Here is a 144,179-nt window from a genome sequence, read left to right as displayed (position 1 = left end):
TTTCCACTTCTTTAGTGAAAGTTATATCCCTGCTCAGTTCTTTCCACAGGAATATTGGACAAAGCTTCCATGATATTCTGCTGCGTTTCTGGCAGACACTCTGTTTTTGCATCAAATTTCATCCTCTTCAGCCTAATTTGTTGTACTTATGAAGGAACTTTGCTAATTCCTTAGATTTCAAGAGTGTCATTTTGTGGTCTTGAATTAAGGCCAAAGCTGTCATTTGCAACCTTTTCAGAAACTATGTGGCAGCAAATGTTTCTTTCTCAATCACTGCACATCTCTGTTCAGTCTCTGAGATTGAGTGAGATGCACAGTAAACTGATCCATGCTTTCCATCTTTCTTTTTCTGAAAGAGTAAAGTTGTCAGTCCTGTAAAAAATGCATCTATAGCAATGGTGGTGGATATCTCTGTGTCACAGTGAGCAAAGCTATCAGATGATATCAAAGTTTTGTCAATTTTTTTTTAAAAGACCTCTATTGTGTTTACTCCCAGCACCATGTGTTGTCCTGATTTCATGGCTCAATGATGGCAGTTAGATTAGATTAGATTAGATTAGATTAGATTACTTACAGTGTGGAAACAGGCCCTTCGGCCCAACAAGTCCACACCGACCCTCCGAAAAGCAACCCACCCAGACCCATTCCCCTACACCTAACACTATGGGCAATTTAGCATGGCCAATTCACCTAACCTGCACACCTTTTGGACTGTGGGAGGAAACCAAAGTACCCTGAGGAAACTCACGCAGACACGGGGAGAATGTGCAAACTCCATACAGACAGGTTTGGTAAAAACATTCTGGCTTGGTTTACCATCTCTATGAATCTCTGGAGCTCAGTCAGCATTCTGAGGAGTTGGAAATTTCTTGATTTCTGGGTCAACTCATATAGCACAGGAACCGACAAAGGAATATGACAGTTGGAATGAGAATTTGCATTTGTTGTTGAGTGTATGTCTTCTTGTCTCCTGTAGATAGCGCAGCACAACTCAAATTCTAGAGGCATGTTCTGTCTAAATGGATCCATGGATCAGAACATTATCCCATGTGAGGTGCAACTCTGTCCAGCACTTTTAAGATGTTTCTCATCATCCCTTGGCAAATTTCTGGAACTGATGGATACTGAAGGATAATCTTTTGAAACAAAACCTTCCAAGTGTATCATAATGGTTGTGAACAACATTCACCCTTCATCAAGGGATAGATGCCAAAAATACAGCTTGCATCTTGAAATTGTACTCCTTCCCAATTTTGATAAACTCTCAACCACAGGCAGCTTAAGAGGAACTTCATACTCAACTGCTGTGATCAGCTGTGTAAGATCAATGCAGGTTCATTAGGTCCAGCCACAGTGTCCTTACCCAAAAACCCAGCTAGTTGGTTCAGTCACAGATGACATAATCTGTTGTTTCAAGATAGAGCCAATTTGCTCTTCTACCTTTCATAAAAGTGGGTGAGGAACTTTTCTGGGTATAAACAGACAGACCAACTTCCTATCACAATGTAGAGTGATGTAGTATGCTGCCTTCAGCTTTCCTCATCCTGTGAACAGCTGTGGAAATTCAGCTCTGACATTTTTAGACTTGTTTCTCAGCCTTCCAGGTCATGTACTCTACAAATCAGTTGTAAGTCAGTGCTGACTTTCCTCCTTAGGAGTGAACAGCTCTGCTTTACGATCACATAAATCATTCCAGTGATTTTTCTCTCTATATAAATTGAAGCATTGCATTCAATTGTTGTATGACCTTGGTGTCTATATCACTTGTTAAGTGTGATTTTATGCATAATGGCTGAAGAGAACTTTTCTCCAAACACTACAGCATCAAAAAGAACTGAAACTACTGCACCTGTGCCTAACTTAAAGCATCCCTCGTTACAGGATATCAGCAGTTTTAGCAGCTTCCACAGGCCCCTGGATCTCTCCAAACACATGTATATCCATAACATTGATAGCTATCTCGACTTCATGAATTGTGGCACCTGTTGTGGGCTATTTCTAGCTGCAGCACACAGCTTGATATTAACCCTTCTCTTGTAAAAATGGCATTCGACCTCATTGGGAGGACAATGGTTGCACTGGTGTTTTTTAATTCCTGCCACGTTGATAGCACTAGGCTGCATGTTTTTCAACCTTACCTGTTCTGGTATGGTCACCTCTCTACTTTTAAACTTAACATACTTCACTGTTGGGGCATGTTGTCTCTCTCACCCCGAATTATCAATCAGTTTTGCTTCATGATCTGAGCTTATTTGCTCAGTTGAACGGCTTCTGTTAATGCTAAGTGATCATTTGACTGCAAATGCTCAAACAAGACTTCATTAAAGACTTTTAACAAGAATGCTGTTTCTCACTAGTTCTACTTTTAAGCTGCCAAATGCACAGCTCTGTGTAAGTCTATAAAGATAATTGATAAAGTCTCACCTTGGCACTCGATATGATTATTAAATTTAGCCTGCAAGATGTTGGTATTTTTTCACAGGTTCAAGTAGGTATCAAGTGTTTTTTTTACTTCCTCATACATAGAATATTTCTTCATTCATCCCTTGCCACACTGGGCTACAATCTATAAGCCACTCTTTGCATTCAGTAGCACACTGAGCTGAACACTTGCAGCTAGGACAGATGTTACACAATACCTCGTAAATCTTTGGCACCAATTCAGCCACATTTTTGCTTGATTGGTACTTGCAACCTTTTTGGGGATTTTTAATAAAGGCTGAGAATTGCATATGATGTTTGCTGTCACCATATAATATTTTTGGTCTCCTTGTGCTGCAAAAGAATGTTTATACAGTCTGCAGAGGTAAGGAAACTATTAACTTTATTTATGAAGCAACCAGTGGTTTCATCTTGCCAGAAGGCTGCAAAGAGCAAGATCACGTTACATATACCAAATTCGGTAATGATGTACACTGTCAGTATACACTGTTGGTATGTTATATATTTAATATATTACCCAGTTAGACTTAATTCCGTATACTACAGTTCTCTATTGTAGTATGTGGAAATAATTTTCTTTAGAAGATGGTGAAGCAATATTGCAGACTAGTGATTGGGCATTCGCACTGTCATCTTTATTCTTCATGAAAGTTGGAACCATTGTAGTCATTTTCTGTGAAAGATTATATTAGGTAATGACATGGTTACATGGATGTAAAGAAGGCTAATGTATATTCAAGTTCCAGGCTCTTTACCTTCATCATCAGTTAATCTTCAGTTCAAGGACAATGTAAATTTCTCCCACGGGGTTTTCATGTGATTGAACATGCCAATTCTCACCTGGCATATTTCTGCTGCATGAGGCAACTGTTCCATGAACTGGTGGGATACAGAGTGCAGGATTTGCTTCTCTTACTTTTCTTATCTGCTGCTGCTGTCACAATTGATATGATTTTGTGATCAAAGTCTGAATCCGTTTGATGGGATACATTGTTCCATTCAGAACATTTGATAGCAGGGCTCCTCCCAGTCATGCAGATTAATGTTGCTGAACTTCAAGCAGAGCTTCAGAGTGTTTTTGAAGAGTTCCCTTTGTCCTCCCTTGGAACATTAGCCATTTAAGAATTGGGAAAACTGGTCTTGAAGAAATCCTTTTTAGCATCTAGACACAATGTGCAGTTTATCAAAGTTCGTTTATATAGTTTTACCTGAACGCTTGTGGCTGGCTACAAGAAATACACTGGCATTTGTTTAAGAGTCTTCCTCTTGAATCTGGAGGTTACAGCAGAGGCATTGCTCAGGCAATTGCTCTGGCATTCTGGACTAAAAGAATGATCCCAATTTCAAGGGAAAGAAAGATTTTGGTGCCTTAATTCAATTATAGTCATACCACCTACTTGATTTTCCCAGAGGAAGTTCCTGACCTCATTTAGTCTAATGCTTATCTTGAGCCATTTCATTTGAAGCTTTTCAGTGTCAGTATGTCATTGCCTTCCACTCTCAGGGACAGGGCAAGGAAGTATGTTCCAACTCTACCTAAGCCAAAGTAGACTGTGAACCCCCACTGTTGACATTATGCTGAGCCACACTCTAGCTAATTAGCCAAGTAGGCTGACCAACTCCATACTAAAATGGTACAGAAGACCGATTGTATTCTGCTAACCCTTGCAGCAACCACTGAGGAGTCGTCTCTTCTATTCACCTCTCCCTGCAAAGTTTCATACAAGCTGTTTTTGTTCTGCAAAAGTGTGTGTCATATCCAAACTCGTTTAACTGTGAACTTGGCACAAATATAGCAAAAATCAGGTCAACCAGAAAAGGCTCACGGATACTCACTATCTCCAAGCTACATTTAGACAGGTGGAATGTAACTAGATCCGATCACTTCCAAGAAATGAAATGATTTCCTTGGAACCAGGTTTTGTACCCACAGTCTAACAATAAGCATAGCTTTTAGGCGGCACGGTGTGGCACAGTGGTTAGCACTGCTGCCTCACAGCGCCAGACACCCAGGTTCAATTCCCGCCTCAGGCGACTGACTGTGTGGAGTTTGCACATTCTCCCCGTGTCTGTATGGGTTTCCTCCCACAATCCAAAAATGTGCAGGTTAGGTGAATTGGCTATGCTAAATTGCCCATAGTGTTAGCTGCAGGGTAAATGTAGGGGAATGGGTGCGGGTCGGTGTGGACTTGTTGGCCCGAAGGGCCTGTTTCCACACTGTAGGTAATCTAATCTAAAAAAAATCTCATTTTTTTAACTCTTAAACGTTGAGTGGGACATAGCATCACGGAACATAATTGATACCGACTCTATTCCTCAATGGTCTGTGTCTCAACTTTACACTTTTTTTTATCATTGTTTCTCTTTCCTATCAGATACATAAAAGTTGAGTAATATCTATAATTTTACATTCAAGTGATGAAGCCAGTAATTGTGTTGGGAGTAGTGAACATATGAACACACAGATTAGGAACAGGAATAGGCCAATCAACTCCTTCAGTTGCTCCACCAATCAAAAAATTGTGACTGATCTAATTTCTCCCCTTTCCCACCTCCCCCGATAACTTTTCTGTTCCTTGCTTATCAAGATTCTGAATACATCTGCCTTATAAATGTTTAAAGCCTCTGCTCCTATCACATTTTTAGGAAGGTAATGTTAAAATCTCATGACTTTTTATATGTAAGAATTTTCCTTGTCTTTGTCTTAAATGGGTGACTGATTATTGAGTGACCCCTAATGCTAGGTTCACACACAAGAGGAGTCATCGTCTCCACCTGCACGCTGTCAAGACTCATCAGAATCTTTTCCTTTTCAATCAAGTCACTTATTACACTTTTAAACTCCAGTGTTACAAGCTTAGCAAGTTTAGCCTGTCTTCATAATCATTCCCATAAGACAACCCACCCGTTCACAATATTTCTGCTCCAAATACATTTCAGTCTTTCCTTAAATAAAGACGATGTGGAGATGCCAGTGTTGAGGTGAACAAAGTTGAAAATCACGTGTCACCAGATTATAGTCCAACTGGTTTATTAGAAAATGCAAGGTTTTGGAGCACAACACCTTCATCAGATAACTAGTGGGACAGGATACATAGGATGCAGAATTTATAAGTAAAAGATCAAAGTGTCATACGACTGACGCGATGTACTAGACAAACCTAGATGGCTGATAAGTCTTTAATCACTTAGAATGAGGATGCAGGTCCCACTCTCTTATGCACACACACACACTCTCACAAGCACACATATACGTCTCTGTGGTGAATTTCCATTTGCAGAATAATATTTGCAGACATATACTATTTTGTTCAAAAAGCACACAATCTGCAGGTAGTCAATCCATGTGACATTTTATAAATTCCTACCTTGGAAATAAAACTAGTCTGACTCTCAAGATTGGAATACAATCAGACTCTAACCTCACACCTTTAATGCATTGCCTAAGCTGTCACTTTTTTAAGTTATCTTGGGAATGTGACTTGAAAGAAGCTCTGAGATTTAAATATTAATGAATTGAAAACATGCAACCATTCCAAATGATGAAAGACTTAACAGCAATCTAGGTTTGCTCAATATATTGCATTAGTTGTACGACACTCTGATCTTTTGCTATAAATTCTGTGTCTTATCATCCTGCCCTACTAGCTACCTGACAAAGGAGCAGCGTTTGAAAGCTAGTACTCCCAAATAAACCTGTTCTACTATAACCTGATGTTATGTGATTTTTCACTTTATCTATATCCCATGTAGCCTCCTTATGTTGTCTTCACAATCTACTAACTTTATCTATCTTTTTATCACCAGCAAAGTTTGCTATCAAACCCTCAGTATCTTTATCCAAGTTATTTATATAATTTGTAAAACATTGCGGCCTCAGCACTGAACCCTGTGAGACACCAATCATTAAATCTTGCCAAGCAGAATATCTAATTATCCGTCCAACTCTATTTCCTGTTAGCCAACCAATTTCTTTTATACATGCCAATATGCTACCTTCTACACCTTGAGCTTTTCATTTCAGCAAAACCTTTATTCTGGCACCTTACCTTGCTTTCTGGAAACCTAAATACTGTACATCCACCAGGTCCCCTTTACCACAGCAGATGTTACTGATTCAAAGAGCTCCAAGAATTTAGTTAAACATGATTTACCTTTAGTAAAACTATAATTGTGTATCACCGCGATGCCTTCTGCGTATGTGCTATTCAGTCATGTGATTATATATTCAGCAGTCTGTGCTGGGTGAATACAACCACACACTGGAAAGTTTTACATTTGTGTGGAAGAGGTTTAAGGTTACCCATAAACATCATAGGGATCAAAACCAAGAATCTTCTGTGTCAGCTTTTTCACCAGCTACATTTATTTTCTGTATTTCTCTTGTAAAAACACAGTTACTTGGAGTTGTTCATACTGGCTTGGATGAAAATCTTATTCATTCAGAGCATCATCCATAGACAGTTTGAATAATTGCTAGGACAACAACTTTGATGATTCGGATAATCTCAGATTAAATAAAACTGACAAATTGCCTTTTTATAGTGCTTTTCACAACCTCAAGATGTTTCAAAGCATTTTGCACCAAACAAGGTGCTTTTGAGGTGATAGTCACAAAAGTAGGAAAATGCAATAGTCAACTTGAACACAACAAGATTTCACAAACAGCAATTAAATAGACGATAGGATTATCCAGTTTTAATGGTTTGGCTTGAGAGAAACATAGGACAAAACACCAGGAAAATTCAATGCTCTCCTGTCCATTGTCAAACGGGATCTTCTATTCCCATCTGAGAGGCATACTGTTGTTCAACATCTGATCCAAAAAATAGACTGTGATGAAGTCAAGTTTAGGAACGTTTTTAGAATATATACAAAACTGTTTCTTAGATCAGTATGTTTTCAAACAAAGGGAAGCAAATATTGTGTGATTTAGTTTGGGAACTGAAGTGGATATAAATAATTGACAAGAGATTGGCGAACATCAGCTGGAGCATAGTTAGCTGACATACATCAGTGTAACAGTATTGTATTTGTATGTGTGTATAGGATTGTGAATCTTTGGAACTTCTAGCCACAGACAACAGTGGGACAGAATCCTTGTGAATATTTAAGAGCGAGAGAGATAGATTCTTTTGATCATTAGGGAGATCAAGGATTATGGGGAAAGGGCAGGAAAGTGGATGTGAGAAACGTCAGATCAGACATGATTCTATTGATTGTTGGAATAGGCATATGGGGCCAAATGACCTACTCCTGTTCCTATTTCTTATGATCTTATATGTATTCTGATATGAGATATGACCTCCTCATGATCCCCACTGTAACAAATTGTCTGTAACCTCTTCCATGCATACAATCCTCCAAGACCTCTGTGTTTTTCCAGTTCTGGTCTCTTACACTGTCTTGATTTACTTCACTTCACCATTGAATTCTATGCTTCTGATTACCTAGCCCAATTCTCTGGAACTCCTGCCTTAAACCTATCCAACTTTCTCCCTCTCATTCCTCCTTTATAGCATAATTTAAATTCTAAATCTTGTCAAAATATCTTCTTACATGGTTCAGTTTCAACTTTGTAAGATAACACTTTTTAAGCACCTTAGGACAATTGTTACTAAAGCTGTTATTAAAAACGTGTTGCTGTCATGGAACAGCCCAAATAGGCCTGTTGGTCACCATGAGGGAAGTCCTGGGAAGCCTTCTTTTCCTGACTGTTAAATCTGAGGAAATAGAAGTAACAGAGAAAACGGCCAGTGACATTGTTAGCTTTGTGACTAAGGCTAACAAGTTTAAGAGTAATAATTAATAATAAACATCATAAAACCTGGGCTAGACTAATATGTGTAGGTCTAAGAACTCAGTTAGAGAAAGGAGATTAAAGACATTGAAAAAGTTCAGAGTAGGTTTACCAGGATGACATCTGGTGCTATTGTCATGAAGAGAGAATTGGGACGTAAGGACTTGGAAACCAAGAGAATACATTGTCATTCATTTCCTTTGGTTGAAGAGTAGTGACAAAGAATTAAATGAAAAGTGAACAAATATACAAAGCAGTGAAAGATAATAGGAAAAGAGCAACGCAATGCAATTTGTTTTGGATGATCTATGAAAGTCACGATGGACTAAATAGGCTATGCTATAAACATTAATAATTAGATTAGATTACTTACAGTGTGGAATCAGGCCCTCCAGCCCAATAAGTCCACACCGACCCTCCGAAGTGCACCCACCTATATCATTCCCCTACATCTAACACTACGGGCAATTTAGCGTGGCCAATTCACCTAACCTGCACACTTTTGGACTGTGGGAGGAAACCAGAGCACCCGGAGGAAACCCACACAGACACGGGGAGAATGTGCAAACTCCACACAGTCAGTCGCCTGAGGTGGGAATTGAACCCAGGTCTCTGGCGCTGTGAGGTAGAAGTGCTAATCACTGTGCCACCGTGCCGCCCACAATTCCATGTTTCTTTTCAAAGACCTTTTAGTTATTAATGAATATCTCCGCATTGTCATGTTGTAAATGATTCCTGCTCCAGAAACCCCCCACCCTTTACAGTGCTCTTGGAATTTATGATTTAAAAGGAACCTAAGGGGTAACTTTTTCATGCAGAGGGTGGATATTCTTTGGAGAATCAGGAAGTGAGTTACTTACCACAGTGTTCCTAGCCTATCACTCGCGCTTGTGGCCGGTCCAGTTGAGTGTCTGGTCAATGATAACCCAAAGGATGTTGGTAGTGGCAGATTCAGTAATGGTAACACTATTGAATGTCAAGGGGAAGTGGTCAGATTACCTCTTATTGGTGATGTATTTGTAAAGCAGGAATGTTACTTTCCACTTGTCAGCCCAAACCTGGATATTGTCCACAGCTTGTTACATTTGAACATGGATTGCCTCAGTGAATGCTACTGAACATTGCACAATCATCAACAAACATCCCCACTTCTGATTTTATGGTGGAGGGTAGGTCATTGATCAAGCAGCTGAAGATGACTGGGCCTAGAATTTCACCACCATATCAAACATTTTCCTGTTGATCAGGATATCTGAGAGTTAATCCTATTTGGTGTATTTCACACGCAATTCAGCCAAGTATGATCAGTTAAACAATGCTTTGTTTCTCTGATGAAAAAAATGTCTGGACAGCTTAGTCAGTTCGCAATGATTCTAAGAATCTCTCCTTCTGTTTGAAGATGACATGGCAAGAGCACCAAACCCTTAGGTGGACAAAGGTTTGAATTATCATTTCCCTCCCCAGTGAAAGCTTATCGCAAGAACAATGGGCAATTTCCAGTACTATTGAAGGAGGTGATCAATCTCTTGATTGCACCAGCAGTAATGGCATTTCCCTGCACCACTGCCCCATGAAAGCAGTCAGTCCATGTTGATTCCCCCTTGCTGAGCCATTGTTTGAATTTAAGCCCTGACTATTTCTACAGTGTTGGGTTTTGTTTGTAGCACCATGCACATTTGTTTTTCTTTTTTTTTATATTCCATAAAACCTGTTTGGAGAGGATTCTGATCCTGCAACAAGACAGAAACTTCAATCACTTTTAACATCAAAACAAACTGAAGAAGAAATTGTGAAAATATACTGTTATAGAAGGCCTATGCCTCAAAAGTGAAAGTAGAAATTGTGAAAGTGCACCTCCGTCTCTTGATGAGAGAGCCCTTCAAGACATGATAGTACAGGAGCTAACAAACAGTACAGCCCTGTGGGGGTCAGAGATCTTTATTCTGGAGGGGAGAGGCCAGCGTCTAACACATCACTCAATGCCACGGCCAGCACTTTACCTGAGCTCCTAATACAGATAAAATATCAGAACTGTACAAGGTCACTGTTTAAGACCGAAAGCAAAGATTGTTCAGTATTCAGAGTTGCAGTGAAGCTTATAGAGTAAATAAAAGGATGAGAGATGACCTGAAGCCCAACTGATTGCTGCTGAGTTACTGTTTAATCTGCTACTGTCTAAAAAAAACTAAACTTCACAGAGCACATTCATTTGGTTAAGTAAAAATTAAGCACCAAAACTGCTGAGAATCTGAAATCAAAACAAGAGAATGCTGGAGAAACTCAGCATCTCAGCACCTGTGAAGAGAGAAGTATGGTTCACAAGTCAACCCCCATATGACTTTTTCAGAACTGAAAGGAGCTAAAAAATGATATTTTTATGCTCTAGACAAACAGAAGGAGTGAGTGGAACAGTTATTGAATGTGTGCAGGGGAAAAAATAAAGGGAGTGATTTTAGTGGTAAAGGAGACATAAAGATGTCATATAGATGCCCTCATTTTCTGTTCTTATCTCCAAGTTGTTGTCTGTTTATATGCAAAATAGGCAAGGTCAGATAGCTGCATAATCGCTGCTTTAGAAACAAAGCAACAGGAGTAGGCCATTCAACTTTCCAAGCTAGCTCTGCCATTCAGTTAGAATCATGGAGTCACACAGCATGGAAACAGAGCATTCAGCCTAAATCATCCATGCCATTTCCTAAACTGATCTAGTCCCATTTGCCTGAATTTGGCTCAGGTCTAAACATTTCCTATCCATTTACCTGTCCAAATGACTATTAAATGTTGTAATTATACTTGCCTCTACCACTTCCTCTAGCAGCTCATTCCATATATGCACCATCCTGTGTGTGAAAAGGTTGCCCCTCACGTCCCTTTCAAATCTCACCTTAAACTTATGCCCCCTAGTTTTGGACTCCCCTACTGTAGGGAAAAGACCATGACTATGCACCCTATCCATGTTCCTCATGGTTTTATAAACCTCTATAAGGTCACCCCTTAGCCTCCTACGCTCCAGGGAAATAATTCTCAGCTATTCAGCCTATCGTTATAACTCAAACTCTCCAGTCTCAGTAATACCCTTGTAAATCTTTTTTGTATCCTCTCCAGTTTAATAACATTCTTCTTATAGCAGGGCAACCTAAGTTGTACACAGTTCTCCAAATCTAGGTTTACCAATGTCTTGTACAGTCGCAACATGAATTAGATCATGAGTAATCGGTTTTCTATCAAATGCATTACCTAGGCTCCCCAATACCTCTAATTCTCCTGATCTAACATTTAAAATTATAAATTCAAGTAGATTCTGCTCTTGTGGGAGAAAGTTCTACATTTCAAACGTCCTTTATGTGTTGAAGTGTTGTTATGACCAGGTGATCAGGGATGAATTAGCGCCCATCTTTCCCACTTCCGTAATTGGGGGCAATAAAGGTTTATGTTCTTTTCAGCACAAAGCTATAACTCTCTCCAACATAAATGGAGTTAATCAATTTCAACTGCATTGGTAGCAGCCAAATTAAGGATTTTTTGAGTGAAATAAATAGCAATATTATTATCTGGTAAGCCTGAGACACAACGACACAAAGTCAAACATACATAGAATCATGTACAGCACAGAAACAAACCTTTTGGTCCAACTTGTCCATGCCAACTGAGATGTTCCAAATTTCTCAAGTTCCATTTGTCAGTATTTGGCCCATACCCATCTAAAGCCTTTCTATTCATTTACCATCAGATGCCTTTTAAATGTTGTAATTGTACCAGCCTCCACCAGCTCCCCTGATAGCTTACTCCATACATGCACGACCCTCTGTGTGAAAGTCTTGCTCCTTATGTCCCTTTTAAATCTTTCCCCTCTCACTTTTAACCTATGCCCTTTAAGTTTTGGACTCCCCTACCTTGGAGAAAAGACTTAAACTATTCACCCTAACCATGCCCCTCATGATTGTTTTGCCCCTCAGCCTCTGATGCTCCAGGGAAAACAGCCCCAGTCTATTCATTCTCTCCCTATAGCTCAAACCCTCCAACCCTGGCAACACCCTTGTAAATCTTTTCTGAACCCTTTCAAGTTTCACAACGTCCTCCAACATAAGAGGGGAAATAGAACTGAACACAATATTCCAGTAGTGGCCTCACCAATGTCCTGTACAGCTGCAATATAACCTCCCATCTCCTATACTCAGTGTACTGTCCAATTAAAGCAAGCATACAAATGCATTTTTCACTCCCTGTCTACCTGTGACTCCACCTTCAAAGAACTATGAACCTACACCCCAAGGTCTCTTTGTTCAGCAACACTCCCCAGGACCTTACCATTAACTGAGTAAGTCCTGCTCTGACTTGCTCTACCAAACTGCAGCACCTCATATCTATCTAAACTAAACTCCATCTACCACTCCTCAGCCCATTTGCCCATTTGATCAAAGGTCCCATTGTACTCTGATGTAACCTTCTTCGCTGTCCACTACATCACTAATTTTGATATCATCTGCAAACTTATTAACCATACCTCCTACACTCAGATCCAAATCATTTATATGAATGATGAAAAGCAATAGGCCCAGCACCGATCTTTGCAAAGATCGGTCTGAAAAGCACCCCGCCATCACCACCTTCTGTATCTTACCTTCGAGCCAATTTTGTATCCAAATGGCCAATTCTCCTTGTACTCCATGTGATCTAACATTGTTAATCAGTCTACTAGGCAGAATGTTGTCGGATGCCTTACTGAAATCCATATAGACAATATCCACTTCTCTACCTTCATCAATCTTCTTTGTCATGGGGAAGCCAAATCAGATAAGAAAGTATGATTTCCTGCTGTCCCAGCCAATGTTTACCCCTTAACCATCACAAAAATAGAAGATCTGGTCATTTATTTGATTGATGTTTGTGGATCTTGGTGTGCATAGAACTGAATTAACTTTAATTGAATTGAATTAACTTTAATGTCATATGTACATGAAAAGTTTGGACTCCCCTACCCTGGAGGAAAGATTTAAACTATTCACCCTAACCATACCCCTCATGATTTTTTGCATGTCTAAAAGGTCACCCCTCAGCCTCTGATGCTCCAGGGAAAACAGCCCCAGTCTATTCATCCTCTGCCTATAGCTCAAACCCTCCAACCCTGGCAACATCCTTGTAAATCCTTTCTGAACCCTTTCAAGTTTCACAACATCAAGTTAATGAGACATGACTTCCCATGCACAAAACTATGTTGACTATCCCTAATCAGTCCTAGCCTTTCCAAATACACATAATCCCCTCCCTCAGAATCCCCTTCAACAACTTACTCACCACTAACATTAGGCTCATCAGTCTATTTTTCCCTGGCTTTTCCTTACCACCTTTTATAAATAATGACACTGCTTTAGCCAATCTCCAGTCTTCCGACACCTCACCTGTGGCTATCGTTGATACAAATATCTCAGCAAGAGGCCCAGCAATCACTTCCCTAGCTTCCCACAAAGTTCTACTACATAGGCATAAAGTTAAAAAGGGTTAGTGTCTAGTACAAAAGGAAAATGAATTGAATATATAATTTAAGGTCCTTCAGATGTCTCTAAAGTTTAAAGTTTTAACCTGAGACCTTAGGTGTTCCACTGGTATCACTAATCACCTGCTGTAGTAATTATTTCCGCTTTACTTTGAATTCTCAGTGTTCTAATGTTTCTCTTTAATCTTTGTTGCCAGTGGATGCATTTTCTACTTCTTCAGAGAGAAATTTCTTTGCTGGTTTCAGATCTGCACTCAAAAATACATCAGCTCCCTTCTGCCATAAGCAATCGAATTGTAAGTATATTTCTGTATTCCTATGTATGAGTTCAATGTCTCCAGCTTGATAATTACAGTTGATAGTTTCATCTCCAACATTTGAGCACTCTCACAGCTGAAAATGAGTAGGAATATGTGCCTTTTCACACCACCCTAGTATCAGGAAGGGATGCTGCTGCTGACTGGTTTCAGTGCTTTAGATAAAATGTTCATTTCAATTTAGCCTAGTCCACATGGAAACTTGGTCACTTCTGGTCAGGTAATACCTCTGGCCATTTTAAGTCATTGTTTTTTGTTCCATTTTTAAAGGCATCTCAGTCCATGAAAGCCTCAGGTATGAAATGGGATGAGGGAGTTCAAAAATCATGAGTCAATATTTATATTATCAAGATAGTGTTTGCGAACTACTTTCATCAACAGCATTTGCTCTGACTTCTTTGGCAATGTCTCCTTACCTTTGACTTCCTCCTTCATGGAGAAATTTTTCTCTACCCTATCATTTCCTTTCAAAATCTTAAAACTTACATCACACTATCACTTAACTATCTATATAACAGGGAATACAGTTTATGTAATAATATATTAATATCATGATTTAATCCTTGGAACTTGGGTAGTATTCTGCTGAATCTATACCTCCTTCTTCCAAGGTCACCAATCCTTTCTATGATGCAGTGCAAAGTACACAGTACTCCAAATCTTTCCATAAATTATTCTATACATGACTTCAAATCTAAAAGAAACCAATATTTATTTGGAATCCTTTAAATCTTGTTATCTCAGAGTTGTGCTGTCACTTATATGAAACAGGGAAATATCTTGTTTTTAATTTCCTTTTCTTTTTTTATTGCATTATCATTGAAGTACCATCCTGAATTTCTCCTTTGTGTATTTTTTTCCAATTTATAGTCATGATTTTGTACTTTTAAAGGTCTGTAATGCTGGACTTTTTATTTATTTATTTTTAATTTTTTTTTCTAAGAATTTGTACTCAAGAAGATGAACCTAGGTACCTTTGTACTTAGAAAGGTGCAGTAAGTGGTGACTTATAAACTTTTCATGTAGATGTGACATTAAAGTTAATTCAATTCAATTAAAGTTAATTCGGTTCTGTGCCCACCAAGATCCACAAACAGCAATCAAATAAATGACCATATCTTCTGTTTTTGTGATGGTTGAGGGGTAAACATTGGCTGGGACAGCAGGAAATCATCCTTTCTTATTTGATTTGGCTTCCCCATGCATTGCCAAAGAACAATGTTGACTGAGAACTTTCCCTTAGGGAGTGAGCTGTCAGTACTTGTCAGAACAGCTACTCATGTTATGTACTTGGATTGCCAAAAGGTTGGCTGCCAGTCAAACCCACTGGTATTTGATTTTTAATCAAGATTAGTGAATGTTCTTAGTGCTTAAATGAAAAGACGAAAGAGCTTTTCACCACAAATCTCACCTCAATCTTCCGAATGCTGCATTCTCATGTTTAATATTCAGTACAGCCTTTTCAGTGGGGCCCTCTCACTTTGGCTCACATTAGCTCCCCTTCCTCACACAGGAATTACTTATGTTTCATGCCAACAGCAAAAAGGAGACATACACAAGGATTTGGAATGGCAAAACATTGGAGGAGTTAATCAATTTATCAGAATTGGTGAAACAGCACAGAGTTAGATTTCAGCGTGTCACAGGATACAACACAGTACGCTGCTGACATGCATCTACTGATAATATTGTTTACAGGGGAATGCATTATGACAGAAGAGTTACTCGCACCCTCTCATATAGCAGCTCTAAAGAAACATATTCCAGTTTTAAATAAAATCTTGGGAATGCCAAATTCAACAAGGAAATATTTTGTTCAAATCAATAAGGAAATGTTAAATTTTCTTTGAAGCCTGCCAGTACTTTTTTTAATCATTCAGAAGCTCACTCCAACATCCCTCACTCCCAGAATTTGTCCCTGGTTTGACATCTTAGATATACAATTTTTTAAGACTCTGATCGTTTGTTATGATTCTCACTCCTGGCAGCTCCCGGCCCCATTGCTGACATAAAATAAAAAAAAAGGATCAGCATTGAAAAACTAAAACATTTGAATCCCATAGTTTCTTTGAACAGTGTGAAACGGACCTCATGATTTAGATGTTATAATCTCTTGCTATCTCTTGTTCAGATCAGTCAGTACCCAGAACTTCCACATACAATCATTGGAGTAAATGTTGTCATTGTGTATGGGTCTGAAAGGGTTATTGATGGAGTTTAATAAACATCACCAACTGTGATAATGTCAGGATTTGATGGAGGAGTAAAAGAGGATTTTATGGGAGACAGACTGAGGTTAGGTCCTTCCACCAGACTTTGTAATAATATTGAGGTTATTTTTATAACCTGTAAGTAATTGTAGAGATGAAATACACAGCATCATATTTACTGTATAAGACTCATCAGACCAGAAGGTAGCTACTCTCACACATACATAAACCCCTTAAGAACCCACACACTCAGAAGATAAGGTTAGCATAACGCACAGAGGTTGTTGCCATTGGAAGTCCATAAATGTCAAAAAATGGAGAGGGAATGCAAGTTCCTGGCAAACCCATTAGTGATTTAGATCTGGATTAGGAAGCCTGCCCAACGGGTACATATCATACCAGAAGAAATAGAATTGTATTCAATAGAAGAGAGGAAATAATGGGGGTGACTTTTTTTTAACATAATGCAGAATGTACAGAGCACAAAGACCATAAAATTATCTTAGAGTAAAACAGAACAGATTGAAACTAATAGCTTCCACAGATTGAGGACAATGAGGCAAAAGGGCATGCCATTCTCTCCAATATCTTTGGTCTCAAAGCGACCCAATATATATTTGGAAATTGATATGCTGCCTGTTAAAGGCCTCCCTACCACCTGAAGTACAGAGGTGAACCCACTCAAATGAAGGATTCCTGCCATGCTGGGCTGGTGACCCTGTAAAGATATGTTAGACCGGCCTCTTCGGAAGGAGGTTGCTTGGAGAACAATCAGGATGTGGGGGTTCTGATAACTGCCCCCCTGTCCTGTCAATAATAAGAATGTACTCCTAGTAGAGGATTTCCATTGAGCTTGTACTAATGTGGTAATTGTCAACTGATTCCCAACAGTGTTTAATTTAGGGATCACTGGTAACCCCAGCATAGCTCCAAATATAATCTTTGGTGCTATTTTAGCCTTGTAGGATTCATTTAGTATTGATGAGGCCACATAGAACATCTTTAAGCATTTTAAAAAATTTATTTCTCTCCCCACCTTCTCATCACCTCAGCCTTGAAGGTAAGTTCACTCCATTCAGATCCAGTTGGCAGGAATACATCACTGCTTCCAATACTCCATCCTTTCATAGAGGTGTTCAGTTTTGCATTGTATTTTATTTCTCAACCTTTGACCAAATGTATTAATGCCCATTTTCAAAGATTAAGGTTACCCAGCTTTCAATTTGAAGTTAGGTTGATCTTGTCTACATCTTTCAAGCAATTTACCACAATTATTTGATGACCTACAGAACATTTCCAATTCAGACATACACATGCTGTGAAATAGTTCAAATTTGCTGATCAGAAATCTGAAAATAAGCAATTTGATACATGATTCCTACCAGTCAGGGGTAAAGAATAGGAATAGCAACACAGAGTCGAAAAGTATAGCGCTGGAAAAGTACAGCAGGTCAGGCTGCATCTGAGGTGCAGGAGACATTTTGGGTATTAGCCCTTCATCAAGAATGTAGAGGAGACAGGGGGCTGAGAGATAAATGGGGCTGAGGGGAAGATAGGTGGGAAGATGATGGGTAGGTGCAGGTGGGGGTAATTGTGACAGCCAATGGGAAGGGTGGAGTGGCTGGGAGAAGGAAGATGGACAGGTAGGACAGGTCAAGACAGTGGCCCCAAATTGGAGGGTTGGATCTGGGATGAGGAGGGGGGAGGGGAAATTTGGAAACTCCACCATTCTGTGGCCAACCACTTCAACTAACATGCAATAAACTACATCCTGCATAAGGCAAGTGCATCTTCTCCTTTGACCAGCAGTGCCTTTCCTCTCCCGTAATAGAGAAAGTAGGTTCTGTACATCCCTACCTTTAAGGAGGTTGCTGGCAGGTAATCTAATTTACGTTGACATAGGATCTAACTATCTCATACAACATGTTGCCAGGGTGGTTCACCGATGATTCAATATAGCTGCAACATTACAACAATTTTCAATAGTGAGGTGCACCGGAATAAGTGACATTTTTACAGTAAAATTGAGTGAGTGTCACACCAGTCAATGAAGCTTGACATGTTATAGAATTATAGAGTCATAGAGATATACTGCATGGAAACAGACCCTTTTGTCCTATTCGTCCATGCTGACTAGATAACCTAGATACATCTGGTCCCATTTGCCAGCACTTGGCCCATACCCCTCCAAACTCTTCCTATTCATATACCCATCCAGATGCCTTTTAAATGTTGTAATTGAACTAGCCTCCACCACTTCCTCTGGCAGCTTATTCCATATACGCGCCACCCTCTGTGTGAAAAAATTGCCTCTTAAGTCCCTTTTATACTTTTCTTCTCTCACCCTAAACCCATGCTCTCTAGTTTTAGACTCTGGGGAATAAACTTTATCTATTTACCTTACCCATGATTTTATAAACCTCTATAAGATCGCCCCTCAGCCATGACACTCCAGAGAAAATAGTCCCAGCCTGGCAACATCCTTGAAATTCTTTTCTGAACCATTTCAGGTTTTGCAACATCCTTCCTATAGGAGCGAGACCAGAACTGCACACAGTCTTCCAAAAGTGGCCTAACCAAGTCCTGGAGAGCCACCACATGATGTTAGAAATGATTTGCTTCTCAATCATCTCAAATGAAAATGCTCTAAGTACCTAATCAGGAAATTTGGTCAGGAATTCACATAATGCTAATAGGTTTGTCAGTGATATCTGGTGATTGTGTGAAAATAGCATTTTAAAATTGTTTGTTAAAGCATTTTCAGCAAAGTGGAGCCCATTCAACGTGACTGGTTCTGAGTGGGGTGTAGAAAACACCATGAGCTTCACACACTATAGCCACATGGCTATCCTCATCATTATACAACAATAGCATACTTATGCAGGGCTTTGTTAGTGAGCTAGCTGTTTCAACATTATATAAGTCCTGATGTTTCAAATGTTTTTGCAAAGCAAACTTCTACAGGAGTTGGAAATGTGAAACTTTAAAAATGTGGGAAATAGTCAGCAGGTTAGCATTTGGAAGATGAAAACAGAATTAGTATTTCACATAATGAAAAAGAAGGGTATTAAGGGAAAATGCATTTTATTCATATAATTTGTAATGGTATTTTACATGCTGTTTAAATTTTGACATTAGATAAATTGCAATTCAAATCTATTTCTTGTAATACAGCACATGAGGTGCCATGTTACAATTGTTATAACAGGTTGTGTTTCCATTGTAAATTTGTATTTCATTTCAAATACTCTCAGAAGCATGTAGCTGAGGGATTTCTCTGCTTCCTACCTCCTTAACTATGGCCTTTCCCTCCTGAATCTTTGCAGTGGCTGCCTGAAGCTTTCGTGTATCCCACTTATTGTAGTACCAATCTTCTGAAATCAGTCACTGACAGTTCCTTGCACTGGTAGGCCAGCATCGTTTAGACAAATCAAACAGCATCTTGCACAGAATGGATAATCTTCCAGCAGGAGATGATATTTATTTCAATGTACATTCCCGAAAACAGCCAGTGGAGTGCAATTTCTGTATCATGAAGCCGTGCAGAATGAGCCTCAACAAAAGAAAACTCTGCATCAGTTTCCAGATAGCAAGGCGAGAGCACATGGAATCCAGGGAGAGCTAACAAACTGAATACAAAATTAGTTTAAAGATTGGAGACAGAAGGTGATGGTGATGGGTTGGTTTTCGGACGAGAGATCTGCGAACAACGGTGTGCCGCAAGGATCGGTGCTGGCTCCACTGCTTTTTGTTATTTATATAAATGATTTCGATGTGAACATAGGAAGGATGGTTAGTAAGTTTGCAGATGACACCAAAATAGGTGCGTGGTAGGCAGTGAATAAGAGTATCGCAGAATATTACAAGACCTTGATCAGATGGACCAATGGACTGTTGAGTGGCGGATTGAATTTAATTTAGATAAATATGAGGTGTTGCAGGTAAGCCAGTGTGAGACTTGTACAACTAATGGGAAGGTACCAGGGAGTGTTGCTGAACAAAGAGACTCTGGGATGCAGTTTCATATTTCCTTGAAGGAGGAGTCACAGGTTCACAGGGTAGTGAAGAAGGCATTTGGTATGCTTACCTTCATTTGTCAGTGCATTGAGGACAGAAGTTGGGAGCCCATGTTGTGGCTGTACAGGACATTGGTGAGGCCACTTTTGGAATACTGTGTTTAATTCTGGTCTCCATGTTATAGAAAAGATACTGTTAAACTTGAAAGTGTGCAGAAAAGATGTACAAGGATTTTTCCAGAGTTGCAGGGTTTGAGCTAAAGGAAGAGGCTGAATAGGCTGAAGCGATTTTCCCTGCAGCATTGAAAACTGAAGGGTGACCATATTGAAGATTATAAAATCATGAGGGGCATGGATAGGATGAATATCCAAGGTCTTTTTCCCAGGGTAGGGGAGTCAAAAACTAGAAGGCATAGTTTTAAGGTGAGAGTGGAGAGATTTAAAAGGGGCCTCAGAGGCAACTTTTTCACGGTGAGGGTGTTGTGTGTATGGAACGAGCTGCCAGAGGAAGTGATTGAGGCTGGTACAATTACAACATTTAAAAGTCATCTGGATGGGTATATGAATATCAAAGAATACTAACGAGAGAGCTAAGAAGAGCCAGGAAGGGACACGGGAAGTCATTGGCAGATAGGATCAAGGTAAACCCTAAAGTTTTCTTTAGGTATATCAGGACTAAAAGAATGACTAGAGTAAGATCAGGGCCAATTAAGCATAGTAATCGGAAGTTGTCCATGGAGTTAGGGGAGATAGAGGAATACCTTTCATCAGTATTCACACTGAAAAAAGAAAATGTGGTCAAGGAGAATACTGAGATACAGACTACTAGACTAGATGGGATTGAAATGCATAAGGAGGAGGTGTTAGCAATTCTGGAAAGTGTAAAAATAGATAAGTCCCTTGGGCCACATGGGATTTATCCTAGGATTCTCTGGGAAGCCGGGGAGGAGATTGCCAAACCTTTGGCTTTGATCTTAATGTCGTCATTGTCTACAGGAATAATGTCAGAAGACTGGAAGATAGCAAATGTTGTTCCCTTGTTCAAGAAGGGGAGTAGAGACAACCCTGTAAGTTATAGATCTGTGAGCCTTACTTCAGTTGTGGTAAAAATGTTGGAAAGGATTATAAGCAATAGGATTTACAATCATCTAAAAAGGAATAAGTTGATTAGGGATAGTCAACACGTTTTTGTGAAGGGTAGGTCATGCCTCACAAACCTTATTGAGTTCTTTGAGAAGGTGACCAAACAGGTGGATAAGGATAAAGCAGTTAATGTGGTGTAAAGGGATATCAGTAAGGCGGTTAATAAGGTTCCCCAGGGTAGGCTATTGCACAAAATACAGAGGCATAGGATTGAGGGTGATTTAGTGGTTTGGATCAGAAATTGGCTAGCTGAAAGGACACAGATGGTGGTGGTTGATGGGAAATATTCATCCTGGAGTTCAGTTACTAGTGGTATACCACAAGGATCTGATCAGATTCCCTACAGTATGGAAACAGGTCATTTGGCCCAACAAGTACACACCGACCCTCCAAAGCGTAATCAACCCAGACCCATTTCCCTCTTACTAATGTACCTAACACTATGGGCAATTTAGCATGGCCAATTCACCTGACCTGCACATCTTTGGACTGTGGGAAGAAACCCGCACAGACACGGGGAGAACGTGCAAACTCCACGCAGACAGTCACCCAAGGCTGGAACTGAACCCAGCTGTCCCTGGCGCTGTGAGGCAGCAGTGCTAACCACTGATCCACCGTGCGATCTGGTTTGGGTCCACTGTTGTTTGTAATTTTTATAAATGGCCTGGATGAGGGCCTAGGAGGATGGGTTAGTAAATTTACAGTGACACGAAGGTCAGTAGAGTTGTGGATAGTGAAGAAGGATGTTGGAGGTTACAGAGAGAGACATAGATAACATAGAACATAGAACATAGAACATAGAACATAGAACAATACAGCACAGAACAGGCCCTTCGGCCCACGATGTTGTGCCGAACTTCTATCCTAGATTAAGCACCCATCCATGTACCTATCCAAATGCCGCTTAAAGGTCGCCAATGAATCTGACTCTACCATTCCCACGGGCAGCGCATTCCATGCCCCCACCACTCTCTGGGTAAAGAACCCACCCCTGACATCTCCCCTATACCTTCCACCCTTCACCTTAAATTTATGTCCCCTTGTAACACTCTGTTTTACCCGGGGAAAAAGTTTCTGACTGTCTACTCTATCTATTCCTCTGATCATCTTATAAACCTCTATCAAGTCACCCCTCATCCTTCGCCGTTCCAACGAGAAAAGGCCAAGAACTCTCAACCTATCCTCGTACGACCTACTCTCCATTCCAGGCAACATCCTGGTAAATCTTCTCTGCACCCTCTCCAAAGCTTCCACATCTTTCCTAAAGTGAGGCGACCAGAACTGCACACAGTACTCCAAATGTGGCCTAACCAAAGTCCTGTACAGCTGCAACATCACCTCACGACTCTTGAATTCAATCCCTCTGCTAATGAACGATAATACTCCATAGGCCTTCTTACAAACTCTATCCACCTGAGTGGCAACCTTCAAAGATCTATGTACATAGACCCCAAGATCCCTCTGTTCCTCCACCTGACCAAGAACCCTACCATTAACCCTGTATTCCGCATTCTTATTTGTTCTTCCAAAATGGACAACCTCACACTTGGCAGGGTTGAACTCCATCTGCCACTCCTCAGCCCAGCTCTGCATCATATCTAAGTCCCTCTGCAGCCGACAACAGCCCTCCTCACTGTCCACGACTCCACCTATCTTTGTATCATCTGCAAATTTACTGACCCACCCTTCGACTCCCTCATCTAAGTCATTAATAAAAATTACAAACAGCAGAGGACCCAGAACTGATCCCTGCGGAACTCCACTTGTAACTGGACTCCATGCTGAATATTTACCATCTACCACCACTCTCTGACTTCGACCGGTTAGCCAGTTTTCTATCCAATTGGCCAAATTTCCCTCTATCCCATGCCTCCTGACTTTCCGCATAAGCCTACCATGGGGAACCTTATCAAATGCCTTACTAAAATCCATGTACACTACATCCACTGCTCTACCCTCATCCACATGCTTGGTCACCTCCTCGAAGAATTCAATAAGACTTGTAAGGCAAGACCTACCCTTCACAAATCCGTGCTGGCTGTCCCTAATCAAGCAGTGTCTTTCCAGATACTCGTAAATCCTATCCCTCAGTACCCTTTCCATTACGTTGCCTACCACAGAAGTAAGACTAACTGGCCTGTAATTCCCGGGGTTATCCCTATTCCCTTTTTTGAACAGGGGCACAACATTCGCTACTCTCCAGTCCCCTGGTACCACCCCAGTTGCCAGTGAAAGAGCTAAGCTGAGCGGTGGCAAATGGAGTTTAACGTGGATACGCGTGAGGTGATTCACTTTGGAAGGAGTAACAGGAATGCAGAGTACTGGGCTAATGGTAAGATTCTTGGTAGTGCAGATGAGCAGGGAGATCTCAGTGTCCAGGCACATAGAACCTTGAAATTTGCCACCCAGGTTGATAGGGTTGTTAAGAAGGCATACGGTATGTTAGCTTTTATTGGTAGAGGGACTGAGTTTCGGAACCATGAGATCATACTGCAGCTGTACAAAACTCTGATTCGGCCACATTTGGAGTATTGCGTACAGTTGTGGCAACTGCATGAGAGGAAGGACGCAGAAGCTTTGGAAAGGATTCAGAGGAGATTTACTAGAATGTTGCCTGGTATGGAGGAAAGGTCTTACGAGAAAAGGCTGAGGAACTTGAGACTGTTTTCAGTAGAGAGAAGAAGGTGACAGGTGACTTATTTGAGACATATAAGATAATCAGAGGGTTAGATAGGTTTGACAATGAGAGCCTTTTTCCTTGGATGGTGATGGCTAGCACGAGGGGACATAGCTTTACATTGAGGGGTGATAGATATAGGATAGATGTCAGAGGTAGTTTCTTTACTCAGAGAGTAGTAGGGGCATGGAGTGCACTGCCTGCAACAGTAGTAGACTTACCAACTTTAAGGGCATTTAAATGGTCATTGGATGGGCATATGGACAAGAATGGAATAGCATAGGTTAGATGGGCTTCAGATTGGTTCCATAGGTCGGTGCAACATCGAGGGCCGAAGGGTCTGTACTGCGCTCTAATGTTCTATGTTCTAATATGAAGGGTTTGGAGGGATATGGGCCAAATGCTGTCAAATGGGACTAGATTCATTTAGGATATCTGGTCGGCATGGACGAATTGGACCGCATAGTCTGTTTCCACGCTGTATAACTCTGACTCTCTGACTCTATGACTTTATGACCTGCTTTGTAAAGATATCTTCTCGCATGAGATGAATGGCAATCACTTCCCCAGCACACCAACCTTGAGGACAGGTTGTGGAGGCGTTGAGAGTGTAGGTGTGCAGAAATGATCTGATGGGGAGCACCTGTCCAAACACCAGCCAAGCTACAGTGTGGAATTTGTTTGAAAGATTTAGCAACGAGGCAATCTAGTAAATGACTTTGGCAGTCTGTCCAAGGAACTATTAACAGGATCCATTATTTCCTTTTCCGAAGGATGTTTAGGAGTTACATGTGGACTAATGCCTGATGGATCTGTGATCAAATGTGTTTACCTTCCAATAAGGAATGGGGCACTCCATCGGAATGAGTCCAGCCTCATGCTTTGCAACACTGAGACAGATAGAACCTCAGCATGCAGGCACTCTTGGTGTTTGTGTGCAAACGGTCTGTGCAGAGCTTAATGTAGCCACACACACAAAGGTGACCATCAGGATGAGGGTAATGTTTGCTCTTTGTCTAGAGACTTATATATTGTGTCCCTCTGGACCAGGTCCATTTTCCACTCTCCAGATAAGATAGAAGATGGCTCAGGTAACTGCCTCAGCCCAGGAGCAGGGTAGAATCACTGAATCATAGAATGGCTGCAAGAATGAGGCCTTTTCAGTCTACTGGATCTGTGTTGGCCCTCTGAAAGAGCTGGTCACTCATCATCTCTCCTTGTCTTTTGTCTGTAGCCCTACAAATGTTTCATTTTCAGATAATGATCCAGTTTCCTACATCGATAATATTGCTCTCACCAATCATCTCTGTTACCTCGTGAAAGAAATTCAAGCAACCTAGTCAAATAAAATCTGCCCTTAACATTTACATGCTGCTTTTCCTTGTTGTGTTGCTATAGTCTTCTCAGACCATAGGGGCAGCTCTCTCATTAGAGAGAGAAGTGACTGGTGATGATTTAACCTGAGGGCCATCAGACCTCAGGCAAGAGGTTGAGAAGGAGAGTCCATCATTGCAACCTCAAACTGGTGATAGGAATTGAACCCACACTGTTGGTATCACACTGCTCTGTAAACCAGCAATCCAGTCAACTGAGCTAAACCTTAATTAATCCACATTTGATAATTAATGCCCTGAAATATTGGGTGGACTCTTTTACCAGGCTGAAAGACACAAAGCAGAGATTGATAGCAGAATCTGATGAGAAGTCCAGCAAGATCCATTTCAGCATCAGGATCACCTTGCTGGATTGTTTACAATGTAACAAACGAGCTTCTCACTAGGAAATGATGAGTTTCCTTCTGAGGGGGATTAAAAACCTTATTAAAAGCCCAACTTATCTCATTAACATTTAACTTCCTAATTTACCAAACGTCCTAACCAAGCTAGACATAAACTTGACACGGACATCAGAGCATGTATCGGATGATTGCTACTTGTTTTGAAGATTCTCCATGTTGGACAACAGGTAGCAATATTTCAGGGCACAGTCCATAGGCACCAGTCAAATGACCCACATCCTTGGACATTGGCATTGACTTATGTCAACCTTTAAGAATCCTCTTGTCACATCTTTAATCCACTTACAGGATGCTTCATCACAGTCTAACAATATGGGCTGGGCCCTTCAGGACAGGGATGAAAAGAAATGTTGCCACCCAAACAGTGGTGAGCTTGTGGAATTCTCTGAGACAGAAAGTGATTGAGGCCAAATCATTGAACATTGAACTCTAGAAGGAGTTACATATAGTTCTTAGTTCTGAAAGGATCCAAAGATATGGGGGAAAGCGGGAACAGAGCACTGATTTGGATGATCAGCCTCAATGGTATTGAATGCCTGATCAGAAAGCTGTAGAGCCTTCCTCAGCTTTTGCTTTCTTTGTTTCTATGTTTCAATGTTGCAGAGGAGCTGATGTTGGACTGGGGTGGACAAAGTTAAAAATCACACAACACCAGGTTATAGTCCAACAGGTTATTTGTCAGTTGCTCTCTGAAAGCTTGTACTTCCAGATAAACCTGTTGGACTATAGCCTGGTGCCATTTGACTTTTATCTATGTTTCAAAGTTGCTCCTTGAGCTGGAATGGGTGCATGGTGTTGGGGTGAGTTCAGGGATGACAGGGGGTTGTAGCTGGGAATGGGGGGGAGAGTTTGTGATGAGTAGTGTTTCAGTATAATAATCATCCAGGAATTAGAAGATTTTTATCTTTAACATGTCTTGGATAACTACAAAACTTAAATGAATCAGAGCCCTGCAAATTCTGAGTTGAAGGTATTGTTCAATAGTTCAATTTCATTTTCAAAGTGTTTAATTTCCCAGGCAGTTTGTCAGCGCTAGAATAACTCCAGAAACATAACTCCAGTTCATGGTGCTGCAATGATTACTGGTCCATCAGAATATTTGTGCCTTTAATGCCACATTATAGTAGTAGCCCCTAGGAACACAACAGTACACACCTAAGACTGGAGTCATTCCAAGACACTTTCATTATATTGTGGGATTGGAATAAACTCGTGTTCCCAAGCTTGAAACTTACCTTAAATCTTTCCGGCACGTATCAAGATTCAAAAGCCAAATGACTCATTTTCCAATTTGGATTACTTTCTATATTCTACTTTGACACCAAACAAGTTTACATAATAAGCCTGGATGCTGTTAGTACACATTCTCTTCCAGTAAACTTAATATTGAGCCAAGTTTGTTTCAAGTGATGGATGATGTCGCAGCACTTTCATCATGGTTTATAGCTGCTAGCTCCCAGGCTGTAGCAAGAGCCAGCTCTCACGCTTTTTCTTGGCAATCTAGAGCTCAGTGGATGACTCCTGGACCTGGTGGTCATTATGGCGAGTGCAGGCCTACCAAGACTTTCGTTTTAATTTGACATATTATTGCTACCTGTACCAAGATACAGTGAAAAGTATTGTTTAATGTGCTAACCAGACAAATCATATCTTATATAAGTACATAAGATAATAGAACGAATGCAGAATATAGTGTTACAGTTACAGAGAAAGATCAACTTTAACAAATGAGAGATCCATTCATAAGGATCAGTGTTGGGTCCACTGCTTTGCATGTTTATATTAATGATTTTGATACGAATATAGGAGGCATGGCTAGTAAGTTTGCAATCCATAACTTTCTCAACTGGAAACCATGAATGAACTGGGGAATTCATTGCCAAATGAAGACCAGGCGTGGGGCAAGAGGATTCGGAAAAGATTGACAAAGATGTTTTCTGGACTTGAGGTTTGAGTTAGAACATAGAACATAGAACATAGAAGAATACAGCGCAGTACAGGCCCTTCGGCCCTCGATGTTGCGCCGATCCAAAGTTCTAGGGAGAGGCTGAATAAGCTGGGGCTGTTTTTGCCTGGATTGTTACAGTCTGAGGCATGACCTTATGTTGGTTTATAAAATCATGAGGGGCATGGATAGGGTGAATAACCAAGGTTCTTTTCCTAGAGTAGGGGAATCCAAAACTAGAGTTTAAGGTGAGAGGGAAGAAGCTGTCCTTAAGTCTGTTGGTACATATTTTGAAACTTCTGTGTCTTCAGCCCCATGGAAGAGGGTGAAAGAGAGTGTAACTGGGATGGAAGGCATCGAGGGAGAGATTGTTGCTTTTACACAATGCCACTAACCTATCACTTTTCTGTGCTCTGTCTCATCCAACCTAATATGATGATATCATCAGTAAATTTGTAAATGGAGTTAGAGCTGAATTTGGCCACACAATTGTGAGTGTATAAGGACTATTGTAAGGGGCTGAGTATGCAGCCTTGCAGGGCACTATTGTGAGGATTATTGTGAAGGACGTGTTGCTGCCTATCCTTACTGATTGAAAGCAGTGGGTCAGGAAATTGAGGATGCAGTTGCTGAGGGGGAGCAGAGTCCAAAGTCTTGGAGTTTGGAAATATGTTTGGTTGGAATTATGATGTTGAAGGTGGAGCTAAAGTCAATAAATAGGAGTCTGACATAGGTATTCCTGTTATCCAGATGTTCCAGGGATGAGCGTGGGGCCAGGGAGATGACATCTGTCGTGGACCTGTTGCAATGGTAGGCAAATTATAGTGGATCAAGGAGATCTGGGGGGGCCGGAATTGATGTGTGCCATTACTAACCTCTCGAAGAACTTCATCATGATGAATGTCAGAACCACCAGGCAGCCGTCATTAAGGTACCTCCCTATTGAGTCTCCATTCACTTCTAATTCTGAGCACAGTTCCTTACCAAGAGATATACTTGAATATAGGAATTTTTAACAATTCTTTCATAGGATTTATGCACCACCATTTGTGCCCATCCCTAATTGTCATTGAGCTGAGTGACTTGCCATACCATTTCGGATGGGGCAGTTAAGAATTAATAACATTGCTGTGGATCCAGAGTCACCTGAAGGCTAGAGCAGATAAAGATAGCAGCTCTCCTTCCCCAAAGAGTATTAGTAAACTATATGGGCTTTTATGACAATTGATGATAATTTCCTGGTCACTATTACTGAGATTAACTTTCAGTTTCAGAATTAATGATTAAATTTATATTCAATGGAATTTGAACCCATGTCCCCAGAGCCAGAGTTATAGAATGAATAATTCAGAGATATTACTGCTGGACTACCTCACACTCTATATTAGGCCAAAGTTACTGTTCACTTACCTTTAAAGTACTATTCTGCAACCACACAGTCAAGTCCAATGCCAAGTTTCTCACTAAAGAAACTTTACTCTTTATGTCCTGTGCCATTCAGCCTGTGGTCGAAATGAATCCTTATGTAGTTGCAAGCACAAGAGAAATGGGGCATGGGTCTTGGTGTGAGATGGAAAAGAATGGATGGACCAGAGCTGAAATAGATGTCTGACTGGATGAGCATTGGAACAGTTGAGTTGAGGGTTTCAGCAGCAGCTGGATTGGGGTCAGGCTGAAGAATTGTTACAGAGATGGAAGTAATTGAACTTGCGTTATAGCAGATATAGTGTCAAAAGCCCAGCTCAAAGTCACATATCACAAACAGCCTGACATGGCTTGAAAAAAGGATGTGAAATTTGTAAAAGAGATTGCAGATTTGTACTTAGTAATACAAGTATAAACAATAGCAGTGTTCTGAGATTTAAGTTATTATTAAAACAATTATTAATTAGTAGTTTTGTATCGCATTTTCTGACTCATTGGATTATAATACTTTACATTTTCAGATGAATATGTTGATGACTCACCTGAAATTATCATTTCATAGAAGAAGGTCTGGAGAGTTCACAAGGAAGTAGTTATGTAACTCTATATTCATCACTTATAACCCAAAGAGAATGATTTACATGTCTTTTAACTGTTACATATTTGGACTCATACACAGATTAGGAATAAGAAGTATGTGTGTTGCATTACTATTGAGTCGTGGAATCATACAGGTCCACAGAACAGAAAAAAGGCTCTTCAGCCCATCAATTCTACATCTGTCAAAAACAACACTAACTACTCTAATTTGATTTTCCACCACTAAACCCATAGCATTGTATTAATGAGGGTTTCTGTCTCTACCATCCTTACAGGCAATGAACTCCAGATTCCTACCACCCTCTGGGTCTAAAATGTTTTCTTCATGTCCTCTCTAAACTTCCCACCCCTTACCTTAAAACAATGTCCTTGATCATTGACTCCTCTACCAAAGGAAAAACGTTTCTTGCTGCCTGTCCTATTAATGCCCCTCATAATTCTATACCTCTCACTCATGTTCCCCTCACTCTCCTCTGGTCCAAGGAAACTTCTTTTCACATTTAGTAACTAATAAACTTCCCCTTTTTAACTTAAAAAGGCCGGGCTAAATTGCTTCTTTTAAAACATAAATTAATTTGGTTTGGGAGGAAGTAATCAGCAAGAGAGGGATATTTTTCAATTAACCTTATTGTGACCAGCCAAGGAGGTGAGTAGATATTGAAGAGGTATACGTCATCTGGGAGATTAACAATTTAAGGAATCTTTCTCATGATCTGATCATAACATTGTAAAGTGCTTTGGGACATCCTTGAGTTGTGGAAGACACGTTATAAATGCAAGAATTTTATTTTAATTGGGCATTCAAATCTATTCCCTAAACTCCCCGAATGCTTCCAACTCCATCCTGTCGCCTCTGCCTCTGCATTCCATCTGCCCTCCTCTCAAACCTTTCTCATCACTTTTAGTCTCCTATCTGTTTCCTCAGGGATCTCTCCCTTGGTCCAGTCCTCTTCTTCTTCCTTTCTCTCTCTTTCTATCTATCTATCTCTATCTCCAGCCTCTTATCTCCCTAATACTAAGCCTCCATCATTCCCCATCTCCTGTCACTGTTATTTCTCAGCCTCCACTTTCCTTTAGTCTCCTGTTACTCCCTCTCCTTAGCATCTTTGCGTGACAAAGTATCCTAAACATTACCTCCTCTAACACATTCCCCTGGTAACTCCTCTCTTGCATTTACCTATTCCCCTGCCTGGGTATGATTATCTCTATGCATTTGAACTCACCTCAGCATAGATACTATAAATGGCCTCCACCACATGTTCAATACCATGCAATATTGATAAGTATTTTAATGAGTTATAACCTGTCCAGGAGAAATTCTTTTTTTCTTTGGAAAGCATAACAATTGGAGACTCCAAAGGTTCAAAATTGATCCAAATCAATATTTTACTAAGTAGAAATATTTTCTCAATGCACACTATTTCTACAGGGTTAGAGTAGGGTGTGGTTGGGATGCTTTTCAGAGGGTCGGTGTGGATCAAATGGGCTGAATGGACTGCTTCCACACTTTTGGGATCCTATGGTTTCTATTATTGTCTCAAATAACTGCAATCCAACACCAGAAGATTTAATCATAGTTAAGCCACAGATTGGTGTCCTGATTATTCTGCAGTTGGAATTTCTTTCTCACAGAGCCAGTATCACCAATATATTAGGGTATAATGTATTAGAGAAAGTGATTTCAAACTTTGCAAGCAATTATTAGATAGAATGAAAATAAGATTTCTTCTATTAGATGGCAGTAGAAAGTGATTCTATAATAAATTTGTAAGAGAGACGTGTGTTTAAATCTTGTATGTAAATTCACTAAATAAGTGCTAAGTAGACTCATTTAAAATCCTTATGAGTGCACTTTCATTTAAACAAGCTGTAACAAGCTTGAAGTTTCTTGTGGTTACATCCCACATTCCACATATTCTTAACAAATGATCACGTTCTGACAGCAGTTCATCAATAAAATGTAGGTGATAGTCGCATATTTGTTTGTTCCCATGCAGGCCCAGCCTGCTCTGTGTTACTCAATACGATTTAAGAATTCAGCTTTATCTTGTCATCTCAACTCCTGCCTGAATATAATTCTTCATACTATATTCAAATGATCCTATTAATTCTTTACTGCATTTTGGTGCTTTCTTTCTCAAATTAAACACATAATAATCGCACACCTGAGACTGTAGTCACTTTCACAATTCAACATAAAATGATAAATTTTGCCTTAAAATATGTCCCAGAAATGGAGCCATGAAACTATTTGGTTAACTAATGTCTTTTTGGGAAGAAGTTTTGTCATCTTTACCTGGTCTAGCCAATCCACAGTAAAGTGGTTGACTCATATCTGTCCTTTAAATGGGTCATCAAACCACTCACTTGTACCAAATTGGTACAGAAAAGTTTAAAAAGTAATAAAGCCAGACACGCTACCCAGTAACCACTTAGGAACTAGAAACAACAATACATACACAGCCCTGTTCACCCTGCAGAACTCTCCTTACTAACATTTGTGGGATTGTACCAAAGTTGGAAAAGCTGTGGTTTAGACTGGTCTGTGAAAAAGAGGGCACGGCTTTAAAGTGTTTTGCAAAAGAAACAGCACCGAGTTAAAATGCTCAGAGAGCTGATGCAGAAGCAATGACCCCATAATAATCTTGTAATTCTGTGATGGTCAAGCAACTGCCTGACATAGCCATATCCACCAAATCATACCTCACAGCCCATGTCCTATAGACCACCAAAACCATCCTGTTCATGTCCCATCCCACCAGGTCTCGCCAGGAGAGAGTTACCTTGTGTGTCCTCAGTATTGACTCCCACCTGGTGAGATCTCATGAAATCAGGTTAAACATGAATAAGGAAACTACACCACCAATTCTATCCCCACCCCTTCAATTGATGAATCTATGTTCCTCCATGTTGCACATTATTTGGAGGAGACACTGAGAGGGCAAAAACATGGATTATACCGTTGGTGGGGATATTAAATATCAATGTCCATCAAAACAAATGGCTCAGTAGCAGCACTACAGAAGGAGATGGCTGAGTCCTGAATGACATATTTACAAAGTCTTATATTCAGACAGATAATATTCCCTATCATTTAATGTGACATTACCACAACTGACTGGGATCTAGCAGCTTATATCTGGGTGTCTATGAAGCCCTGTGGACTCTCAGCAGCAGCAGCAGCAGCAGCAACAGAATCGACCATAACCAGTAACCCCCATGACCTGGTATATCCCTTACTGTACCATTACCATCAAGATGGCAAATCAACTTTGATTCAATGAGCAAAGCAGAAGGAAATACTAGGAGCAGTGCCAGGCATACCTAAGAATGAGATGTCAATCTGATGAGGCTACAAGACAGAACTATTGCATGCCATCAGCAGAAGCTGTATGCAGTAGACAGAGCTAAGCAATCTAACAACAAACTAAATCGAGGGATTTGGATCTAAATAATGAAGATACATCTGCAGTCTTTGCATAGGGTCACAAATGATAGTGGGCAGTTTATCAACCATCTGAAGGAGGAGACTGCACCAATATCCCATTCTTCATTGAGGGTGCAGTGTAGCAGATCAGTGCAAAAAACAAAGCAGATGAATTTCAGATTTCCTCAAATTTCCAACATCACAACCATTCAACCATTCTAATTCACTCCATGTAAAATCAAGAAATAGCAGAAGAACACAACATTATGAGCAAGATTATGTCATTTGACCTCTCAAGCTGGTCCCACCATTCAATAATGGAATCTGATTGATCTGACTGTGGCCTCAACTCGACTTTCTTGTGCTCGTCCATAGCCCTTGACTCTCCTGCCAAATAACGATATATCAATTGCAGCCTTAAATGGTTGTACTTTAAATTCTAAATACTTGGAAAATATCTAAACATTTAACAGTCCAAAAATCACAGTAATTGTCCAATTATTTTCAAATCATGGATGCTATAAACTTATGTTTAATTTTCCAGTCCATTAATTGCAGAGAATGACTAATCATCCTAAAATATTTTATTTGATCTCTAACTGTATATTTATTGTCATTAAAATAATCACAATATCTTAAACTATTTAATCTGACAATTATAGCAAATTTCAAATGGCTCTTTGTTTGAATATGCACAGAAGCCATCTAGTTTAAAATAATCACAGTAAACATTGGATTACTACTGTATTCAAAGGCAACAAAAACATCTCTCCAATATTGTTCTTTTCAATAAATACATAAAATCTCTTGCTCTTTTCAAATCCAAGAACTGTAGTTTGTTTCAATATATTCTTCAGTACAACAATCAAAATAAATTCCTAAATAATGTTCAGACCACTAATAGCAATACCTGTAACTGAACGGCATAAATGCTTGCAAAATATCTAATTATATTCCATCCTTGAAAAACATTAGAAATCCAACAGATTGTTAGTTCTATTATTTAGGTAATCACAGTAAAGCTGTTTTAAATGTTGATGAAATGTTATTCTTCCTGATGAAGGGCTTCTACTCAAAATGTCGATTCTCCTTCTCCTTGGATGCTGCCTGACCGGCTGTGTTTTTCCAGCACCATACTCTTTGACTCTGATCTCCAGCATCTACAGTCCTCACTTTCTCCCTGTTTTAAATGTTGAACCTAATGATCAAAACAAATATTTAATTATTATTGGTAAAATCTTCTTTGAAAAGATTTATTTTTTCACTTCAGTACTATCATAAGTTTGTCTTGCCAATGAGCATGCAAAATATCTAAATAATATAACTTTTAAAAAGTATTCATTTTAAAGCCAATTTGAATTTCAAGCTATTCTTCAGTACAACAAATAGAGTTAACATGTTATGTTTAGTACAAGATTTACAGTAACTGCTGAATTCTTGTCAGTGCTAACATCTTGAAAAACATCCAATAATAATGCTATAAAGTAAAGTTGCCATGATCTTACCAGACCATAGGGTTGCTCTCTTATCGATATAAATGACTGGTGGCAGTTTAACCTCATTGAATCAAAGTTGGTTTCTCATAGGGAGAACTAGAGAAGGAAAATCCTTCAGTGTAAACTCAGCCAGTCACGGGAATTGAACCCATGCTGTTGGCCTGACAGCTAATTGAGCTAACCCCACTCCAGTCCAATAATAATAACAATTGACTAGCCATTGTTCAATAGGATCGTATTCAATCTGACTGTAGTCTCAGCCTACTTTCCTGGATACCTTTGCTATCCTTGGACTCTTTTCTGCTGAAGACATTGGATACAACAAAGGATTTGTGCCTTGCCTTCCCAGATGGAATACTGAACTCCCGTACTTCAGACCTCGCATGCTCCTGGCCAGTGCATCAACAACAGTGACATTACTCAACAGTGTGAAATATTCCCCCGACCTGCAATGTCTACAAAAAGGCAGGACAAATTCCCACCCTGGTCTATTTAGAATCATAGTGAAGTGATGGACTATTTCTGTCATACAGCATTTAATCATAAATAACTTGCTTACTCGGTTTGGGCTCAACCAGAATTACAGGTGATTGGTGAAGGCCTCATTAAAATCTTCGTCTAAGCATGGCTAAAAGAGCTAAATACTGGAGGTAAGGTAAGAGTGCTAGCCATTGATGTCAAGGCAGCAGTTGACAGATTGTGACATCAAAAGCCCTATCAAAATTGAAGTCAAAGGAAATCAAGGAAAATTTCTCCACTAGTTGGAGTCATATATAGCACATAGGAAATGAATGTGGCTGTGGGAGGTCTGTCATCTCAGGTCAAGGGCAACACTTTAGCAATTTCTCAGGATAGTGTCCTGGAACCTGCCAGCATCAACTGCTTCCCCCAGTGAGTTCATGGAATGCCTTGTCAGTAGCAGTGGTGGACTCTCCCTCCTTATGGTCATTTAAACGGGCATTGGATAGGCATATGGAGGATAGTGGGCTAGTGTAGGTTAGGTGGGAACCTTGGTTTTCACTGATGATTGGACAATGCTCAGCATCATTTACAACACTCAATACTGAAGCAGTCCATGTCCATATGAATATTATCTAGGCTTGAACTGATAAACGATCAGTAACAGTTGTGCAGCACAAATGCCAGACAATGGCCGTCTCCAACAAGCCAAAATGTACATAGAACATTGAAAATTACAACGCAGTACAGGCCCTTTGGCCCTTGATGTTGCGCCGGTCCAAGCCCACCTAACCTACATTAGCCTACTATCCTCCATATGCCTATCCAATGCCCATAAAGAAGGAGAGTCCACCACTGCTACTGGCAGGGCATTCCATGAACTCACGACTCGCTGAGTAAAGAATCTACCCCTAACATCTGTCCTATACCTACCACCCATTAATTTAAAGCTATGCCCCCTCATAATAGCTGACTCCATACGTGGAAAAAGGTTCTCATGGTCAACCCTATCTAAACCCCTAATCATCTTGTACCCCTAAACCTTCTTTTCTCCAATGAAAACAGCCCCAGGTGCCTCAGCCTTTCCGCATACGATCTTCCTCCCATACCAGGCAACATCCTGGTAAACCTCCTCTGCACCCGTTCCAGTGCCTCCACATCCTTCCTATAGTATGGCGACCAAAACTGCACACAATACTCCAGATGCGGCCGCACCAGAGTCTTATACAACTGCAACATGACCTCAGGACTCCGGAACTCAATTCCTCTACCAATAAAAGCCAGTACGCCGTATGCCTTCTTCACAGCACTATTTACCTGGCTGGCAACTTTCAGAGATCTGTGTACATGGACACCAAGATCCCTCTGCTCATCCACACTACCAAGTATCCGACCATTAGCCCAGTACCCCATCTTCTTGTCAGTCTTACCAAAGTGAATCACTTCACACTTAGCTACATTGAACTCCATTTGCCATCTTTCTGCCCTGCTCTGCAGTTTATCTATATCCCGCTGTAACCTGCCACATCCTTCCTCACTGTCAACAACTCCACCGACTTTCGTATCATCCGCAAACTTGCTCATCCAACCTTCTAGCCCCTCCTCCAGGTCATTTATAAAAATGACAAACAGCAATGGTCCCAAAACAGATCCTTGCGGAACACCGCTGCGCTGTAACCACTGCGCTGGACATTCAATGACTCTCCCAATATTAACATCTTGGGGATGGGATGGGGAGGAGGTTTCCATGACTGAATGGACTAGCCAGGTAAACACTGTCCACCATCTACAAAGCACAGGTATGATAAAATACTCCCCACTTGCCTGAATGATGTGCAGTTGCAACAGCACTCAAGATGCTCAGCACCATCAAGGGCAAATTAGCCATTTAATCAGCAACCAAGCCATCAACCTAAGCAATCATTTCCACCATCACTGAAGCATAGTGTACTCATCGAGTGTACTCTTTACTAAGGTGCAATGTAGGAACAACACATAGGAGCATCATCCATGTTCTCTTCCAAATCACACACATATTCTGACTTGCAACAATAACACTGTTCATCAAAATCCTGGAACTCCCTTCCCAGCAGCGCTGTGGGTGCACCAGTATCAGATGGGAATGTAATGGTTCACGCAGACAGGTCGCCACCACCATCACGAGGGCAGCTTGGGATGGTCAACAATTGCTGGCTTCACAAGCAGTGCTCAGTCTTCATGAAAGAAAAAGACTCCAATTTAACACAATGGTAAGGTTTCATTCTTGCATTGATAATAGTCTTAGCTGGGATTCTGCATTAATCACAGATAGGTACAAAATTCCTATATGCCCAAAGGTATATCATGAAACTCTGAAGAAATTGTAGTTTTGCTATTCGTTCATTTTAAACCGTGGACATGGAATATGGAACTTTGCAGTAAATTCTCCAATTGCGTGTTGGCAATGCAGAGGGTGAACCTTGATCCCAGAGCTATTGAACCTGCATCAGACTTGAGTGCTGACTTCTCAGTTATACTGCATAGTATAACTTTCCCAAATTTCCCATTCAGCTAGGAACTAAATGAGAGAAAATTGTGTGGATTGTATCCCTGGTGAAAGCATGCTCTTCAACATATCCGTTGAAAACATATTATGTAGTTCTAGGCCTTGCAAAATGCACAGGACTGAGCTTGTATTCCAAATAAAGATCAACACAATGATAGTCTCAAACCCACCCCCATTCATTGAATACTTTTATTATCTTTACAGCTGGTAAAAATTGGAGGAAGGAACATCACAAATCATTGAAAACCAACAATATTATTATTCTTCCTGATGAAGGGCTTTTGCCCAAAAAGTTGATTTTCCCGCTCCTTGGATGCTGCCTGACGTGCTGTGCTTTTCTGATCTAAACCCCAGTATTATTATTCAGTCAGTAACATAGATACATCTCTCTAAAAATTGACGGAATCCTGGAATTGAAGGGAATGGGATGGCGCCAGAGATAAACAAGAGGAGCCCAAACAGAAGGGTTTTTGTTATCTCCACAGGACGGTGTGGTGGTGACTCTCACTGATACTGGATGTAAGTTTGCTCGTTGAGCTGGAAGGTTCGTTTTCAGATGTTTTGTCACCATATTAGGTAACAAAGTTAAAAACCACACAGCACCAGGTTATAGTCCAACAGGTTTATTTGGAAGCACTAGCTCTCAGAGTGCTGCGCCTTCATCAGGTGGTTGTGGAGACTAAGATTGTAAAACACAGAATTTATAGCAAAAGTTTACGGTGTGATGTAACGGAAATTATATATTGAAAAAGACCCGGATTGTTTGTTAAATCTCTCATCTTTTAGAATGACCACATTGGTTTCAGTTCTTTCATATGTAAATCGCAAAACTTTTTTCACATTCCAATCACTTAATCTGAACTATCAGTATATTTTTTTCACTGACACCCTACATCCATTACCCCCAGCAATCTTAGATTTCCCACAGTGCGGAAACAGGCCATTCGGCCCAACAAGTCCACACTGACCCTCTGAAGAGTAACTCACCCGGACCCATTTAGCATGGCCAATCCATCTGACCTGCACATCTTTGGATTGTGGGGGGAAACCGGAGCACCCGGAGGAAACCCACGCGGACATGGAGAGAATGTGAAAACTCCACACAGACAGTAACCCGAGGCTGGAATCGAACCCAGGTCCCTGACACTGTGAGGCTGCAGCGCTAACCACTGAGCCACTGTGCTGCGCTAACCCCTCTAACCCCTCCCTCAACTCCCCCTCCAAACTAAAGCACAAATACTATCCCTTTCACACTTCAGCTCTGATGAAGATTCATCTAGATTAAAAACGTTAGCTCGCTCTCTCTCCATGAATGCTGTCTGCACTGCTGTGATCTCCAGCATTTGCTGTTTTCAGTATAGTCCAGCACGTCCAGTTATTTGTTCACATGAGTATCCCTCTGCTGGTTCCCTCACCACCTGCTACAGACCCTGTCTCATAGCAACCCTTTAGATTGGTAGTGGTGTCTCCCAGTCACAGTTTTTAGTTATCATTGAAATCCACCAAGCAGAGTACATTCTGCATCTATGGCACCCTCGTTGCCTCCTTCTGCTAGAGAAGTACAGATTCAAGGACAGTACATGGTAAACAGCAGGAGGTTTTCTTGCCTTTGTTTGACCTGTTTAGGACTTGACATATCCAGTCATGGTGATGGTATTGTTTGGGATATTGTCTGTAAGATATGATTCTATCAAGCTGCAGCTTGACTAGTTTGTGAAACAGCTCTCCCAGTTTATGCACTAGCCCCCAGGTATGGTCAGAAGGACTTTGCAGGGTCAACAGGGCTGTTTCTGCCATTGTCTTTTCCAGTGCCCAGGTAATCAGTCCAGTTTCATTTTTATTGCTGAGACTTTGCAACAATTGATATGATTGAATGGCTTGCAAGGCCATTTCAGAGGGCAGTTGAGAATCAACCAAATTGTTGTAGGCCAGACCAGGTCAGGATGACAGGTTTTCCCTTTCCATGAGTGATCCATATGTATCTTTTTAACAATTGACTAATGGTTACATTATTAACTTATAATTCGAGGTCTTCCATTGAATTCAAATTTGACCATCTGCTTCAGTGGTATTCCAACCCAGGCACATTATCTGGGTTCTCTGGATTTCAGCGACTAGACCTCTTCACCTTTGCCTCCCCCAAATACACAAATTGTACCAGTCACCCAATTAACCCTACCAGATCTGTGTTCAATTCATCTAGATATTGTTGGCTGCCAGGGGATACTGTGATGGGTCTACATTCTATGTGTGGCTGTAGGCGAAGGTGTAGCTAAAGAACTGAAGGGACTGTTAGGGAAGTGTGCGCCGCATGACTGAGGTTCTTAACATGATGAAGGGAATCGGTTCTCTGCATGACCTGAATTGCTAGGTTGATATATAAAGTGGCTTGTAAAAGTATTTTATTTCACAGAATCATTAACCTATGAAACAGGTTACCAAATTCTGCAACAGGCTGGCTACAGTCCTTCAGGATAGAGCTGCATGAATTAATGAGAGTTATATATGCATATCACCTTTATAGAAGGTAGATGGAGCATAGCGAATTCTGGAATTTACTGCTGGCTCTATAAACTTGGTCAATTGCCATCAGAAATCTAACAAAAATTCCCCAGTATGTTTCCTACATTCGCCCTAGGCTTTCTTTGTTGCATCTCCCAGGACATTTTGTGACTGAAAGCATTGCACATGAGCTGTATCTTGTCTCCATGCGATTTGATTGATGAACCAATTGTCATTGCCAAGTAAACTGTACAGTTCCACCCAAGAGTCCTGATGTTCTAGAATAACCATAAAACATGCATATTTTTAGCTTATCAGAAAAAGGCTCAAATTACCCAAGGTTTCAGTAATCAGGAAAAAAAAATGGCTAATTGCTGAGAGAATGTTTTCCCTTTCACAAAATGTAAAAGACCACCAGATTGTAATCTCAGCCAATTGAAGATTGTAAACAGAGCAATAGGTTATATAGGAATAGGGTCAGTTCACAAGGCAGAGTCACACCAATAGTGTGGGTTCAATTCTTTGGTTTCTCTCTTTCTCAGCACATCATCAGCATCTCTTTGTTTGTCTATCCCTTATTTTCTCTCCCTCTTTCTCTAGGCATCACATCCTGTACTTCATTCACTTCTCACCCCATCAGCATAAATACAACCCTTTTCCCACCAATTTTCAGTTCTGACAAAGGATCAATGGACTTGAAACATTAACTATTTGTCTCTCTGAAGATTCTGCCAGACCTGCTGAGTTTTGCCAACGCGTTCTGTCTTTGTATCAGAACAGTTTTGGGAGGCAGGAGGAAAAATGGAGTCCACTGACTGGGTTTAACAGAGAGGTAGATATTCAGCACTGCGTACAATGGTAATTGGCAGAACACTTAAAAACAAAACCAAGAATATGTAGTTGCCCAGGAAGAGCTGAAATGCTCCAAACACAACAGTATGAGAGATACATATTCTGAGGAGCATTATTAGTACTTTCACACTGAAAAACAAGCTTGCACATGATACACACCCACTGCTGCGCTTCAGCGAAAACATCCAATTTAGCAAGTGCAGTAGTTGTTTTCTCTCTGCATGATGAGGGCCTCTGAAGTCTGCATTCTACCCACCCCCCCCAACAATGTCACCCATGATATATATATATTTTTGTACATTTGTCTACCACCAGGAAAACACCCATGTGGCCAATTGTATATTAAGAAGCAAAGCTTGTTGAGGGCAATGCTGACATCAAAAAAGTGAAGGGAGTAGTTGGGGGGGGGGGGGGGGGACATGGGACATAGGGAGAGAAGGAGGGGATTAAATCAAAATGGAATTGGAGGGGGCAGTAGGTTTTCTTCCTATCACGGGCTACTTTGAACTTTAACACCACCTTCAGTCAGCAAAGTTTACTCAGTAACCTCAGTATGGAGGAAGACCAAACATGTAGATTGAGTCCACCTGATATTAGTCCTGATCAGGTAAAATTTCTCTTTGGTGCAAGGCCCCAAAATCTCCCCAGCAACCTCTTCAAGTCATCTCCATGTTGTTTGGCTCTGCATGGATGGATTTCTGTACCAATCACATTTATACGCTTTTCAATTTCTGATCCTTAATGGCTGCCTGAATCTCAGGCACACAACTGTCTTCTCCTGGAGTCCTGAATAAGCACTCTGTATGAGGGCTCTTCCCCAAATCATTAGTGAAAGTATTTAAAACATACAACAAATCTTTACATTGTCATGATTCTCAGGTAGCTAAAATTTCACAGAATAGAACAGCACAGTAATAATTAGCAAACTTATGCATTTGCTCCATATATATATAAAACCGTATTAGAGCTCATTTGGTGCAGAGTCCTGATCTCTGAGTCAGAAGGCTCAGGTAAAATCCTGCTTGGTCCAGAGACAGGGTCTTGGTATGTAATAATATCTCTGAATAGACAGGAAAATATCAATTATTGACCCCATCATTTCAGATGCAAGATTGATGTGGTAGCATCATCTGTTGGTAGAAGTATGGTACTGCACACTATTTGTATTACACTTGAGCTTGTAAATAGCCTAAAATTAGCAATTATGGTTTTAGTAATTTCCAAAATAGTTATACTGGTGGCACATCCTCCACTAAACGAAGATATTAACACATTTACTTCAATGATATGAAGTGTCTTCCACAATAACAGACAATGGACTTGCATAAAAGCATACTGAATGCTCACACTTTCATAGTAACCAGCAAATCACAGAGAAATATTATTACTGGAAAAGGACATTGGGGTCTATTATATAGGTCTCGGTGTCTTGGTAATGTAAAATTCCATAATACTTCTTGAAATTGTCCAGGTATTTATCCATCAACATTACTGATACATTTAGCCTTGAGTAGCAACAAAGTACATATTCTCTGAGTAGAGGTTCCTCCTAATTATTTATTGAATGTATTACAAATTATTGGACATTTATGGCCCCTAATGTTAGCCTTGGAACATCTTTGGTAAGTCCACCCTATCAAGCACTTTTAATATTTTTCATATGACCTCCATGGGGCTATCCCTTAGCCTCCTGTTACTAATGACAAGAGCCCCACTCTGATAGTTTTACGAGATTGTCATAACCTCTATATTCTGGTGTCATTCTTATAAATCAGAGTTAGTATGGAGGGAGAGATGCACTGTCAGAGTGTCATAGAATCACACAGTACAGAACAGACCTTTTGGCCCATCAAATCTGTACCTCCAAAAATAGACTATTACCTACACCAGTCTCACTTTTCTGAACTAGGCCCATATCCTTGAATGTTATGACACCTTATGTGCTCATTCAAGTATTTTTTTAAAGGGTTATGAGGTTTCCACCTCAACTACCCTCCCAGGCAGTGCATTGCAGACCCTCACCACCCACTGGGTAAAATACCTCTTGAAACTCCTCAAAAGCTCCTGCTTTTCACTTTAAAATTATGCTCCCTGTTATTGGTCCTTTAACTAAGGAGAAACACCTGTTTTCTATTCATTTTGTCCATGCCCCTTATCATTTTATACACCTCTATCAGGTCCTCCCTCAACCTTCTCTGCTCCAAAGAAAACAACTTAAACTTGTCCAGCCTCTTTTCATGGCTGAAATGTCCTTTCCTGGACAACATCCTCGGTGAATCTCCTTTGCACTCTCTCTCTAGTACAATTACACCTTTCTTTCGTGTGGTAACCAGAACTGCACACAGTTACTCCAGTTTTGGCCTAACCAAAGTTCTATACAGCATTAACATGACGTCCCTGCTCTGATAATCTGTGCCTTAACTAATAATGGCAAGCATCTCATATGCCTTATGTTATGATGGTGTAGGTGTGCACTGCACCTTTAAGAGAGAGCGGGAGCTGGCACAGATCCAGAGAGGCACAGAGTGTGCTGAAAAATTTAACAATGTAACATTTGGATGAAACAAATAGCTGGAGCTGTGTTGCCATGGTACAAGAAAAACTTCAAATTCGGCCCATCAGTTTAAATTATGCCCCAGATATAATTCAAATTGAATTTGAATTTTACTGTTTTGGATGACATCAAAGCAATAAAATGAGACCATGTTTTGGGGTATAAAATTGGACATTTGGAACAGTTAGAGGGAGAACGGCAAAGATCAGCCAAGCAAGCAATGACTGCCAGCAAAATAGCTCTCTGAAAGGTACCTGTCCAAAAGAAATTTGTGCAGCAGAAGACCAAAGCTAACTTAGAGAAATCTATAGAGAAAGTTTGACATCTGAAAAGGACAATTGGCTTTGAAATTGATTTGTTGTAAATTTACGAGGGAATTTATCGGAACAATGGGAGGTAAAAATGGGTTTAAAAGAAAAGAGTTGTAAATAGTTGTTGTTTAATGTTCGCTTTTGGACTAAAAGATTTAAATTGTTTTTTTCTTTAAATAGTGAGATCTGGGATAGCTCGTTGCCCCTCGAAACGTAACAGTTTATGGTGCGAGGTGAGCTTTTCTGTGTGTCACCCTTAAGTTAGCAGAGGGATTTACCCCATGTCATAACATTTAACTACCCTAATTATTTGTCCTGTCACCTTCAGGGATCTGTGGACAAGCACCCCCAAGATCCCTCAGATTCCTACTGTCTTGCCATTCACTGAGTACAACTTTATCTTGTTCCTTCTTCCAAAGTGCATCACCTCACATTTACCAGATTTAAATTCCATCTGAAATTGATCAGCCCATCTGACCAACATATTTATATCCTCCAGTAACCTTCCTCCTGTCAACAGCCCGGTCAATCTTTGTGTTATGCGCAAACTTACTTATCATCCCTCCTACATTTTCATCAAAGTTGTTTCTGAACACCACAAACAATAAGAGGCTCAGCACTGATCCCTGTGGTATGCATTGGATACCAGGCTCCAGTCACACAAACAGCCTTCTCCCACCACTCTCTGTCTCCCATCACTGAGCAAACTTTGCATCCATTTTGTCAAGTTACCCTGGATTCCATGTGTTTCTGTCTTCGTTATCAGTTTCTATGCGGGACCTTGTCACAGGCCTTGCTGAAATTCATATAAAAAAACATCAACTGCCCAACCCTCATTAAACACTTGGTCACCAAATAAATTCCACCAAATTTGTGAGGCACGATCTCCCTCTGACAAAGCTATGCTGACTATCCCTGATCAAACCATGTCTCTCTAAATGGAGATTAATTTTCACCTTCACTATTTTCTGCAGTAGTTTCCTTACCAGTGAAGTTAGATACACCGGTCAATATTTCCCTGGTCTATCACTACCATCCTTTTTCTAAAGTGGAACCACTTTCACAGTCCTCTAGCATCTGTCCAGTGGCCAGAGATTATATAAAAATTTTGGTCAGAGCATTGATAATTCCTCCCTTATCTCCCACCGCAGCCTGGGATATAACTCATAAGGACCTGAAGTATTGTCCACTTCCAAAACCCACCAAAACTTCCAATACCTCCTTGTTTCTCAGTACCAAGAGAGAGCTACATTGTCACAATGCCAGTCAGAAGGTCAATAGGCAGGGAACAATGTTTCTTGCGTTTTCTCTCTCCCTCCACAGATGCTGTGAGACCTGCTGAGTTTCTCCAGCATGTTTTGTATTTGAGATTTCCCATATCCACAATATTTTGCCATTATTCGAGAGAGAAGGCAGCACTAAACTAGGATCCTGGGAATGAGGCTAGCCAAGTATTAATGGGGGACCATTTAGTAAATAATGATTATCATATTACAAGGATAGCTTAGATATGGGAAAGGGCAAAGGGGAATATATAGTAAGAATAATTCAGACAGAATAAGAAGTCTGTCCCTGATAAAATGCAACTGAAGGTTAGCAGGCATAACTGAAAGTGAACAATGAATTAATTTAAACAGGCCTTCCAGTACACAGTCATGGTCTATTGTTGAGATATATCTTGTTATATCTTGTGGTGCTGGAAAAACACAGCAGATCAGGCAGCATCCAAGGAGCAGGGGAATCGACATTTCGGACATAAGCCCTTCATCAGGAATGAGGCTGTGGGCTGGGGGAGGAGGGTGCTGAGAGATAAATGGGAGGGAGGTGGTGCTACTGGGAAGGTAGCTGAGAATGCAATAAGTAGATGAAAGTGAGGGAGAAGGTGATAGGTCAGAGAGGCTGGAGCGGATTGATGGGAAAGGTGATGGACAGGTCAAGAGGGTGATACCGAGTTGGAGGCTTGGGACTGGGATAACGTTGGGGGAGGGGAAATGAAGAAACTGATGAAATCCATATTGATCCTGTGTTAGGTTGCAGGGTACCACGTTGGAATATGAGATATGTTCTTACTCCAGGCATTGGGTGGTAAGGGTTTGGCGAAAGAGGCGGCCCAGGACCTGTATGTACTTGGTGGAGAGAGAGGGCGAGTTGAAGCATTCAGCCACGGTACGGTGGGGTTGGGTGGTGCGAATCTCCCAGAGATGTTCTCTGAAATGATCACAAGGAGGCGTCCCAACTCCCACTGTGCAGGAGACCACGTTGTTTACAACGGATACAGTAGATGACGTTGGTCGATGTACAGGTAAACTTCTGTTGGATGTGAATCCTTTGGGGCCTTGGACGGAGGTGAGGGGAATGATGTGGGTGTAGGTTTTGCACTTCCTGTGGTGGCAGGAGAAGGTGCTGGGAATTGGGTGTGGGCTGGGGTGGTGGCATGGATCAGATGAGGGAGTCACGGAGAGAACGATCTCTCTGGAATGCTGATAGGGGTGGAGCGGGAAAAATATATCTTGTGGTGGTGTTTGTAGGTGGCGGAAGTGGCGGAGGATAATGCAATGTATGTGGAAATTGGTGAGGTGGAACGTGAGGACCAGGGTGGCTCTCTCCTTATTGTGTTGGGAGGAGTGGAGTTCAAGAGGGGAGGTGCAGGAAGTGGAGGAGATGCGCTGGAGGGCATTGTTGACCACGTGGAAAGGGAAATTGCGATCTTGGAAGAACGAGGCCATCTGGGATTTTCTAAGATGGAATTGGTTGTCTTGGGAAGAGGCAGCGGAGGCAGAGGAACTGGGAATAAGGGGTGACATTTTTACAAGATGTAGGGTGAGAGTAGGTGGGCTTGTAGTAGATGTCCATGGTTAGTCAGTCGCCAGAGACTGAGGTGGAGAGGTAACAAATGGTATATTCCAAAAAATGGAAAGATAGGACAAAATCCAGATTTCACTGGATGACAAAAGAGATGTACATTAAGAGATCAGGTAGGGAATCCAATTGAGAACCAGGCTGAATATTAAAGATTTAAGGGGAACTAAATGACACAGACAGACAATACAGAGGCTGTCCAAAGGAAATTGGACAATTCTTTGAAAGGGAAAATTTGCAGGATGACAGGGAAAGACTAGGGAAGATACTGAGTAAATTGCTCATTCAGAAGCTAGCAGACATGATGGGCTCAACAACTTCTTCCATGCTCTTTTATAATTGCATTTGCCAAAGCATTAAATTGTGACAAATTACGTGCAGTTCTGCTCTCCTGGTCTGAGGAAGTCCAGCAAAGATTAACCAGACTGATTCCCTGGATGGCAGGACTGACATATGAGAAAAGACTGGATTCACTGGGTTTGTATTCGCTGGAATTTAGAAGAATAAGGAGGGCATCTCATACAAATATATAAAATCCTAATGGGACTAGACAGGTTAAATGTGGGAAGAATACACCCGATGTTGGGCAAGTTCAGAATTGGGGGGGGGGGTATCACAGTCTAAGAATAATGGAAAAACCATTCAGGACTCAGATCAGAAAGAATTTCTTTGCTCAGAGCTGTGAACTTGTGGAATTCTCTCCCACAGAAAGCTATTGAGGACAATTCATTAGATATATTCAAGAGAGAGCTCAATGTAGCTCTTGCATTAAAGGGATAAAGGGGTATGGGGAAAGGGCAGGAGGGAGACACTGAAATTGCATGATCAACCATAATTGTGTTGATTGGCATTGCAAGCTCAAAGGGTTGAATGGCCTATTCCTGCACCAATTTTCGATGTTTCTGTGTTCCTTTCAAAAAGGAATGGAAGAATAACCCAGAACTTCAGAGGTAAAAGCTTGACACTGTTCAAAATATTCTAAAGAAATTTTAAAATGATTATGGACTTCATAAATTATCACTCTTTCTGAATCTCATCTCTGGCTGTGTTGATTTATTTACTTTTATTCCAATTTAGTTTGTTAAAACTATCAAGCTACTTTTCAATCTAACTTCATTGAAGTAAATTTATAAAAAGGGTTGTCTGTTCTACACCTACAAAACAAATGCAGCTGAATTCTTAGATAAAGGAAAATCTGAGCAAATAACGTGTCCATTAAACCAGAGCTTAAGTCAGAAAGCAGTGAATTAGTTTACATGGCCTGGGATTGTCACAGCTAGTATGGTGTGGTTATTCTGGTGCAATGTTTGTTTAAAATTCATTTGTGGGATGCAGGTACCACTGGCCGGACCAGCATTTATTCTCTATTCTTAACTGCCCTTGAAATGAGTGGCTAACCATTTCAAAGGTCAGTTCACCAAAAATTAACCAAATTGCTGTGGGTCTGGAGTCACATGCAGGCCAGATTAGAGAAGGGAATCTGTCATCCTCATCCAAAGGACATTAATAAACCTGATGGGTATCTTTTTTAAAAAAACAGTCAACCTGATAATCATTAGACTAGCTGTTGGTTCCAGATGTTTTTTGTGTAATTCAATTGATTTAGTGTTATTATTGGAATTCAATGATTAGTCCTGAGACATTATCACTATGCTACACTTCCCCTCAGTAATCTCTATTAAGTATTGTACCATATGAACATCCATCGTTCTGGAGCCAATAGCCCTTCATCCTGCTCCTCGGATGCTGCTTGACCTGCTGTGCTTTTCCAGCACCACTCCAATCTTGACATATGTACTACAAGCCTTGGCCAAGGGAACAAATCAATCACAAGGTGTACAACTGGCCTGTAAAATTCCAAAATGCAACAGCTGGCATTAACAGTAAATTAATTTTTAAAAGGTAATAAAACTGAAAACATTGCAAATGTTCAGAAAGATTAACATTTCAGATAAATGAAACTAAAAATATAAAATACTTCCCCCGCTGTTTAAATGGGTTATAAAGGGTCTAGTAACAAAGAAGTGATGTGCTTTTGGCTTCGAGATGCAGATGAAGTATGATACTTTTAAAAAAAAAAAAAGAGTGCACAAAACACCATTTGCTTTATTAACTTGGATAATTACTAAGCTGATTTACATTAGGAGCCATTAAACCCCAAAAAGTGACAGAAACTCCAGGTTCCAATCTGGCTGTCCAATGCTGCAGCTCCAGTACTTTAAACTTCTTTCCATTGCCAGTACTACCATAAAAGGTTAAAGTTCACGATAATCTCAATCACCCTCCAGTCACAGATATGGCTGATCCGTGGAAAGCTTCAACTTGACTGGCTGCCCAGGCAGAACAGGTTTCCCAACTTCCTTAGTTACTTCAGTACCTTGGCCACTGGAACAAAGAAAAGTTCAATTTTGTATTCTGAAGGAATTCAGTTGATGGAAATTAATTCAGTTCTACAGATGTGCTGTGAAACACAGATAATAAGGTTGGAAACATCCTAATTCTCAGTGTCACTTTATATAAATTCAAGACTGATTTCTAAATTAGAAACTTTACTGCTTTTTAATTTGCATAGTTTACATGGACAGGAGAAGAAAAGCTTCTCACATTTATCCCAGTATGCACAAGGGTACACTGTAAATCCTCCAAACTGGAATACTTGTTTTTGAATTTCAGAATAATAAAATGCATTAACCATAAGTACGTGAATCTGATAAAAGTACAGCAAACTTTGTTTTAACTGGCACTCTTGATAAACTGGCAAAAAGTATATACATGAAATTCCTGAAGTTTACTGTATTATCACAATATCATGTTGTCTAGTCAGTTGAGTGTGCGAGTGAGAAGGCTCTCTCCTTTAAAGTTTTATTTAAGGTAAAGTTGCATTATGGACAGCATAAATCATGTAATAAATTATAAATGATGTGTATATCCCCTGCATCATGTGTGTTTTTACATTGATCACGTGGACCTCCTGATCAAGCAAATATTTGATCAGCCAGCATACCCCTGGTCCCACAGGTACCGGTTAATAAAAAGCATGCTCTGTGTAGCTGAGACATAAAACAGTAACAAAGTGTTACAATAAAAATTGTTTTATTCAAATACTGTATTTTTCATGTTTCCAACATGCTGTGCTCTTTAATATTAGAAAACACATTTATCAGTGAGTACTGTGCATATGCAGGATATTGTGGATGAACTTAGGAAGAGTCAAATATTGAAGCAGGCAAGCATAACTTAGTGAATGACTGAATACAGTAAAAATCAAGACCATGTGGCTGAGTTAGGATGGTGAGTGGCACTTTCTTTGCTTTAGCTCCTGTCTGTCCATTGTACAAATTCTTTACTCTGAGTTAGCAAATCTGGATTGCAATCAAAAGGCCAAATAATGGGGAGCAAGAGGGGTTAATTACTTTGCATGTCAATGCAAGAATGAACATGTAGGTAGAAAGGCTATTTACTGTTTGAAAATATCTCTAAATGTCCCCAAAAACCCTCTTGAAATATACTCTTTGGTGGATGAAGAACTGGGAAAAATGGGTAGTGTGGTTGTGGGGATGGCTAGGACAGGGCATACAAGACACTAGTACCAGTGATGGGGGCAGTCTGGATGTTAGTTGTTCAGATACACAACATGATCAGCTAAAACTATGATGGGAACAGTGCACGCTAACTTCAAATTTGGGAAATATAAATTGGGTTTTTTCTAAAATGTCGAAAAGTGGGGCGCTGGAATAGCACAGCCGGTCAGGCAGCATCCGAGAGCAGGAAAGTTGACGTTTAAAGCATAAGCTCTTCATCAGGAATTTTTCTAAAATGAAGGTAGTCTTGGTGCTGTGAAGAGCAAAGATTTAAGTAAGATTATATGTACAGATCAGTAAAATTGGTGCGCATGGATGTTTGGCAATCCATCAGATTGGCAACGGAATGCTGGTCCTTATTTGAAGGGCTGAAACCACAGAGTAATGTCTTCAGTTTTGAACACAGATCGTCAGAAGGATAAAATAAATCAAAACTCAGGAAAGTGCACCCTCCCAGTAAAAAAAAATTGTAGGGTTAAATTTGAGTATGGGCATTAACCTGTTCTGAATTTAGAAGGATGATTGTGATTAAATTGAGATTTTATGAATAAGAGGTAAAATACATAAACGCTAGTTCTTCAGGGGAATAATGTTAAACGTGGAGTTGAACTATGTTGGAGTTAAACAAGGACAGTTTCTTCCCCCAATCCAAGGGTAGAGGGAATTTAGTAGCCACTATCCAAAAAAATCCAGGATGTTGACTTGACTAGAATTGAAATGAATAGATTTTTGAGAGGCAAGCTATGCAGGAATGCAAGAAAAGGTGTGAATGAATTTAGGTACAGATTAACTAACTGGAAAAGGTTTAAGTTCTAAAATAGTCTATTCCTGTTCCCATGTTACTCTGTCACTCCTAACGTTGTTCCAAACATTATGGAACTGAATAAGGAATTTGCTGCCACTAACCTGGGCGCCTGTGTTCCCGCTGCTAGCGCTTTCTGCGATGACCAAATGACAGTAGGTGGAAATGTCTCTCGACGACCATCTCGTAAACAGTAGTAGTTATCTGAAAATTTATGGCAAGGGCCAACCGGGAGCTTGGGTGGAGGTTGGGTCCTGAAACAAAGTATTCCAAAATCCTGCCTTTACAAAAGGAGCAGTATAAAATTACTGTAATATCTTAAAAGCTACACCAAGAAAACCAGTATCCTTTCACAGGAGGAGAGCCATGAGGCTACTGTAAGCAGTTACAAGATAGCACAATAACTGCTGTCTTGAAAAAGAAGGTAAGGTTTCATCAAAACAAAATGCACGGAACTGATCTCATTTTCTCTGTCATTTCTATTATCAAGGATGGTCTTATTTTCCATGCTAAACATTCCTGTTCTGTAAGCATCAGCAAAAAGAAATGACAAAATACTTGACACATTATTTTAACATGGAGTCATGGAGATATGCAGTATAGAAACAGACCATTCAGTCCAACTCAGCCATGCTGAACAGATATCCTAAATAAATTTAGTCCCATTTGCCAGCATTTGGCCCATATCCCTTTAAACCCTTCCTACTCATATACCCACCCAGATGCCTTTTAAATTTTGTAATTGTACCAGCCTCCATACACTTCCTCTGGAAGTTCATTCCATACACACACCATCCTCTGTAAAAAAAGTTGCCTCTTCTTAGGTCCCTTTTACATTTTTCCCCTCTCACTTTAAACCTATGCCCTCTAGTTTTGGAGTCCTCCACCCCATGGAAAAGACCTTGTCTATCTACCCTATCCATGCTCCTTGTGATTTTACAAACCTCTATAAGGGTCACTTTCAGCCTCCAACACTTCAGACAAAACAGCTGTAGTCTATTCAGTCTCTTCCTAAAGCTCAAACCCTCCAACCCTGGCAACATTCTTGTCATTCTTTCCTGAACCCTTTTAAGTTTCACAGCATCCTTCCGAAAGCAGGGAGACCAGACTACACACAATATTCTAAAAGTTGTCTAAACAATGACTTGTGTAGCCACAATATGACCTCCCAACTCCTCTACCCAATGCACTGACCAATAAAGGCAAGCATACCAAATGCCTTCTTCACCATCCTGTCTACCTGTGACTCCACTTTCAAGAAACTATGAACCTGCACTCCTAGGTCTCTTTGCTCAGCAACACTCCCTAGGACCTTACCATGAAGTGTATCAGTCCTGCCCTGATTTGCCTTTCCAAAATGCAGCAACTCACATTTATCTAAAGTGAACTCCATCTGCTACTCCTCAGCCCATTGGTCCATCCGATCAACATCCTGTTGTAATCGGAGGTAACCTTCTTCGCTGTCCATTATACCTCCAATTTTGGAGTCATTTGCAAACTTACTAACCATACCTCCTTTGGTCACATCTAAATCATTTATATAAAAAGGTGAAAAGCAATGGACCCAGCACTGATCTGAGAATGTGTATCGGCTATGAGCAGGTAGGGAAATAGTTAAGTTTTGAGTTTTGTGAAATAAGAGGTTCAGCTGAATATGACTCAGATCAGATAAGAAATTACAGTTAACAATGGGGTGCTGGAGGCAAGGATAATGGGTTAACAAGGTGTAAAAGCATTCATTATGCAGATCCATTTAACAAGATGAGGTAGCATTCAGTATGTAATGTCAGCTAACAACGTTAAGAACATTCATTGTGTAACAGCAAATGGCTTAATCTTCACTGTTGATGCTTCCTGATTGTAACAGTCACTCAATTAATACGCATGTTGCCTTATCTGGATGCTCTTCCCTGTAAAATGACTATAATTCATTGAGAAACTGCTACTTGAGAGAGAAGACTGAGAACTCATGTCCCTGTGCACATGGGCAATTGTTCTCTATCCCTCCAGGGCCCAGAATAAAGATGATGGTAAAACTATACTGTGACTCTGAGCGTTTTGCTTCGACTGAGACAGGAACGGGACGACAGATCCTTCTGGCACAGCACTGGTCACTGATCTCCAGCCCGAAAAGCAACTCAATATCACCACTCTGCCTTCTACCTTTGAGCCAGTTCTGCATCCAAATAGCTAGTTCTCCCTCTATTCCTTGTGATGTAACCATGAGGAACCTTACTGAAGTCCATACAGATCACGTCCACCACTCTGTCCTCTTCAATCCTCTTTGTTACTTTTTCATAAGACTCAATCAAGTTTGTGAGACACAATTTCCCATCTCAAAGCCAGATTGACTATCCCTAATCAGTCTTTGCCTTTCCAAATAAGTGTAAATCCTGACCCTCAGGATAACTTCCAACAATTTGTCCCACCACCGACGTCAGGCTCAGTCTACAGTTCCTTGACTTTTCCTTATCACCTTACTTAAATAGTTGCTCCACAACAGCCAACCTCTCGTCTTTTGGCACCTCACCTGTGGTTATCCATGTTACAAATATCTAAAACAGGGGTCCAGCAATCAATTCCCCGGCTTCCCACAAAGTTCTAGAGTACTCCTGATCAGGCCTTGGGGATGTATCCTCCTTTATGCCTTTTAAGACATCCAACACCACCACCTCAGTAATATGGACATTTTTCAAGATGTCACTATTTATTTCCCTATTTTCTCTATCTTCTCCACAGTAAACATTGATGCAAAACACTCATTTTGTATCTTCCCCATCTCCTGCGGTTCCACACACAGGTTGCTTTGCTGATCTTTAAAGGGCCCTATTCTCTCCCTCGTTACCCTTTTGTCCTTAATGTATTTGTAGAATCCCTGTGGATTCTCCTTAACCCTTTTTGCCAAAGCGCTCTCATGTCCTTTCTTTCCCCCTCCTGATTTCCCTCTTACATATACTCCAACTGCATTTACACTCTTCTAGGGATTCACTCGATCTCTGCTGTCTATGCCTGACATATTCTTCCTTCTCATTCTTAACCAAAACCTCAATTTCTCTAGTCATCAAATATTCCCTACATGTACCAGCCTTGCCGTTCACCCAAACAGGAACATGCTGTCCCTGGACTTACGTTCTCTCCTTTTTGAAGGCCTCCCATTTTCCAGCCATTGTGAACATCTGCCCCCAATCAACCGTTGAAAGTTCTTGTCTAATACCGTTAAAATTGGCCTTCCTCCAATTCAGATCTTTAACTTTTAGATCCAGTTTATCCTTTTTCATCAGTCTTTGAAAACTAGTAGAATTATGGTCGCTGGCCTCAAAGTGCTCCCCCACTGACACCTCAGTCACCTGCCCTGCCTTATTTCCCCAAGACTAGGTCAAGTTTTGCACCTTCTCTAGTAGGTACCTCCACATACTGAATCAGAAAAATTTCTTGTACACACTTAAGAAATTTGTCTCTATCCAAGGCCTTTACAACCCCAGCATACGTTTGGAAAATTAAAATCACCTACCATAACCGTTGTCAGTTATCGGTAAGAATAATTAGATGTCCTTATAAATTTGTTTCTCAGTTTTCTGCTACAACTGGGGGTGGGGGTTCTTTCTTACTTCTCAATTCCAAATTCCTCACAAATAACTTCTCAGGATGTATTCCCAGGAATATCCTCCCTAAGTGCAACCTAATGTTATCCCTAATCAAAAATATCACTCCCACTCCCCTCTTGCCCACTTTCTATCCTTCCTATTGCATCATATTCTCAAATAATTCAAAAGTAATCTAATAAGTGCCTATTCTGATCACAGACTCAAGACAGCTAAACTGGCACCAAAACAGATTCAGGAAAGAATAACTGATACCTGGGATATGGAAAAGGGATGCTGTGAAATACTGGCAGTCTCCAATTTCTAAGTCAGGTCCAACCAAGGTTAGAAACAAAATAAAGATCCCTCTACATTACGTAGAGATACAGTGAATATCTTTAAAAAAAAACACAGATTAAACAATTTGACATTAGATCCAATACAAGATGGACAGAGTAAAGGTCCCATGTCGACAATGACCATCAGGTACAAAGAATTAAATTTAGCAGAAGGCTATATTTATGATGATCACAGCTCAGTTTATTTTGTCTGTTACCTGAGAGCAATTTCAGTGTATCGAAGCTGCAACTTTTCTTGGAGATTCTTCTGCAGGAGAGAAAAACACGAGAGTCAGTTGCAGACATATTAACACACACACATCAAAATGTCCAGGTGATGATGCAGAACAGTCCTGAAAGACCAATTATGGAACAAGGAACTACAACTGGTAACATAGCAGCAATGCTGATGTGCAAATATACAAAACTTAAGAACTTATTATTTAGCTGAACATTGTTGCAACGTGGAAGATTACTAAGTTGTGTCCTGTCCACAGAAACCAGAACAAATCCAACTTGCCAATTACCACCTTATCAGGCTATTTTTGATCAAATTGATGGAAGGGGGTAATTAGGGGATTGCTTAGCTCAGTTTTCTGGATGGCTGGTTTCCTATGCAGAGTGATGCCAACTGTATGAGTTCAATTCCTGTCATCGCGGAGATTACAATTGAAGGTAATCTCCTTCCCAATGTCTCCCCTCATCTGAGGCCTAGTAATCCTCAGGTTAAACCACTACCAGGTGTATCCCTGTAATGAGAGAGCAGCCTTTTGATCCTCTGGGACTGGTCTCAATAAGCTAACAATGAATGGTCATTGCATTTTCTTACTGGCTCAGAATACCAGATTCTTTTGAGTTATTCAACAAAATCTGCAAACTTCACCAGCAAGAAGGACAAGGGCAGCAGATGCATGGAATAGCACCATTATCCTGACTTGGAAATATATCACTCTTCCTTCATTGTCACTGAGCCAAACCTTGGAACGCCCTTCCAGCAGCACAGCGGGTCTCTCTATACTGCAACCATTCAAGACAACAGTTCACCACTACCTTTTCCAGGGCTATGAAGGATGGGCAACAAATATTGGCATAGCCAGCAATGAACATCTTTTTTAAAAGTTTCCAATATCTGCCAACGTTAAACTGTATACATAAATATTGGCTGGGATAACTTTATCTGTAATACTTTTCAAATTTTAAATACTGGCTTAAAGGGTAAGTATATATCTACAGCATGTACATATATATAAGGTCTTGCTATACATGCACATGGACTGCTGTAGTATCCAAGAAATCACAAATGGTGCTGAACATTGTGCAATCATCAGAAAACATCTTGACTTCTGACTTAATGATGGAGAAACAGTCATTGGTGAAGCAACCAATGATGGTTAAGGCCAGGACACTATCCGGAGGGACTTCTGCAGTGATGTCCTGGAGCTGAGATGATCAACCTTCAACAAACAAACATCTTTCTTTGCATCAGGTATGACTTCAACCAGAGGATTTTTCCAACTGTTTCCCATTGACTCCAGTTTTACTTGATTTCTTGGCAGAATGCTATCTTGAATGCAAGGTACTTTTCTTTCCCCTCACCTCTCGAGTTCAGCTATTTAGTCCATGCTTGGACCTAGGAATTGAGAGTAAAAGCTGAGCAGCTCTGGCAAAATGCAAACTGAGTATCGATGCTCAGATCAAAAAAACGCAAAAGAACTGCAGATGCTGGAAATTAGACAAAAAAGGAAATTATTGCATTGAGCAAAGGGCTGAATGTTCTCAAAAGAGAGAGGGGCCAGCGAGAGATCATCGTCCACGTTGAAACCAATGATATAGGAAGGGAAAAGGTTGAGATTCTGAAGGGAGATTACAGAGAGTTAGGCAGGAATTTAAAAAAGGTTCTCGAGAATAGTAATATCTGAATTATTCCTGGTGCTACAAGCTAGTGAGGACAGGAATAGGAGGATAGAGCAGATGAATGTATGGCTGAGGAGCTGGTGTATGGGAGAAGGATTCACATTTTTGGATCATTGGAATCTCTTTTGGGGTAGAGCGACCTGTAGAAGATGGATGGATTGCACCTAAATTGGAAGGGGTGAAAATGTGTTGCTGGAAAAGCACAGCAGGTCAGGCAGCATCCAAGGAGCCGGAGAATCAACGTTTCAGGCATGAGCCCGTCTTCAGGAATGAGGAAAGTGTGTCCAGCAGGCTAAGATAAAAGATAGGGAGGAGGGACTTGGGGGAGGGGCGTTGGAAATGCGATAGGTGGAAGGAGGTCAAGGTGAGGGTGATAGGCCGGAGTGGGGGTGGGGGCGGAGAGGTCAGGAAGAAGATTGCAGGTTAGGAAGGCGGTGCTGAGTTCGAGACCAATATATACTGGCAGGGAGATTTGCTAGAGCTGCTTGGGAGGATTTAAACTAGTAAAGTGGGGGGGTGGGACCCAGGGAGACAGTGAGGAAAGAGATCAATCTGAGAACAGAAGCGAGTCAAACAGTCAGGGCAGGCCGAGACAAGGTAGGACTAATAAATTAAACTGCATTTATTTCAATGCAAGGGGCCTAACAGCAAAGGCAGATGAACTCAGGGCATGGTTAGGAACATGGCACTGGATTATCATAGCAATTATAGAAACATGGTACAGGAATGGACAGGACTGGCAGCTTAATGTTCCAGGATACAAATGCTACAGGAAGGATAGAAAGGGAGGCAAGGGAGGAGGAAGAGTGGCGTTTTTGATAAGGGATAGCATTACAGCTGTACTGAGGGAGAATATTCCCAGAAATACATCCAGGGATGTTATTTGGGTGGAACTGAGAAATAAGAAAGGGATGATCACCGTATTAGGATTGTATTATAGACCCCCTAATAGTCAGAGGGAAATTGAGAAACAAACTTGTAAGGGGATCTCAGCTATCTGTAAGAATAATAGGGTGGTTACAATAGGGGATTTTAACTTTCCAAACATAGACTGGGACTGCCATAGTGTTAAGGGTTTAGATGGAGAGGAGTTTATTAAGTGTGTACAGAAAAATTTTCTGATTCAGTATGTGGATGTACCTACTAGAGAAGGGTCTAAAAACTTTACCTACTCCTGGGAAATAAGGCAGGGCAGGTGACTGAGGTGTCAGTGGGGGAGCACTTTGGGGCCAGCGACCATAATTCTATTAGATTTAAAATAGTGATGGAAAGGGATAGACCAGATCTAAAAGTTGAAGTTCTAAATTGGAGAAAGGCCAATTTTGACAGTATTAGGCAAGAACTTTCAAAAGCTGATTGGGGGGGCAGATGTTCACAGGTAAAGGGACGGCTGGAATATGGGAAGCCTTCAGATATGAGATAACGAGAATCTAGAGAAAGTATATTCCTGTTAGGGTGAAAGGAAAGGTTGGTAGGTATAGGGAATGCTGGATGACTAAAGAAATTGAGGGTTTGGTTAAGAAAAAGAAGGAAGCATGTGTAAGGTATAGACAGGATAGATTGAGTGAATCCTTAGAAGAGTATAAAGGAAGTAGGAGTATACTTAAGAGGGAAATCAGGAGGGCAAAAAGGGGACATGAGATAGCTTTGGCAAATAGAATTAAGGAGAATCCAAAGCGTTTTTACAAATACATTAAGGACAAAAGGGTAACTAGAGACAGAATAAGGCACCTCAAAGATCAGCAAGGCAGCCTTTGTGTGGAGCCACAGGAGATGGGGGCAGATACTAAACGAGTATTTTGCATCAGTATTTACTGTGGAAAGTGATATGTAAGATATGAAATGTGGGGAAATAGATGGTGATATCTTGAAAAATGTCCATATTATAGAAGAGGAAGTGCTGGATGTCTTGAAACGGGTAAGGGTGGATAAATCCCCAGGGCCTGATCAGGTGTATTCTAGAACTCTTTGGGAAGCTAGAGAAGTGATTGCTGGGCCTCTTGCTGAGATATTTGTATCATCGATAATCACAAGTGAGGTACCGGAAGACTGGAGGTTGGCTAATGTGGTGCCACTATTCAAGAAGGGTGGTAAGGAAAAGCAAGGGAACTATAGACCAGTGAGCCTGACGTCAGTGGTGGGCAAGTTGTTGGAGGGAATCCTGAGGGACAGGACGTACATGTATTTGGAAAACAAGGACTGATTTAGGGATAGTCAACATGGGAAATCGTGGGAAATCATCTCACAAACTCGATTGAGTTTTTTGAAGAAGTAACAAAGAGGATTGTTGGGGGCAGAGTGATAGATGTGATCTACATGGACTTCAGTACGGCATTCAACAATGGGAGACTGATTAGCAAGGTTAGATATCACGGAATACAGGGAGAACTAGCCATTTGGATACAGAACTGGCTCAAAGATAGAAGACAGCAGGTTGTTTTTCAGACTGGGGGCCTGTGACCAGTGGAGTGCCGCAAGGATCGACGCTGGGTGCACTACTTTTCATCATTTATATAAAGGATTTGGATGTGAGCATAAGAGCTATTGTTAGTAAGTTTGCAAATGACACCAAAATTGGAGGTGGTAGACAGGGAAGAAGGTTACTTCAGATTACAACAGGATTTTGAGCAGATGGGCCAATGGGCTGAGAAGTGGCAGATGGAGTTTAATTCAGAGAAATGTGAGGTGCTGCATTTTGGGAAAGCAAATCTTAGCAGGACTTATACACTTAATGGTAAAGTCCTAGGGAGTGTTGCTAAACAAAGAGACCTCGGAGTGCAGGTTCATAGCTCCTTGAAAGTAGAGTCACAGGTACTTAGGGTAGTGAAGAAGGCGTTTGGTATGCTTTCTTTTATTGGTCAGAGTACTGAGTACAGGAGTTGGGAGGTCATGTTGCGGCTGTACAGGACATTGGTTAGACCACTGTTGGAATACTGCGTGCAATTCTGATCTCCTTTCTATCAGAAAGATGTTGTGAAACTTGAAAGGGTTCAGAAAAGATTTCCAAGGATGTTGCCAGGGTTGGAGGATTGAGCTATAGGGAGAGGCTGAACAGGCTGGGGCTGTTTTCCCTAGAAGGCTGAGGGGTAACCTTATAGAGGTTTATAAAATTATGTGGGGTATGTATAGGATAAATAGAAAAAGTCTTTCCCTGGGGTGGGGGAGTCCAGAACTAGAGGGCATAGGTTTAGGGTGAGAGGGGAAAGATATAAAAGAGACCCTAAGGGGCAACTTTTTCACGCAGAGGGTGGTAGGTGTATGGAATGAGCAGTCAGAGGAAGTGGTGGAGGCTAGTACAATTGCAACATTTAAAATGCATTTGGATGGGTGTATGAATAGGAAGGGTTTAGATATGGGCCAAGCGCTGGCAGGTGGGACTAGATTGGGTTGGGATATCTAGTCGGCATGGACGAATTGGACCGAAGCATCTGTTTCCATACTGTACATTTCTATGACTTTATGACTCTGTGAGTTGCTATGAGTTGAGAGGTCATGTTGTGACTGTACAGGATATTGGTTAAACCACTTTTGGAATAATGTGTGCATATCTGCTCTCCCTGCTATAGGAAAGGTGTTGTGAAACTTGAGAGGGTGCAGAAAAGATTTACAAGGATGCTGCCAGGGTTGGATGGTTTGAGCTGTTAGGAAGAGGCTGAATAGGCTGGGGCTGTTTTCCCTGGAGCAGAGGTTTCAAAATCATGAGGGGCATGAATAGAGAAAACAGACAAGACCTTTTCCCTGGGGTGGGGAGTCCAAAACTAAAAGGGCATAGTTTTAAGGAGAGAGAGGCAAGATTTAAAAGGGATCTCAGGAACAACTTCTTGTAGAGGTTGGTGCATGGATTGAATGAGCTGCCAGAGGAAGTAGTGGAGCCTGGTACAATAACATCATTTTAAAAACATCTGGATAGGTATATGAATAGGAAAGATTTATTTAGGATATCTGATCAGCATATATGAGTTGGACCAAAGAGTCTGTTTCTGTGCTGTACATTTCTATGACTCTACTGAAAAATCTCAGGTCTAGCAGCACCAGTGGAGTGAAACCAGAGTTTACATCTCAAGTTCAGTAACTTGCTTCAGAATTATCTGAAGGAGGGTCACTCTACCTGAGATATTAACTGATTTCTCTCCACAGATGCTGCCAGGCTTGCTGAGATTTTCAGACAAACTTCTGTTTTGTGTCAATGCACAGGTTTTTTTTCCCCCAGTGCTAACAGCCCAGCCTCTTCCAACATTGTGCTGTTGATCGAAAGTAGACCAATAATCTAGTAACTGGCAGAATTGGGTTTATCCTTTTTGTGCATGGGATACACCTGGATCATTTTCCACAACTTCAAGTGGATGCCAGTGTTGCAACTGTACTGAAATAGCTTAGGTAAAGAGCAAAAGCCTTCAGTACTACTATTAAAACTCAGTCAGTGCCTTTAGTCGCTTCTTGATAGCTTACGGAATGAACCAAATTGCCCAAAATTGATGCTTGGGACCTGTGGAGGAAACCGAGCTGGATCATCCACTTTTGCTGAAATTTGTTGCGAACGCTTCGGCCTTACCTTTCGTAGCAACGAGCTGGACCTGCCCCCACTGTTGAGAGAAGGAGGGACTGGAAACGTTAATTGTGCTTTCTCTCCACACATAACTGTCAGACCTACTGAGCTTCTCCAGCAGTTGCTGTTTTCGATTGAGGATAGAGATTGCTGTGAAGAGGCTAGCAACAGGCGTTTGATTTTAATTTACATGTAGCTATTACTTTCGCAGCAAGCATTTGGCATTAAAGCTGACTGTACAGTGGCAATCTGTTTTCCCCAAGCAGCTAGGACACATTATGATTGAAGTTTACAGACTCACCCCCGCTAACCAGTTCCGCAGCCTCTGAATGATCTTGGTCGCTGACGCCATGTTTGTTGTGAAGGACAAACACCTGGAGCTTGATCAGCCGCAAAATTAAAATGTTTAATTTTATTAATATGGACTTTCCGATACTTTTTTATTTATTTTAAAAGTCATATTAAATTATAATAAATCAAATAATAATAAAAACTACTTCCCTCGGTGAATCCTGGGCGGGCACGGAATTATGGGAGAAACGGACAGCTTTTTTTTAAAGGAAAAGTTTTATTTTGAATTTGAACCTTGTTGGTGATAATGTGAAATACGGAGTGGGGTGGTGTTATCGTTGTCGGTGGGATGTTTTTTGATTGTTTGTTTTGAGGGGAGTTGACAGGGCGCGGGCCCCGGGGGGGGGGGGGGGGGTTGTGTATAAATAGGAGCGGCGCGGACCACGTGCTCCTTTCTCAGCGCCGCCGCCATCATCATGGAGGGACCGCGGACACAGAACGTTAAACTCGCCCGGGTAAAGGAGAGAGCGCTTCAGGCCGCACCTTCGGTGGTGGGGAGGGAGAGGGTGCCTTATCTACCGCTCTGCGGCCGACCGCTTTCAACCGGAGAGGCGGGCCTCCACCCCCAGTCCGGCCTGGCCTCCACCCCATTGCTCTGCAGTGAGGGGATACTGGAAGCCCCCACCACCCTCCGGGACCGCCCTGATGTTGGGGGGCGGGGGGTTCTGTCTCCTATTCTCCCCCTGTCCACACTCTCTCCTCTCCTCCTCCAGTCATCGATTCAGTGACTGGTATCCCCGAGTTTAGGATGATTGATCTCCCTGGTGTTGGCCTTCCCTCGTTGAAGCTTTGGCGTGGTTCATGCTGCCGTTCAAGAGGCCGTGTAATGTACGGAGCATTTGGAGCAATCGCTCTCAGCCTTGGTCCAGTGACTTCTGCAGTCTCCGATTAATTGGCAAAGCACTTCATTCAGAGTTTTTAAAAAATTAACCCTAGTTAGATAAATGAACAAAAGTCCCTAATACCTTTGTAATTAAAACCGTCTAAAGGTGTATAAAAGAAACTGCAGGCTGGATTGTATGTTGTGAATATATAAAAGTGTTTGATTTGGTGACTTTTCAAAGATTTGTAGAAAATAGCTCCTGGTGTAGAGGTAGTGGATAGAATATTGGTTGGCAGCAAAACACTATGTATGATTGAGGCTTTGTATAACTGATAGTGTATGGCAAGTGGAATCCTACATGTATCTGCTGCTGTGACCACATTTTAACTAATGAACATTTTTGTCTTGTTTAATGATATAAAGCATTGGAGACTGTTCAGATGAGGCTTATAAAATTGTTACCTGGAATAAGTGAGTGATGTAGTGAGGATATGTTGAGTTTGTTTGCAGTGGAGTTAAGAGGGAGAGCTAGTTTAAAGTGTAGAAGATTTTCAATGGTTTGACAAATGAATGTTTCCTGTGAGTCAGTCTAGAACCAAGTGGCACTGTTATAATATTGTTGCCCTTTCTACACAAGACTTTCTCTTATTGTGCAACTTGGAAATGCCATGCCTCAGAAGCCAGTGGTTACACTCTAAGATGGTTGGGTAGATCCTTGTTAGGCAAGGAGATTCAGGGTTAAAGAGAATGTTGAATGCAAAATAAAAAAAATCACCCCTGGTGATGGGGTCTGTTTGAAGGTGGCAGAAATGTCGGCAGATGATGTGGTTTATGTGGAGGTTGGTGGCTTGGAAGATGACGACTGGGGGGGTCTGTCCTTGTTGCAGTTGGAGTGGGGTTTGAGGGCGGAGGTGTGGGACATGGATAAGATATGTTGGAGGGCATCTTCAACCACAATGGGAAGGGAAATTGCAGTCTTCAAAGAAGGAGGCCATCTGTAGTTGAACTGGTCCTCCTGGGAGCAGTTGAGGTGGAGGAATTGAGAATATGGGATGGCCTTTTTGCAGGAGGTAGGGTGGGAAGAGGTGTAATCCAGGTATCTGTGGGAGTCGGGTTTGTAAAAAAAATCAGTGTTGAATTGGTAGTCATTGGAGATGGAGAGGTCCAGGAAGGGGAGGGAGGCGTCAAAAATGCTCCAAGTGAATTCAAGTTCGGGATGGCATGTGTTGAAGTTGGTGAACTGCACAACCTTGTCACAGGAGCATGAGGTGGCACCGATGCAGTAGTCAACACCCCATCTTCACCAAGGACGTCCAATCCCTCTACACCTCTGTCCGCTATGACTGGTCCTCCAAGCCCTCTGTTTCTTCCTCCCCTGACGTCCCCACCCTTCCACTGACACTCATTTGTTTGGCTGAACTAGTCCTCACCCTTAATAATTTCTCCTTCGCATCCTCCCACTTCCTCCAGGCGAAAGTTATGCCTGTCTCTTTGTTGGCTACATAGAATGGTCCATCTTCCGTAGTTACACTGGCACCACTCCCCACCTCTTCCTCCGCTAAAAGGGCTGCTGCCCAAAACACAGATTTTCCTGCTCCTTGGATGTTGCCTGACCTGTTGTGCTTTTCCAGCACTGCTCTAGTCTTGACTCATGCTAAGTTGCCAGTAGTGTTCAGGGATGTGTGTTAGGTGCAGTAGTCAGGGATAAATATAGGATAATAGGATAGGGGGAATGGCGCTGGGTGGGTTACTGTTCGGAGGATCGGTGTTGACTTATGCTGAAGGGCTTGTTTCCACACTACAGAAATTTTCTGATTCCGGATGAAGGTTTGTTTTCAGAAGTTTTGTCACCATACTAGGCCATTCCTGATGAAGGGCTTTTGCCCGAAACGTCGATTTCAAAGCTACTTGATGCTGCCTGAACTCCTGTGCTCTTCCAGCACCACTAATCCAGAATCTGGTTTCCAGCGTCTGCAGTCATTGTTTTTAACATCAGTCAGCCTCCAGTGAAGGACTGGTGTTAGTGACCTTCTTTCTATTTATGTGGATGAAATAGAAAGTGGGTCACTAACACCAGTGCTTCACCGGAGGCTCACTGATGTTACTTAATATGGTGACGAAATGTCTGAAAACAAACCTTCCAGCTCAGTGAGTGAGCAAGCTTGCGTCCAGAACCTCAACCTAAGTTACAAATCTTCTCAAAGATCACTAAATCTGATTGTTAGGCCTGTGCATGTGCCATTGCTGCAGTGGAAATGCTGAGAAGTTGAGGTTTTGAGCTTTTGAAGACAAGGTTTGAGTAAGTGCAGTAAAGTTAGTCATAGAGATGGACAGCATGGAAACGGACCCTTTAGTCCAACTTGTCCATGCCAACCAGATATCCTAAATTAATCCCACTTGCCAGCACTTGGCCCATATCCCTATAACCCTTCTTATTCATATACCCATCCAGATGCCTTTTAAATGAAGTAGTTGTATAAGCCTGCGATGCTCGGGCAGCTTGTTCCATATGCACAACACTCTGCATGAAAAAGTTGCCCCTTAGGCCCCTTTTAAATTTTTCTCCCCTTACCCTAAACCTATGCCCTCTAGTTGATGCTGCTGATTCTGGGGTAGGGAGAGGAGGGGAGGTATACTGATGTTGAGGCTGGATTGTTGAAAAACTTTCTGAACTATTTAAAATTTGTTCAGTACTTGTGATGTTGTCAATCTAAAGGTACTGCATGAGTGAATCAATTGATTGTATAGGTATGGGCAGCAAGGTGGTTCAGTAGTTAGCATTGCTGCCTCAGTGCCAGGGATCAACTCTGATCCCAAGCCTTGGATAGCTAGCTATTTGGAGTTTGTACGTTCTCCCAGTGTCTGCGTGGGTTACTGCCGGATGTTCCGGTTTCCTCCCACAGTCTAAAGATGTGCAGGTTAGGTGGATTGGCTGTTGTAAATTACTTGTAATGACTAGAAATTTACAGGCTAAGTTGTTGGCCTGGGTAAATGTGGGGTTGTGGGGATAAGTTAGATCTGGGTTGGGATGGTGCAGGCTTGATGGACCAAACTGCCTCTTTCTGCACTGTGGGGATTTGGATTCTGTTATGTATAGCTGACAGTTCACAACTTAAGTGATTTTTTTTTTGTAATAGGTTACCAAAATTCTTGGAAGGACTGGCTCACAGGGGCAATGTACTCAGGTAAGGAATCAGTTCTGCAGTATCTTTTAAAACTGGAGCATGAAAGCCATATAAAACAAATTTGGATGTATGAGGTCATACATCCAAATGTGAGATTGTGTATAGCTCCCAAAAATATTTGCATATTAACATGACCCCAACTGAGGCTGGTACTCGCTAAAATAAAGTCCCAGAATGAGAACTTGTCTGGTCGATAATGTTTAATTTTTGTAATTAATATGGTTTAGTCATTGTAAGTCATCTTATGAGATGCCAGATCTTTATTAAATAACGATGCAAGTTTATTTGTCAAAACTTTGGTTTTAATACAAACATCAAAATGAACTTTCAACCTCCTATCTATTTGAAGTATAATAATACAACACGGAAGTTAGGACCAAGGTGTAGGCCGTCTGATCCTATGAGCTGTTGCACCATTCAGCTTGATCATGGCTGATCATGCAATTCAATTTCAGCTTTTGCCCTATACCTTTTGATTCCATTAGCCCTAAGAAGTGTATATCTTTTTTGGAAATATTTAAAGTTTTAACTTCAAAAGCTTTGCGTTGTACAGAATTGTATAGGCTGACTAATTTTTAGGTTAAGAAATTTATCCTCCAGCTTTCTGTTGTCATATGTTTATCAATTTTGATGTTCTAAACATTCTCCTTTCCTAACATCTTGAATACATAAATCCAGACTCTTTGTTTAGAAACTGCACAGATTAGAAGTTTTTTTTCCTGAGGTGCTTGGTTTATCTGAACTGAGACTCTGTTCTCCTGTTAGGGGAAAAACTGTTGTTATCTGAACTGGAAGATGAAGATTCCTGTTACAACATGGTAGTGAGCTCTTCTGTTAATTAAACCAAACGCCCAGAAAAGCTCACGTCTCCTTGTAATCTAAATGAGTGAACTCTCCAATTTCCACTATTTAAATAAAATAACATCAATTTATTTTTTAACTCTAAAAGTGAACATTAAGCAAAACTGTTCACAACTCTAAGCCCCATTCTCTTAACTGCTTACTATTTGCCTCCAGCTCTAATACAGTATACTGTTCCAATAAAACGCTTATTAAAATTACATCAACTTAACTTCAAAACCACGTAGCGGCTGGCGTCTTCAGTGTCTATCATCTTCTAGCTAAAGATCTCTCTGGGTGTCGTCTGTTTTTTTTAAACTGTGAATGTTTCATTTGAAACGGTACCTTTTGATAGTGTTTCCTAATTTCTTGGATTTGTGTTGATGGCATTTGCTCTGTCTAATTTTCAAGATGCTTGCCTTTTTTATACCCCCCCCACATCAGATCGTCTCATTTGTTCGATGTTGGCAAAACATTCAAACTCGATTGGGTTTTAGTATTCTTGGGGCATAATTTAAACTGGTTAAAATGAAATTGTTGTCAAAACAGCAACTGACATGGTATCTATTTCACAGACAAATGTTACGTAGTCTGTGTACTGGAAAAAGGAAAATATCTAGTCATGACGCAGGTGCTTGTAATCTCTCAGTTCAGAACAGCATTTGCTCTCTTAAAGGTACAATACATACCTTTCAACTTCAACCGTTGCTCGACCAATAGTGTAACATTAATACCACAGGCTGGGCAGTTGACTCGTGTCATGTCTTCTCAAATGGATTTAGATTGTTGTCCATGTCACTTTCTAACCTTTCTAAAAAATCCAAACACCATTGACCCACAAATATGTCTGTATTTTGAAATCTAAGTTCATTTTTTGCAATAGGTATATTTGTTTTCAGGCACAGATTAAACCTGCAGTCCTGCATTAACGTTCATGTAAATTGGCCTAAAGAATTGGGCATGTTGTATATTGTGAATGTTGCTGCAGTTCTTCTACTAAAATGAGAATCCCTCTAATTGGGCAACTGGGTTTTGTCAACTGGCTAGCATCTTTGTTCAAACTTTGCCTGTATCGAGGAATTTGAGTACTGCTAGATAACTCTTATCAACCAGTTCTAAATGGAGTCTAATACACAGTTGTTTTCCTGCATTCCTTGGTTAGTTGCCATAATGGCATAACTGAGCAATTTTGCTGTGTTGCTGCTGAGTCAACTCTTCTGTTCTAATTCTTTGATTTATCTGCAGGTCCGTGTGGAATTTATGGATGACAGCAATCGTTCCATCATTCGAAATGTGAAAGGGCCAGTCCGTGAGGGAGATGTACTCACACTTTTGGAATCTGAGCGTGAAGCAAGAAGATTGCGATAAAAGGTAGTTCACTGAATTTTAATAAAAATGATTACTGCTGCAGTTTCTAAATTCTTTGTGCTAAAATGAAAATTAAATTCCAATGTATTGTTGACAGTGAGTTCCCAGATTCTCCTGTTGCCATTCTCAAGCTTGTGGAAAGAACTTTTAGCTATTACAACTTCCCTGTTTCTGAAGCATAAATCTTAATGGGATTTGCTATGATTGGATGGCAAGAGAAGTTTTAACTGGGGCTTCAGTGATAAAGGTCCTACTGCAGTGACCAGGCAAGAGCTGCACATCAGAAGCTAATAAGGACTAGTGTGAAACTTGGACAATTTGAAAGCAGATTTTAATAATGGGACTGCACAGTTATACTACTTGTATCAGCTGTTGTCAAAATTAGAAGCACTTTTTCAGTGTGTAATGTTCATTTGAGGTTCTGGCTGCTGAAGCCTTGGTCGTGTGTATCTATCTGACTTTAGTTAAGTAACATGGTTTTATCATGGTCAAAACTAGATTGGTCTTTTAGAAATTAGCCTGACCAATTATAGGAGATAGTTTTAGTTTGGTGATGCATTTGTACCTGAAGTGTTGTGTTCAAGTCTGATCAAGTAGGAGAAAATGAGGACTGCAGATGCTGAAGATCAGAGCTTAAAAATGTGTTGCTGGAAAAGTGCAGCAGGTCAGACAGCATCAAAGGAACAGGAGAATTGACGTTTCGGGCATAAGCCCTCCTTCAGGAATGAGGAGGGTGTGCCAAGCGGGCTGAGATAAAAGGTAGGGGGGAGGGGCGTTGGGAATACAATAGGTGGAAGGAAGTTAAGGTGAGAGTGATAGGCTGGAGAGGGGGTGGGGGTGGAGAGGTCAGGAAGAAGATTGCAGGTCCAACTCTGATTACTACATTAGCACCTAATTTTAAATGGTGTGATTAAAGAGTGTTGTATTGTCCTTAATGTAACACATTACACCAGTGCCTATATAGATGAATAACCAGAGTTCTGTGTTTTTTCTCATTGGTGAAGATTAACTTGTCACTTACCTCAGTTTGAGATTTTGCTATCAACAAATTGATGTCCGAACAATGACACTAGAAAATAATTGCTGTAAAATACTTTGTGTTCCGATATGTAAAATAAATATAGGTTTGATCTTTTACTTTGGGAGTTGTTTATCTGGGGCTTTGTTTTCAGTGTTGTAGAATCCCTAGTGTGGAAGCAGGCAATTTGGCCCAACAAGTCCACACCAACCCTCCTGAGCATTATAAAGTCCATAGAGCTATACAGCATGGAAACAGATCCTTTGGTGCAACTGATGCATGCTGACCAAATATCCTAAATTAATCCAGGCCCATTTGGCCTATATCCCTCTGAATCCTTCCCATTTGTGTACCCATCTAGATGCCTTTTACATGTTGTAATTGTACAGTAGTTCTTCTATGCAATTGTGTTCTCATGCAAGCCCGCATTATTGAAAATTCACGCTTTAGAAACCATGCTTAGTGTTGGCCATGTAATAGTGTTACAACCAATACATTCTAAAAGTTAACATTTTAGACGTGTGTCCCCAATTCATTGTAACTCGACTGACTAATTTGTGTTACTGAAATGTGCATCATAGCAGAACAATCTGTTCCATGACTTCTATGGCAGCTCATTCTATACACTATATACCACACTCTGCATGAAAATATTGCCCCTTAGGTTCCTTTTAAATCAATGCCCTCTAGTTTGGGCTACCCCACCTTGGGGGTGGGGGGGAAGAGAAGGGGAGAAAGGGCCTTGTCCAATAACACTATCCGTGCCCCTCATGATTTTATAAACCTCCTAAGATCACTCTGCAGTCTCTGCTCCAGGCTATTCAGCTTCTCCCTGTAGCTCAACCTCCAACCCTGGCAACATCCTTGTAAATCTTTTCTGAACCCTTCCAAGTTTCACTCCCTTCCTATAGCAGGGTGACCAGATTTGCACACAGTATTTCAATCGTGGCCTAATTGATGTCCTGTACAGCTGCAACATGATGTTCCAACTCCTATACTCAATGCACTGACCAATAATAGCAAGCTTTTGGATTAGTGGTGCTGGAAAGCAAAATCGACGTTTCGGGCAAAAGCCCTTCATCAGGAACCATTTTAGCAATAAAAGCAAGCACCAAACATCACCTTCACTATCCTGATTACCTGGGACTCTACTTTCAAGGAACTATGAACAAGTACTCCAAAGTCTATTTGTTCAGCAACACTCCCAAGGACCTTACCATTAAGTGTATAACCCTAATTTGCCTTTCCAAAATACAGCACCTCGCATTTATCTAGATTAAATGCCATCTGCCACTCCTTGGCCTATTAGTCCATCTGATCAAGATCCTGTTGTACTGGGATAACCTTTGCTGTCCACTACACCTCCAGTTTTGGAGTCACCTACAGACTGATTTACCATGTCACCTATGTTCATATCCAAATTGTTTATATAAATGATGAAAAGCGGTGGACCCAGCACTGATCCTTGTGGCGCATTGCTGGTCACAGGCCTCCAGTCTGAAAAGCAACCCTCCACCACTCTCTCCTACCTTTTTGAGCCAGTTCTGTATCCATGTGTTAGTTATCCCTGTATTCCATGTGATTTAATCTTGCTTACTGAAGTCCAAATAGATCACGTCCACCACTCTGCCCTCATCAATCTTCTTCATCCTGCATTTCCCATGGCTAATGTACAAACTCCACACAGATGGTTGCCGGAGTGTAGCATCGAACCTGGGTCCCTGGCACTGAGGCAACAGGGCTAATCACCATTTTAGATCTTGGATTGAAGGTACATAGAGAAAATTCTAGGGTTAGCCTCCTGTCTGGTCTGGTGAATTTGCTGCAATCTTAGTGAGTAGTGTGACTGACCATCCTGACATTTCTCAATAGCTCAGCCAGCCTAGATTTCTTCAGTGTAAATCTGAATGTCATGGAAATTTTTCAGCAGTGTAATGGACAGTTGTGTATATTTTGTGAATTTCCACTGACTTCCAGTTGGCATTTAAAGTCTCATACTGAGCTAAATTTGAAACATGAGCAGTTGAACACATTTTGTGTTCACAAAATAAAGTGCAAGAAAAACAGTAGGCAGGTTATGAACTGCGGTGTCCTCCAGAGATGTGTATTGGAGACAGTGACACGTCGGCCATGATAGGCGTGTTGGAAGCAATGTAGATGGAAATTTAAAATCTGAAATATTAATGGATGAGGTAAGTGAAAATCTACATCCTTTAAAATTAACTAGGTGTTCTAGCAGCTGTCCTTGCATTATATTGTGTAAAATTGATTTAAAGCAGCTTAAATTAAGAATTTAACACTTTTTTGCAGTGATATCTAATTCTTGAAAGCTTCTGACAAAGGATATCAAAAGCAAATGCACTTTACCTACTAGCCTTTTCCAAGATGGCAGTATTACTGTTCTACGTTAAGCCCAGAATCTTGAATTGTGTTTTGACAGAAATTAAGTCAAGTTAACAGTTCCTGAGATTTGAAGATTTCAGGATAGTTACTTTTATGTCGCCTTCCATTCTTAAATTACTTTACAAATATGAACTGTTGATGTTGGGTAGAAAGCACTTGTAATAAACTTCAATTAACTTACCGTCCAATTTGAAATCTTTTAAAAGTAAAGCTTTCAATTCTTGTGTTAGTACAAATGAGGACTGAGATTAGGCCATTTGGCTGTTCAAGTTTGTTCTTTCATTGACTGACTAGGATCATGGCTGACCTGATTTTAGCCTCCACTCTACATTCCTGAATCTGTCTACCCCTTCATGGTCAAGAACACACCCACCTTTACTTGAAATAAAATGTTCTGCATTCACTGCCTATTGAGGAAAGGCATTCCAAGGGTCCTCAAATCTGTGTTTCTTCAGGTGTTTTAAAATCAATGTCCCTTGTTTTTAAAGTCTGCCTCCTAGTTCTAGAAGCAACCTTTCAACATTCACTTAGCCAGGTGTCTTCAGGATCTTCGATTTCCAGTTAAGTCACTTTGGCTTTTCTAACTTCAATGTAGGATGTTAGATTACTTAGTGTGGAAGCAGGCCCTTCGGCCCAACAAGTCCACACCGACCCACCAAAGCGCAACCCACCCAGACCCCTTCACCTAACACTACGGGCAATTTAGCGTGGCCAATTCACCTAACCTGCACATTTTTGGACTGTGGGAGGAAACTCATGCAGATGCTGAGAGAATGTGCAAACTCCACACACAGTCGCCTGAGGTGGGAATTGAACCTGGGTCTCTGGTGCTGTGAGGCAGCAGTGCTAACCACTGTTCCACCTAGCTGCCCATTTATGCTTGGTTTGTTTAATGTTTTCTCAGTGCTATCTGCTTGATCCTGGTGCATCATACTTGGGCAAATGTTACATTTGAAAGTTCTTGGCTGTTAAAACTTGGTTTCTAACTACTGTATATCTTGGTGAGAGCTCCACATGTTTAAGGGTGCTTGTGCATTGGTGGTGTCCTTAGCTCTGAGCCAGCAGGCCCAGATTAAAGTTTAACCTGTTCCAGAGGTGTCATAACATTTCTGAATAGGTTGATTTAAAAGTGTACAATTTTCAAGAGCTGCTAGCATGGTTATGTATGAAGTATAGTAACATGTGACTTTTGAATTTTGGTCTTGATGCTTGCTTGAAACAGGATGGTTGTATTTGATATTTCTTTTTAGTGTAGTAAACATGAGTGCTTTAGTCAGTGAAAATTTCAGATGTAAAGGCATTGATCTGCTCTATCTTGAGTTCTTACCTGAAGGCTATCTGATGCATTTGATGGGAGGCTCGTTTATGAATATACATTGTTAGAGTGTACTTGTCTAAATTCAGAAAGCTGTTTTCAAGAGCTCCATCCATCCAAGTTGTCATGAGCTGCATGAGGGTATCTTTTGTAATTATGAAGATGCATAAATTACTTGCTCAGCAATTACCAGTGCAGGAAGTTTAGGCAGATAAGCCTCTTCGTGATAAAGACCATGAAATGTAATATTTAGCCTGGTAAGTCTGTGTTTTTTAGTTTTCTTTAGTGTTCTTTAGTTTCTTTAGTTTTCCTATTTGCATTATAATCAAAGTTCAGTACAAGTTAACGTAAGCTTTGTTTTTCAATGTAATCATCTGGAAATAACTTTTTTGTTTCTTTGCATTGTCTTCCATATTTTATTTTTTATTTCTTTTGCAGATCAACAAAGCTGATGCCAGTTGTGATAATTGGTTGCGGACATTTTCACATACTTTGACAATGGGACAATAAACAACCGTTAAAGAATTTTAATGTAGAGTTTGTGCCTGTTTCTTTTTCCTGTAACAAGTTTTCATGGAAAGAATGTTTCAATGTGACTTTTTTCTCAAAGCAAAGTATGCATGTGAGAGGACAGGGGCTTTTCCTGTTGATGGTGGGCTGCTTTGAAGACCTGTAACTCCGGTTTAGCACCCAGCTACTCTCGAACTGAGATGCTTCTTGCTGCAAATCACTTGCTAGCACATATGGTAAATGTCATATTAGCAATCCAAGTACCCAAATTATTAAACTGATCCTGGAAGTCTGAAGCCATACCACCTGACCCAGTTTCTCAGCTTGGGGTTGATTGCTCTTGAACCAGATAAACTGTAATCTTTGTGAACCGTTGCTGCAGTATTGATGGCAGTAGCATGCCCAGCAAAGTTGAGGCAAAAGAAATTCTGAGGAGTACACAGGCAGGAGCACTATCAGATTTGCATGAGAATTCAGTGTATAGCTTTGCTTATTGCAACTAGTAGACAGCATTGGGTGTTAATAGGATTTATCAGTACCAGTAAGAATTAAACTTCAAGATAATATAATATTAGTAAAATAAATTAGCATGGGCAAAGGTCAGGCACAGCAAGACACAAAAACCGATTTCATGTCAGGAAGTGGATTGAACAGTAGGACCTCTAAAATGGTAAACAAGCTTCAGTCCCCTGTACTAATGAGTATAGAAATCAGTTCAGTGGTTGAATGTGTTGCTGGGGAACTGGTTGCACGAATGTTGAGGTACATTGTTTCTGTTTTGTACAGATCCCACAGTTCTGAAAGCAGTAACATTTGCAAAAGGTTTTAATGCACAGATGGATATCAATAGTTATTTATATGCCATTGCTAAGATGTAGCTACGCAATACACAAAGTTGAAACTGAATATCAAAGGCTATTTCCTATTTAGGAGGATAAGTAGCACTTTAAATGTACTGAGCCTCCTCATTAAGAAAGAGTCTTTGATTAAGATTCAATGATATGATAGAATCATAGAATTTAATGGGTGTAACTAAGAAATAGCCAGAGGCAAAGAACAGTGGTGCTATAAATTACCAAACTCATTTTGGGCAGATATAAATCAAGATATTAGGATTTCACATGAAACTCAAAAGCCGTTTCACTTTGAAACTAGGGTCTTTCTGAAGAAAGGGAAGTTATAAAGATACATATAAGTTGTCCAAGGTGGGTTGGGGGAAAAAATCAAAAAATTGTCAAATGATGGGCAGTCCTATTGGTAGACCATGTAGTATTTCTATAAATAAGCATTCCTGAGGTGTAAATCAACATGATTGATGAAAAATTACATTGTGTTAACTCAAACTAAGTGCCTTATAAGGATGCCAGACTCTGTGTTAAGCCTAAGGTTCGGGAGCAATTTAGAACCTACAAGGGGTGATCAAGAAACTTTTTGATAGTGAAAAAAGAACAGTATTGCAACTCAGCCAGAAACTAACTTAAAGCTATTATAGTTTTCCCTGTGTGGAGCGGAAAAGATAGGATAAATACTAGCTCACTTATGATGAAAAATGCAAGATAACCAAGGGATTTGTGAAACTGAGCAGCAAAAGTAAATTGATATTAAGAGGTGGTACTTGGAAAATTAGCTGGATTAAAGCATGATTTAATCCCTGGACTACATGAGCACATCCAGAGTGTAGAAGTTGGTGACTATTTTACAGGTTCTGAAAAGGTTCTTGGAAAGACTGCAAGTAGCCTATGTAATTCCACTATTTCAAAAGGGAGGGAAAATTGAACTACATAAGTAAAATGTTGGAATCTATTATAAGGGATAAACTTAAATTTTACATTGTTTTGTTAATGTATGAAAGTTGTTGTGAATGACTTTGTTAGGTTCTTTGGGGATATGATTAATTGTCCATTATTTAACAAAAAGCCTTGTTAATATAGGGATTCCCATTATAAAATGTGTAATAGTGTACAGATTGAGCACAATGTACACTTGAAAAGTAGTCCATTATATCAAATGTGTTAAAGGAGTTTTTAAAACCGGAATTGGTCTTTGTCTTGGTTTGTACCAGCTGTGTCTCTTTGCTTCCTTCTCTGTGGCCAGACTAAAGATATCAGGGAAGCTAGTTAGTATCTCCTTGGAAAATATTGCTTTCCAGCAGAGACCACAGGTTACATCTGGAAGCTACCATATTTGGGAATGTCAAGTATAAGGCCTGTTGATAATACTTGATGGAGATGGAGGGCTTGTTCTGAAATATTACTTGTGCATTCCTCCCATGTTATGTTTGTGGAGACTGGCATAATGGTAATCCTGATGGATTAATGATCCAGAGATCCAGGCTTTTATTGATGTGTTCAATTAGTGGAATTTAAAATTCAATCAGTTAATAAAATCTGAAACTGAAAGCTCATACCAAGTCATGATGACAATTAATTAATCTAATTGTTGTCAAAATTCATCTGGTTCTGAAATTAATCTTCAGGGACTGAAATCTCCTGCCTTATCTGATGTGGCTTATGTATATATCAGTCCACAACATTTTGTCTTCCAAATTGTGCTGAAAAATAACCACCGATCAAGAAAACTGGATACAGTAACAAATGTAGGCATATCATGACATCCATATCATGAAATAATCAAGTGATTAAAGTCAGCATAAGCTATACAATGATTTTTGCCTTCAGAAGCTAGTGGCTTCTGTTTTGAAATGCCATTTATCTTACCCCCTGTTTCAAGTCCCAATTAAATTTTGGGTACAATGCTACCTCATGTCTTCCTCAGTTGGGCAACTTAGTGGGTGGCATGGTGGCACAGTGGTTAGCACTGCTGCCTCACAGTGCCAGAGACCTGGGTTCAATTCCCGCCTCAGGCGACTGACTGTGGAGTTTGCATGTTCTCCCCATGTCTGCGTGGGTTTCCTCCGGGTGCTCCGGTTTCCTCCCACACTCACGATGTGCAGGTCAGGTGAATTGGCCATGCTAAATTGCCCGTAGTGTTAGGTAAGGGGTAGATATAGATATAGGGGTATGGGTGGGTTATGCTTCGGCGGGGTGGTGTGGACTTGTTGGGCCGAAGGGCCTGTTTCCACACTAAGTAATCTAATCTGTTCTTAATAACTGAAGTCCTCATAACCTCTGTCTAATCATTTAATGAGAGGAGTAGCTTTTGGTGTTTTGAGTGGTATTCCTTATACAGTGCAATTCACAACATTGAGCTAGAAGTATCATACAGAGACTTAATTAGGTAATTATAGAAAATACAAATTGTGACAGTCACAGGAAAGGTTTATAATATTTTAATACAATTTTTTGCTTCTGATTTTTTTGCTTTAGAAAAGCATTTCTCAATGTTGGCAATATAATTGACAGTGATTGGCTAAGTAATACATTATAGATAGTCAACAGCCAATGCCTGCCCTAAAATCTGTTTTCAAAAATATTTGTACAGAAACCACAGGGTAGGAATGACTGTGGCTTCAAGCTCCGGATGCTGGGCTGCAGCTGTTGCCAGGTTATGAAGTGTCCTGAAAATACAAAGTAGCATGACTGAAATACAGCTCCCCTCGTGCTGGATGTTGTAGCTATTACAAAGAACATCACAACCGGACAGCTACGATGAAATGGAAATTAGGAGAATGCTCCAACTGGGGACATTTCGTCTGCATTTTTACCTCTGGATGACCCAGCATGTTTTACAGTTAATCTACATGGAGTGAGGTGATGAGTTGTCAAGTGTGGCACTGGAAAAGCACAGCATACAAGTAGGAGAGCTAACATTTTGAACATAAGCTGTTCATGAGGAATGAAACTTCATCAAGACCTTATGCTTGAAATGTTGACTCTCCTACTTCTTGGATGCTGCTTGACCTGTGTTTTTCCATCGCTGCACTTGTGACTCTGATCTGCAGTCCTTACTTTTGGCTGATTATTCGTCGCAACACTTATTTGCCTCTTTTTCAGATAAAACCATGGGTTCTAAAAGGACAGACATCTTGCCTGAAAGATGGCAGCCCTGACCATGCAGCACCACCTCAATACTGCTCTGTAATGTCTACCTAGATAGCTGCAGAAAATCTCTCTAATAAAGATTTTTAAGCCCACAATCTTCTGTTTGGAGACAGCCAACTGAGCCATGGCTATTACATTAGTGTACCTCAGCAGAGCTGCCACTTGCTGTTGAGAGCCTGCTATGAAAAATGAAAGAGCATTGTTTCTTGAGTGCTCCAAGCACTGAGGTGCAAAACCAGTATTGAACAAAGGTAGTAGTGACCACACTAGGGCAGTCCTGATGCAACGGAGATTGGATTATTCAGGCAGGAGGAGGACCCTAAATTTAGACTGCACCAAAGGCCAAGAGGCAGATGGATAAAAAATCAGATTAAGAAACGTTGAATCTGTTCGTGCTATAAAATATCAGAGCTGGGATCATATAATTTGACATCGAAATAGAAAATGCTGGAGAAACTCAACAGGCCTAGCAGTATCTGTGCAGACAAACAGATATAATGTCTCCCTTGATACCAAGTGTTAAATCTTGATTCAGCATCCACAATATTTCACTTTCGCATCCATGCTGACTGGGCAAGTTAGCTATCTAATGTTGCATTGAGTGAAGAACTGCTGAAAACAGCAATTTTCTCAATAACCTGCAGACATGGGCACAAATGGACCAAGTAAGCCATTTGTTGCCTGCTCAAGGGCTGTCTGACTTGAGATGGGGAGCAGGCTTCAGTCAGGCAGAGCAGATATTCTTCTAGCATCGATGAGGAGAGGTATTCGAGAAAGGTGGACAATAGCCCACACTGCCACTGCGAAAGCATCTGGCACCATGCCCCTGCAAAACTGTTTAAAAATGCTGAGTTACAATATTTTACTGACCTGCAATGGTGGCTTGAAGTTCAAGTGCGCAGAGAGTAAGACAGCGATGTCCTTGTTATTGGCTTCCAGGGCTACAGACAGTGCATTACTGCCATCCTGTGGGAGTACAGACAATAACATATAGTTACCACTGTCTCTAGCTGATAAATACAAACCACAGAAAATTGCTGAAGCTGCAAAGCATGTTGCATATGAACCTGAAATTTGAGCACAAGTAAATTGTTTAGCCTCTCTTGACTGCTCCACCATCGAGGAGAAAGTAAGGACTGCAGATGCTGGAGCTCAGAGCTGAAAATGTGTTGCTGGAAAAACGCAGCAGGTCAGGCAGCATCAAAGCAGGAGAATCGACATTTCAGGCATAAGCCCTTCTTCAGGAATGAGGAAAGTGTTCCAAGCAGGCTAAGATAAAAGGTAGGGAGGAGGGACTTGGGGGAGGGGTGTTGGAAATGCAATAGGTGGAAGGATGTTAAGGTGAGGGTAATAGGCCGGAGAGAGGGTGGGGGTCGGGGCGGAGAGGTCAGGAAAAAGATTGCACGTTAGGAATGTAGTACTGAGTTTGAGGATTGGGACTGAGACTAGGTGGGGAGAGGGGAAATGAGGAAACTGGAGAAATCTGAGTTCATCCCTTGTGGTTGGAGGGTTCCTAGGTGGAAGATGAGGCTCTCTTCCTCCAGCCGTCGTGTTGCTATGGTCTGGCAATGGAGGAGTCCAAGGACCTGCAATTCCTTGGTGGAGTGGGAGGGGGAGTTGAAGTGTTGAGCCACGGGATGGTTGGGTTGGTTGGTCCGGGTGGGTGTCTCAGAGGTGTTCTCTGAAACGTTCCGCAAGTAGGCGGCCTGCCTCCCCAATAAAGAGGCCATATCGTGTGCAGCGGATGCAGTAAGTGATGTGTGTGGAGGTGCAGGTGAATTTATGACGGATATGGAAGGATCCCTTGGGGCCTTGGAGGGAAGTAAGGGGGAAGGTGTGGGCGCAAGTTTTGCAATTCTTGCGGTTGCAGGGGAAGGTGCCGGGAGCGGTGGTTGGGTTGGTGGGAGGTGTGGACCTGACGAGGGAGTGGTCTTTTCAGAATGCTGATAGGGGAGGGGAGGGAAATATATCCCTGGTGCTAGGATCCGTTTGGAGCTAGTGGTAATGGCGATGTATATGGAGTTTGGTGGGGTGGTAGGTGAGGACCAGTGGGGTTCTGTCCTGGTGGCGATTGGAGGGGCGGGGTTCAAGGGCGGAGGACCGGGAAGTGGAGGAGATGCGGTGGAGAGCTTCATCGACCACGTCTGGGGGGAAATTGCGTCTTTGAAGAAAGAGGCCATCTGGGTTGTTTGGTATTGGAACTGGTCCTCCTGGGAGCAGATGCAGTGGAGATGAAGGAATTGGGAATATGGGATGGCGTTTTTACAGGGGGCAGGGTGGGAGGAGGTGTAGTCTAGGTAGCTGTGGGAGTCAGTCAGTTTATAGTAAACGTCCATGTTGAGTCGGTCGCCTGAGATAGAAATGGAGAGGTCTAGGAAGGGGAGGGTGGAGTCTGAGACAGTTCAGGTAAATTTGAGGTCAAGGTGGAAGGTGTTAGTAAAGTGGATGAACTGTTCAACCTCCTCGTGGGAGCACGAGGCAGCGCCAATACAGTCATCGATGTAGCGGAGGAAAAGGTGGGGGCTGCTGCCAGTATAGCTGCGGAAGAAGGACTGTTCCACATATCCTACGAAGAGGCAGGCATAGCTGGGGCCCATGTGGGTGCCCATGGCTACTCCTTTGGTTTGGAGGAAGTGGGAGGATTGGAAAGAGAAGTTGTTCAGGGTGAGGACCAGTTCGTTCAGTCAGTCGAAGGAGGGTGACAGTGGAAAGGTACTGGTTGGTTCGGCGGGAAAGGAAGAAGCGGAGGGCTTTGAGGTGATGGGGGATGGAGGTCCATGGATGTCCATGGTGAAGATAAGGCTTTGGGGGCCGGGGAAGTGAAAATCATGGAGGAGGTGGAGGGCGTGGGTGGTGTCCCGAACGTAGCTGGGTAGTTCTTGGACTAAAGGGGACAGGACCGTGTTGAGGTATGTAGAGATGAGTTCGGTGGGGCAGGAGCAGGCTGAGACAATGGGTCGGCCGGGGCAGTCAGGTTTGTGGATTTGTGGGCACTCCGGCCCATCACCCTCACCTTAACCTTCTTCCACCGATCGCATTTCCAACGCCCTTCCCCCAAGTCCCTCCTCCCTACCTTTTGTTTTACTTTCCTCATTCCTGAAGAAGGGCTTATGCCCGAAACGTCGATTCTCCTGCTCCTTGAATGCTACCTGACCTGCTGCGCTTTTCTAGCAACACATTTTCTGCTCCACCATCTAATAAGATTCTGGCTAATCTGTGTTCCAAATTCCACATTTCCATTAATTCCTGGTCACCTTTGATTTCCTCAGCACAACAAGAATCTATCCTCCTCTTAAAAAGTATTCAATTACCCCCATCCCACCACTTTATGAGGTAGGATCTGTTCATATTCATAACCGAGTCTAATGTCTGCCCCAAAGAATTGGAGGTTGTTCAGGACATTGGTGAGATCTCTTCTGGAATATTGTGTGCAGTTCTGGTTGCCCTGTTATAGGATGGATATTATTGGAGAGGGGGCAGAAAAGATTTACCAGGGTGTTGCTGGGAATGGAAGGTTTTAATTCTAAAAATAGGCTGGGATTTCTTTACTGGAGCAGAGGAGGTTGAAGAGGTTCATAAAATTTTGCTGGGGAACGGAAAGGGTAAATAGACAAGGACTTTTCTCCAGGCTGAGTGAGACCAAAACTGGAGGGCATAGATTTAAGGTGAGAAAGGAAAAGTTTAAAATGGACCTAAGGGGCAATGTTTTTATGTAGAGGGTGGTGCGTGTAGGAATGAGCTGCTAAAGGAAGTGGTGGAGGCTAGTACAATTACAACATTTAAAAGACATCCGCATGGGTACATGAATAAGAAGGGTTGAGAGGGATATGGGCCAAATGCTGGCAAATTGGGCTAGATTAATTTGGAATATCTTGTTGGCACGGATGAGTTGGACTGAAGGATCTGTTTCCTTGCTGTACAATTCTATGACTCTGACTTGTACTGTATTATTTTACACTGCAAGTGTTTACTAATGGGGCAACTCCAAATTCAAGTCACCAGCATCTGCACTACCACCAAAAGCCTTTTGGTGTCCCCACTGCACTGTGTCAACCATCATTCAGCAGAGTTATCAGCCAGGTCAATACCAGTGGGTGAAGTTTCCCAAAACATACTGAATAGGTTACAGCTAAAATTGCTCTATCATGCACTTGCTGAAAATGTGTTGCTGGAAAAGCGCAGCAAGTCAGGCAGCATCCAAGGAGCAGGAGAATCGACGTTTCGGGCATGAGCCCTTCTTCAGGAAAGCTCTTGCAAGGATGCCTTCCTTGAAAAAGCTCTCTTCCTGATTCTCCTGCTCCTTGGATGCTGCCTGACCTGCTGTGCTTTTCCAGCAACACATTTTCAGCTCTGATCTCCAGCATCTGCAGTCCTCACTTTCTCCTCTATCATGCACTTGCAATCTTCCACAACTTGGTAGAATTAGACAACATTTTAGATTTTAATTGTATTTTTTTTCCAATAAATGAATTTAAGGTTGGTAACCTGGTGCAGTTTTATAATGGGGTGGCACAGTGGCCTGCTGCCTCACAGCACCAGGGGCTTGGGTTCAATTCCAGCTTCAGGGATTGTCTGTATGGAGTTTGCACATTTTCCCTGTGTCTGCACGAGTTTCCTCCCACAGTCCAAAGATGTGCAGGTTAGATAGATTGGCCATGCTAAATTGTCCATAGTGTCCAACGATGTGCAAGTTAGGTAGTTTAGCCATGCTAAATTACCCATAGGGTCCAAAGATGTGCAGGATAGGTGGATTAGCTGTGGGAAATGTGGGGGTTGGATCTGGGTGGGTTGCCCTTCAGAGGGTTGGTGTGGACTTGTTGAGCTGAATGGCCTGCTTCCACACTGTAGGGATTCAATGATTCCTTTGTAAAAAAAAAATTGCAGTTGTAAGTGGGTTAATAATCAATTATTATTTTAAATCACTGAAGATGACCAGAAAAAATACTGGACCATGTGCTAACCTTATTGATGTACACAATTCTAATTAAAGTAAAGACCTGTGCATTGAGATGATGAGTGCAATTGAAGTGCCTCCTTGAACCACTGCAATCAGTGGACATTGAAAATTGGGGCCATGATTAGTTTTGTAAATGGATTGTGTAAATTATCACAAAAGATAGATCACAAATTATTCTGGACATAACTCATGTTAAATTCACTGATCTTTGCAACTTATTCAGCTAGTAGGCACATAGGGATCCTCTAGACCCTCTTCCAGCTCCACTTAACACAAATTTATGAGTGGATCTCTTGGGAATTGCCTCATTGTGATTTGACTGTAGTTCAGACCTCAGCATTGGTCTCCATGGCACTCCACAGGATTGCACTGTGATTGATGTTTCAGTGGCTGACATCATTGGGATCATTGTAGAAGGGACAGGGATGGGTAGATGGCAGACAAGCACTTGCTGGATTTAACCTGTCCCTTCCACCCGGCGCTCACCCACTGCCTTCGATCTTGCAGGTTGGGTGTCTTGATTCTGTCTCCACATCACTGAATTCTCTCTTCCTGTGAATTTCTCATTCCAACCCCCAGCGGGTGAGTTGGCTGTCAGCAGATAGCAAGACCCTTGAAAGTACGATCTGCAGTTCAGACCCTTCCATTGTGGCTAAATCAAAGGTTTTTGCATATTTTTCCAGCTAATCTTTTTTTTTGTTATTGCTTCAGGAACGTAAGGTTCAGTGGCGACTCTATCTAAAACTTACATTATCACTCAATGAGATGTCACAATCCGGCTGGTCCAGGAGCACCTTCACAATCTCTGCCCGCCCATGTTCACAGGCACACATCAGTGCAGTGGACCCCTCATTGTCCTGACTGTTAACGTCAGCTCCACAGTCCAGCAAGGCCTTCACCATTTCAATACGTCCGTGACTGACGGCCAGCATCAAGGCTGTTTGACCCGCCTAGAGGAGAATGAAAAACACTCTTCAATTTTGTTGTATAAATCTGGGGCTTACATTAGTCTTGAGCACCTGGCCTCAAAGGTCAGTCTCATAAATGAGAACTCCCGTCATACAAACCCTGCGAAATTTCTGCCAATGTAGTCATGTACAAGAACCAAACCAAAACTAGTTATTGTATTTAGTTACAGTAAGTCTGACAGTATCTGTGGAGAGAGAAAGAGTTAATGCTTCAGGCCAATGATCATTCTGAAACATTGCCTTCTCCACTGAGTTGCCAGAACTGCTGAGTATTTCCAAAACTTTCTGTTTTGATTTCCATTTTCCGGTGTCTGTGGTACTTAGCGTCATGATTAGGACACAGACCCTCTCTGATCACTTATATTGAAGATGCACTGCAATGAGCATGATTCCTTCATCAGAACCTTCCAACCAGACCTCTACTACCTGCAATTTCCCCTCTAGGCCACACACCAACCTTAACTTGAAACTATACTGCTGTTCCTTCATTGATGTTAGATCAAAATCCTGGAACTTACAAGACTGCAGATACATGTGACCTCCATGGTTCAATAAGGCAGCTCACACCATCATCTCAAAGGTAAGTAGTGATGGTCAATAAATACTGACCCAGCAAAGTGACATCCATGCCCCATGAATGAATGATTCAAATAAATAAACAGTTGGACTGCAGCTCAGTCTAAGGGATATAGAATGAATTTAGAGCTATTTGGAGCTTACCTATCACACTTTAAGCAACAAAGAATTTAGTTCATATCTCTGCTGTCAGTATAAAAGGAATAGGGAAGTGATTAATTATCAGCTTTTTAAAGCCTTTGTCCCAGTTGAATTTCATTTCTGTTTAATGTCAAAATTCACTCACTAGTATTGGACATGGATCAGTAAGAGTTACACAAAGTTGTGTTGCAATCTCCAATTCCTATCCAGATGGGAGTCAAGAGAAGCCGATAAACTCTGAGATATTCATTCCATCCCTTTGAAGGTCATTCAGAAATGTAAATCATCTGTAACACTGACAATTGCAACCGACTGTCACTGAACCGTACAATTTAAAACACATGGCAGTTTATTAGCTGGAGGTATAATATGTAATAAGGAAAAAACATTTCTTTCTTTCGTAACAAAGTATATCAAGGTAACACAACATCATTCTGATGTAAAGCAATCATCTATTTGATAATGCAATCCAACACAATAAAATGTAATTGTGTAGGAACCAGTCACTGCAGATGCTGGATTCTGTACTGAAAACAACAAATGTTGGGGATCACAGTGGGTCAGGCAGCATCCATGGAAAGAGACCAAGCTAACATTTTGCGCCTAGGTGACTCTTCAACAACATTGACTTCAGCTTTGGGACATCCCAAACCCACTGAACTGGAATGGAAGCAAGTCATCATCATTTCCAAGGGGCTGTCCAGGGGAGGATGAGAATAGGTGCTCCCAATATATTGTAAGGATTTAACCCAGTGACAATGAACAAATCCACCATTGTGTCATCTCTGTAATGCCACAACAAAAATCAAGACCAGGAGCACTGTATGAATTCTATCAATGTATTGAGTACTTCAAATTTCATAACATTCAAAGAAATGGGACCAGTGCAGGAACTTGAGATTAGCTCACATTTAGTGGTAGTTATCTTGTGCAGACTCGATGGGCCGAAGGGCCTTTTCTGCACTGTATGAATCGATTGGGAGTGTCACTACACTTAGTCCTGTGGAATGCAAATAAACAGCTGAGAGCAAAGAGTGACTGGGAACTCTGTATCCAGACTTCACAGCTTCAGATGGAGAATCACTAACACAGTTAGACAACAGCTACACAGGCAGGTCCTGAGCAACATGCTGAGGAACAAAAATTCAATTGAAAATGGAGATTAAGGAGGATTAGGATCAACTAAGAATGGATTACTTGGGCCTCCCAATGTGTGAGTCTGATGGCACAGTATCACAGAAATCTTCTGTTTGAATAGTTTCCCATCATCTGCTGATATTAAAACACTCAAGAGTGAGACGACCCCAAGTTACCATGATGGGGCACAATGAAATGTCCTTATTGGTGCCACAGGAACAGAAGGAAGGACCAAGCTCTTCAATAGTTTGATTTTATACAAACTACACCCACAGAAATCTGTGACCAGTGTTCAAACCCGTGCAGACAAGGCTATGCAATCAGCTTATGTTTGGCCAGCCTTTTTCAGAAATTACATTTCACATTTAAATCCTGAACAAGTTGGTTTCCAAATAGATTTAAGGGTCATTTATTACCCAGGATTAGGGATCACATGGTAATGGAAGCCTGAGGCTGTGTGCACTGTCTGGGCAGCAGGGTGCTGTGCTCAAGTATCATGAGTACTCTCCATTTAACTGTGGAGAGACTGGTATACTTGTATGTCACACAGTGTCCTTGTATATGTGTCTTTCTTTATTTACACGCAGGTTTGCATTTATATCTGAGTGTATACCTAGGTTGGTATGTATCTATAAATTTTCCATATGGATAGGTTTGACTGTGGATGTTGGTTTGTGGATGTGTGAGTTAACACTTATTAAGTGGGATTGGGTGTATAAATATTAAGAGTTGATGCAACGATTTAAGTAATCAAGAATCTCAGTTTGTTATTTATCCAACTCAATAGTTTAAAGACAGGAGCGCGGAATGCTTCGGTCACAGGTACAGGATAGTAATTTATGAGACACATTGATTAAAGTGAGAATGGCCTTTATGACTTCACCACTGAGCTTAGATTTCTTTTAAGGAAAGTGCTCCATTTTACGTTTCTTGTTAGTTTCATACAAATGTACCACTGTCTGAGGTCTTTCTACCATAGTTAAATGGGTGTCCGTTCAGTTATCAGATCTTCATGGTGCCTCAAATCTATGTAAATATAGCCTTGCACAAGTAAGAAATACTTTTGGTTTGTTTGTTGGGTAGAGTCAAACTCCAATGTTTGTTTGTTCCTTTTACACTACTGTACAGAACCGAACTGCTTCCGCGACTATGTATGTATATAAAGATATTTTTATGAAGAAAATATTGTTTTGAAATTAAAAAAATTCATGCAAGTGTACTTGGTGCCAAAGTTAAGTTCCGCCATCAGTAGTCACCTGACTGGCTTTGGCATTGACGTTCCCCAAACTAAATAACTGCTTGACAACATTCATCTCTGCATCAGTCTCCATGGCAGCCAGTGCAGCGAGCATGATGGCAGTGTAGCCTGCCTTGTTCTGCCAGTCAACATTACAGACAGCTGAAAAATAAACAAGACACCTGATTGGTTGGCTCAACAAGAGGTAGATGCAATCAACCACTGGCACTGCAGGAATAAATGTAGGATACAGGAATATTCATTTGCATATCAAAGTACCCCATTGTTGTCAGGAATTAATTCATTTGTGTCCTTAAATCCAGAACCTGAAGCAATGTAATTGCTATATGCCAATATTTTCCCATTAGAGATGAGGGAAGATTGCTTCAACTTAAGTAAGCTGTTCACTCATCAGTTATTATACTCTGTGCTAACCTTTCAGTCTCTTCCAAAAATTAAACTTTTTATTTCTTTTCATAATTTATTGATCTCTCAATAATATTATACCATTCCAGAGAGAGATACATTGGGAAATATTATAGATGGCATCTGGGCACATCCCCATTACACTCCCCCATTTCACCCCCCTACCCCCACATGCCCAAGCTACATACTGGCACTAAACCCACACCCACAGTACACCCTATCCACCTGCCCCCACCCAAAACCCTGGATTCACCTATCCACATCCACATCTCCTCTCACCTGTTCTCACCCATATTACATCCATCCACTTGCCCTCACCCACACCATGCCTCTGTGCTTCTACCTCATGCTTTTATCCAGTTAGTGAACACCAGAGTCTGAGCTCACCTGTGTCCAGCAACAGCTTGACAATCTGGAAGTTGGAGTGAGAGACACAGTAGTGCAGGGCTGTGTTGCCATTCCCATCAGACAGGTTGACAACATGTTTCAGGATGGCTGGTGACATCTCCGCAAAGGCCATGAGATAGTCAGCTACGGCCTGGGGCGAGGCTGACTTCTGACTGGAGACTCTGAACCACTCCTGCTGGATTGCATTCAAACTGGACATCTGCAAACACACAAGAGCATCCAGGACTGCAGATTTTGACTTTCAGCCCATTGTACTGTTAACTGCTCCTCCCACCCAGAGCCGAGGGCCCATAGCTGGGAGCTGGACCAAGCTGGCCACACATTGCCACATCATTCCCAAATAAACCCACCCTGAATATTGACTGCTATCAGATCGGGTCTGTGTCAGGCCAGAGCAGCTAACAACCGGAAAATAAACATCTTGGATTAATCTTCACTTGATATTTTAGCAGCCCGAAAACAGAAGAGGAGCATAAACAGCAGGAGGATGTAGGTTTGGCTTCGGGAGTCGTTAAAATTGACAGAAGTGCTCGGTGTCTGGAAGCCATTATCAATGCACTACGGCTCGATGTTTGTGCAACTCCCTCACAAACTGCTGATCACATTTAAATGAGGCAATTTTAATGAGTTTTTCATTGGAACATCAATTTAACATAAACATACACGGTTTCCCAGAATTCCTGAACGTTGCTATTGAAACAGGGCAAAGAGTGAACCACAACTCAAGGTAGTCATGAAAGCAGAGGCCTACGGATGGGGGCACTTGGTCCTCTCAGTCACTCCCTTACCTCCCACTGCATAGCTGCCTTAAATTGGGCACAAGCTACATGTTGAAATCACACATTCCAACATTCGCCCACAGCCCTATTCAGATCTTGTCTCTGGGTTATCATCAGTAATAGAACCCCTGGGAACACAACAAAGAGCAGCTCGTGATGGAGACTGAGCTGGACTTCAGTCTCTGGAGTTGAGCTTTCCGATAACGTGTAGGAAAAAAAAGGCTGTGGCTGGAACAAGTTCCAGGAAAAGGACAAGAAACTGCACTACCGAGAGAGAGAGAGAGAGAGAGAAGTACTTATATTTCCATAGCACCATCGGGATGCTATCTCAGAAATGTTGAAAATTAGAAACATGCAAGCCATTTTCACACAGCAAGATCCCACAGTGGTCAAGTGAGATAATGGTCAGATAATCTGTTTCAGCAATACAGGTGGAGGGATAAATAAACAGCAAGGCTCCAGGGAGAGCTCTCCTGAGCTTAAACGTAGTGCCATGCATTTTTGTCTGTCCACCTTAATGTTTAATGTCTTATCTGATATGCAATGGCTGAGAGGACAACATCCCCTCAGGTTTCTTTGTTTATTCTTGCGTGAATGTGGGCATTGCCCATCCATAATTGCTCTTCAACTGAACGGCTTACTCAACCACTGTAGAGAACAGTTAAGAGTCAACTTCATTGCTCTAAGTTTGAAGTCTCATGTAACCTGGAAGGATGACAGATTTCCTTCCCTAAAGGACATATTTGAGACAAGAATTAGTGATAAGTTTACAGTCAACATTACTAAGACTAGCTCTCAATTCTAGAATTAAAAGAAAAAAATATTTTTAAATTCCATCCGTTACTATAGTGGGACTCAAACCACCATATTATCCTGGATTTCTGCCTTACTAGTCCAGTGACATTACCATCATGTCATCAGCTTCTCTAGCTCATGTGATCTCTCCTGGAGTTATCACCCTGGACTTTTTTTTTTAATTGTCTGAAGTAGAACATGTGCCCTCATCTTTCTGGCTCGTGATAGACACACTAACCTCGGCACAGACTTTTAACCTGACCTCACTATGGACATCACAATTAACTCCACAGTAATGGCAAACAAAGATGCTCACCACCTCCTTACTCTTCACTGGATTTGGGTCATTGAAATGATTCTTCAGGATTAGACAGACTTCCCGCATCTTCAGACTCAACTCAAATCTGTAGGAAAACCAATCACAAGAGAGTCAGGACAGACAGCAAACTCTTGAAACACCCAATATGCTGAGGGGAGAAATTTTAATACTGCAGAGGATATCTTAAACCTATGAACTGCAACTGAATCATTTCTTAAAATCCTGGGTTTTATAACTAGAGGCAGAGAGAGCAAAGACAACGGGCATTTGCAAACAATGTATAAACACTGGTGAGGTACCAGCTGGGGTTTGGTGGCTAATTCTGGGAACCACACTTGGAAAGGAATAAAGGTGATTGGGATAGGGTTGGTCCATACAGGTCAGGATTGTGCACTATACACTGTGCGAAACAAAAGCCTTCAGTGTGGAAAGGGCCTGAGCTCGGTTTGAAGATTTTAAACACACTGTTGTTAGCCAGTTTTGTAGGCTCTGGCTAAATGACTGCAAATGGAGTATTAACTGTGTCTGGAAAAATCAGTTGGATTATGGATTTAACTCACTCTTGAGTGCTTAGCATCAAGGTAAAATTAGGATATTTAGAAATTGATAATGTTAACTTAAAATGGGAAGGGAAATAAAAAGATAGGGTATTTACTTAATTGCACAAGACCTAAGTAGAACTTTGGGTCCTCAAAGTCAGGACTTGATTTGTGATTAAAGAATATCTAAGCTCTGTCCATCAGGAACTGACGGAAGCAAATCCAAACCACGGGAGTGGATTTCAGTGAGATCAGGCTTAAAAGCTCTATAGAGAGTTGCACTGAATTCGATGGACTGAATGGCTTGCTCATGTGCTGTAAGTGACACTGTGGTTTCAGCTTGAACCTAACAATAGACTTGGAAGATTCGCACCAGCCAACAGGAGCAAATCACTGATCTCCGGAAGGAAATAGTGTGTCAGAGACAACCTAAAGAAACAAACTCTCCAAATCAGGAAACAGGAGAATGGGGAGATAAGGAGAAGTCAGCCCCACAAATGAGGTATGCGTCAGTTAAAAAATTACCAATGTAACTGGACACAATGCCAGGAATGTTCTGATGCAACCAATTGCACTACTGCAACATGTGAAAAAACAATCAATGCAAAATTTAAAAAAAAAATTATATTCCAGGAATCTGGTATCCAAAAACAAAGCAGCACAGTTATCAAAGTCTTTAGCAAACTGCAATGCCAACTATGCTCAGTTTATGAACTCATTTCTAAAAATAAAAATAGGCCACACAATAACCTGCAGCAAAGATCCAACTAAGTCCACAGTTATACACTGTGCAGCTGGACTGTGTCCAGCATGGGACTGAGTGACTGCCATGGGTTTACAAAGAATTCATGAGCTCTACCTTATTTCTATCCTAGACTTGCCACTTTTCAGTGAAAGCTAAAATTACCATCTTAATGATCTTATAAGCATTTAGCCGAACTTAATAAATTTAAGGTTGAATTATGGATAATTACCCTGTTATTACACATCTTCAAAGCAGGGTGGGACTTGAACCCAGGCCCAGAGGTAGGGGTACTACCTGCGAACCATGCTGAGTTGTGTATTTTAATCAATTTCCTCTAATATGCTCAACTCACCTCTGGGACAGGTGAGAGTTGAACCCAAGTCCAAGAATATTATTTTCCTAATCAACCTGATCAGAGATTTGATCATACATCTCTAGGCCAGGTGGGATTTGAGTTCAGGCTTTCTGGCTCAGAGACAGGGGCACTACAAGAGCTTCAGGTAGAATTGTATTCACTGATTCACCTATTCCAGCATTCTGCATGGCATCATGCTCATTTCAGACAATAAGCCTCACTGGCTCATTGGAGATAGGCTCCACCAGTGATAAATATGTTGTACAATTAATGGTTTAATGGTTTCCATCATCATGAATGTCCTGATATGGTTTCACACTGCTTGATGAATAATTTGATTTGCTTTGACTTATTACTGTCACATGTGCCTAGGTACAGTGAAAAATTTTGTTTTGGCTGCATTACAGGCAGGTCATTAGGGAAATAGAACAAAGCGAGAAGTACAGTGTTACAGCTGCAGAGAAGGTGCACAAAGAATGAGGTCAACATTAAATTTAAAATTTGAGAGGTCCATTCAAAAATCTAATAACAGCGGAGAAGAAGCTATTCTTGAATCTGTTGGTACATATTATACATAGAACATAGAACTTAGAAAAGTATAGCACAGAACAGGCCCTTCGGCCCACGATGTTGTGCTATGTTTAAGCTTTTCTGTTTTCTGCCTGATGGAAGAGGTTGGAAGAGATTACAACCGAGGTGGGAGCGATCTTTGATGATGTTGGTTGCCTTTCTGGGGTAGCAAGAAGTGTAGATGGAGTCAATGGATGGAAGGTTGGCTTGCATGAGGACCAGGCTGTGTTTACATTTCTCTGCAGTTTCAACAGTCCTGGGAAGAGCAAATCATGATGCATCCAGACAGAATGCTTTCTATTGTGCATCCATAAAAATTGGTAAGAGTCTTTGCAGACATGAGTAATCAGAGTTCCTGAGTGTGCTTATTGGGTGTATTAATGTATATAGGCGAAAGTGAGGACTGAGATGCTGGAAATTAGAGTGGTGCTGGAAATGCACAGCAGGTCAGGCAGCAACTGAGGAGCAGGAAAATTGACGTTTCGGCAGGAGCCCTTCATCAGGAAACCTTTAATTCCTGATGAAGGGCTCCTGCTGAAACATCGATTTTCCTGCTCCTCGGATGCTGCCTGATCTGCTATGCATTTCCAGCACCACTCTAATCTTGACTGTATTAGTGTATATGTTTACTGAACGATACAACCATGGCATTGATTGGCTGATGTTAAAGTATAGGTGTTGGTAGGGCGATATTTAAAGAAGTCTTATACCTGTACCTAAGGAAGGATGTGCCTATCATAGAGAGGGTGTGTAACACATGTTCAAGGGGGATGGCAGGATTATTCTGTGAGGAGATATTGTGGACATGGGGACCATGTTCCATATTGTTTAGAAGAATGAAACATGATGTAATCGGAACACACAAATTTCTCAACAGAGTTTGATAAGGATGAATAATGTTTCTCCTTGCTGGGGAGCTCTAGAATCAGGGTTACAGTACCAGAACAAGAGGTAGCCTATTTAATAATGGGATGAAGAGGGGTTACTTCACTCTGAGAGTGAGAACTTCCTAACCCAGAGGACGGTGAAGGCTCAGCTATTGACTATGTTCAATACAATAGAGTTCTAGATATCAAAAGCATTCAGGAATAAGGGGTAATGGAGGAAATTGATAATGAAAAGGACTAGCCATGAGCTGGTCAATGGCAGAGCAGGCTGAAAAGGCTGAATGGTCTGCTTATGATCCTTTTTTAATTAAGAGAGCATTTTTCACAGTTGCAAATATCACAAAGCTTCCTCACACCTCAAATATTTCATTAATTGTAATCACTGTTGTAATGTAAGAAATATGGTCACTGATCTGTACACAGCAAGCTTGATATTCTGTGTTTAAGGTGTTGATTGAGGAACAAATATTGCTCTGGACAGAATGGTTCATTCGCTTGCTCTTCCCCAAAATGGCTCTATTTCAATTTGACATCTCATTCAGAAGATGGCCCCTCCAACACAGCACCATTCCTCAGTGCAAAATGTCAACCCTGTTGTTTGCGATCAAGCCCCAAAGTGGAACTTGAACCCAGAACTAGGTGATCCAGAGACCATAATAACTGAGCTGTTGCTAACTTGGTTTTGACCTCTATTCTCAGTCTATCTATCTCCATGTCCATTGTGAATTGCTCATCACCCACAGAAACAATTAGTTTCCAGCTAATTCTCTGCAATATTCCACCTACACCCTGCCACCAGGTGCCATGTGCCCCATTATCCTGTTGGCACAGATACAATTCCTAATTACCCAAGGGATTTGGTTTTCAGTTTTAAAATATGTACTACCAGGAGATTTGTTCCCTCACTGGTGAGGTTCTAATTAACTCACTTGCAATGTTTTAAGCTGGCCCATGGACCACATTAACAGGTCTGCTCTATAGTTCCAGCATTTCCTGCCTTTCTTCCTATTCTCTGGCAGCAGTTACATTTCATCCACCTTTATTTGATTTGTTACGTTTCTGTTTAGTTGCACACTCCTAATTCCAGTCTCATGACAATCTAGTTTTAGCAGTTTCTTCACATCCCTTCAGTGTTGGAGTTAGAGTTGCCACTTGAAATAATGCAATCACGACAGCAATGTGTAGGTAAGTGATAGCAAAAACTACTCCTTTTGCAGACAGGACAGTCAGGGCCAATTGTCCTGTGTCACACTGCTAACATCCACATTACAAAGAAGAAACGACTGCTGGAAATCTCTGCACTGCAAACATCAGAGCCACATTAAAGAGTTTGACAGAATGGGCAGATTTTTATAGCATGATATGTATCATCCAAAAATGTATGTAGCATGCATGTTTGCATTTGGTGCAATTGCCACCTGAATGACAGATATTGAACTTACTAAGAATGGATTACAGGAGCACTATTTTTTGTTCTCTGATCTTGTCAGTTGCAAGTTTCAATTGTGTATCATTACTGAGATCAGTCAGACTAGCTCAAGTCAAATTGAATCATAGGTGTTTGAGATTGGAACTTCTTGGCTATCACTGCTTTAAACAGCTAAGTATTAGGAACCAGGTTCCAGATGCTATGCATTTAAACTGTAATCTATACAAATGGAAATTTAATGAAGATTCCTCTCTCCTCAAGCCACAAGAGAGGGTAGAGTATACATTTCTCGTTTTCTTTTGTTTCAATTATTTCAATGATGAATAATTAGAGCAAATGGAAAGACTTTGTTCTCACTTTTCCTTCACTTCCTCTTCTTCAGTTCTGTTCTCTTCATTGTTCTGTTTACTCTGCTCAAGCATTTTCTCTTTCTCTTTATCCCTCCATTCTGCAGGATGCTCGCAGTCATCGCTGTCACTGCCATTCAGGTTTGTAACGCCATCATCATCAGAACTATCACAGCAATTTCCCAACTCACTTTCCGAACTGTCTCCAATCACTTTCTCAAAGTTCTCCTCACCACTCGATTCCTCACTCGAAGTTGTCTCATATCTGTAATTACAAATGCAACAGAATTTTCATTGCAGTTCTTGCCCAAAACAGTAGGAGATTGATGATGTTGCTGGACTAGTAATTCAGATTCTTCAACTGATGATCTGGAAGCTTGAGTTTAAATCCCACCAGAGTAACTGGGGAGTTCCAATTCAATTATCTAAGTGAATTAGTTATCATCAGTCATGGCGATCAATAATTTACCATGTTGATATGGATACTCTTCAAGGACACTGGAGACATACAGTTTAACTCCTCCCCCACACCTCCCCTCCTACCCCACCACCGTCACCACTCTGAGAACAGAGGCCAGTAATTCTTCATCACTTGGCACCATTACTGACAAGGCGGTGCCTACTGCCTGCTGACAATGCTCTCACCCAAGGCATGGGATTGCTGTGGGACCTATAGTCTGATCTAATATCTCTTCATATATCAATCATCTCATCCCAGGAATCAGTCTAGTAAACCTTCACTGCACTCCCTCCATTGCCAGAACATCATTCATCAGTTAAGGAGACCAAAACTGCACACAATATTCCTGGTATGGTCTTACCAAAGCCCTGTACAACTGCAGTAAGGCATCCCTGCTCCTGCATTCAAATTCTCTTTACTCAAATCCTCTCACTATGAAGGCCAACATATCATTTCCCTTCCTCACCACCTGCTGCACTTGCATGCTGACTTTCAGTGACTGGTGCACACCCCCATCTTTCCTAATCTATTGCTTTTCAGATAATAGTCTGCCTTCCTGTTTTTGGCACCAAAATGAATAATTTGCCCACTCACTCAACTTGTCCAAATCATACCGATGCATCTCTGTGTCCTCCTCCCAATCCATCGTGCCACCCAGCTTTGTGTTGTCTGCAAACTTGGAGATATTACATCCAGGTTCCGCATCTATGTCTTTAATGTAGATTGTGGATAGCTGGAACCCAAGCTCTGATCTCTTCAGTACCTCAATGGTCATTGGCTGCTACTCAGTAAAAGAACTGTTCATTCCTAGTCTTTTGTTCACCCCACCCGCTAAGCAATTCTCTTTCCAGGTCAGTACACTACCCAAATTGTATGTGCTTTAATTTTATATTTAATCTCTTAACTTGGACCTTATCAAAAGCCTTCGGAAAGTTCAAGTGAACCGCAGTCACTGGATTCCACTTATCAAGTATTTGCCAACTATGATTTCCTTTCCATAAATCCATGCTGACTCTGTCCAATCCTTTCACTGTCTTCCAAGTATTCTGCTATTAGCTCTTTTATAATGGACTCTAGCATTTTCCCAAATACTGATGTCAGGCTACCAGTCAATAATTCCCTGTTTTCCTTCTACCTCTTCTTTTCCAAATAGTGGGGTTACATTAGACAAGTTCCAGAGGGTATAGAATCTTGAAAGATTGCCACCAATGCATTCACTATTTTGCTGAGCACTTCCTTAAGTACTCAGGGATTACTTATCAAGCTTTAGAGGTTTATCAAACTTTAATTCCAATAAATTCCCCAACACCATTTTCCTACCAATATTGATTTTCCGCTTTCTCACTAGACTGTCCTTTCAACATTTTTGGGATGTTATTTTTGTCTTCCTTTGTTTAGACAAAATCAAAATGTCTTTAACTGGCTTGTCAACTCTTTGTTCTCCATAAAACTTCCCCTATTTCTGAATGTAAATGACAGACATTTGTCTTCATTTTTCCTTTTCTCTTTAGGTACCGATAGAAGCTTATACAGTCAGTTTGCATATTCCCCACAAACTTACTCATTACTCTCATGCCTCTCAACCAACCCCATGTCTTCCTTTGCTGACACCTAAACTGCTCCCAGTTCACAGGACTGCTGCTCCTTTTGGCCAATTTGTATGCTTCTTCCTCGGATCTAATACAATTCTAAATTTCCCTTGTTAACCATGGTAAAGACCATCTTTCCCATTTTATTTTTGTGCTGGACAGGATTGAGCAATTGTTGCAGTTCCCCCATGTACTCTTTAAACGTTTGCCATTGTCTATCCACTGTTATCCTTTTAAATAATGATCCCCAATTTATCATAGCCAGGTTACACCTCATACTGTCATAGTTTCATGATCCTAGCCTCAGAATCAACTATGTCACCCTCCATCTAAACAAATTTACATTTATTTCCGCTTTTTTAATTTCAACCTTTTAAAATAGAAAACTGAACAGAATAGAAGCCTTCAGGATTCAATATCGAGTTCAATAATATTAGAACCTGAACACCTTCATCTATGCCCTTTAGCTACCACCACACCCTAGGCCCTGACATGAGATGGGCTGCTTTCAACATAGCCAATCCATTTTCACTAGCTTACGGTCCACATTATCAGCTTCTCTTCCTCCCTGGCATATTATCATCCATCCCTTTGTCTGCTGGTGCTTTCTCTTTCTCTGTTTGGCCTCCATCTCTACCTACCCGCTCACTCCTTTTTCCACCCCACCCTTGTTTTCAGAATATATATCACTTTTTCCTAGTTACTATCAGTTATGAAGAAGGGTTGCTGGACTCAAAATATTAATTCTCTTTTCTCTCCACTGACAAGAGAACCTGTTAAGTTTTCGAGGAGAAAGTGAGGACTGCAGATGCTGGAGATCAGAGCTGAAAATGTGTTGCTGGAAAAGCACAGCAGGTCAGGCAGCATCCAAGGAGCAGGAGAATCGACATTTCGGGCATGAGCCCTACTTCATTCCTGACACATTTTCAACCTGTTAAGTTTCTCTAGTAATTTCTGTTTTCGTTTCAGAATAGAAAACTGTATCTCCATCTCACTAAGTGCTTGAATGGTGGAGTGCAGTTAATCACATTGTATATTCCATTATTGTACATATAGCAAAATGTATTTATAGACATTTTTAAATCAATGTATTTAAGTGTGTTATCGCACACATCCAAAGCCGGTGGGATTTGAATGCAAGTCTCCGAGCTCAGGGGTAAGGACATTGCCACTGTATCACAAGAGTCCTAAATAACATGCATTTCTACAAGGGCTTTATTTAAAAAAATGTTCTTAACACTTTGTCAAATTTTATTCTATGATTCGGCATTGATTCATTTAAAAGAGACAATTATTTATGAGAGCAAAAGCCATGGTTTTAAGGAGGATCTTAAAGTAGGAAGTAGAGAGATGTAGGAAGGATTTCAAAGCTTGGGGCTTTGGCAGCTTAAGGCAGGAACAAGAAACTAAATTCAAAGATGCGCAAGAGGTTAGAGGAATGCAGATATCTCAGAGAATTGTGGGACTGGAGGAGATATGGAAAACAAGGGTGAGGATTTTAAAATTAAAGTGTTGCGAAATTGAAAATTAACGTGGGTCAGAGAGAACAGGGCTGAGGAGTGAAGGTGACTCTGTACAAGTTAAAACATGGGAGGCAGAATTTTGGATGATTTCAAGTTTCCAGGAGGTAGAATGTGGAAGGTGGTCAGGAGTTGTTGGAATAATTGGTTAAAAGATCATCAAGGCCTGAGTGAAGATTTAAGCAGCAGCTGAGCTGAGATGTGGCAGTATAGAGATGGAAGCAGGCAGTTTTAGTGGTAACACATTTGTGTGACCATAAACATATATCAAATGTAACACCAAAACTGCCTCAGGTATTGCTAGGGAAACTGATGGAGTAAGTGGCTGGGGAATGGAGACTTTGCCAGGAACTGAAGACAAGGATTTTAGTCTTCCCAATACAGGGGTAAGTATAGGATAGGGAATGGGTCTGGGTGGGTTACTCTTCGAAGGGTCAGTGTGAATTTGTTGGGCCAAAAGGCCTGTTTCCACACTGTAGGGATTCTATGATTCTATTAATAGGAAGCATTGTTACATATACAAGTTATCCACATCAAACAGCAACATTTTGGACAAATAATTGTAACTACTTACTCGCCATTCAAAAGACCAACAAACTGTAGATTTTTTTTGCTGACGTTTGCTTCTGTTTTGTTTGACCCATCCTTCTTTTTCATGATTGACTTCAACACTCCTGTTAGAAACAGACTGGTATCATGACGTTAGTTACAATCATTCAGGACTATCTAATCCAGGACAGCCACACTGCACAGAAAGGCTGTGTCTAAAACATCTCTGTAACGACTATTTGGCTTTGAAACATTGGAACCTGATTGGGTTTCACTAACGTCAGCACAGAAACTTAGGTAGAATGTGAATGTGGAACTTGAAACACAAGCAGTCCAGCCATGAACTAACTGAATAATGAAGCTAGCTGGAGTGGCCAAAAGGTCCACTTTTGTTCCTATTTCTTATCTTCATTTGAGTTGTGCATAGCAGCACTGCTAAATGCAGGTTCATCTTCACTCCATGAATCTGCTTCTGTTAACTACGCTTAGTTAACTAACAACATACAACCTAGTCATTTCACATTTTTGATTGAGGTTTGAAAGTTGAGGCTGACACCTTTGAAATTAAAATTGTGGCAACTAATGCTTTAATGCTCATTCTAAGTCCCTTTCCTCCAACATTTTGAATATTACATCCATGTACTTCACTGAAATAGTGAACTGTGTGGCCCATAAACACTTGGAACTGGCATTAAGTCAAAAAGATGATTTAAGTAAACTATTTATTTCTCATTTCCACCTTCAAAATGCAAAATGCTTCACCAATTATTTCTGTTTGGACTTTTACCCATGGGATGTTGCATCACCTTAAAACATAAAAACTCAGACTCACCTTTGGTAGGACTGACCGCGTAGTTCTGTCCCAGGGGCATTTGCACATTTACCTCAGGACTTGTATCTTCCTCACGCATGACTTGAAAAGATGTGCTGTAGAGCTTGACTGCGACACGATCTTTTGATAAGTTCACCACTGTTGTCACCTCGTCTTTAATCTTATGTTTGGTCTCACAATCTTTAGCTCCTACGTCCTGACTTTCCTCTAACATCTGATCAGAAGCATTTGCTTCATACTCAATAGTTTCAACCTTCATGTCCCCTTTCTGTATTCCTTGGGCCCTCTCTAGTCTGCACCCACTCTGACTCTGACTGTAAATATCCAAACGTGCATCATCAATGTCTTCTTCTGTGACTGGAGAATCTGGACCAACAGAGGTCTCCTGTACTCGTAAACTGCAGTTAACTCCTACACTAGACATCTGAGGTGTGCAATCCACAGACTCATCTGTAATCTCCAAGTGATCACCCACTGCTCGACTCATGACTGGAATTCTGGCTTCCTGACTTGCATGGACCATAAGCGGTTTGGCCATGACACTGACATCAACCATTGTCGTAGACGTGACGGGGGCCACACTTAGTTTTAAGTTGTTCAGTTCATTATTTGCATCCTCCAGTTCGGCTGCAATCATAGAGATATTTGCTTTCTGACTGTCGATAATTTCTTGTAGAAATTCAATTTCCTCCTGCGCCATAGTGGTGAGCCCCAACATTGATTCAACAACTCCAACACCGATATGCCTGGTGTCCGATTCTGTTCCAACTGCTACCTCTCGAGTGGGTCTCTCGGATTTATAGTAAAAGACAACCTTATTCATGTCCTTCTTTTCTCCTACACCCACTGACTTTAGCAGTGCCTTTTTGCTAGGACTGGTTGGAGGTCCGCCTGGCGATGGGCCTTGTTGAGACGTAAAGGCTCTGCTCTTTTCAGCAACTGTCAACTTCTCAGTTAGCCGCCGAAGTTCTTTAATTTTACTTGATCTCTTCTCTCCGTTGTCACCAGCTAAATCAATATGAAGCTCAACCACCTTCCTGGCTTCTGGTTGGTACTGGGCCACATTCCCAGTGCTGTATGACCGCTGCCTGAGGAGGGAGGGCTCAGTCGGACTAGAAACTGTTCGTTTTTTCAGCTCGGCTATGAGCTGCCTCTTCTCCTCATCGACCGCGCAGAGTTTCCTCTCCAGGTACGGAATCGTTTTCACTTGTTCTTCCAGCTCCTTCAGCCTCTTCAGGCCAGCAGCCATCTGCTCCCGGATGTGCTGAAGGTGTGCCGGTGTGATACTAGGGACCGGAGAATTTCGTCCCGAATTCATGGGACTAAAGCTGAAGAAGCCAGTGGATGGCGGATTGTTGACTGGGTTAACATCGCCATTTCCAATAGAGGTTTGTTGGGTAGATGGAGATATCTGGCTTTGACCGCACGAACCAATGTTCGATAATCTGGGTCTTGATACATCATCAGTCGTTAACTGTTCCTGCTGCAACCTCCGACTGGTCTCCAACAAAGTCTTTTCCACATGAAGGTTCCTCAGGGAAGATCTTGGGGAAGGTGGTGGAAGAAGACTGTTGGTTGGTGGTGGTGATGCAACACTAAAGTGCTGAGCACAAACAGGATCCTTTACATCATAACTAACAGCGTGAGTTCTAAACTTTGGGGTCATGGGCAATATCTTAATGTCCTCACTGGTTGAGGAGGACAATGACTCTGTGGAGGTCCATCCACTGGTGTTTGTTGATGGTTTTGTTCGTGGTTTGCGATGAATGGTCAGTTTCTTTAAGGTGTTTCCACTTTGAATGTCATCGACATATTTGAGGAAATCCAAGTCTAACTGAAAACCATATGGTGTTTCCACAGCATAGGGACTCTTCTCACTGTCATCCAACTCGTTGTACAGAGCATGACTTCCCAGATCTAAGGAAGGAGAGGACATTGTCACTAAGTTTGCCACTAACAATATTCACTGAACATAACTAGAAACTTTCACACTGAAATAAATGTTGATTTGGTCACTCTCAAAGATTACTTGATGCCTTTAATCTGCTGATAGTTTTGATATTTGGACAGTTATATCATCCAAGAATTTAATCCAGGATTATGCTTTAATTTAAGCTGTAAAAGGACTGCCCAGGGGACAAAAAGTCAAATGAGTATAAAGATCATTTTAGGATAGTTGTCAGGAAATACTTCTCTGTGTAAAAAAGTTAATGCACAAAAGTAATCAAATTCCAGACAGAACACTAGAGACAAAACTCCTGGAATCGTGTAAGAAACTATTGGACATAAGGGTAGGATCATTTATTGGATTTACTTATTTATTCATTTTTGTGGGATGTGGGTGTTGCTGGCTGGGCCAGCTTTTTTTGGCTGTCCCTAGTTGCCCTTCAGAAGTTGGTGGAGAGCTGCCTTCTTGAACTGCTGCAATCCATCTGCTGTAGGTTGACCCACAATGTCCTTAGGGCGGGAATTAGGATACATCAAAAGGCTTTCCGCATCTGTTGTTATTTTGTGGTGTGGTGATGCCATCATAGGGAAAAAAAAGCAAAGTTATATCAGAACCATAACCCAGCCACTTCTGCTCTAAGATTATCAATTGGAGGAATTCCAATAACCCGCAGGATTAGTGGTGCTATTTGTGCACTGATTCAAACAGGCAGTGGAGAATCTGTATAATGACATCCACACACTTCAGTACATTGAGTTACATGCTGCATCCAATGATTTGGATAAATGAGAGCTTAAAATGATGGGAACATCAGGGAGTTTGAGAATTCACATTGGATATACTGCAAGTAATGAACAGTGCTACACGTCAGTTGGATTTTTACAGGTAGCTGGTTGACTAGAACTAAAATGGTCTTGTAAAGGGATGATGGATGTATCACCTTTCAGCTCCAACCTGAGATGACAAAATACCTGCAGTATTGATGAGAGGAAGCCAGGTGATTGGCTACAGCAGTGAATGATGAGATACTTACCTGGAATGCTCAGGTTCATTTGTGCCGGCTGTGACATCTCTCCTCAAATGTTCAGAGTGCCCATGGAATCAACAGGCAATTGTGCTTCCAGCTAAACAGGCAACCTGCAAATACAAAACACTGGAAATATAGCGCCACTTCCTTGTATCACGTTGGCAGCTAGATACACCGAAGCTCAGAGTTCCATAGAAATGGATTCTGGCTTGAGACTCCCCTTTCACTCAGTTCTTGACCTGAGAGCTGCCAACTGAAAGTTGTACTTTCCAAACAGATTATGAACTGGAGGGAGAATCCTGCCTGTTGGCTTGATCCAGGCTTTGGGAGCAGACCAACACACAGAATAAGGAGGGCCAATGGTTTTAAGCCAACCTTCCCACCAGGACCCGGAATAACACATTTAGCGCTCAGCCTGATTTTACTCACCACTGAAGTGAATGGAATAATGGGCTGAGGTTAAAACTGGCATTGCAAGGATTCCTGTATGGTACCTCCTGCCTAGGTTCAAATTAGCCTCTAAAGCTGAACATATAAATTCTGTTGTATTACATTGTAACTTCTTTCTACTCTAGAGGAATCAAATCCTGTTGATACTATTCGTTTGTTCACAAACTGTAAATCATAAGCCACCAATACAAAAAGGGAATAATACATAATGGGATAAGTGTTTATTAGGTTTTAGAGACAGCATTTGTAGTCGCTAATACAGTGCCAGAGGGATTGGAGCCTCCACCTCACCCAGCATTCCTGCTGAAGATATTCACAGATAGGTGTGAGAAACGAAGCTCACTGTTCAATAACTTTAGTCCGAGTCAAATTCTGAAGCAGTTTTTATTCATATGGTCTTGCAAGCCGGGTGACCAATAGAGAAGGCACACCGATCAGGTTACATTACAACTTAAACAGTTCAATTGAGTCCCTTGGTACTCCTCTTTTTACTTCATATCTGATAGTTGTATTGCTCTGCGCAGTTGCTAATCACATCTGTCTGTGGCCTGTTGTTGATGTGCAAACCGCCCCCCCCACCCCCCCTTGATAGCTGGGTCTTATTACCTTTGCTGACACAACACTGGGTCTTATTAGGTTATCTTATTCATACTAACTCCCTATGTGCATGACAATTGCAACGGTCATGTCAATACACCTGTTTCTACCCAGTCGATCACCTCCCTTTTCGGTTAGTTATTTCTTGCATATACTCTCATGATTCCGCCTTGTGATTTTTGCAGAAGCAAGATACGGTTACTTGTAACTGCTTGCAAGTATATCTATCTTAACATATTCCTCCCCCCCCCCACCACCCCCCATGACTCAGCCTTATGATTTTTGCAGAAACAACAACCATTGCAAGGGCCTCTCACAGAGGGAAGTGCAGATGGCAGGTGAACATGAAGGAATGGGAATTAGATCCAGAGCCAGTATGACTGGAAATAGACTGAGAGTGGATATTGGAATCTGACCTGACAGAGACCAGGAGCATATCATTAGAAGGTGCAGAAGCAATGCATGTCAGGGTGGAGTGTAGGTAGGGAAGGACAGGAATAATTATTAAATAGAAGGAAAACAAATTCACTCCCAACAATCAATGATTAAGAATGACAATACTCTAGAATTCCTGCAAAAGTAGTTTCGAATAAAGAAATCAGAGGGAGGGAAGAACATTCTATGAAATACACGTGCTGAGTCCCTTAGGAAATTATTCTGTAAATAACCTCGTAGATTAGCAGCTTCACACAGATAGACTGAATAACTTAAAAACAACTTATCAAGAAGACAGCCTGGCCACCCTGTATTTCATAAGTGCTTGTTTCAATTTCCAACAATCCCCACACAATATTCTGCTCATTTTTAACTGGCTTGCTATATCTGATGATGCAGTCATGCAAGGGCCATTTATTGCAGTTTCATCATTGACCAGGATGGTTTACTCTAACCATGTAACTGACAGTCCCATGGTCCAATTCCCAATGACTGCAATGGGACACATCATCACACAGTCCCTCCAATGTACCACCATTCCCTAATTACTCTCATAACATCGAGGACAAAAATATCCCTTTAGCTCTGCTTTGAGTGCTCAAAGTAAGGCAATCAGTGCATTGAAAACTTGATAACTTTCTATTGCATAAAACAATTGTTCAGGGGCCTGGAAATCAAGAGTATTGAATAGATGCTGAATGTACAATTGGGAGAGAATGCTGGAGGGAATGAATACATTCTAGAATCTAGAGGTCACTGACAGAGAAAACATCAGTCAGACAGAGAGAGACAGACAGATAGACATGGAGGATCAGTATAGTCAGACAGTATCCAATGAACAAACAGAATTCATGGACTTCTTTAATAAAATAATTCAGATTTTTGATTTTGGTGTTGCATTGATACTCTGTAACCCTGTAGTTTCTTTTGGTTCATCTGGTCTCCGTGTGAAGGGTTCATAATAACAGGTGGCTGCTTTATCCATTTCACACCATAAATTTATTTAATTACAAACATATTAGTTCTCACTCTATGGAATTTTATAACAAATTTCTGGCTTGTATCAGAAAAATGTGTCAGTGAGCATTGTGGAAAAAATTTAACACACTGATTAATCTCCAGAAATGTTAGTAATGACTACATGTAAGTAAGACAGCTGGGAAATAAGTGATGCTGATAAGACGTTGCCTTTAGAACATAGAACATAGAACATAGAAGAATACAGCGCAGTACAGGCCCTTCAGCCCTCGATGTTGCGCCGATCAAAGCCCACCTAACCTACACTAACCCACTATCCTCCATATACCTATCCAATGCCCGCTTAAATACCCATAAAGAGGGAGAGTCCACTACTGCTACTGGCAGGGCATTCCATGAACTTACGACTCGCTGAGTGAAGAACCTACCCCTAACATCAGTCCTATATCTACCCCCCCTTAATTTAAAGCTATGCCCCCTTGTAATAGCTGACTCCATACGTGGAAAAAGGTTCTCACTGACAACCCTATCTAACCCCCTAATCATCTTGTACGCCTCTATCAAATCACCCCTAAACCTTCTTTTCTCCAATGAAAACAACCCCAAGTGCCTCAGCCTTTCCTCATAGGATTTTCCTCCCATACCAGGCAACATCCTGGTAAACTTCCTCTGCACCCGTTCCAGTGCCTCCACATCCTTCCTATAGTATGGCGACCAAAACTGCACACAATATTCCAGATGCGGCCACACCAGAGTCTTATACAACTGCAGCATGACCTCAGGACTCCGGAACTCAATTCCTCTACCAATAAAAGCCAGTACGCCATATGCCTTCTTCACTGCACTATTTACCTGGGTGGCAACTTTCAGAGATCTGTGTACATGGACACCAAGATCCCTCTGCTCTTCCACACTACCAAGTAGTCTACCATTAGCCCAGTAATCCATCTTTTTATTACTCTTACCAAAGTGAATCACTTCACACTTAGCTACATTGACCTCCATTTGCCACCTTTCTGCCCAGCTCTGCAGCTTCTTTATATCCCGCTGTAACCTGCCATATCCTTCCTCACTGTCTACAACTCCTCCGACTTTCGTATCATCCGCAAACTTGCTCACCCAACCTTCTAACCCTTCCTCCAGGTCATTTATAAAAATGACAAACAGCAATGGTCCCAAAACAGATCCTTGCGGAACACCGCTAGTGACGGCACTCCAAGATGAACCTTTGCCATCAACTACTACCCTCTGTCTTCTTCCAGAGAGCCAATTCCTAATCCAAACCTCCAACTCACCCTCAATGCCATATCTCTGTATTTTCTGCAGTAGCCTACCATGGGGGACCTTATCAAACGCCTTACTAAAATCCATATATACCACATCTACCGCTTTCCCCTCATCTACCTCCTTAGTCACCTTCTCAAAGAATTCAATAAGGTTTGTGAGGCACGACCTGCCCTTCACAAAACCATGCTGACTATCCTTGATCACATCATTCTTATCCAGATGTGCATAAATCCTATCCCTTACAATTCTCTCTAAGACTTTGCCCACAACAGAAGTGAGACTCACTGGCCTATAGTTACTAGGATTATCCCTGCTCCCCTTCTTGAACAAGGGAACCACGTTTGCTAGCCTCCAGTCCTCTGGCACTACTCCTGTCGACAAAGAGGACACAAAAATCAAGGCCAATGGCTCTGCAATCTCCTCCCTTGCTTCCCAGAGAATCCTAGGATAAATGCCATCAGGCCCAGGGGACTTATCTATTTTCACCCTTGCCAGAATTTCCAACACCTCTTCTCTACATATCTCAAAGCCATCCATTCTACTTATTCGTGCCTCAGTATTCATATCGACAACAATGTCCTGTTCCTGAGTGAATACTGACGAAAAGTATTCATTCGGCGCCTCCCCAATCTCTTCAGCCTCCACACGCAACTTCCCATTACTATCCTTGATTGGACCTATTCCTTCCCTAGTCATTCTTTTATTCCTAACATACCTATAGAAAGCCTTAGGGTTTTCCCTAATCCTACCAACTAAGGACCTTTCATGTCCCCTCCTTGCTGCTCTTTGCTCTCTCTTCAGGTCCTTCCGGGCTACCTTATAACTCTCAATTGCCCCTATTGAACCTTCACACCTCATCTTTACAAAGGCCGCCCTCTTCCATTTAACAAGGGATTCCAACTCCTTATTAAACCACGGCTCCCTCACACGACCCTTTCCTCCCTGCCTGATAGGTACGTACTTATCAAGGACACTCAATAGTTGCTCCTTGAACAAGTTCCACATATCAATTACGCTCTTGCCTTGGAATCTACTTTTCCAATCCACACATCCTAAGTCATGCCTCAACGCATCATAATTTCCCTGCCCCCAGCTATAACTCTTGCCCTGTAGTACACACTTATCCCTCTCCATCACTAGAGTAAAAATCACCGAATTGTGGTCACTGTCCCCAAAGTGCTCACCTACCTCTAGTTCTAATACCTGGCCTGGTTCGTTACCCAGAACCAAATCCAGTATGGCCTCACCTCTTGTTGGCTTATCTACATATTGTGTCAGGAAACTCTCCTGCACACATTGCACAAACACTGACCCATCTAACGAACTTGAGCTATAGCTTTCCCAATCAATATCAGGAAAGTTAAAGTCTCCCATAACAATCACCCTATTACTGTCACTCTTCTCCTGAATCATCTTCGCAATCCTTTCTTCAACGATTCTAGGACTATTAGGAGGCCTGTAAAAGACTCCTAACAGGGTGACCTCACCTCTCCTATTCCTAACCTCAACCCAAACTACCTCAGATGGCAAATCTTCGTCCATCTTCCTTTCCACCGCTGTAATACTATCTTTGACAAGCAAAGCCACACCCCCCCCTCTTTTGCCCCCACCTCTGACCCTACTAAAACATTTAAACCCTGGAACCTGCAACAGCCAATCCTGTCCCTGATCTAGCCATGTCTCCGTAATAGCCACAACATCGAAGTCCCAGGTACCAACCCACGCTGCGAGTTCACCTACCTTATTTCGTATACTTCTGGCATTAAAGTATACACACTTCAAGCCACTCTTCTGTTTACAGGCACCCTCCTTTAAGATTGATGCCATATTCCTAACCTCCCTACACTCCAGGTCCTGCACCCTAAAGCTACAGTCTGGGTTCCCATGCCCCTGCAGAGTTAGTTTAAACCCCCCCCGAGAGCACTAGCAAACCTCCCCCCAAGGATACTGGTGCCCCTCAGGTTCAGGTGCAGACCATCCTGTTTATAGAGGTCCCACCTTCCCCAGAAAGAACCCCAGTTATCCAAGTACCGAAATCCCTCCCTCCTGCACCATCCCTGTAGCCACGCATTTAACTCTTCTCTCTCCCTATTCCTCGACTCTCTATCACGTGGCACGGGTAACAAACCAGAGACAACAACTCTGTTCGTTCTAACTCTGAGCTTCCAACCTAGCTCCCTAAAAGCCTGTCTAACATCCTCAGCACTCCTCCTACCTATGTCATTGGTGCCAATATGGACCACGACTTCAGGCTGCTCCCCCTCCCCCTTAAGGACCCGGAAAACACGATCAGAGACATCACGTACCCTTGCACCTGGGAGGCAACATACCAAACGTGAGTCTCTCTCGTTCCCACAAAACCGCCTATCTGTGCCCCGAACTATCGAGTCCCCAATTATTATTGCTCTGCTCTTCTCCACCCTTCCCTTCTGAGTAGCGGGGACAGGCTCCGTGCCAGAGGCCTGAGCCCCGTTACTTACCCCTGGTAAGTCGTCCCCCCCACAAGTATCCAAAACGGCACCAATTTACAGCCTTAAAGTGCAATTTTCTCTCAGTGACAGCTTAGTCAGGAAATACAATCTTGAGATGATCTTTCAAAAGAACAAATAAGTTTCACTGAACTCAACAAGAGATATTTCTTTACAGAATTGGAGAAATCAGTCTGACAGCTTGTTGTATCAAGCTTTCCTGCAACTCATCTTGTTCTTAGAAGATTTACTTCCAACTGAGTTGATTAAAACAAGAACCTCTCCACACCAGTTACTCTTCAGAATAACTAACCGAGGTCTAAAGCAAGCAAGATTTCTAGGAAACTTCGATTAAAAATGTACTCCAATCCCCACAACATAACTATCATAAGCAGTGAACTGTACCCAGTGGGATTGCTAGCCCTGGGAAATCATACATGTACCCTCTGCCACATTGTTTCTCGACGTGTAATTCATACACATGTTTCTCCCGTGTCTATTTCATGATGGAAATGCCATCATTCCTCACCCAGAAAGAGCACAGAATTAATTTCCCAGCTGGAGCAAGACATTCCACATTGTTCACCCTCCCAAGCGAATGAACTGAACCAGCTGTGAGTCGTACTGCTGAGTGAAAGTAATAGAACACAGCTGAGTGTGCAGCGCTGCTGTTGTACCATCGAACAGCACAAACGGGGCTGAAATAAATCCCCTTTTGACAGGGCAGGGAAGCGGGCACATTAACGAGCACTGATATTCTCTTAATCAAACACAAAACATTGTGATTTCATTCTGCTGTCTGTTTGGACTATGAAGTGAAAAACCATGGAACTGTAGCCACACAGGGCAAGAAGATAAATTCCCTCTTCCCACCGGACCTCTCCCTTTCAAAAGGTTTTCCACAAACTGTCCCTCTGATCCTCCTTTTTAGTCCTGAAAGTCCGACCGGTTTATCAAATGGTTAATGGCAAGTTGAATCCGAACTGACTCCAGCTGCATGATCAGATACTGATCAGGGAGGTGCTTCCTATAACCTTGCCAGCAATAGTATTGACTGTTTCTGCAAGCGTGAAATACCACAAGTAAACATCAAGTCAGTTCCAAAGTATATTTCCTGACGCCAAGGCCGCCTGCTCCAGGATAACCCCAGTCTCAGGAAGCTATTGTGTTCAAGCAGCTTTGCTCCCTTCCACTCATTCTCATGGCAATTCCTCACCTTACTGTCCATCCGAGAACTGTTTGGGAAGACTGGATGAAACAAATTTCACTAATCTGCTGTGCAAATTCCGGAATAAGTGAAGGGCACCTCTGTTTAAAAAGGCTCCAATGTTATATAGTATTAAATGCTGGCAACTGGTCCCACAAGTGTATGGGAGCACATGAGAATTACAGCAAACACCCTCTTTCTCTCAATTCATTTGAACAGCTGTTGGCCTGTTAAACATGCTGTCCATTCTGTACTCACTGTTCTTGTCATGGTGAGGTCTAGAAATATAGGGGAAATAGATTAGAATCAAACCTCTTGCCCCCATTCATCAGTTAAATGAACCATTAAATGGAGGCCCTCATCTTATCCTGGGAGACTTCTCCGAATAGAACTTTCCAGGCCACTATTATCCCCTGAGCAATGTAGATTAACTGGTCATTTCTCTCAAGGCTCAGCACCATTCATGCCCACAATCTCTGCCAGCTGGAAGACAAGGGGACCAGATACATGGGAACACCACCACCAGCAAGTTCCCCTCCAAATCTTACACCATCCTGACTTGGAAATATATCGCCGTTCCTTCATTGTCGCTGGGTCACAATCTGGAACTCTCTCCTTAAAAGTGCTGAAGATGTATCTACACCGCATGTACGGTAAAGTGAAGATGAAAGTATCCATAGTGGCTACCCTCTCAACAGAGAGGTGATTGGTAGAGAGCTTAACTAGAAAGTGACCAGGCTTCAGACGATGGCCAAGACCTGCATGGTGACCCCACCCCATGTGGGAATTGAGCTGTTGGTATCAGTCTGCATTGCAAACCTGCTGGAATCTATCTAAGAAAGCTGGTGAAGTTTGAATTCAATAAAAATCTGAAAGAAAAAGCTAGCCTCATGGTGACCACATAACCACTGTCGGTTTCGTAAAAATCTATCTGGTGTACTTTAGGGAAAGAAATCCACCAGCCTCACCTGGTCTAACCTCCATGTGATTCCAAACCCACAGCAATGTGGTTGACTTTTAACTGCTCTCAATTATGAATGGGAAATAAATGTTGGTATAGACAGCAATGCCCACATCCATGAACAATCATAACAAAAAAATGCAGATCACCTTAGGATGCTCAGATTATATATAATCGCCCATTCTTTCTTTACCTTTGCTATAATTATGTAGTGACGTCTCAGGACTGCCTCAGCCATGACTTCAGCAGCTTTACTCAGCAGCATTATAACTGAGAGATCCCAACAGTTAGTGATTCTGAGGTGAAGTTTCCTTTGCTGTAGAGGTGAACAAACTTTGCACTTTAATCTCATTACACTGGTCTTCCAAACCACACAATGCAAACAATGCATTTTCTACAAACAAACTATTTCAATTCAGATCCAACAGAGTTAGATTGCTAGATTAAATGAAGTATATCATGTCCAACAAATCCAAACTAAGCTGGTCCGTTCATGTCAGTGTATACAAAGGGAGATTTACTCTGCATTATACTACGTTATAAATGCCAGTTTTAAGTAAAGGTTTAAGCTGTTTCATAATGGGCTTATAGTGTTGTTATCTTTGATTTGTATATCATAGATGGTTTACATGTTTATAAGGAGTCATATTCCCTATGAACCCACCTGAGATACCATCCCAGCCTCCTGAAAACTACAGACAACAAAACCACATAAGACATGTAACAAACTGCAGTACCTTACAGTTCGGGACACTGACTCCCAGAACAGTCTGAGCTTCAAATAAATTGGTACTTGAGTGAAATGGAAGACAAATTTTAAAATATCTTGCCCACTTAATCCAGTTCAACCCTCCACAAACAGGACGAGACAACTTGCACAGACAAGTGCTGTTGAAGCAGGCTAATCTCTCATTCAACAACAAACTGTGATTGGAAATCACACAGAGCAGCAGACCCACTCAATGGAATGCACCTCAAGTGGGTTGCTGGCTACTGACATGGATCTGACACAATCAGAAATTCCAATCTGAGTAATGCTGCTGTTCAAGCAAGTGACAACTTGTCACTAAAGGTAAAGCACCAAATAATGTTCCTTTGAAGAAGCGTTTTTCTGCATTTGGTCCCCTGAAATGCATTGCCTGCATGCTTTCAGTGGCCATCATTACGTCAGCTATCCTTCCTAATACATCGAAACGTTTGATGTTGGCTGGAAATTTAACTGTGAAGTCTTCACAGCACAGCCTGATCTAGTTCGCTCCAGGCATCAGTCCCCATGTCTGTGCAAGGGATCAGCAACTGAGCCTCTATGTATGTGCTTATTCATTCACCAAAGAGTGAGAAGAGTTAGAATGCAACAGTATTCTCAGACAATCCCATCCATTTGGCACAGAAAAGGTTAAAAACTTCTCAGAGCTGGGAACTGGTTGACTGGAATGGATTGTCTATAATCCTATATCTGTCTAAATTCTAATCACCCTTCAAAAGAAAGAACATCAAAGGAGGTGAAGTCAGACACTTGACCATCCACTCAATGCACTCATCCCTCCTCTGTCAGATGTGGACTATTCATGTTATTCAGCCAGACTAAAATAGAAAACTCGCTCAATCCTAGCTGAGAATTGTTTCTTCTATTGACAGCTCAGTAACTGGACTGTGGCAATTCCCTGTTCTTTTTTGTGCTGCTTCGTAGATTACTCGGTTTCATGGTCTGAGGTACAGCTAGAGTTGCGTTGCCTTTGATTAAACCACACAGAGCAATAAGATTGTAAGGCCGAGGTTTGCTGGCAATCTCGCATTTGGACTTTATTTTTCCACCAGTTTGCTCCATCTCAGTTGCTAGTTCTTTCTGGTATTTGGGACGGTGGGTGTGACAGCAGGGGCTGGAGATTCTGTGCACTTCATGGTGTCCAGCTGGCCTCACCAGGATGGAGGTAAGGAGTTCCACAAGCATCTTGAAGGGTGAGGGGTCCCATGAGCGTAAGGGGATCCTGAGGAGGTGAGGGGTCCTATGAGGGGTGAAGGGGAAATGTGGGAGTGAGGGGTAACCATGGGTTCTTGGATTATCAGTCCTCGGCGTTTGTCCAAGTGGCTATTCCTCGTACATGAGGCTGCATTTCGATAATAAAGGGAGTACAACATCAAGCCTGATCCTGTCCTCATCCAACATCCAGGTACTTGCAGGTTATTCTCCTTCTCCAATACACACTACAGCTATAATACAAACACTGGGTTATTGTAATCGCTCATTTGGAACTTCATTGCATATATCATGTTCTCCCAATATAACTCTTGTACCTCATGTTTTGATAGATTTCAAACAAAGCAGCAGATGATAAATCTCGGTCAGTCTGTCTGTCTCCTTCATACAGTGTAGATATAAGCATGGAGTTGATAGAATGACACATTGCTGAAGATTTTTCACTACTAAAAGTTGCAGTATCGCTGATCTCTCCTCTAAAAACCACACACAAACATTCCGAATGGGAAATAATGGGCAGAGTTTTATCAGTGGAGCTGGGAGGGAGGGGTCATGGTAAAAGTTACATGTCAGCTCGTCCCGGATTGGAAAATTTCACTCACTAATTCCTTGAAAATGGAGCTTCCACTTCCAGCAAGGCAGAAACTTTCCTTGGAATGCCAGGGTGCACCTATTCTGCTCACATTTTTCTGCTTTACAGCTGGACGTAGCTCCAATCTGCAGGGCTGCCAACCACCCACAGACCTCAGCAATTTGACTGGCTCTCCTGCCTGCCATCCCTGATCGGATGAGGCTCCTCCATGCAGCTAACTAATTGGCTGCCTCCAGAGAAACCACATACTGTACACTTATGGGGCATGGTTGAAAAATCAAACCCCACAAACAATCCCCATGTCCAAGAATCTTGCACAGTGACAAAGTTCCAGTGGCTCAAAGCTGTCCATTGGTTAGCTGCTGAAGCCACACCATAATTAGAATCCAAATCACAATTAAAAACAGGTCCAAAATTTTATAATTAAAAATAGAACAGGAACAGAGGGATTCTGAGTGAGACCTCTGTCTCCAGGAGCCCTATTCCTTTCCTGTGCCTCTACAGTTCATTTCCTGCACTCGGTCTTCAATGTTATTTCTTCAACTTGAAGCAACTAATCATCTGACCTTTCTTGTGCTCAGTGGAAAGAAAGAAATATTTCCAGTGTTGGATTGCCAGAAAGGGAATAGAGGCACAGCAGACATCTTCAAAGTCTGATGTACTGCCCTGTACCTTCATAATTAGTTGTGGTGCTTTAGACTTGCTGCTTGCTGTCACTGAATGAAACACAATCTGGTGTGAAAATGCATGCAGAGGAATTTATCACTGCAATTGAATTAACCCTTCAACTTCAAACAAGGCCTCACAATCCACATAGCCTATTCAGTTGCACGTATTTCACTCACTAATTCCAACGAGGCAGAAAGTTCCCTCAGAATGCCAATGTGCATATATTCTGCCCACATTTTTCTGCTTTACAGCTATGACTCAGAGAATGCAACAATGAATAATTTGCTCCTGATGATTTGAATTCAGAGTAGAAACTGACACAGACTTTGACAGAATTCTAACTTGCTCCATTCTCTTTTAAAATTAAAACTTTTCGTCTTGAGAAGCTGCCGATCCCATGTCAGAACCAGGTCACCTCTGCTTCCAGCAGCAAAACTGATCAGAGTGCTGCCGCTGCTGAGTTTGGTGCTCGATTCCTGCATTTGACTGGTACATTTGGAACAGGCTTCACGTGAACAGATTTCACAAAAAAAGTGAAACTTGTTTCAGGTAGCTGTGTGGAAAGACCACCAGTGTGGAGCCAACAGTAGAACAGTTAGACTGGCTACTTGTAATAAAATACCTGACCATGAGTGACTTGGTGATGAACTAGTAGAAGTATCAGCACCTGAAACCTTTCCCAATGGACCTCTTGTAGAATTCCTAGGTGTGTGCCCATTAATGGCCGGTTGGCAGGCAAAGCATCCAATGCCTTAAAACAGTGGTGCACAAATCCAGGCCCTTGTGGTGTAGAGGAGGCTCAAGTTTGTGATGGGCTTCAAACCAAATTGACCCCATTCAGATAGAATTTCACATTGGCCTCAGACCCAGAAACCGTTCTCAGGGACCCACGTTTTGAGCCATCTCGAGGAGCTGTTTCCTCCATTCAGCACAGAGGGATTTCCTGAACTGTCACAGCTGCAGTCCCTTCACTTCCTCACTTTCTTCCACTGGCGAGATCAACCTAGAATTCCATTTTACTGCCAGAGTGGCCAGTAGAGGGCACTCCAAGTCAATGACCTTCCCATTTCCAATGGGGATTTGGAGGGTGTGGTGATTGGAATGAGGATCAGGTGGATCTCAAAGAGAGAATGAGATCCCACATTGGAACAGTTAACCTGGGACAATCAGGCAGCCCTGGCTGACAAATATAAACTGGAGTCTCTCACTGCGTCTCACAAAAAAAAACAAAAAAAAGGGAAAAAAAAGAAAAATAAACAGGACTGTCAGAGGTTCTGTTCATTCTTAGAGCTGGCTCTGAGGGAGCTGGATCACTGTCAAGGGCTCTCCACGCGTAAGTAAAGGGTGGCTTAGTGACGGAAAACCAGCCTCTGTGGAGTTATTTTATGCACCCATCCAGGCAAGTGGGGAGTGTTCTATCACACTCCTAACTTGTAGATGGTGGACAGACTTTGGGGAGTCAGGACATGAGCTAGCCACTGTAGGATTGGAGTGACTGGATCAGGCAGGAAGAATGGAAGGATAAAAGTACTATTTTTCTTCAAATTAGGGGAACTAATTGTAGTTGGTGACGTTTGAAGGATGTTGCTCACTGTTGATCAAGGTCTGCATTTGTTTTAAAGGGTTAAGACATGATTGTTTGCTCACTATTTGCAAAAAAAAAGAAAAAAAACCAAAAAAAACTGAAGTCTCAGAGATTCTATTCATTCTGGGGACAAAGCAAGCCAGTCAGAGTCTTTGTACTGTGCACATCTAAATAAAAGGTGACTCGGTGATGGGATACCTGCCTCTTAAGAGTTATTTCAGAGGAGAGGATGTTGCATGCAGCAGTCCTGTATAAAATGGAGATTAAGTAGGTTCACAGACCCCCAGGACCACTGCAATTTTGCAGTCCCAAGGAGTCCATGGTCAATGTATATACAAACTGTACAATTCAAATTTTTGTTGCACATCTACGCCATCCTCCTAATCATTGTGCACCTGCTGCTTAGAGGGGTGAGCAGATTGGAGGATCTCCTCATGGGTCTGCTTCTGGGTCTTGCCGAGATTGCCATTAACAAATCCAGGTAGGTCCTATCATGGTCGAGAGTGTAGTGCTAAAAGCACAGCAGGTCAGGCAGCCTTCAAAAGAGCTGGAGAATCGCCGTTCGGGTATAAGCCCTTCATCAGGGCATAAGCCCTTCATTCCTGATGAAGGGTTTATGCCCAAAATGTCGACTGTCCTGCTCCTCAGATGCTGCCTGACCTGCTGTGCTTTTCCAGTACCACACTCTCGACTCTGATCTCCAGCATTTGCGGTCCTCACTTTCTACTAGGTCCTGTCATGGGGCTGGTGAGAGGTCATTACACCCGATCGTCTGCTGCTCTTCCATGGTTATGCTCAAGTGTCCTTGGAGAGAGAGCACACAGTGATTCCTAGTGGGTTTCAGGCCATCCATAACCAATGGGCACTGCAGGTGTAGGTTTCCAAAAATGAAACTTTAGTTTCAATTTGATAAGTTTCCTTTGAAATTTAAATTTTTGTTACAGCCTCCCTGTGGAACTGACAACTCTAATTTGGTATATTTAGCTAACTGGTTATATTTTTAAAAAGCTGACAGGATTCCTCTCTCAGCAGATATGTTAAAGGACCTGTTAAATAGTACAGATTATTAAAACGCTTCATTCTCCTCCCTCCATCCTATTCCCTATCAGAAATCTGGATGTCCTTTATTCAGTAACATCAGGGACATTTTGCTCTAAGGGTCAAATGTTCAATATTCAGAACAATATAAATAAACATTAGCTCTTTTTAATTCAATACTGTATTTATTCAATAATACAGTGGGGGCTACTGCAATGGACCAGACCAGGTGTAGGATACTCAGAAATAACTACTTCACTTCCTCAGGGAAGTTGAACCAAGGTAATTTCTGCCCTGTCTATTGCATTGTAACATTTCTGAAAATACACTCAGCTGTGCTAGATAAAGCTCTCTGATGCTGATCACTAATTTTCTCCGTAAGCTAGATCTTCAGTAAATAGTGCACCTCACATGAACAGTAAATAACATAAGCTCTGACTAGCATACAGAAGCCTCTCTGATGACAGGTATGGTGCTGGAGGACAGCCAACATTGTAACATTACTTGAAAAGGGGGAAAGAGGGTGACTGGGTAATTACAACCAGTATAAGCTTAGTGATAGTGAATCAGTGAAAAAATACCTATAGGACTTGATTGAATTATTTAACAAGGTACCAAGTCAACTGAATGAAGTCAGCGTGTTTAGAGTCATAGAGATGTATAGCATGGAAACAGACCCTTCGGTCCAACCCGTCCATGTCGACCAGATATCCCAACCCAATCTAGTCCCACCTGCCAGCACCCAGCCCATATCCCTCCAAACCCTTCCTATTCATATACCCATCCAAATGCCTCTTAAATGTTGCAATTGTACCAGCCTCCACCACATCCTCTGGCAGCTCATTCCATACACGTACGACCCTCTGCGTGAAAACGTTGCCCCTTAAGTCTCTTTTATATCTTTCCCCTCTCACCCTAAACCTATACCCTCTAGTTCTGGACTCCCCGACCCCAGGGAAAAGACTTTGTCTATTTACCCTATCCATGCCCCTCATAATTTTGTAAACCTTTATAAGGTCACCCCTCAGCCTCCAACATTCCAGGGAAAACAGCCCCAACCTGTTCAGCCTCTCCCTGTATCTCAGATCCTCCAACCCTGGCAACGTCCTTGTAAATCTTTTCAGAACTCTATCAAGTTTCACCATCTTTCCAATCGGAAGGAGACCAGAATTGCACGCAATATTCCAACAGTGGCCTATCCAATGTCCTGTACAGTCGCAAAATGACCTCCCTACTCCTGTACTCAATACTCTGACCAATAAAGAAAAGCATACTAAACGCCTTCTTCACTATCCTATCTACCTGTGACTCGACTTTCAAGGAGCTATGAACCTGCACTCCAAGGTCTCTTTGTTCAGCAACACTCCCTAGGACCTTACCATTATGTGTATAAATCCTGCTAAGATTTGCTTTCCCAAAATGCAGCACCTCGCATTTATCTGAATTAAACTCCATCTGCCACTTCTCAGCCCATTGGCCCATCTGGTCCAGATCCTGTTGTAATCTGAGGTAACCCTCTTCACTGTCCACTACACCTCCAATTTTGGTGTCATTTGCAAACTTACTAACTGTACCTCTTATGCTCGCATCCAAATCATTTATGTAAATGACAAAAAGTAGAGGGCCCAGCATCGATCCTTGTGGCACTCCACTGGTCACAGGCCTCCAATCTGAAAAACAACCCTCCACCACCACCCTCTGTCTTCTACCTTTGAGCCAGTTCTGTATCCAAGTGACTAGTTTTCCCTGTATTCCGTGAGATCTAACCTTGCTTATCAGTCTCCCATGGGGAACCTTGTCGAACGCCTTACTGAAGTCCATATAGATCACATCTACTGCTCTGCCCTCATCAATCTTCTTTGGTACTTCTTCAAAAAACTCAATCAAGTTTGTGAGACATGATTTCCCACGCACAAAGCCATGTTGACCATCCCTAATCAGTCCTTGCCTTTCCAAATACATGTACATCCTGTCCCTCAGGATTCCCTCCAATAACTTGCCATCACTGAGGTCAGTCTCACTGGTCTATAGTTCCCTGGCTTGTCTTTACCGCCTTTCTTAAACAGTGGCAGCACGTTAGCCAACCTCCAGTCTTCCGGCACCTCACCTGTGACTATCGATGATACAAATATCTCAGCAAGAGGTCCAGCAATCACTTCTCTAGCTTCCCACAGAGTTCTAGGATACACCTGATCAGGTCCTGGGGATTTATCCACCTCTAACTGTTTCAAGACATCCAGTATTTCCTCCTCAGTAATCTGGACATTTTGCAAGATGTCACCATCTATTTACCTGCATTCTATATCTTCTATATCCTTTTCCACAGTAAATACTGATGCAAAATATTCATTTAGTAACGCCCCCATTTTTTGTGGCTCCACACAAAGGCCGCCTTGCTGATCTTTGAGGGGCCCTATTCTCTCCCTAGTTGCCCTTTTGTCCTTAATATATTTGTAAAAACCTTTGGATTCTCTTTAATTCTATTTGCCAAAGCTATCTCATATCCCTGTTTTGCCATCCTGATTTCCCTCTTAAGTATACTCCTACTTTCTTTAAAATCTTCTAAGGATTCACTCGATCCATCCTGTCCATAACTGACATATGCTTCCTTTTTCTTAACCAAACCCTCAATTTCTTTAGTCACCCAGCATTCCCTATACCTACCAGCCTTCCCTTTCACCCTAACAGGAATATACTTTCTCTGGACTCTTGTTATCTCATTTCTGAAGGCTTCCCATTTTCCAGCCGTACCTTTACCCACAAACATCTGTCCCCGATCAGCTTTTAAAAGTTCTTGCCTAACACCGTCAAAATTGGCCTTTCTCCAATTTAGAACTTCTTCTTTTAGATCTGGTCTATCCTTTTCCACATGGATTTTAGCCAGACTGACTGGTCTGAAAAGTAGAATGCTATGGAATCCAAGTGGCATGTTAGATACAAATTGATGAGTGCCAGAAAGAAAATAGTGAATGTTGAGAGGTATTTCTGTGACCGAAAGGCTTCTGAGAAGCGCGGAGGAACAGTGGGACATTTTTTTAAAATTCATTTAATGGGAGGTATTCACCACTGGTTGAGTATTCCCCATCCCTTATGGTTTGAGATGATGCTGTCATCTTGAGCTGCTGTAGTCTACTTGGTCTCAGTACATCCACAATGCTCTATGGGTGGGATCTCTACACTTCTGACCCAATGATGCTAAACAACAGGGACATATTTCCAAGTTACGATGGTGAGTGGCTTTAAGAGGAACTTGGAAGTGATGGTGTTCCCATTTACCTTCTGCCCTTGTCCTCCTAGGATGTACTGATCATGGATTTGGGAGATGTGATCTAAGGAACCATGATGAACAATGGACATGGAGTAAATGCATGTCCCATAGATCACTGAAGTTTACAGGACAGGTAGGTAAAGTAGTTACAAAGGTACATAGAATACTTGCCCTTTATTATCTGAGACACAGAAAATCAGAGCCAAGAGGTTGATGCTACAATTGTACAATGCATCAGGTGGGCCACAGCTACATACAGGTGCTGTCTACAGTTCTGATCATTAAATTACAGGGGACATGGAGGAGATATATGAAGGAGTTGCTAGGAATGGAGAATTTTAGCATGAGAAAAGATCGGACTAGAGGAGTGAATAAATTATGATTGATTTCCCTTTCTGCAGAGATCAATAACCAGGGGACATAGATTTAAAGTAATTGGCAAAAAAACTAAAGGGGAGTTGAAAACATAGTCTTTTCCTTACAGAGAATGGTGGGTTCTAGATTGTACTGCCTTGCAGAGGGTAGAAGCAAAAACCCTCATTGCATTTAAAAGTGCCTGAAAATGATCTTTAAGTGTACCTACCATTCACAGAGACCAGAAGATGGTGGAACATGGCTTAGAAACCAGAAACCTCTGACAAAGAACAACTTACCATTTCCTGAAGTTTGAGAGTAGGGATTGAAAAAAACCATGCCACCAAAATCAGTTTAACAGCAAATCTTCTTCCTGATATTTCTGCAAAGTTGCTCCAACAATAAAAGTCACGATTTAAGAATTCCAGCTAAATCAATACTGGTGGTTGGACTGAAGTGCCCACAAGAAGGATACATGTTAATCTTCACTCTCTACATTTTGAAACCACATGCTCAGATACAGATAAGTGCCTTTATTAATGAGCTGCAGTTTTGCCCAATAATGAGCACAGGGGTCACAGATCCCAATTGTTTTGAGTTCCACCCTCTAAAGGAAACATCTGGGATTAAAACAATGCGGCAGCTTGCACACATCCTTCTGTCAGTCACTTTGCAACGTTCCCACGGACAAAGGGGTGGAAATGATATGCCAAACTAACCTTCAATTTTTTCAGCCACTTTTTGAAGGACAAAGCTTTCTGATGCCAAATGGAATTTATTTAAAGCCTGGAATTTCTTTGTAATCTCGCCTTCTCACATGAGGTTAAATTTAACCCTCACCAACAGACAGGAGAAGGCAGAAGACACTTTAAATCCAACAGGTGCCAAGCCCACTATCTATCTGCCCATGCTGTGGAGATGGGAATTAGGCAGTCAAACTTTAAAAGAAAAATATTGTGTAAATGGAAATGCTGGGGGCCAAGCAATCGCCTCCTCTTTTGCTGAGTTTAAGGTGATTAAGCCATCACTTAGTCTGGAAAGGGGCACTCCTCTGTGATATACAGCATTGTGTCTCCCCACAAGTGCATTGAACTGAGATTCCAGCAGTGAACATTGGCAACACAGCGACGATAGCTTGGCCTTGTTTACAAAGACCACCCTTGTTAGTGACTTCCTGCATTTTACAGTTTCACCGATTTAAGTCCTTAAGTGGGCAATTAATGCCAGTTGTGATGAAAGCTATTTAGCATATATACGTTTTGGATTTAGATTTCAAAATAGAGACTGATGGATGTGGGTCAGTTTGTGATGGTAGTTTTTTTTACCAGGTCAGAAAGTCATTGGACTTGAATGATCTCCGTGCTTCTGTTTCCCAGAATGAATGCGATTGTCATAAAAGAACTTGAGAGAATCCCTGTGCTGTTAATGGATAAAATGTTTAGAATGTTGGATTTAAGACAGACAGGGTAAACGTGTTAAAGCATAGTTTCATTTTTTATTCAGAATAAAAGGTATCTGGATAGAAGAACCTAGAGTTCAGTTCAGAAGGTAAAATAGCTTCTCCCAGCAGGAGAATCAAGTTAGGGATTCACTCATTCACCTCTACAGAAGTGATTTCTAGTCTATGCAACTTCCAAAACTGGAAGAGCTTATGTAAAAGTCTTCAAGCTGTTCGAACTGAAAAGACTTATGCCAGTCAGAATTGTGAAACTTTCATGCCATCTAACTGGGAAAAGAATCACAAAATAAAAACTGGTCTCAGCCACCCAAGGGTTCAGTAAAGATTTAAAAGTTGTGATAGGAGTGAGATTTCTTTAGAATTGAGCATCTGTCATAGATAGTGTTAGGCACCAGGTTGAAGTTTGTTTTGATATTTGTGTTAAGATCTTTCTAACTTCCGAACATATAACTATTTTTTTTCTTTCTTTTGAGTAACAAACTTATATTCTATAGTTAAAGAACATCTGTCTTGCTTCAGTGACTATACACCAGGTTAGCCAAAACCGAGAAAGTTAAACTTATGTACAGTATGTTTCTATCAAGTCAGGTTTCACTCAAGGTCTGATTTGTCCAGTGTAACCATCAGTTGGCATCAGATCCAGTTAAGGGCCTACTCCGAGTAGAAAGTGAAGACTGCAGATGGTGGAGATCAGATTCGAGAGTGTGGTGCTGGAAAAGCACAGCAGGTCAGACAACATTTGAGAAGCAGCAGAATTGACATTTTGGACATAAGCCCTTCATTAGGGCTTATGTCTGAAACATTGATTCTCCTGCCCCTTGGATGCTGCCTGATCTGCTGTGCTTTTCCAGCACCATACTCTCAGGTCCTGCTTCTGCCAATGCCAGTTCCTTGGGTTTCCTGAGGCAAGATGCCCCATATCGGGTGGGGGGAGGGGGGAGCATGTGTAAGTGGCAGTCCTATCTTATCTTAATTAACAGCAATATGAAAGCACTCTATCCATCATTCCATTCAATGACTGGCAGAAAGGGGATATATGGATCTACAATGACAAGTCAATACAGATGGGGAAAAACTACTGGCTCATTTTTACACATTCATATTAAACATCCTATATCCTCCAAACTCTATTCAATTGAGTTCTTAAATCATAAGAACTTAAGAATTTAAGAAGTAGTAGCAGGAGTAGGTCAACAAGCCCCTCAATCCTGTTGCAATTTCAGCAAGATTGTGATATTGTTGTGATATTGGTCTTGATTCTATTTTCCTGCTTGTTCCTTAACTCCTGCATAGATCAAGAAACCGTCTATTTCTACTTTGAATGGTTTCAATGACTCAACTTCCCCTGCCTATCGAGGAGAATTCCAACAACTCATGACCCTTTGAGAGAAGAAATTTCTCATCATTCCTTCTTAAATGGTTGGTCCCTTGTCCTAAAGCTGTACCTCCTAGTTCTAGATTCTCTCAGCACCGATCCTATCAAAGCCCTGCAGAATGTTACATGTTTTCATAAAACCATTTCTCATTCTTCTTATCTCCAATAGGTACAAGTACAAACTGCTGTACCTCTCCGCATAAGTCAACCCATGTCCACTCCACGTTCACTTTATCCAAACCTTTTACTATTCTGTAAATTTCAATCAGATCCCTCCCCCCCTCCATCTTCTAAACTCCATCGAGTACAGGGCCCAGAGTCCTTAACTGCTCCTCGTATGACAAACCCCTCATCCCTGGGATCATTTTTGTAAACCTCCTATGGACTGTCCAATGCCAGCACATCCTTCCTTAGGTACAGACCCAAAATTGTTCACAATATTCCAAATGTGGTCTGACCAAAGCCTTCTACAGCCTCAGCAGTACATCTCTGCTTTTGAATTCTAGCCCTCTTCAAATGAATGCTAACATTACATTCCTGACTGCCAACTAAACTACAACCTACAACTAAACCATTATTCCTGATGAAGGGCTTTTGCCCGAAACGTCGATTTCGGAGCTACTTGGATGCTGCCTGAACTGCTGTGCTCTTCCAGCACCATTAATCCAGAATCTGGTTTCCAGCATCTGCAGTCATTGTTTTTACTGAACTAAACCTACATGTTAACCTTAAAAGAATGCTGAACTAGGACTCCCAAGTTCCTTTTTGTTCCAGATTTCCAAAGCCTTTGCCCGTTTAGGAAATAATCTATGCTTCTATTCTTTCTATCAAAGTTCATAACCTCACACTTTCCCACATTGTATTCCATCTGCCACTTCTTTGACGCTTCTCCTTGCCTAAGTCCTTCTGCAGCCTCCCTGCATCCTCAACCCTACTTCTCTCGCCACATCTTTATGTCATCTGTGAACTTAGCAACATTGCCTTCAGTTCCTTCACCAAGATCATTAATTTATAATGTGAATAGTTGTGATCCCAACATGAACCTCATGAGTTACCAGTTGCTATTCTGAAAAGACTCCTTTATTCCTGTTCTCTGCCATCTGTCAGTCAGCTAATCCTCTATCCATGCCAGTACCTTGCCCCTAACACCATGGGCTCTTATCTTGTTTATCAGCCTCCTGTGTGGCACCTTGACAAGGGCCTAGAAATCCAAAGAGTTCATATCCACTGGCTCTCCTTTGCCTAACTTGCTCATTACACCCTTCTTAAACAGGGGTGTTACATTAGCCATTTTCCAGTCCTCTGGGACCTTCCCTGACTCCATTGATTCCTGAAAGATCACCACCAATACCTTTCCAATCTCCTCAGTTATCTTCTTCACAGCTCTGGGATGTAATCCATCTGATCCAGGTGATTTATTGAACTTCAGACCTTTCAGCTTCCCCAGCACCTTCTCCCTCGTGACGGCCACTATACTGACTCGCTTGAAGTTCTGATATGCTGCTGATGTCTTCCACTCTGAAGACTGATGCAAAGAACGAGTTAAGTTCCTCCACCATTTCTCCATTCCCCATTAATATCTCTTCAGCATCATTTTCCAGTGGTGTAATGACCACTCTGGCTCTCTCTTACCTTTCAGATATCTAAAAAAAACTCTTGCATTCTTCTTTTATAATACTAGCTAGCTTACCCTCATGTTCCATCTTCTCCCCCATTTTTTGCTTTTTTAGTTATCCTTTGCTGGTTTTTAAATGTTTCCTAATCCTTTTAGAGGTTTATAATATCATGACAGGCATGGATGGGTAAATAGCCAAGGTTTTCTCCTTGAGATGGGGTACTCCAGAACTAGAGGTTTAGGGTGAGAGGGGAAAGATTTAAAAGGGACCAAAGGGGTAAGTTTTTCATACAGAGGGTGGTGCGTTTATGGAATGAGCTGGCAGAGGAAGTGGTAAAGGCGGGTACAATTACAACATTTAAAAGGCATGTGGATGGGTATATGAATAGGAAGGGTTTAGAGGGATATGGACTAAGTGCTGGCAAATGGGACTAGATTAATTTATGATTTCTGGTTAGCATGGACAAGTTGGACCGAAGGGTCTGTTTCTATGCTACACATCTCTATAACACTATGACTCTCGTTTCTTACTGAACTTCACCAAATTGTATCCTTTTGCTTTTGCTTGTCTTCCCTGGTTAGCTACGGTTGTCGTTATCCTCCCCTTAATATGTTTGTACTTCCTTGGGATGAATTTCTGCTGCACCTCCGGAATTATCCACAGGAACCCATGCCATTGCTGCTCCACTGTCTTCCCCGCTAGGTTCCCTTTCTAATCAACTCTGGCCAGCTCTTACCTTATGTCTTTGTAGTTACCTTTACTCAATTGTAATATTGTTACGTCTGATTCAAGTTTCTCCTTCTCAAATTACAGGGTGAATTCTATCATATCACCATCACTGGCCCCGAGGGGTTCCTTCAACTTACGCTCTAATCAAGTCTGCCTCATTACACATCACCAAATTCAGAATTGCCTGTGCTCTACCACAAACTACTTCAAAAACCCATCTCACAGGAATTGCATAAATTGATTTTCTTGAAACCTGCCACCAATCTGATTTTCCCAGTCCACCTGCATATTGAAGTCTCCTTATTTTCTTCTCCATATCCTGACTACTGCCAGGAGGCCTGTACACAACTCCCATCACGGCCTTGTTTCTTCACAGTTCCTCAACTCTACCCCACCTTTTATACCACAACAAAGGATTTTTTTTAACCATCTCCTTTCAAGCATAGCATGTCTTTTTGTCTCTTAAGTCTTCCTTCATAACTCAGTTATCCACAATATGATCAATTTTGAGTCTTCTCCACATTACCTTCAAGCACAAGTGTCACTTCTGTATCACCATGATTAGAAAATTTCTCAAAGTGTGGTCTGACCAGAGAGCTATATAGTTCAATAACCACTTCCTCTTACTGTAGTCCATTACTTTGGCCATGTCTTGTGAGGAAGGAAGTCTATTAACAGTCCTGAAACCACCTTGTTAAACTCCACTCTTTCAACACTCGGAGATGCCGGTGTTGGACTGGGGTGTACAAAGTTAAAAATCACACAACACCAGGTTATAGTCCAACAGGTTTAATTGGAAGCACACTAGCCTTCGGAGCGGCGCTCCTTCAATCACCTGATGAAGGAGCGTCGCTCCGAAAGCTAGTGTGCTTCCAATGAAACCTGCTGGACTATAACCTGGTGTTGTGTGATTTTTATCTTTCAACACTGCCCACTTTAATACTTGTATGTGGTACATCTTTCCTGTATGCACCAAATGTATAATTTTTTCACTTAAATAATGTCTTGATGTTTTTACATCCAATGTTTCAAACAACGAGTGCTTCAGTCAGAATAAAAAACACTATTAATGATGTAATTCATATCACTGCTCAACACCAAACAGTCATGGAGAGACCATCAACAAAATACTGTCAAAGTATTTTTACACAATGTCAAAACTCTCCTAGCACTGTGTGTTTATATAGCTAACCCATACAGTTCAAGAAAACAGCAGCACAGCTCCACTTTCACAACAGTAATTAGCAGCTGGCAATAAATAGAGGGAGGCATTGGCCTATTGGTATTATCACTAGGTTATTAATCCAGAAACTCAGGTAATGTTCTATGGACCTGGGTTCAAAACCTGCCACGGCAAACGAATTTAATACTGAATTCAGTTTTTTAAAAATCTGGAATTAATAATCTACTAATGACTATGAAACCATTGTAGATTGTTGGAAAATCCCATCTGGTTCTCTCATCCGCCATCCTTACCTGGTCTGGCCTACATGTGACTCCAGACCTACAGCAATTTGGTTTACTGTCAGTTGCCCTCTGAAATAACCTAGAAAGCTATTCTGTTGTATCAATCGCTACAGTCTCACAGAAATAAAACCAGATGGATCAACAGATCTCAACCTAGGCATCAGAAAGGACAACGGCAGAAACAGCCCTGTTGACCCTGCAAAGTCATTCTTACTTACATCTGGGCGTTAGTGCCAAAATTGGGAGAGCTGTCTCACAGACTAGTCAAGCAACAGCCTGAATCATACCTTACAATGTCCCAGACACCACCATCACCATCCCTGCATATGTCCTGTCCCATTGGCAGGGCAGACCTGGCAGCACAGTGGTATACAGTCGGGAGGAAGGTGCCCTGGGAGTCCTCAACATTGACTCAAGACCCCGTGAAGTCTCATGGCTTCAAGTTAAACATGGGCAAGAAAACCTCCTGTTGATTACCATGTACCATCCTCCCTCAGCTGATGAATCAATTCTCTTCCATGTTGAGCAACACTTGGAGGAAGTACTGAGGGTGGCAAGGGCATAAGATATACTCTGGGTGGGGGATTTCAAATGTCTACCACCAAGAGTGGTTTGGCAGTAGCACTACATATTGAGCTGGTCAAGTCCTAAAGGACATAGCTGCTAGATCGGATCTGCAGCAGGGAGTGAAGACATAGAGAGGGGAAAAACATACTTGAAGTTATCCTTACTAAGCTGTTCACTGCAGATGCATCTGACCATAACAGTATCAGTAAGAGTGACCACTGCACAGTCCCTGTGGAGGCAAAGTCCTGCTTTCTCAATGAAAGTAACCTCCATCATATTGTGCGGCACTACCATTGTGTTAAATGGGACAGATCTTGTAATAGATCTAGCAACTCAAGACTGAGCATCCATGAGGTGCTGTGGGCCATCAACAGTAGCAGAATTGGACTCCAGCACAATCTGTAACCTCATGGCCCAGCATTTCCCCAACTCAGGATCTTCAGTCAGAAGTGCCAAGTGGATGATCCATCTCGGCCTCCTCCAGTGGTCCCCTAGCTTTACAGATACAACTCATCTGCCAATTCGATTCACTCCATGTGATATCAGGAAATGGTTGGAGGCACTGGATACTGCAAAGGCTATGGACCCTGACAATATTCTGGCAATAGTGCTGAAGACTTGTGCTCCCGAACTTGCTGTACCCCTAGCCAAGTTGTTCCAGTACAGTTACAATACTGGCATCTACCTGACAATGTTGAAAATTGCCCAAGTATATCCTGTACATAAAAAGCAAGACAAATCCAACCAGGCCAATTACTGCCCCGTCACTTGATTCTCAATCATCAGTAAAATGGTGGAAGATGTCATCAACATTGCGATCAAACAGTACCTGTTCAGCCATAACCTGCTCGGTGACGCAGAGTTTGGGTTCTGCCAGGGCCACTCAGCTCCTGACCTCATTACGGTCTTTGGTTCAAACATGGACAAAAGAGCTTAATTCCAGAGTGAGGTGAGAGTGACATCAAGGCTGCATTCAACTAGGTGTGGCAGCAAGGAGTCCTAGTGGAATTGGAATCAGTAGCTTTCAGGGAGCGAACTCTCCACTGGTTCAAGTCATATGTGGCACATAGGCAGATGGTTGTTGGAAAACTGTTATTTCAGCTCCAGGACATCTCTGGAGGAGTTCCTAGTGTACTAGACCTAACCATCTTCAGATGCTTCATCAATGGCCTTCCCCCATTGAAAGATCAGAAATGGGGACATTTGCTGATGATTGCACAGTGCTGATTGCACAGTGTTTAGCACAATTCACAACTCCTCAGATACTGATGCAGTCCATGTTCAAATGCATAACATCTGGGAAAATATTCAGGCTTTGGCTGACAAGAGGCAAGTAACATTTGCACCACACAAATAGCAGATAATGAACGTCTCCAATAAGAGACAATGTAAACATCACCCCTTGACATTCAATGCTGTTACCATCACTGAATCCCCCGCTATCAATGTTCTGGGGGTTACCCCTGTCCAGAAACTCAACTGGACTGACCACATAAACACATTGGCTACAACAGCAGGTGAGAGGTTAGGAATACTGTGGCAAGTAACTCACCTCCTGACTCCCCAAAGACGTGTCCACTATCTACAAGGCACAAGTTAAGAGTGTGATGGAATACTCCCCACTTGCCTAGATGAGAGCAGCTCCAACAACACTCAAGAAGCTTGACACCATTCGGGACAAAGCAGCCGACTAGATTGGCACCACATCTACAAGCATTCATTCCTTCCACCACCAACTCTCAGTAGCAGCAATGTGTACTATCTACAAGATGCACTGCAAAAATTCACTAAAGATCCTCAGGCAGCACCTTCCAAACCCAAGACCATTTCCATCTAGAAGGACAAGGGCAGCAGATACAAGGGAATGCCACCATCTTCAAGTTGTCCTCCAAGCCACTCACTATACTGACTTGGAAATATTTTACTCTTGCTGGGTCAAAATTCTGGAGTTCCCTTCCTAATGGTATTGTAGTTCAATCCCAAGCAGATGGATTCCAGTTCAAAAAGGCAGCTCATCACTGTCTTCTCAAGGGCAACTAGGGACAGGCAATAAATGCTGGCCAGCTAGCAATGCTCACATACACAAAAATGAAGTTAAAAAATGCTATTTTTCTCAGCTGTGCACCCATCACATGAATGAATGAAAAAAAGTATCAGGGACATTACCTAAATCAAGGACTTTGAAGCAGGAGTAGACCATTGACCCTTCAAGGATTATTAAGGATATTGATACTGGAAAGTGTAAAATTGCAGAATCTTAACTTAAGCAAGCCACTGACAGCAACTATCAAAACAGGTTGGTGTTAACCACACACTGCCCTCGTGCCTCCATTTGCAAGTACAAAGTTCAAGATTGGTCCTACAGTCAAAAACATCCCAACTGAGTACTGTATCTCAGATTGTGAGTAGCAAGCTGTGGAATAGTGTATGCACAATGTGACTGAACAGAATGCAGGAATTCTACACTCTAGACAAGAATAAAATGAAAATGTTCAAGAGGATATCCCAATGATTGGAATAATTTGGAAGATAAATGCTGAAAATGCCTCTTAGGGTTGTTCAAGAGGCATTATTAAAATTGAGAATCAACTGCTCCGGATCTCCAACCCCATCAGGGAAACATCACGTTTTAACCCAATAACATTCCACCGTTTAAGGTTCACCTTCCAATACAAGCAAGAGCTCAGCATTTTGGAGTAAGGAAGAAGAGCTGATTGGATGTCTTCACTGTTAAATCTTTTGATTCATGAGCAACTAACATTCAGGGTACGCAATGTGACTGATTCCTTCTATTGGGGTGACAAGACTCAGAAGCAAGAATCTCTCCTTTTTGTTCAATCCTCACCTCTGATAATCTTGTAGATTTTGGCCACAGTAAGTGCCAGGTACCCAACAGATACCCAACTGCCCCCATTAAACCCTTGATGCTCTCATTGGTAGACCCTCATGATTTTACTTTACGAGAGAACTGATATGCATTGTTCCCCTCATTTTGTCACTCTGGTCTTCCCAGTCACATTTTACAGGGATCACCAATCGGCAACTTACCTCTGGTTCCAACAATTGCTATCTCTTTTCTCAGGGATACTCCTGTTTTCCCAGGGAATTAGGAAATATTCCACTAAAAGATCCTGCCATAGAATCCTCACCAGTGTGTGCACTGTGGTTTTGAAACCAACAGAAAATTCAGAAAAGTAAAAAAATGGGAATGGGTTGACTGTGAACTCCAAACCTAGGAGGTTTAAATAAACACCCAGGGCAAAACTTACTGCTGTCACTCATGGTGAATTATTATGCAGGAATTGCATTCAGTCAGTGAGGTGCAAATGTAGACAAATCCACCAACTCTGCCAAAACAAAGTTCAGAAAGGTCAACCTTTCCCCATCCCAAAACCAACTGAGTCCCCTGAGTGGCCAGTTAAAGAGAATGTAAGAGTTCCAGCCTGCCACTGCCTGCATGAACCCAGCTGTAATTGGGTTGGTTACCAAGCAGCTTGCCGAACCGGTCAACTTGGGTGGGCTACTTGTCTCTTTGGGACTGCACACGCTCTTTGATCAAAGACATTTTGCACCTGATCAAAGCACTGGAAGGAACGGGTGCTGATAAGTAACAACCCTACCCCTGCCTCCAATGTCCCACCGTCTCCCCTGACCCCCACACTGTGCAACTCCTTCCTCACCCTGTGGCCTGGATCCTCCGAATAACAGGATGTATCCTTCTAGCAGCCTCCTCAGTGGCTCCACTGAGCTCAAGAGCTGATGACCTCTAATTGGCTGGCAGCTCTGTATAGGCCAGACTTTTACCTTTGAGGTTTTGATTCTCGGGGTAAGACCTGACACTGATTGATATGCGATTTGTTGGGCTTCCTGAAAAGAGGCAGCTCGGACCAACAATGCCACAGTGCCTGTCTTACCTCTGAGTTTTACTTGCTCTGAATTACTTGTTACCTTTTCTCTAATTCTCTGTAATAGGTTTTTAAAAGGAGCATATTTCTATTTCTGGTACAAAGCCTGATTGCAGTCAGAAAGTTTGAATCAGTATTGTGATCACTTCATTGCAAAAGCAGGAAAATAAATGAAAAGTGCATCAATTAGAGATCCCACAGACTGAAAGCTATTTTCTCCAACAGTCGATACAGCAGTCAGCTCACAATGGATTACAACTGCTCCATTCTCCGAGCTGATGTGCTGTCTCTGGTCAGCCCTGGCAGACTACACAGAGCTCTTCGTTGGGGTCACTCTCTCGTGTTGCCTGCACACTGGGCTGGATGAAGGAGCCTATTGATTCTCTGCCACTTTGGGAACATTCACTGTTAAAAATCTGGCATCCATTCTAATTGTCCCATTGTTGCTGTCTTGTTAGTCTCTGATTAAAATTCACATTCGCAAATTTTACATCTTGTAACAGCTGCAGTATGTCGCCCACAACATTCCCAACAGCAGAAAACCACATCAGAAAACCAAATTTCTCAGGAAAGGATTCAAATGCAGAGTGAGGCCAACCACCATGGGTTCCATCATGCAAAAGGAATCCTTCAAATGAACCAAATGTGTAGGACTCCAGAGTGCCAGCACTGCCCCCTCATAACCTTTTAACACCTCTTTTACTCACAGACCTACTGTAGATTTTTCCTTTGGGAAGAGGATTCAGCTCAGTTAAACGGCTGATGCATCAGTTATTCTGCAGCAGGGGGATATCATCAGTCCCACTCTCTCAGGATACCTTGGAAGAAACCAAGACATGGCATGAATACAGAATAAGGCCCTGCCATGGGACTCATCCATTAAAGAGGCACTAACCACAGTTAAAATGCTCAGCAAAGCATTTCTTTATTAATGACATGAGGCATTTATTATATTCAATTGATTAGATTAGATTACATTACAGTGTGGAAACAGCCCCTTCGGCCCAACAAGTCCACACCGCCCCGCCGAAGCACAACCCATCCATACCCCTACATTTACCCCTTACCTAACACTACGGGCAATTTAGCATGGCCAATTCACCTGACCTGCACATCTTTGGACTGTGGGAGGAAACCGGAGCACCCGGAGGAAACCCACGCAGACACGGGGAGAACGTGCAAACTCCACACAGTCAGTCGCCTGAGGTGGGAAGTGAACCCAGGTCTCTGGCGCTGTGAGGCAGCAGTGCTAACCACTGTGCCACCGTGCCGCCCTGCTTGTGTGGGACAAGATCATGTCACCATCTCTTCTCTCAACAATAAGTAAATTAGCATAAACTCAACTGGTGTCAGAGGGTAATGACGTCTGGCTTAGTGTAAACCTGGCTCTGTTAAGTTACATAACTCCGTAACTGGAATAGTTTTCTTCCTAAATTGTGCAGCGCTGACCAAAACAAAGTTCTATATGCAGGGACTGACAGAAGTCCATAAGAGCAGCCATGGTTTATGAAAGTCAGTAGCTCCCCTAGACTAATCCCAGTTGTGCAGGTCACTGTTTTTCATTCTGAAAGCCAAGATGGCTTAATAAAGTAAAATACTGGCAGAGACGCAGTGTTTATGAACATATTGTCCTGCCAAGAGGTCTGTGAGCCTGTAGCCAAAGGGTGCGGTGTCTGACAGCCTCTCCCTTGACAGAAGCAGGAAGGAGATCTGTTCTTTGCATGTACATTAATGCTGCCATGTTGTTGTGCATGTCTCAACTGAGCCCAGAAAGACTCACTGTTACCCCGGGCATTACTGAAGCAGGAGGCCTGTGTGCATTCTTTCAGTGTGTTGTGTGAGTGCGCATCATCTAACAGGCCAGAGACCTGGACGTTCAGTTCCAGCAACAGCCAGTCTCAGCCTCTCCTGCAGCACTGAGTGAAGCTATAGGGGCATCTTTTGGCGTGGAGACTGCCAATCACACCATCTCCCATTACTCTGCCATCCCCCTGCAAGCCCACTTTGTGGAATGGGCACAGGTCAGGCACATTATGCCATCCACACTCACCCCCCTCCTCCCAGTCCATGCCCAGCAGTTGGGCGACTCCTTGCCCCTTTAGTGGTCCAGAAGGCAGACAAAGCACATGCTTTTGCCTTTTCCGGAGTTACAGGTTTTCTCAGGTGGCTAACCAATCACCAGAGGTTATAGCTTGTAGGACAACACTCTGCATCAAGTATGGTTAACCTGGAGATTCCCATGTCTACTGCTCAAGTTGCATAGCCATCAAATCCTCGAGTAGAACTCCTTCCTGGAATTTCTGGCTCAGAGGCAGAGATGCTGCACACAAGACCTCCCACTGCAAGTTGACTGGGAGGAAAAGAAATAGATGGAAACAATAGGATAAAGCAAACTCTCAGCAATTCATTCAACATTAAATCTTATATCTGGCTGTACTGGAAAATGTCAGATACTTCTTCATCTGTTCACTGTGAGCGAGGCTGGAGTGGGTGAAAGTGCATTGCTGTGATATCAACCACTCCTTTATATCCTCAGGCAGGACTCCCTTGTCTTTCTATTGGCATTTGAATGAACATTTCTTCATTCCCTGCAGACTGGAGGAGACATTGCCATATCTCGTAATTCTTAAAGTGGCACTACACTCTCTTTAAAGAGATACTGTGCTCACTTAAGGGGGCAAGACACTCATTTAAAGTGGCACTGTGCTTCCCGTACGATAATGTGTTTAACAAACAAAATAATTCATTCCAGCTGAAATTTAAGTTACACCCAAACAGTTTAACAAGAACATTTGAAGATGTTCTATGAAACTGACATTTATATAGTACCTTTCACAGAAAATCCCCCCAAGAGAAAAATGAATGTAATGCCTCAACAAGCAGACCATGTGGACAAGCGGCAAGTGGGAAATCCTGGCAAGTTCTGGAGAGTGAAATAGCAGTAAAATCACAGAATTGGTATTCCAGAGGACGTAATTAATGTTCTGCATGAAGTCACCCCATGGCAGCTGGTGGGATTTAGACTCACATCATAACATTTGGAACTGGAAGATAGTTTCACGGTCACCATTTCTGAGACTATCACTGACTGTCATAACAAGCCATCTGGTTCACTAATGCCCGTTAACGAAGGAGATCTGCCTTCTTACTTGTGCTTTCATATTCACAGCAATGTAGTAAACTCTTCACTGCTCTATGAAATAGCCTAGTAAACTAACGAAGGATGGTCCTCATCCTTGCCAGCAATGCCCACATCCTAGAGAACATAGCTGAAGGGCCCATCATCATCTGTTGGCTGATGGCTGTGGGGCCAGAGATTGACTGCTGGATCAACAGGTGGAAACGTTTGAAGGAGAGGGGGGTGGGCGAGACAACGAAAGGAATCTATGCATAATGGGGGTCTAACAGATATCAGACAGGACAGCACTGGGTGTCTCTGGGCACTGGAGTCCTGGCTAAAATGGGACTTTCAGAAAGGAGGAAACTGCTGAAGAATGTTTGGAAATCAAACAGAAATGCTGCTTGGTTTTAGCAGAAGAAGCGAGAACAATACTGGGGCTATGAGCAACATGGTTACAATAGACGTAAGTGTTCTCAGAGAAGTCTGGATAACAGCAAAGATTAAAAGTGACATTAATGTTGTCAAAGTCCTTCCAGACCATAGGGCTCTTCTTTCATTAGAGAGAGACAAGTGGTGCTGGTTTAATCTGAGGGTCACCATGCCTCGGGCAAGAGGAGAAATGAAGGAGAGTCCTTCATTGATAACAAAGATATAGGATTTCAGAACACTCTAAATAGACAAGAGAAGCTGGTATTGTGCTCCTTGCAGTGGAGAAGGGCGATTTAATATAAGTATTCAAACTTATGGGTTGCTTTGATTTTTTTCAACTGGTTTACTTTGTCTCCACTAGCAAGTGGATCAGACTGAGGCCAGGACTGAGTATCACAGCCAGGGTTTACACAGTCAGTCTTAATGTTCTAGAATGCACAGCTTAAAAGGATGGTGAACCAGTTCATAAAGAAGGTTACACCCGAAACATCGACTTCTCCACCTCCTGATGCTGCCTGGCTTGCTGTGTTGTTCCAGGAGAAAGTGAGGACTGCAGATGCGGGAGATCAGAGTCGAGAGTGTGGTGCTGGAAAAGCACAGCAGGTCAGGCAGCATCCGAGGAGCAGGAGAATCGATGTTTTGGCCAGAAGCCCTTCTTCCAGCTTCCTGCCTGTCTACTTTGGATTCCAGCATCTGCATTTTTTTTGTCTCAAACCAGTTTCATTAGCATACAGAAAGGAATTTGGATAAGGGAGCAAATTGCAGGACTATGGGGAAAATGCACAGGAGGGATGTTGTTGGGATTCATTAGCCAATTCTTTCACAGAGTCAAGATGTATTGGCACAATAGACCGAACGGCTTCCTGCTGCCCCATTTCATTCTATGATGCTTATCTCTGGCTTGGTTTAGACTGAGAGGTCAAATGCTAAATGTAGAACTTTTAATATCTAAACAAATCTTTATGAATATTTCAACCAACTCCATTTAAGCCCAAAATAATAAAAAAAACAAAAGAACAGCAGATGCTGGAAATCAGAAACAAGAACAGAAATGGCTGGAAGGTAACAGCAGGTCTGACAGCATCTGTGGAGAGAAATCAGAGTTAATGTTTCGGGTCCATTGACCGTTCTTCAGAACTGATGGTGACTAGGGAAAAGTTGGTTTTTATGCAGCTTATAGGAACTAAGGAGTAAATGATAGGTAATGATGGAGCCCAGAGAGAGAGAGAGAAGAACAGTTGGACGGATAAAAGAGTGGGTAATGGTCAGTTTAGGAGAATGACTAATGGGGGACAATGAGTGGCTAACACTGGGTTGTGTGTAATAGCTGACCATGTGACAACAAGGTTTGCCGTATAGGGGTTGGGGTAAGGACATGGGAGAAAGTGCCTCAAGACCCAAAATTGCTGGACTCGAGAAGGCTGTAGAGTTCCCAAATGGAAACTGAGGTGCCGTTCTTCCAGCTTGCACTGAGCTTTGGTGGAGCACGACAGCAAGCCTGACCCCGAGGTGTTGGCCAGGGAACAAGGTGGGGTGTCGGAGGCAACTGGAAGCTCAGGGTCTGTTCTTTGCAGACAGAATGTAGATGTTCTGCAAAGTAGTCACCCAGTCTCCGCTTCGTTTCCCCAGAGCAGAGGAGACCACATTGTGAGCAGTGAATGTAGCCAACTAGATTGTGAGAAGTGCAGGTAAATCGCAGCTGCACCTGGAATGTCTTTGGGGCCTTGGAACCTAAAGAGGGAGGAAATAAAAGGGTGGGTGTTACACCTTCTGCAGTTGCAGGGAAAGGTGGGGTGCAGCTGTGGGGAGAGGGTTGGGAGTGAAAGAAGAGTGAACCAGGCTGTCCCAGATGGAACGGTCCCTGAGGAAGGCTGACAAGGGAGGGGAAGGGAGTGTGTGCCTGGTGGTGGCATCCCACTGGAGGTGATGGGAATGGCGCTAATGATCCTCTGGATGTGGATGCTGGTGGGATGTTAGGTAAGGACAAGGGGGACCCTATTGCTGTTGTGGGAGGGAAGAGAATGGGTGAGGGCCAAAGACCAGGAGATAGGTTGGACCCAGCTGAGGGCCCTGTCAACTACGGTGCTGGGGAATCCTTACTTGGGAAGAAGATGGGCATTTCGGAGGCCCCCTTGTTAACGTTGGCATTTTCAGAACAGATGCAATGGAGATGGAGCTGCTAGGAGAACAGAATACAGTCTTTACAGGAAACAGGGTTTGAGGACGTATAGTCAAGGTAAATGTGGGAGTCAGTGGTTTGCAGTGGGTATTGGTGGCCAGTCCATCCTCAGAGATGGAAACAGAGATGTGAAGGAAGGGGGGAAGGAGTCAGAGATGGACCAGGTGAGGGTGACAGCGGGGTAGAAACTGGAAACAAAATCCACTTTGAACAACTTCTCTTTTAACTCCTCTCACTTTCTTCAGGTCAGAGGGGTGGACATGGGCACCCACATGGATCCCAGTTATGTCTGTCCCTTTGTGGGGTATGTGGAACCTTTCTTGTTCCAAACCTACTCTGGCCTCCACCCACAACTCTTTTGCTGATATATCGATGGCATCATTGGTGCTGCTTCCCTCTCTCCTCTGGCACTGGAAACGTTTATCAGAAAAAAACCCTTCTGATTTCTCTCCACAGATACTGCCAGACTGAATGAGATTTTCCAGTAATTTCTGTTTTTGTTCCATTTAAACCCAGACTGAGAAGTCAATTTAGCCACATTATTGGGCAAATTGGTGACTTCAACTCTTTTGTATAATGCAGATACAGAGGCCAGAAGTTACCTCTGACCCTGAATGGGCAGTGAAAGATCGATGCTGCACAGTAGAGGAACAGAAACTGTTCATCTGGAGTATCGCTCAAAAAGCGATTCACCACAGGAGAAATGTGCCCTTTGGTGAGCTCCCACTGCACATTGTCTCTCCACCACACTTCCCCCCCACCCCCCCACCCCCCCCAACCCCCACTTCCAGTTCTCTGTAGTTTTTAATAAATTGCTCTATTCATTCCACAAAAGCCTGCTGGGTGCTCCTGCATAATGCACCGGCCAGCCCCAAAGTTGAATGTGTGGCCTCATTGTCCTTCCCCTCCGAATTCACTACTCACTGCTTTTTGTTACTCACAGACCTCAGTGCAAAGGTGAGAGCTCACTATCTGTTATTTCTTCTTGTCCCATGCTGTCCTCTGTCCTGCCACATACAATATCAGTGACACTATACCCAAGTCAAACCAGTCAGGGACACCAGAAAAAGTACTGACTCAATGAGGGCACCTGTTACGTTAACTGGTTCCAAACTTGAAGATTGTAGCAGGAGAGAAAGCAGATAGGCATAATGTTACCGCTCAGGAAACAAATTAAACTGCACCTAAAGGTGTGATGTATCATGATTTCAACTCACCTGATAAAGGAGCAGCGCTCCAAAAGCTAGGGCTTCCAAATAAACCTGTTGGACTAAAACCTGGTGCTATGTAATTTGTAACTTTGTACACCCCAGTTCAACACCAGCTCATCCAAATCATGATTTCAACTCATTGAGGGATGATGAAGGACAATTGTGTTGGGTGTGGTCAGTGCATGAGGAATCCTACATGTTATTAAATGCGAATTATTCATTGAGCCAAAGTAAAGCCAATGTCACTGTAACAATTGAGGCTTAATTTGCAATTCCTATATACTGAGAACAGAGCTTACTCCTTTTCCTGTAAGTGTGCAATATAGTACACACGTACACACATACTATATTGTGTAAGGTATTGTAAAATGAATCCTGACATGTTTCTTGTAATTGGGAGCCTGGCGTGTTTCTAAAGAGGTTTTACAAATCCTTATCCAAAGTGGGGGCAAATCAAGGATAAAGTTTGTGAACCCTTACAAGAAACATTCCAGAGACCCCATTTACAATATCTAGACCAGAAACACACTACAATCTATAATATGCACACCAGGAACACACCAGGATTACAATCTATAATATGCACACCAGAAACACACCAGGATTACAATCTATAATATGCACACCAGAAACACTCGAGGAGTAACACAACAATTTCTTCTAACAGTCACACCAGAACTTCACTTTTATTTTGTATTTTGGTATTTTATCATGACCAGAGTTTTTCCCATCTGACGTTTCTAACAGTTTAATTAGGAATTTTACGCTTTATAGTGAACTGTACCCCATACATTCGACCTTTCCATCTCTCGTCTCCCTGCCTGGGTCTCAGGATAAGCTCAATCACCCAGATTCCTCTGGAGCCAGGCTCCCAACCGTGTGCATTGACCCTTCGCCCCCTCTGATCACTGACGGGTCTTTGAAGGATATATTCCATACCTCGGCAGACAGGTCCCAGTGACCCAGGAACAGCTCCACCAGAGCCCTTTCCCCAGGCTTGCATATACTGAGAGAGATCGGTCAGTTCAAATCCCGGAGCTGCTTCTCGTATTGAAAGGACAGCCAGTGTTCAGTTTACTTTGAGTCATGTCCTGTTCTAAACTTGCCGCTGCATTCGGTCTGACTGACGGAAGAAAACTGGCCGTTTCGGCGTAGAGCTCCCAGAGAGGGAGGGAGAGTACAGGGAACGCCCAGATGTGGGTGTTTGCTGATCCCTGCAGGAAGAGAGTGAGATTTTATTGCACTGACTTAACTCATCTTCATTATTAGCAAATGTTATTTCAGAACTCCCTCACATTTTTAACTCAGCCTCAGCTGGAGTACTGGGTCCAGTTCTGAAGAAAGTACTTGAGTTAAGGCATTAGAAACGATTCACCAGAATGGTTCCCAGGGACGAGGAATTTCAGATATGAAGAGAGACTGAAGAGGATGGGTTTGTTTTTCTTGGAGGAGAGAGATCTGATAGGGCTGCTCAAAACCGTGAGATGTAACTTTGACAGGGTAAATGGGGAGAAACTGTTTCTACTCAGGAAAGGACAGAATGTGAGAGGGCACAGATTTAAAGTCAATGACATAAAGAAAAGCCATTTCAGGAAAAGCTTTATCACAGAGTGGGTGGGTTAGGGATATAAAGCCAGCATGCATGGAGATAGGTCCAGGAGAAACATTCAAAATGGGATTTTATTCGAAAAGGTGAAATGTGCAGGATTAAGGGGAGAAAGCAGGAGGGTGACGCTGGGTGAAATGCCCATTTGGAGTGTTGGGCTGCTCCATCGGCGATTCTGAGTTTAATCCATTCATTGCAATGACCCATTGGCAGAGACAGCCACCATCAGGAATTAGTGATGGATTCAGTTAAGGTAACTACAGCAGCAAGTTGAAATTACATTCAATTAATACATTTGGAATTGAAAGCTAATGGTTACCATGACAATGACCATTAATTGTTATTCAAAATGCATTTAGATCATTAATGTCTTTTAAGGAAGGAACTCTGCCTTCATTGCCTGATCTGGTCGACATGTAACTCCAGACCCACAGCATTGGACAAGCATGACGTTCATGGACAGTCAAGGATGGACAATAAATGCTGGCCTTGCTAGTGACACCCACTTCCCATGAAAGGATAAAGAAATCAAGGCTCAAGTGGAGCATAAGCACCAGCAAAATCTGTTTGGGCCCAATGGCCTGTTTCTGTGTTTTACACCCAATGTAAACCCCTATCTAGTTACCCCATCAGGGTGTCAATCTGTGAGTCAGCAGTATCATCTTGGACTATTAGTTAGCTCCACCATCATCTTTATAAAGGCTGCTGATTGGGTAATTTGGGCTGTTTGAAGGTGTGTTGGTTAACCATGGGTTAGCCAATGTTGAGGAGATAACTGATCTAGTTGCTTTGCTGACTGGTAATAATAATTGCCAGATGAGAGTGTACACCATCTCAACAAAGAGGTGGGGGTCAGTTTTAACTTAAGTCCATCTGAGCTCAAAAATTTCCAATCATTCCCCCCTTATGGAGTTAATATGCACAATTGCAGCAGGTACTGGTGAAGATGGCAACATGGTTGTGGTGATGAAGTTTGAAAGTTTGTTTTAACTCACTGATTATCAATGTATGTTCTGTGACGGTAGGGACAGTGGGCTGAGGATTCCTTTGAGTGGCCCATGGATTGCCCTGAAATGCATGTCACTGAACTGCAACACTGTGACCAAGGCTATAGGAAAGAAGAGGCCAGAACCCTTCTCCTCACCACTCACATGAGATCATTGTTTTAATAAAGCTAATGTTATTACTAGACTCGTCAGATTACATTTTGCTTTATGGTTTGGTTTTAGTGAGGTGGTCTGTCACTGAATCAGAAGCACATGTTGCTGCACATTTGGTTTTAACAATAAAACAGAAGTTCAGTACACAAAACACATGAAGATAAAATAGAATGAACCAATTTACCTATAACACAGAATAAAGATTTTAAAATACATGGTAAAATACAATCCCATTTATCTCAAAAGCACCCTATTACAGTACTCACTCCTGAAAGAATTCCCTTCTTTATCATATCTATAGGGTTTAATTCAACTGTGGTTTCAATTCTCAGTCTTGAGAATCAAGTAGCTCCTCCCAGTGCTTTCGTACAATTGAGCTTAGACTTTCTCAGCTTACCGTAACCCCTTCAGGGTTTCAACCAAACACTTCCAGCATGGAAGGTTTAAACTAAATTCATTACACTATTATAACTTATTTCTTAACAGGTCTAAACTATTTCCCTTCTTCAAGAGCAACGATCTTAAACCTCTACCTTCAGCCAAGACTTCTGCAAACTGAACTAAAATCAGAAACCTTCTTTGAGCTATGAATGTTTCCCCTAAGCAAAAAGAAACCAGGAACCTTCTGCCTGAAAACGAATGTGCCACAGTTTACTCTGCATGCAAAACTCACCCAATGAAGAAAGCATTAATCTCCAGGAGTCTTTTTCTCTGTTAAAATAAATAACCATGGCTGTCAAAATGCTTACAAGCCAATAATTAAACCACTCCCCCCCAACACACACACACTCATGCACACAGACGAAATTCCACATACCACTAGCTCAAAATCCAAACTTTAAAATAAATGTTATTTATCAGATTACAACACGATCTTGACCAGATGGGCCAATGGGCTGAGAAGAGGCAGATGGAGTTTAATTCAGATAAATGCGAGGTGCTGCATTTTGGTAAAGCAAATCTTAGCAGGACTTATACACTTAATGGTAAGGTCCTAGAGAGTGTTGCTGAACAAAGAGACCTTGGAGTGCAGGTTCATTACTCCTTGAACATGGAGTCACAGGTAGATAGGATAGTGAAGAAGGCGTTTGGAATGCTTTCCTTTATTGGTCAGAGTACTGAGTACAGGAGTTAGAGTCATAGAGATGTACAGCATGGAAGCAGACCCTTCGGTCCAACCCGTCCATGCCGACCAGATAAACTAGTCCCACCTATCAGCACCCAGCCCATATCCCTCCAAACCCTTCCTATTCATATACCCATCCAAATGCCTCTTAAATATTGCAATTGTACCAGCCTCCACCACATCCTCTGGCAGCTCATTCCATACACATACCACCCTCTGCGTGAAAACGTTGCCCCTTAGATCTCTTTTATATCTTTCCCCTCTCACCCTAAACCTATGCCCTTAAGTTCTGGACTCCCCGACTCCAGGGAAAAGACTTTGTCTATTTATCCTATCCATGCCCCTCATAATTTTGTAAACTTCTATAAGGTTGTAAACCTCAGCCTCCGATGCTCCAGGGAAAACAGCCCCAGCCTGTTCAGCTTCTCCCTGTAGCTCAGATCCTCCAACCCTGGCAATATCCTTGTAAATCTTTTCTGAACCCTTTCATGTTTCACAATATCTTACCAACAGGAAGGAGACCAGAATTGCACGCAATATTCTAACAATGGCCTAACCAATGTCCCATATAGCCGCAACATGACCTCCCAACTCCTGTATTCATTACTCTGACCATTAAAGGAAAGCATACCAAACACCTTCTTCACTATCCTATCTACCTGTGAGTCCACTTTCAAGGAGCTATGAACCTGCACTCCAAGGTCTCTTTGTTCAGCAACACTCCCTAGGATCTTACCATTAAGTGTATAAGTCCTGCTAAGATTTGCTTTCCCAAAATGTAGCACCTCGCATTTATCTGAATTAAACTCCATCTGTCACTTCTCAGCCCATTGGCCCATCTGGTCCAGATCCTGTTGTAATCTGAGGTAACCCGCTTCGCTGTCCACTACACCTCCAATTTTGTTGTCATCTGCAAACTTATTAACTGTACCTCTTATGCTCACATCCAAATCATTTATGTAAATGACAAAACGTAGAGGACCCAGCACCAATCCTTGTGGCACTCCACTGGTCACAGGCCTCCAGTCTGAAAAACAACCCTCCACTACCACTCTCTGTCTTCTACCTTTGAGCCAGTTCTCCCTGTATTCCGTGAGATCTAACCTTGCTTATCAGTCTCCCATGGGGAACCTTGTCGAACGCCTTACTGAAGTCCATATAGATCACATCTACTGCTCTGCCCTCATCAATCTTCTTTGTTACTTCAAAAAACTCAATCAAGTTTGTGAGACATGATTTCCCACGCACAAAGCCATGTTGACTAGCCCTAATCAGTCCTTGCCTTTCCAAATACATGTACATCCTGTCCCTCAGGATTCCCTCCAACAACTTGCCCATCACCGAGGTCACGCTCACCGGTCTATAGTTCCCTGGCTTGTCTTTACCGCCCTTCTTAAACAGTGGCACCACATTTGCCAACCTCCAATCTTCCAGCACCTCACCTGTGACTATCGATGATACAAATATCTCAGTGAGAGGCCCAGCAATCACTTCTCTAGCTTCCCACAGAGTTCTCGGGTACACCTGATCAGGTCCTGGGGATTTATCCACGTTTAACCATTTCAAGACATCCAGCACTTCCTCCTCTGTAATCTGGACATTTTGCAAGATGTCACCATCTATTTCCCTACAGTCTATATCTTCCATATCCTTTTCCACAGTAAATACTGATGCAAAATATTCATTTAGTTTCTCCCCCATTTTTTGTGGCTCCACACAAAGGCCGCCTTGCTGATATTTGAGGGGCCCTATTCTCTCCCTAGTTACCCTTTTGTCCTTAATATATTTGTAAAAACCCTCTGGATTCTCCTTAATTCTATTTGCCAAAGCTATCTCATGTCCCCTTTTTGCCCTCCTGATTTCCCTCTTAAGTATACTCCTACTGCCTTTATACTCTTCTAAAGATTCACTCGATCTATCCTGTCTACACCTGACATATGCTTCCTTCTTTTTCTTAACCAAACCCTCAATTTCTTTGGGAAGGCATGTTGTGGCTGTACAAGACATTGGTTAGGCCACTGTTGGAATATTGCATGCAATTCTGGTCTCCTTCCTATTGGAAAATTGTTGTGAAACTTGAAAGGGTTCAGAAAAGATTTACAAGGATGTTGCCAGGGTTGGAGGATTTGAGCTATGGGCAGAGGCTGAACAGGCTGGGGCTGTTTTGGGTCGGGGAGTCCAGAACTCGAGGGCGTAGGTTTAGGGTGGGAGAGGAAAGATATAAAAGAGACCTAAGTGGCAACTTTTTCACACAGAGGGTGGTGTGTGTATGGAATGTGCTGCCAGAGGAAGTGGTGGAGGCTGGTACAATTGCAATATTTAAGAGGCATTTGGATGGGTATATGAATAGGAAGGGTTTGGAGGGATATGGGCC

At 41.9% G+C, this 144,179-nt stretch overlaps 3 protein-coding genes across 10 annotated transcripts; 1 reads left to right on the top strand and 2 right to left on the bottom strand.

The window, feature by feature from the left end:
* Positions 1-33,939: 33,939 nt before the first annotated feature.
* Positions 33,940-62,027, bottom strand: ndufa7 (NADH:ubiquinone oxidoreductase subunit A7). Of its 3 annotated transcripts, none has more exons than XM_072593983.1 (4): positions 61,641-61,908; positions 55,393-55,442; positions 51,360-51,509; positions 33,940-34,492 (listed from the first exon to the last, which is right to left on the bottom strand). In XM_072593983.1, the coding sequence occupies exons 1-4, from the start codon at positions 61,722-61,724 to the stop codon at positions 34,480-34,482; spliced, it is 297 nt and encodes a 98-aa protein (XP_072450084.1). In that variant the 5' UTR covers positions 61,725-61,908; the 3' UTR covers positions 33,940-34,479. The 3 variants fall into 3 exon arrangements, with proteins under 3 accessions (XP_072450084.1, XP_072450083.1, XP_072450082.1); XM_072593982.1 differs by lacking the exons at positions 33,940-34,492; positions 61,641-61,908 and adding exons at positions 48,959-49,257; positions 61,936-62,027; XM_072593981.1 differs by lacking the exon at positions 33,940-34,492 and adding an exon at positions 48,959-49,257 and having other exon boundaries at positions 61,641-61,899.
* A 288-nt stretch (positions 62,028-62,315) lies between these two features.
* On the top strand, positions 62,316-73,468 carry rps28 (ribosomal protein S28). Its single transcript, XM_072593985.1, has 4 exons — positions 62,316-62,440; positions 65,946-65,993; positions 68,079-68,204; positions 73,376-73,468. The coding sequence occupies exons 1-3, from the start codon at positions 62,402-62,404 to the stop codon at positions 68,199-68,201; spliced, it is 210 nt and encodes a 69-aa protein (XP_072450086.1). The 5' UTR covers positions 62,316-62,401; the 3' UTR covers positions 68,202-68,204; positions 73,376-73,468.
* A 3,252-nt stretch (positions 73,469-76,720) lies between these two features.
* kank3 (KN motif and ankyrin repeat domains 3) lies at positions 76,721-139,287 on the bottom strand. Of its 6 annotated transcripts, none has more exons than XM_072593976.1 (12): positions 139,209-139,287; positions 138,853-139,127; positions 101,995-102,098; positions 99,014-100,930; positions 98,207-98,306; positions 94,074-94,328; positions 89,189-89,276; positions 87,278-87,497; positions 86,484-86,626; positions 83,155-83,355; positions 78,319-78,414; positions 76,721-76,964 (listed from the first exon to the last, which is right to left on the bottom strand). In XM_072593976.1, the coding sequence occupies exons 3-12, from the start codon at positions 102,029-102,031 to the stop codon at positions 76,953-76,955; spliced, it is 3,069 nt and encodes a 1,022-aa protein (XP_072450077.1). In that variant the 5' UTR covers positions 102,032-102,098; positions 138,853-139,127; positions 139,209-139,287; the 3' UTR covers positions 76,721-76,952. The 6 variants fall into 6 exon arrangements, with proteins under 6 accessions (XP_072450077.1, XP_072450078.1, XP_072450079.1 ...); XM_072593977.1 differs by adding an exon at positions 131,681-131,791 and having other exon boundaries at positions 138,853-139,267; XM_072593978.1 differs by adding an exon at positions 131,685-131,791 and having other exon boundaries at positions 138,853-139,267.
* Positions 139,288-144,179: the final 4,892 nt, after the last annotated feature.

This window comes from Chiloscyllium punctatum, chromosome 24, assembly GCF_047496795.1.
Source record: "Chiloscyllium punctatum isolate Juve2018m chromosome 24, sChiPun1.3, whole genome shotgun sequence".
Classification (NCBI taxonomy): domain Eukaryota; kingdom Metazoa; phylum Chordata; class Chondrichthyes; order Orectolobiformes; family Hemiscylliidae; genus Chiloscyllium; species Chiloscyllium punctatum.
The sequence above is the reverse complement of the archived record's forward strand: the minus strand, read 5'-3'. Positions and strand labels throughout refer to the sequence as shown.

Coding starts and splice junctions, on each gene's coding strand:
- ndufa7 (XM_072593981.1), bottom strand. CDS start 61,724: ATGTGTGGAGAGAAAGCACAATTAACGTTTCCAGTCCCTCCTTCTCTC. Junction 55,443..61,640: donor CCAGCTCGTTGCTACGAAAG/GTAAGGCCGAAG, acceptor TCTCTCCTGCAG/AAGAATCTCCAAGAAAAGTT. Junction 49,258..51,359: donor GCGGGAACACAGGCGCCCAG/GTTAGTGGCAGC, acceptor TCTTTGTTCCAG/TGGCCAAGGTACTGAAGTAA.
- rps28 (XM_072593985.1), top strand. CDS start 62,402: ATGGAGGGACCGCGGACACAGAACGTTAAACTCGCCCGG. Junction 62,441..65,945: donor AGAACGTTAAACTCGCCCGG/GTAAAGGAGAGA, acceptor TTTTTGTAATAG/GTTACCAAAATTCTTGGAAG. Junction 65,994..68,078: donor CACAGGGGCAATGTACTCAG/GTAAGGAATCAG, acceptor ATTTATCTGCAG/GTCCGTGTGGAATTTATGGA.
- kank3 (XM_072593976.1), bottom strand. CDS start 102,031: ATGTCACAGCCGGCACAAATGAACCTGAGCATTCCAG. Junction 98,307..99,013: donor CGCGGTCAGTCCTACCAAAG/GTGAGTCTGAGT, acceptor TGTTTCTAACAG/GAGTGTTGAAGTCAATCATG. Junction 83,356..86,483: donor TCAATGCCAAAGCCAGTCAG/GTGACTACTGAT, acceptor ATTCTCCTCTAG/GCGGGTCAAACAGCCTTGAT.